Raw genomic sequence first — 144179 nt, 5'->3', positions numbered from 1 at the left:
AGTGGGGGAGGAGAAGGATCCTGGCCTATGATTTTGCCTTCCCCCCACCAAGAATTTGGACAATGGGTGGGTAACAAAAAAAGACAATATGACAACTTACAGTTGGTTGGTCATCTTAATAAAAAGTTTGGGAACCAATGGCCTAGTCAAACAACCATATTGCTTTGCCATTTTTTCCCCAATCCAACAGCAAAGGCTTTACTCACAAAATAGAAAGAACAATAAGTTATCTCATTTGATGGCTGAGAGTCGGCTGAGCTAGTTCCTTTTAACAAGCTTGGGAGTTTATCCAAACTTAGCCACAGCACTTGAGGCTTCTATAAAGCTGGCAATACTGTAGGGCAGCATGGAGGAAGCCCATAGCTTCTCTTACTGAAGGGTGTGGGTGAGGGACAGGAGTCTGACTAGGAAGGCTGGAGGAAAAGAAGATTAAAGTATGGTAGGAAGTAGTCCAGGGAAGAGAGCACTAGGATTGGTGAAGTCCCAGACTTTAACTGCATATTGTAGGGCCCTGAACTGGAACCTAGAGTAGAGAGTGGGTCTGGGGTCCCCTACTATCCCCCGTAGAATAGTATTGCTTGGGGGCAGTGAACAGGAAGGCTGCCTGCATCGTAGCGGAAGTGACATAGGCAGGGTAGTGGGTGTGAGGACTGCCTGACACAGCTTGTGCAGAGAGACTTGGAAAGACTTCTCCCAGAAGGGGAAATCACAGCATGACCTGGCTGGAGGGCTGAGACATGAAGCAGCCATATTGCAACTCCATAAGCTGGAGTAGAGCTGCCAGGGGACCAGAAGGAGAGTGCTAGACTAGGTGGAGTTAATCACCAGAAGTGGGCATCACCTAGCAGTGCGTAGAGTACTCCATGACAAGGACTAGGATCCAAAACTCCTGTACTATTTTCCTAGCTCTGTCATTTGCTAATGGTATGTGACCTTAGGCAAATCACTAGCCTGACTCTGCTTCAATTCTTCATCTGTAAAATGATAACCCTTACCTACCTAACAGGGATGTCATCATAAATGCTGCTTAATATGTGCAAAATTTTTCAGTATCTTTGCTTCTGGCTGTTACATCCTTAAACCATTGAGACTCAATAGTGAAGTGCATAACTATAAGCTTTGTTGTACAGCTCTGCACTGTGCAAATATTCTTACGCACATTAAACTCCCCAACTCGTACACTGGGACCACTGTGCTCAGTCTAAAACCTGGGAAGAAATCCCTGAGGGCTGTCAGTTCAGTTATTCTAGTGGTGTGAGCAGGAATCTGGAGGTGTTGTCTTCAGGCCAGCTCACTAGCTGAAACTAGAAAGCTCAGAGGGGCAGAACAAAACAATCCGACCACAGAAACTGGATCTGCTGCACATGGCTATACCAAAATTCCCTGCAGAGCCCCACACTGGTGTACATGGAGTTATCCATCGGATGAGCGGACTCTTGAAATTTGTACGGACACACACATACTCCCTTTAGCATGTAGTGGAATCACTTCAGGCAGGAGAGAAGGACTTGAGACCAAGACAGAATCTGTTTGCTAAAAATATGTACTGAAAGAAATGAGCCTCAGGATAATTCTTTATCAGAAGACAGGCTCAGCTTATGGGGGAGTTGGAAAAATGAGTAATACGACACAAAACCATCACAGTGAGGGAATGTTAGCCAATTGTTTCACACAGCCATGTTGCTGAAACTTGGTCAGAATATTCCCCACATGACTTGGAGAGGAGCTGACTGTAACGGTGCCAGACTCACCACAGCAGCACCTCTTGTTGGTTGGTTTGGGAATTAGCTCTTTCAGCAGCACACCTTCACTAGTGGTGTCTCCACCATCCTCACAGTCAGACCCACATCACTCCCAGACCATGGTGTCCGCTTCTGGACACTGCCCGCTCTGCTGGCTCTCCCCGCCCCCTTCCGGGGGACTGGCAGCTTCTGGTTTTATCACTCACCCCAGCGGCTCACTGCAGTCCTCAGTCTAGCCCCTTCCTCCAAGGACTAACTGCAGTCTGGCTTAGCCACTCCCATCACTGGCAAGTGTGGGGGAGGCCTGCCTGCTACTGTGGGCCCCGACCCAGGGACCCTCTAGCAGCAGCCACTTACTGCTCTCCTCTACTGCCTACTTCCTTGTGCCACTTCCCCATAGTCCTAACACCTTCTCTGCCCCTTTGTGTCAGTTGTCAGCCTAGAGCTCTCCCAGCCTGCGCTGCACGCTTTTCTTGCTAAGAACCAGTCCTTCTCTCTTTGCCCTCCAGGGAGAGCACTGCTCCTCTCTGCCCTGCAGCCTTTTTATAGGGACCAGCCTGGCCCTGATAGGCTGCTATCAAGCCTCCACTTGATTGGGTCCCAATAAGCCCTTCCATGATTGGCTGGGGCTCTGTGCAGCCTCTCTGGCTTGCTCCAACTCCTTCCATGCCAGAGTGGGGCAGTTGCCCCACTACACAGACATACAAATTCGGATACAGCTGAGAGAGAGCCTTTGCACCCAGTCCTTAGACAACCACTGTGGCTAGAGCCAGTTGTAAAATGCAGGTAGTTGCCGCATTCTAAACAGCTAAATATAGTAAAGATCCCAGCACACAACCTTTCAAGACAAGTTCTCAGTGACAGGCAAGCGACAGAGCTTGCAGGAAGCAAAACAGGCCACCACTGAATTGGATAGATAAGTTAAACAGCTGTTGTGGGTACTCAGTTTTTGTGGTTTAGCTGACTCATGTCTGGGCCTACATATATGGCTTGAAGCTGTTCTCAGTTATACCTTTGTAAATCAGGAGTAACTCCAGTGAAATCCATAGAATTGGGGGCAGAAGGAGGGGGTGAGAGGTGAGAAACAGGTGCATCAAGCAGACGGAAATATACAAACCTTTTAAGATGCTTTACCATAATGGAGAATCCTAACCATATTTTTTTATTTTGCAGCACTGTTTGATATTTTAAACCTAAATAAAAACATTTGGATACTAAAAATAAATGTAAATATAATAAATGGGCAACTTAACATGAATACTTTAGTTATCCATGGATGCCATTCCATTCACCCATCTCTCTGAAATCTGATACTCTCATCTTCGATTATAGACCCTCTCCTCTCACTGTGAGAGAGAGCAGGTCCTTTGATATACATGGGAAAAGAAGGCTTAAAACTAAGAAATAGCTGAAATGATTGGAGTTCCCCTGCAGCCAATCAAAAGTCTGGAGTTAAACTTTTAAAAGCAAATGTTTTGGAAAACTAAATGGGCAGCATTTGCAGGCATAGTCCCCACACTATCATGAGCCTTCCTCACAATGACCAATATTTATATTAGAGCCTAAAGGCCCCAGCTGAGCTCAGGACTGCATTGTGTTGAACACACACGTAGTAAGAGACAGTCCTTACCTCAAAGAGGACACTGAAAGGGAATATTAGCCTTATTTTACAGATGGGCAATGGAGGCACAGAGAGATTAAACTATTTGCCCAAGATCACACAGGAAGTCTGCGGCAGAGCTAGAACCTGTACACGGATCTCCTGTGTCTCAGAACAGTGCCTTAACTGTAAGAGCAGCTTTCCTCCCTTAGCCTGCAACAGGATCTCTTATGAGCTAGTGTGGCTCCCACTGAAGTCAATGGGAGGAGTCTTTTGGTTGACTAAAATTGGAGCTGGATATGTCCCATAGGGTGGGCCTATGCACCTAAGCCAAGTTCAAGCTGGTTGATCCCACAGCAGGGGCATGGCCTCTAGAAGTACTGTTAACTCTAAATATTTGTTTTTAGTAAACATTATATAATTTAAATGGGGAAAAGCAACACACACACACAAAATACACCTTCTCTGCAGGCAGTCTTCCTTGTATTTGAAATAAGTATGCAGTTTCAGAAGTGGTCTATGAGCTCAATCCAACCCTTACTTTAAATCAACAGGTGTCTTTTCAGTGATTTCAGTTGAAGTTGGATAGAGCTCAAAGGGAAGCAGAAAAGGAACATCTTGTATTCAAACAGCTTAAAAAGGAAGACAAAATAAAAGTGTTTCTTGGTTCATCTGTGTCATCTTGTGAAATAGAACAGAACTGTGCAGTCTAAGAGAGAAATAATCAGTGAGTGAAAATTCTCAACTTTTATTCAATTACACTTGAAGCATCCATCCCAAAGTTCTCTCTGTCCCTGCCCTCAGGCCCTATACACTATCTGGTTCAACTGAGTTAAACTGGTCCTAGCACCAGTTCAGCTGAAGTGGAGGGAGGGCAGGTTATTCCATGATTGTCAGTTACAAGATTTCTTGTCGCTTCTCTCTGAAGCAATTGGTACTGGACTTGACAGACCACCATTCTGACTTAGTATATTAACTCTTACATGCCTGTGTAAATGCTGAGCTGATGTACTCAGCAAAATTCAATTTATATACTTCATTATCAAATCTTAATGTCTTGATTAAAAGAGTTCCCCTGTAACCTGAGACGTAACTCTTACCAGTGCTGTGGGTATTTAGGTTACCTCCCCAGCATGGTAGCTGATCAAATTGTAGGGAGAATGGTCACTTTGGATGAGCTATTACCAGCAGGATAGTGAGTTTGTGTGTGTGGTTTTTGGGAGGGGGGTGAGGGGGTGAGAGAACCTGGATTTGTGCAGGAAATGGCCCAACTTGGTTATCATGCACATTGTGTAAAGAGTTGTCACTTTGGATGGGCTATCACCAGCAAGAGAGTGAATTTGTGTGGGGGGGTGGAGGGTGAGAAAACCTGGATTTGTGCTGGAAATGGCCCAACCTGATGATCACTTTAGATAAGCTATTACCAGCAGGACAGTGGGGTGGGAGGAGGTATTGTTTCATATTCTCTGTGTATATATAAAGTCTGCTGCAGTTTCCACGGTATGCATCCGATGAAGTGAGCTGTAGCTCACGAAAGCTCATGCTCAAATAAATTGGTTAGTCTCTAAGGTGCCACAAGTACTCCTTTTCTTTTTGCAAACTGGCTGTTATCTGTAAAACAAGTGCCTAGAATTGGACTTAGTATAGTCTCCTTAGCATTCAGCATCAGCCCCACATTCACAACTTGTTATGGGAAAAAGAAGAAAACAGACATGTGCAGAGGAGATAAGAGGAAGAGTGGGCTGAAAAGAACACATTACTCCTGGGGGGGGATTCTGCACCAAAACTTGCAAAATTCTGTGCCAAAAAACTCAAAATTCTGCATATTTTATTTGTCAAAATAATGCAGTATAATCACGCCAGTTTCAATTGTTTTGGTAATTTATTTAAACTACAGGAAAAAAGTCACTAACTATTCAGCATTTCCTAAACACATGAAAGTTAAGTTACAAACACTTGGTAACTAATACCCTGCATTCCAGTTATAATCCAGGATTTTCATTTAAATTTACATTACAGAACACAAAATAGCGAGGGGGAAAAAAAAGGTAGAATTTCATTTTAAATTGCTCAGACTTTCACACATGAAAGTCATACAGTTTTGCTAATCATTGTCCTGGACTTGGCTGGGTACTTTGTAAAGTGCTTGTTCTGACATTTTATTGACTGCTTGGTAAATGTTTTATTTGCCCCAAAATCTTTCTTTTAATGTGTAAGTAAAATAAATCATGAGCTACACTCTAACCCCATTGTGCCATTTTGGTGAGAAAGCACATAGATCTTCCTAGCTGAGGATTCCCTTACTGTCATTTATAATAAGGCTCCTTTACATGACTGACAATGTAGGGGCCTTAAAACTTTCACAGGTTTTATGCTCCTGGGAGAATTGACTGAGAATGGGAACAGTTAACTAATAGAAAATTAACAATATTACTATGTAGGCAGGCTGCAACATTTCTGCCTCAGAGAATGAGATCAGTTAACTAACAGGCAGGCTGCTACATTTCTCCCTGTAGCCTGGCTCGTGCATAATAAAAGCCCTACTCTTCCACGCCAGCGAGCTGCAGTAGCAAGTGAGAGGGGTGGAGTCTCTCTCTCTCTCTCTCTCTCTTGTTGGCAAGCATCTACGCATGCCAGCCCCACCCCTGCCCCCCAATGGTGATCAAGCATGCATGCCCAGTCTGCCCCCCCATCTGAGGCTGCTCCAGGCATGCTTAACTGAGGTGGGGAGGAAGGAGGAGGAGAATGACATGGCCAGTAGCTCTTTGTTATGAGAACCAGTTTCTGGACATCCACTGGACCGATGCGTCCAGTGGAAGTGCAGTGCTAAGTTAGAGCCACCAGTCTATATCGCCCATCCCTGTCTCTAAACCAGCAGTTCCCAAACTATGGGTAGCACGCTCCATCAGCATATGGGGTCATGGCAATCCCAAGTGTTGCAGAGGAGGATGCCATTTTAGAAAATCTCCCTGTGTGGAGGATGTCACTTTGTAGAGCAAAATGGCATCCTCCATGCAGCATGACCTTGCACATATGAGGCATGCAAGGTTATGCTGTGTGAAGAATGCAGTTTTAAAATGGAACCCTCCATGCTGTCTATGGTTGCAGAAAGCAATACATCTGAAAATAGAGTCATGCAGGGGAAAAGATTAGGAACCGCTGCTTTAAATTAGTCTAAGCTTCACCACACTGTCAGAGGCAAGCATGGCATATTGGGTGGGATGTCATAGATATAGTATATACATAGATACTACTCCCCAGGGGTGCTGGACCAATTTGTATAGTGGGGGTGCTGAGAGCCATTGAACCAAACTGTAAACTCTGTTTAGAATGGAATCCACTTTAAGCCAGGGGGTGCAGTAGCACCCCTAGTTCCAGCACCTATGCTACTCCCTCCAAGTTATTGTTAGGTTAACTCAGCTACAGTTCTTGTTCTTTTAGTTGGCTGATTTGTGTAGAAGAAAAAGGGAATGATAGGACAATGGAATGTTCTTTAACCTTTAAAAAACTGACTTGTTCCAATGGGGAACATCTAAATTTCCAAGGTTTCCCTAGGTAGCTGTAGGAGAAAATGCAGGCAGAAGCCCAGCAGCAGAGTGCGGGCTATCCTGTTTATTGCACTCAGTGTAGCATTAGATTACCTGCCCTGTGGGCAGATGGCATATGTGTGCATTCAGTGCAAGGAGCTCCTGGCCCTCAGAGACCGTGTAAGGGCTTTGCACTCCAGAAATGGAGGAGCTAAGGGAGGCAGAGAGGTATGTTGATGAGGCTTTCCGGGACACTGTAGATTTGTCCCACCTCTGGTCAGACAGCCCCTGCGCTGTTAAGGAGGATGAAAGACCCAGAGAAGGAGAGCAGTCAACGGGAGCAGAGGGAAATCTTCCCATGGTTGGGACCCTCCTTCCCGATGACGTTTGGGTATCCTCTTGCACTGGGTATCCTCTCCAGGGGAGGGAACTCCAGTCATTAGGAAAAGGCAGTTGCTAGTAATGGGAAATTCGATCATTAGAAACATAGATAGCTGGGAGGAGGTATTGTTTCATATTCTCTGTGTGTATATAAAGTCTGCTGCAGTTTCCACGGTAAACATCTGATGAAGTGAGCTGTAGCTCACGAAAGCTCATGCTCAAATAAATTGGTTAGTCTCTAAGGTGCCACAAGTACTCCTTTTCTTTTTGCGAATACAGACTAACACGGCTGTTCCTCTGAAACCTGTCATAGATAGCTGGGTTTGTGATGACCAGGAGAACTGTATGGTGACTTGCCTGCCTGGTGTGAAGGTTGCAGATCTCTCGAGGCATCTAGATAGACTTATGTTTAGTGCTGGGGAGGAGCCGGTGGTCATGGTACATGTAGGTACCAATGACATAGGGAAGGGTAGGAGAGATGTCCTGGAGGCCAAATTTAGGCTGCTAGGATAGAGACTGAAATCAAGGACCTCTATGGTGGCATTCTCAGAAATGCTTCCAGTTCCATGAGCAGGGCCAGGTAGGCAGGCAGAGCTTCAGAGTCGCAGTGCGCGGATGAGACAATGCTGTAGAGAGGAGGGGTTTAGATTTATTAGAAACTGGGGAAACTTTTGGGATGGGGGAGCCTATACAGGAAGGATGGGCTCCACCTAAACCAAAGTGGATCCAGACTGCTGGCACTTAACATTAAAAAGGTTGCAGAGCAGTTTTTAAACTAAGTGATGGGGGAAAGCCGATTGCTGCAGAGGCACATGTGGATCAAACAGAGACTTCTCTTAGAGGAGAGTCTATTGATAGAGATTCTCTTGGTTTTAGTCAGGAGGAGAGGATGGGAGAGGATAAAGTATGGGCCAGTTCAGACAAGAAACATTCTCATAAAAAAGAATCTGACACATCAGAAAATCTGACACAAGACAAATAAACAGTGACAAGTTTTTAAAGTGCTTGTACACAAATGCTAGAAGTCTAAATAATAAGATGGGTGAACTAGAGTGTCTCGTGTTAAAGGAGGATATTGATCTAATAGGCATGACAGAAACCTGGTGCAGTGAGGACAATCAATGGGACACAATCATTCTGGGGTACAAAATATATCAGAAGGACAGAACAGGTCATGCAGAGGGTGGAGGGGGGAGTGGCACTATATGTGAACGAAAATGTAGAATCAAATGAAATAAAAATCTTAAATGAATCCACATGTTCCATAGAACCTCTATGGATAGTAATTCCATGCTCTAATAAGAATATAACAGCAGGGATCTATTATCGATCACCTGACCAGGACAGTGATAGTGACGATGAAATGCTAAGGGAGATTAGAGAGGCTATCAAAATAAAAAACTCAATAATAGTGGGGGATTTCAATTATCCCCATATTGACTGGGTACATGTCACCTCAGGGACGAAATGCAGAGACAAAATTTCTCAATACTTTAAATGACTGCTTCTTGGAGCAGCTGGTACAGGAACCCACAAGGGGAGAGGCAACTCTCGATCTAGTCCTGACTGGAGCGCTGGATCTGGTCCAAGAGGTAACTATAACAGGACCGCTTGGAAATAGTGACCATAATATAATAACATGTAACATTCCTGTGGTGGGAAGAACGCCTCAACAGCCCAACACTGTGGCATTTAATTTCAGAAGGGGAACTATGCAAAAATGAGGAGGTTAGTTAAACAGAAATTAAAAGGTACAGTGACTAGAGTGAAATCCCTGCAAGCTCCATGGACACTTTTCAAAGACACCATAATGGAGGCTCAAATTAAATGTATACCCCAAATTAAAAAACACAGTAAAAAAAACTAAAAAAAGAGCCACCGTGGCTTAACAACTATGTAAAAGAAGCAGTGAGAAATAAAAAGACATCTCTTAAAATGTGGAAGTCAAATCCTAGTGAGGTAAACTGAAAGGAGCATAAACACTGCCAAATTAAATGTAAAAATGTAATAAGAAAAGCCAAAAAGGAGTTTGAAAAACAGCTAGCCAAAAACTCAAAAGGTAATAACAAAATGTTTTTTAAGTACATCAGAAGCAGGAAGCCTGCTAAACAACCAGTGGGGCCCCTGGACGAGCAAGATACAAAAGGAGCACTTAAAGACGATAAAGTCATTGCGGAGAGACTAAATTAATTCTTTGCTTCAGTCTTCACGGCTGAGGATGTTAGGGAGATTCCCAAACCTGAGCCATCTTTTGTAGGTGACAAATCTGAGGAATTGTCACAGATTGAAGTGTCACTAGAGGAGATTTTGGAATTAATTGAGAAACTTAACAGTAACAAGTCACCGGGACCAGATGGCATTCACCCAAGAGTTCTGAAAGAACTCAAATGTGAAATTGCGGAACTATTAACTATGGTTTGTAATCTGTTCTTTAAATCAGCTTCTGTACCCAATGACTGGAAGATAGCTAATGTAACGCCAATATTTAATAAGGTCTCTAGAGGTGATCCTGGCAATTACAGACCGGTAAGTTGAACGTCCGTGCCGGGCAAATTGGTTGAAACAATAGTAAAGAATAAAATTGTCAGACCCACAGAAGAACATAAATTGTTGCACAAAAGTCAACATGGTTTCTGTAAAGGGAGATCATGTCTTACTAATGTATTAGAGTTCTTTGAGGGGGTCAACAAACATGTGGACAAGGGGGATCCAGTGGACATAGTGTACTTAGATTTCCAGAAAGCCTTTGACAAGGTCCCTCACCAAAGGCTCTTATGTAAATTAAGTTCTCATGTGATAAGAGGGAAGATCCTTTCATGGATTGAAAACTGGTTAAAAGACAGGGAACAAAGGGTAGGAATAAATGGTAAATTTTCAGACTGGAGAGGGGTAACTAGTGGTGTTCCCCAAAGGTCAGTCCTAGGACCAATCCTATTCAACTTATTCATATATGATCTGGAGAAAGGGGTAAATGGTGAGGTGGAAAAGTTTGCAGATGACACTAAACTGCTCAAGATAGTTAAGATCAAAGCAGACTGTGAAGAACTTCAAAAAGATCTCACAAAACAAAGTGATTGGGCAACAAAATGGCAAATGAAATTTAATGTGGATAAATGTAAAGTAACCCCAACTATACATACAATATGATGGGAGCTAATTTAGCTACAGCTAATCAAGAGAAAGATCTTGGAGTCATCGTGGATAGTTCTCTGAAGACGTCCATGCAGTGTGCAGCAGCAGTCAAAAAAGCAAACGGGATGTTAGGAATCATTAAAAGAGGGACAGAGAATAAGATGGAGAATATCTTATTGTCCTTATATAAATCCATGGTATGCCCACATCTTGAATACTGCATACAGATGTGGTCCCCTCATCTCAAAAAAAGATATACTGACACGAGAAAAGGTTCAGAAAAGGGCAACTAAAATGATTAGGGGTTTGGAACGGGTCCCATATGAGGAGAGATTAAAGAGGCTAGGACTTTCAGCTTGGAAAAGAAGAGACTGAGGGGGGATATGATAGAGAGGGGATATAAAATCATGGGTGGAGTGGAGAAAGTGAATAAGGAAAAGTTATTTACTTGTTCCTATAATATAAGAATTAGGGGCCACCAAATGAAATTAATGGGTAGCAGGTTTAAAACAAATTAAAGGAAGTTCTTCTTCACTCAGCGCACAGTCAACCTGTGGAACTCCTTGCCTGAGGAGGTTGTGAAGGCTAGGACTATAACAGCGTTTAAAAGAGAACTGGATACATTCATGGAGATTAAGTCCATTAATGGCTATTAGCCAGGATGGGTAAAGAATGATGTCCCTAGCCTCTGTTTCTCAGAGGGTGGAGATGGATAGCAGGAGAGAGATCATTTGATCATTACCTGTTAGGTTCACTCCCTCTGGGGTACCTGGCATTGGCCACTGTCGGTAGACAGCATACTGGGCTGGATGGACCTTTGCTCTGACCCAGTATGGCCATTCTTATGTTTGTATGTTCTTATGTTTAGGCCACAAGGAGGTACTGTGGCAAGGAGGATGGCAGGTGTGGCCATTGGGAGGAGGAACTACTTGGGGTGGGGAGACCTCTTCAAACTACTGGAGTCTGGGTATGAGGGGGTTGGCTAGGGAGGTGAGTGAGAATTCATTTAAAAGAGGGGAGTGAAAACAGAAAAGCAGAATTTATTAAGTATGTTAACCACAGATTGTTTGTTTAGCTCTACATCTAGTCCTGCCAGAACTGACCCCACCCTTCATCTTTCATTGGTAGATACAAAGTATCTTGCAGGTTTTTTCTACTGAGGTCATTTGAAGTAGACTTTAAAAATTAAGTTGGCACAGCTATTAAAGGTCCCGTGGCACTTTTCAAAGGAATAGGAGTTTGATCTACAGTCCTTGCCGGGATTCTCTTCTCTGTCCCCAACAGTGTTAAATATATCAGTGCCACACTCCACCCCAGCTATAGCTGAATTTCAGTGATGCCAGATGTAGTTGGTAAAGCACTCTGGGGGAAATTCTCACCTGAGCAGAGCCCAGTACAAAGCCCATGCATAACATAAATCCTGTTTCAAGCCCACTGCAAGGGGAGAAATTCATTTTTGGTTTGAGTGGTGCTATTTAAGGCCTCGACTTTGCAATTCACTGTGCCCATGGACATCACTGCACGTACATTAAACCCCTCTGAAGTCAATAAGCTAACACAGAATGAATTGCTGGATCTGGGCCTAAATGATTATGTTGTGTCAATATGACTTCCAGGCTTGATACAGATCATTACTGCAGAAAGGAATCTGGGGGTCATGGTGGATCACAAGCTAAAGGAGTCAACAGTTTAACACTATTGCAAAAAAAGCAAAGATCATTCTGGGATGTATTAGCAGGAGTGTTGTAAGCAAGACACAACAAGTCATTCTGCTCTACTTCACACTGATGAGGCTCAACTGGAGTATTCTGTCCAGTTCTGGGTGCCACATTTCAGGCCAGATTGGACAAATTGGGGTAAGCCCAGAGAAGAGCAACAAAAATGATTAAAGGTCTAGAAAACATGACCTATGAGGGAAGATTGAAAAAACTGGGTTTGTGTAGCTTGGAGAATAGAAGAGTGACAGGGGACATGATGACAATTTTCAAGTACATAAAAGGTTATTAGAAGGAGGAAGAGAAAAATTCTTCTCAACATCTGAGGACAGGGCAAGAAGTAATGGGCTTAAATTGCAGCAGGGATGGTTTAGGTTAGACATTAGGAAAAACTTCCTGTCAGGGTGGTTAAGCACTGGAATAAATTGCTCAGGGAGGTTGTGAAAACTCCATCATTGGAGTTTTTTAAGAGCAGGTTAGATAAACACCTGTCAGGGATGGTCTAGATAATACTTAGTCCTGCCATGAGTGCAGGGGACTGGACTAGATGACCTCTCTTGGGAATGGTGAACTGCGGCCACTGGGAGCTGTGGGTGGCCATGCAAATATAAACAAACTGACTGGCGGTCTGCCAGTGGATTACCCTGACTGGCTGCTTGCGCCCACGGACCACAGGTTGCCCATTACTGCTTTAGAGGTTATTAACATGTCTCTAATAATAATCACTAAAGAAAAGTAACCCTTGTGTCAAAGGCTATATTAATTCTTGATCCAATGTGTTTTCAGCAAAGAACCCATTCATGAGGACACTGGAAATATTATTTTCAGCTAGTTATGGTTGGTTCTATGCATTTAAACTAAATCTTCGTTGTTTCCTGTTCTTTCTATATTATTGGTGTTTTAGAGCACTCTGGTCATAGTCCAAAACCCAGTCTTCCTAGCTTTGAATCAGAAAGCACTGGAATTTCCTGCCTCACTCAAATGTGGGTGAGCTTTAGCCAATACAGCAGCATTTAGTAATAGCAATCCATATTCGCTAATACAATAAAGAGGCTACTTATTTGGGCTACAGCTACCATGCAGTTGGAGTAGGTGACAGTGGTGATATCCATCTCTTAAGGGAATTGCTAGAGGTCTCAGTTGGTAGCCCTTGTTGTTCTAGTTAGGAAGTGGGGACAGCACAAAACTTCAAGGCAGAGATGGGTCCAAGTGTGATTTTACATCCAGATCCAGTTCCGGACTGTGAACACTCCAGAATTTGGGGAGGTTTAGATATGAGCTCTGGTGTGACTCATATAACAGCAAGGGTCTTGTCCGTGAAATTATTGTCATAGCTACTGCCTTGCAAAGTTCAGTGCTGGTCAGATCAGGAGATTTGATTCCAGTGCAGATCTTAAAAGAAAAAGAACAAATTAGAAAGCACTTGTATCTCAGAAGAACATGTATATTCAGAAACAACTAAGTGATAAGGAAAAACTGGAACGACAGCCAAGCCAGCCAGAGCTTCATGCAAGGCTGTGGGAGGGCCACAGCAACTAGCAAAGACATGGCAAGAACTAAGAGTTAGTCTGCTGAAGCCCAAGAAAAGCCATTGTGTCCTACAGCTGTAGTATAGGTGAGTGTGAGCAGGTCAGTTTACATTTACCCTGCATCTGAATGTTTGCACCTCAGTTTTCCCTTTTGGTAGCATAAAGTAAACATACTCCATATGTTGTAATTAAAGTTTCCCCTTCTTTGTGATGTTTGCAACATAACCAAAACAAAAATTCTACACCTTTGCAACAGGCTCCCTGGTACTCCTCAGTCCTTCCCAATTGCCCTTAGGGTGTCACCAATCCTTCTGGCTCCTTCTACAGGGCTCCACAGCTACCCCTAATGGCAAGGCATTAGACACTGTCTCTTTCTCAGTTCCCACTTGCAGGCTCAGTCACCAATTCTCTCAGGCCAGGACACTTTCTGCATGGAATGTCATGCTCTTCTCATGGGCCTGAAATGATCTGGAAAAAGGGGTAAACAGTGAGGTGGCAAAATTTGCAGATGATACAAAATTACTAAAGATAGTTAACACCAGGCAGACTGTGAAGAGCTACAAAAGGCTCTCTCAAAACTGGGTGATTGGGCAACAAAATGGCAGATGAAATTTAATATTGATAAATGCAAAGTAATGCACATTGGAAAGAATAATCCCAACTAGACATATAAAATGATGGGTCTAAATTAGCTGTTACCACTCAAGAAAGAGATCTTGGAGTCATTGTGGATAGTTCTCTGAAAACATCCACTCAATATCCAATGGCAGTCAAAAATGTGAACAGAATGCTGGGAATAATTAAGAAAGGGATAGATACTAGGACAGAAAATATAATGTTGCCTCTATATAAATCCATGGTACACCCACATCTTGAATACTGTGTGCAGATGTGGTCGCCCCATCTCAAAAAAGATATATTGGAATTGGAAAAGGTTCAGAAAAGGGCAACAAAAATGATTAGGGGTATGGAACGGCTTCCGTATTAGGAGAGAGTAATAAGACTGGGACGGGACTTTTCAGCTTGGAAAAGAGACGGCTAAGGGGAGATATAATTGAGGTCTATAAAATCATGACTGGTGTAGAGAAAGTAGATAAGGAGGTGTTGTTTACTACTTCTCATAACACAAGAACTAGGGGTCACCAAATGAAATTAATAGGCAGCAGGTTTAAAACAAACAAAAGGAAGTATTTCTTCACACAACACACAGTCAACCTATGGAACTCCTTGCCAGAGGATGTTGTGAAGGCCAAGACCATAACAGGGTTAAAGAAAGAACTAGATAAGTTCATGGAGGATAGATCCATCAATGGCTATTAGCCAGGATGGGCAGGGATGGTGTCCCTAACCTCTGTTTGCCAGAAGCTGGGAATGAGTGACTGGGAATGGATGACTTGAAGATTACCTGTTCTGTTCATTCCCTCTGGAGAACCTGGCACTGGCCACTGTTTAAAGACAGAATACTGGGCTAGATGGACCTTTGGTCTGACCCAATAGGGCCATTCTTATGCCTCATTCCAGTTCCTTTTTAGGCTCCTGCTTCAGCTCCATCTGGACAAGGAGCTTTGCTGGTCCCACTCCCGACCTCCGGTCTCCTTTGACTGAGCAACGGTTCCTTTTTTAGGAAGCATTAGCCCCATGCTGCTGTCATATGACTCAGGCACAGAGCACAACTTGGGCCTTAGCTCCTTTAGAGTCCCAGTTCGCTCTGTGACAGTGGGATATCTGAAGATCTTTGGGCAATGAGGGGAATTACTGTACCTGAAAAGACAAATGCTTCACCTGCCCAATATTGTGTCTTTGACTGTGGCCAAAGCTGAATGCTCCAGAGCAAGAACCAAAGCTCCCTGCTCATTCACATGAATGTGTGTCAATGTACCATTTGAGAAGCTTCTGCCTGACTCAAGATGTTGATTAGTTTATCTTCTAAAACACAAAGATCCTGTTCAGTTATTTCTGCCACAACTTTCTAAATGATACATTAGCTAATAAAATCATATGAATTCAGATGAGTCACCTATTTCATGGAAAAGACTCATATGATATAAACACTTTTCTCCAAGGAATTCTATTAATAAACAATGATTATGTTTACAAAGCTTCCTCCTAGCAGGGCCATAACTAGGGTGGGGCAGCCTTTCAGGGTGCAAAGCCCCAGGGGTGGAAAAAATGATGAAAAAGAAACAGTAGGGGGCGCAAATATGCTTGTTTGTCTAGGCGCTAAAATGCCTAGTTACAGCTCTGCCTCCTGTCACTGGACAATTTAAAAAGAAGAGGGGAAACATCAGCTATTATCAAATAGCATGTTCTATGGAGCTTCTCCAAATGAAGAATGGCAGAATACCAAAATCTTTGGACCATACGCTAATGTTTTTGCACAGAGACTACAGCCAAATATAGAACTCAGGTTATACAGAATAGAAATGGGCTACTGTCCTAGGGTGCTTCCTGGTGCCCACCTCTAGGGATTAGCTCCATTCAGGTCTGATGTTCCCTCCTTCCAATGGATTACTCACACTATGTCCCTCCTTATGCCATTTGCTCCCAGACCCGGTTGCTATTTCCCTGGACTCCTTCCTACTTCCCTTCTCTATCTTCTGGTCCCTTCCTCTGGGTTTACCTGTCCAAACTCCTTCCTCACAGGGAGTAACTATAGATTACTCCTTTTTTTAGCTTCTTGCCAGACTCCATAGCCCCCAAACACACATCCCTTTTCCCACGGAGTGACTGTAGACTGCTTTCCAGCAGCCCTCTTCTTTGGTTTTGTGGGGTAGCAGACTGACTTCCTGAGTATCTGACCACCATGCACTGTACTTTGTGTTGTCCATTGTTGGCTATGTATATGTTCCTTCTGTGTGCGGCACTGGCTATGGCCAGATAGCCTGTACAGAAGGGCTCAGCTGAACTGCCCAAGAAGACCACAGACTCGGTTCAGTAGCAAAGGCGTTCGGCCAGGTTTAATGTTAACAAAGCACAGTTCTAGTGTCCTATATGTGCTACAGGTACACTAATACTTGCATATCCATTACGATGGACTCGGGTCAGCAGCATGATTCTCTGCTCCCCCATTGCCCAGACAAAGACATCCCCTCTGTGACCCCTCTTTTTATACACTGATGCAAACAAGTTACATATTGCCCCTCTGACATGGTTAGTTACCTCCCTTTACTTTGTACCCATTCGTTCAATCAAAACATCTACAATCTCTATCCATCACCTGATATTTTGATCTTATCTTTAGGAAGGGTCAGTGTATCCCTGTATCATATTTGGGGAGTGTGTTTATACTAAAACTTGGTATCAAGGTGTTCAGGTACCACATTTCTGGAATGTGTTTATGTGAATATTGAGTGCTGAGGAGTGCTTGTGTTTTTGCAATGCCACCCTTGTTCTTGCCAAGTTCAGTGAACTTGCAAGTAGGCAAGTTTTATAACAGGGCCTGACTCTTGCTAACTTTGCTTTATATCAGCAGTATCTGACTTTAGTTTGGGCCTTAGGCCTTACACCAAGTCCCATGCTTCAGGCTCTCGCTTTCTACTACACTTTTGTATCTTTTTTTGTCATGACTTTTGTATCTTTGCTGGTATTCTTAAAGAACTGCAGAAAATTATTATTTAATTCACAACACCCTGTTAGAATTCTAAATAGCACCACTTCACTCTTTCTTGCAGGGTCTTGGATTACGTTTACATCGTCAACTGTTGGTAATATTTCTTGGTATTTTTTCTCCTTTGTTTTGTTTGCCCACAGTTCTTGCCGTTCGTTTCTTAGCTCATTTTTGATTATGTGTTAAAATTCCAGTTTGCTTAAGAGAGTCCTGTGTCATCCTCTGCATGATTAATAGCATTTTTTGCCTGTTTGCCAATTTGTTGCCAGCTACCTCTACATGTGCCAGGATCCATTACTATGGTTATATCCAGTTGCTAGCAGTAATATTTCATTAGGAGTATCATTTCTCTTACCACTGTAAATTCCCTGCAGCCCTGATAAGGAGTCAGACAGGATAGCCACGGCAACTGGCCGCACACCAAAGCCCAATTTAGCACTAACATAATCCTTGTTAGCGCAGCCATAAATATGGATACAAAGTTAGTTAGCCTTATGGCTTTCTTGAGTCTGAGCCGGGCACCCAGAAAGTTGTTCTCACTCTTCCTGTTCCTTCCTCTTTGGCACTATCTGTACATATGTGGCAATAGTCTCTCCACTTCTCACAAATATATTGATTTGTGAAATCTTGTAGATTTATCAGTCTTCTCCTTTTTTTCATAAGTCCATGTCTTTCTCAGGAGGATGGTTTCCAGTGATAGAGTATTTTCCCATTGCTATAGATTTTGGTCTCTTTCAATCCTTTCTTTTCATTTAGATCCTTTACCTCTATACCCTACTTACAGGCGGAATTCTGATTTTTTTTTCTTGTCCTATCTGGCCGCCACAAAATTCTCAACAATCATTATATATTAGCTTTGTGTTGTCCTCTTTGCTATTTCCTAGCACTTCGTCCCAAGAGAACATAAGAACAGCCATAGTAGGTCAGACCAAAGGTCCATCTAGCCCAGTATCCTGTCTTCCGACAGTGGCCAGGTGCCCCAAATAAGGGTAAGTATAGGAGCTGTATTCTAAAAGTGATTGGCCTTTCACTGACTGATATCCATAGTACACACAGAGACATAGGAATGAAGGCACCACACATGATACGCAATGTCTGTGCTTGGATATAGTCTAATTTTCTCAGATTTGTGTTCGCTGCTCATCCAAAAGTCTAGCATCCATATTCAATAACTGGTTGAATTAACTCTCTTTCTAGCATTACCATCATTTTCTTATCCATTTCCCAGGATGTTCCAGGGATGCTTTTAAGTGCAAAAGTGGAATTAACATACTTATCCTTAATATTTTCAATATGGTCCCTCCAAGCGAGCTTGTTATCAAATAGCACATAAGAATTTGTGATTTATTTTCACTATATTTATCAGCCCACTTCTGTTCTCAGTTTCCTGGCTTTATACAAACTTAGCCTGCCCCTGCCCAGCTGAACTTTATCATCAATTAGCCTTTCAGGCCTTGGCCCTCCCCCAGTTGCAGCCTAAAAACCTGATGCGCCTTATATGGAGTGAACCCTGCATCACAGCTACCATCTTCAGGAGCTCAGATTAATTGGCATGGGGGAAAAAGAGAAAATGCTGGGACCCATTATTACTGTTACTGCGTAGGATACATGAGTGGAATGCTGTTCCAGCAGTGTAAGTAGTTTGCTCTGGAGGAACATTTTCTTGTGCTACAGACAGGGATTAACTTGAGTGAGCATTACCTATTGAAATCTAGCTCTGAGTGAGAATTTCTACTTGTCAGAGTAAATTCAGAAGCATTACTTCCCTATAGTTGTTTGGAAGGTAGTTGATTATCTGTGATCATTAGAAAGAGGTGAACCTTATGGAGTGATAATAACTTCTAAATGCCATATTTATTTCAGTGGTGTAGCCAGGTGGGTCCCAAGATATGAGAGAGATAAGGCGGGTGAGGTAATAACTTTTATTGGACCAACTTCTGTTGGTGAGAGACAAGCTTTCGATCTGCACAGAGCTCCTCTTTGGGTCTGGGAAAGGTGCTCAGAGAAGAAGAGTTCTGGGTGAGCTCAAAAGCTTGTCATCTTCACCAACCGAAGTTGGTCCAATAAAAGATATTACCTCACCCACCTTGTGTGTCTCATATTTATTTCATTCAGTAGAAAACAGCCCCAAGGCAAGTGTAGTTTTATCTTGCTGGAGAGGAGTTAAATCAAACTGCCAATTTGGGCCTTGTTAAACGTGTGTGGCCAGTTTCAAAATTATCTGAAAATGCATTTGTAACACTTCCCAGGGGTAGCCAGGGTTGTGAGACAACTCACTACTACCTGCCTTTAGCGGGACAGATCCTGGTCTATATCTGCTAGGGCTCAGCTCCCTGATAACCCTAGCCACGGGCAGCACAAGTACTCCCCTCACAGACCCTGGGGGCTCTGCTGTCCCTCTGCAGGCAAGCAATAGGCTCACAACAACTTCCAAGTGTAACTCTGGAGTGCCCAGCCCCTGTTCCACTGAACACTCTCACAGAACTCTGATTCTCTACTCCTCAAGGAATATTACACACCAGTTTACCAGTTTTACGTTAAGGTTACCACTCTGCTTACCTCACAGCACTTAGATATAGTAATAGTGAAAACAGGACTGTGTTTATTGTTAAAGAGCAGAGATTCAAATGAGAATATTGGAAACAAATGGTTACATGTAAAACAAAATCAGAACATGCTTGCTAGAGCCTAAACTTAACTCACAGGACACTCCCTATCTCCTGCAGAATATCTTACCCAAGTCCTTTTCCCAGCATTTTCAGCCATGTTGGTTGAGACGATTCCCCTCCCCACTTCTGTAAAAACAAACCCACTGTCAACTTGTCCTCTCAGTTTGAAGGGGTTTGAACCTCAGGGTTCATCTGCACCCTAGATATGCCCAACCACACCTTTGATGTTCACCTGAAAATAGTGTTTCCCCACCCCCAACACCACTGTTTACCTCTTCCTGTTAATTTCCTTCTGAAGTCTCTGCAAGCTCTTCATTAGCATTTAACTCAATATGCTAATAGACTTCTAGTGTAAGATACTTCTTTCCCTGGTGGATCATTGTATATCTTCCACCTCCTGTCTGGAGCAGTTTGTCTCAAGATAGGCTGCCTTTGAATGAGCTACCTTTAGCTACAAAGCCTAGAGAACATAATTTTCAGCTTATATACATAACTCCTTCCACATTTTCTGTAAGTACATATCTCAATGATTATGACAACCAGTATGGCACAGGCTTTCAGTAGAGAACATACATGGCCCTGTACCCATATGTACTCCTGTACTCTCTGACAGTTGGCATCAAGGAAGTCCTTGAGTCACAGTGTTGTCCTTTGTTACATTTTCCATACACACATGCTTTCTGTTTGAATTACATCTGTATGGGGGGAATTATGTATTCATTGTTTTACAGACTTTGGATGGAAAATGCCTAACCATGATCTAGAACAAACAAGTGACTTGGGGAATCTCATAAAGGAAATGTGTAGTATGTCATTAAAATTGCATTGAAATTAAGGATAATTCATTACACTTTGTGAACAAAATCTAAACTTATAGTTGCATTTTAGGGGGGTGAAGAGAAAGAAACAAGCCACTACATTACTTTTATATTAATTTTCATTTTCAATTACCTTTAGATTTAAATGAAAGAAAATATAGATGATAAACTACAATCCTTCAAATTATGGCATTATAAAAGAATTGTGAAAATATCATGGATAGAAGCATATCTAACAAAAAAAAGTACTGGAAATTATTAGAACTTCACAAATGCTAGGCAGAAATCTTATTAAAAGAAAGATTTGATTTGCAGGGCATATTTTAAGAGGTTCAGTGGGTGATGCAGGCTTACGGGCACTGGAAGGGAAAATTGATGGCAGAAGAACATGAGGCAGAAAAAGATCTTGGATGGATGATGTGGTATCCCAGTTGGTTCAAAAGAACTATTTATCCACAAAGAGATTACCAGAGGATTGTACAGAATGGGCTACCATGGTTGCAAACCTTCAGTGAGGGAGATGCCACATAAGAAGAAAAGGAAACAATGAGACAAAGAACAAAAGCAAAGTTTACATGAGTGCACAGTTATTGTCCTCTGTGATCGTGCTGCATCAACGCTGTCTCAAAATGGAAGTAGCCTTTGTCAGCATAGCACTCTCCTCCCGCAGCAGCTGCCAAAGGAATGGAAAAGAATCTTGACTAACTTTCATCACAACAACTGAGAGGGAGAAGTGGCTCACTGTAAGAGATGTGATTAGATGGTCATAGGTAGAACATGGGCTCCATTCTGTTTTTGAGAGACTCAAAGGTGGCAGCCCTACTAGAACTAGACCAAGAAGCAGATGCTAATAGTAGGAATGGAAGCGGGTACTTGGTATATGGGGCCAAATTTATTGCTGCATTCTTCCAGTTTTATGACAGAGTAACCCCACCAATTTCAATAGACTGCTGCTCCAGGAATATAAACAGTTGCATCTGTGTAACATGGCAACAGCAGTGGTGAATCAGGCCCATGCTGTTTTATTTGGGTGGGGGGAGGTTTTCGATGACTTGAGAACATAATTGAAAATCCCACCATGGAATATTCAGCTTTACAAAGGAAGATATTGGGGGTGTAAAAAAATGTCTTGAGCCAAGAGAAGCATGTTATCCCCAAGTAAATCCATACTTCCTTCATCCTCGTGAGCTGCACTCCAGGAGAGACTGAAGCAATAAAAATAAAACGAATTAAACAGCAGCAGGATTGATCACAACTGGTTTGACAGCTAACAAAATAATTGCATGGCCAATTTTTTTTTGAAGTGTATACAGGAGATAAGATTCAGCAGACCAAAACAGAATGGACTAGATTATACCAATGGGACTACATTACTTTCCTCTCTACCCACCTTGCTTTTCTTCAGCAGTGTGTTTTAATTTCTTAGAGCACAAAGGCGCTTATGCTCATGTTGGGTGCTCTTTAATGAGGTACAGAAAATGGATAAAAAGTTACCCACTTCTTTAACATGCCCCAAGAAGGAGTTCATTCTTCCTCTTTATTCTTGCTCTATTCCTCCCTTCACCCCAGGCAAATGAAGCTGTTCCTTAAATGCCCACCCAAACACACGCTTCATTGATAGCATCTTGCTTCTTGCCTCACCTTAGCCCTACCTCCCATTCTGCCGTCTCCAGTTCTCCTTGCTTATTCCTCCTCAACCTGATCTACCTTGCCCTGCTACTCCTGGACTAAGGGTGGAGATGGAAACCATGAGCATGGAGATTGGGTAAGACTTTTCCCCATAGTCCCAATTTGCCCCACTACCAGGCACTCAGAGCCCCATCCTCCTCTCTAGCATAGGATCCCCCAGAACCTCTTCTCAAATCCTAGCAACAAAGTCAGTTCCCAAAGTGGAATTAGCCAGTATTAACGGTTAATCTGGATTTTCCAATACTCTAAAATCAGCAGTATTCCCAGGTCAACATACTGTTCATTTGTTAGTGTATTACACTAATGTTGTATATTTCATTATAAAACTGTCAGTAAGTGTTACTTATAAAATATATTTATTGTAAGCTCTTTGGACCATATTTTCATATGTGTTTGTATAGTATCTACTACAACAGAGCTCCAATCTTGATTGGGGTCTCTGGATGCTGCTGTAACAGAAACATTAAATAATTTTGTAGGGAGACTCATTGCAACAGGAAAAGAACATTTTGCAACTCTGAGTGTGAAGTATGAATATTTTATTTCTGTTTGAACAGTGAATGACAGTCCCTGGAATTGGTTCTGGAATCATTTGAATAAGATTTAATTCATTACAGCTGTGTGTTTTCTTTTGGATCCTTATGTCTTGCTCCATTTGCATGCCAGCTAACAGTCAGACAAAATCCCATTTGTAAATCTCTGCTAGGCATGTGTGATCCTAATAAGTTGCAGACTTTTTTTTTAATAGCAAAAGTCTGATGCATTTAAGTCACGTCTCACCCAGTTTGGTATTCCAAAAGTAAATAAATTTGGAAATTCACTGACAAAAATCTTTAAGACACCATTAAGATTGCCTGGTGATATGTCATGCCCTTCCAGAACATCAACTTCAGCAGAAATCAAACTCCTGAAAACCAGAAAATACAGAGTTAAGATGTACACCCACACAACCTTAACTCTGCCACCCCCACCTCTGCTTTGCCCTGGAGGTGGCAATAGCCACCTGGGATTTATCTACATGAACTCTAGCTGCATTCACTGTATTAGGTATCACCATATTGAGTGGTGGAAGGATTAGTTGGAGCAACTAGGCAGAGCTGTGACTGTGATATGAGGATCCCCTCTCCCTGCCCCCCATGTGTGATCAAAGGAAAGAGGTGCGTGTGTATCCTGAAACTTGATGCCAGTTGAGAGGCAAAGGCTCACATTGACACACTCCATGTGTGACCGCTGCCAAACTGGCCAACACACCAGAGCCCAGAGCAAGAACTGCTACAGCTTGAGCGAAAGCTCTTGAGCTGGGCATCTAATGGACTCATATAGTCTGCAGATCAGGCACAGAGAGAGCCTGTCATAAACGTTTGCTTGTCGGTTACATCTGCACAGAGTGAGCCTTGGACTTGAGTGTTGAAACTGGATGAGGTACTTGTATATGAGACTTTTGAGGCCAGGAGACTAAAATCTGACAATTCTTGCAGTTGCTGTAATGGTCTGGGAGATGGCCGGTAGGGGTTACTGATATTTATTATTTATCTTATTATAAAAAAAGACTCAAAACCACCTTTTCAATTTGTCCTCCCAGACAAACTCATTACATCACAATAGCATCCAATTTACATCATCGTTGCATCCTGCCATCTTGCATCAAAGTGCCACAATGTACCATCCATTGATGTTGTGAAGGCTCCCTTCAAAAAAAAAAAAAAAAAAAAAAGGGTGGGGATGAGGGCTTCTGGTATTCTGCAGGCTTCTGCTGAGGCACTCAAGACTAATCAATCAGAATCAGGATAATCCCAAATTGAGAGAGGATGGGTGGCAACTACTTGCAATCCAAATGACCAATCGTTAAGCAGCAACAGAACAGGAAAGCCAAATAATAGCATAGCTTTGGGGCAAAGCATAAAAATGGTGGGAGTTTTTGGGTTGTTAGTGTTTTGGTTTTTGCCACAGCTCAGCTTTGTTAGGGGAGGTCAGGGAGGAGAGAGACTGCATGGCGCAGAGCAATGATTCTCAAACTGTGATCTGTAGATTAGTAGTCCACAGAACTCTTCTATGCTCACATATTTGATTTGATGCACAACTAAGGGTCAAGACAGTGAGCTTTTGACTTTGGAAACAACTTTTGTAAAAATGATGCTAGGTAGTCAAAGCAGTTAATTACAAAGGTCTGTCCCTAGGAATAATCTTAGCTAACAGTGTGCTTTTCATTTCCCTTCATTCACTATTGAGAATATTCTCTCAGCAGGTATGTTATTCTCACAGAATGCCTTCACCACTTTAGCCAGAGATGCAAATTACGGAAAGGACAGTCTCATTTAAAACTAGGACTTTCAGAAAAGCCACCCTATTTGGATGTCTAAGACCTGATTTACACACAGTTTTTGTACTGATATAACTGTTAGTTAGCGGAGTGATTTTCCGCCCCCCAAAATAGTAATAATTTTTGTGACAGATATGGCAAACTTCTGCAAGATCCTTGAAGCACCTTATAGTATTATGTTTATGTATTACTGTGAGCCAGGATTGTAGGTAACTTCTTTATGGGGAAGATGTGAAAAATCCTCCAATCCCATACAGTGTCTTTGGGGTCCGTTGTTTTAAATGCACAGTTTATGTATGATTGTGTTCTACCCCATGTAGGAGGGCTACCACCACTCCTCCAAGAACTAAAAATGGTGGGTAGTGGTGAAGGAAAATCAACCAGGTTGTAACCCAACCAGAGAAGTAACCAACTCCTGGGGAGGCTCACATATACTAGTTCAAACTAGATACTCCAGAGACCAACAGACCAAGAAAGGACTTTTGGGTGAACAGCCTGAGTTTAAACTGACTCAGGACCGCCCTTCTGGTCCAGCAGACACACCAGACCTTGTGGTCAATCCTTGCAGAATTGTTGGACGGACTTGGCCTAATGGGACCCCATAAGACTGATGGGTGACCTCTGGTAATGTTAGCACATATATAGGAACATCTATGGGTTTTAATATTTTCTGTGTAATGCTTTCACCTTATGATAAATGTGCTTGCTTATAAAAAGCAAATGTGGTAATTTATAGCTGCTGGCAATTACAGCTGGCCATAGCCTTTGAAAAGAAATCAAAGCATAAGTGCTGGCCTGGTTAGGCAGTCTGGCTTGCCAGGGATATCACAGTATAAGCAGGAAACTGTGCAGCCTGGAAAAAACCCAGTCAAAAGGAGAGAGATGACAGCTGAGGAGCTGGTAGCCTGTGGATGCCTTTGGTGAACCACAGAGGGGCAATACAGGGGCAGATGCCCTGCTCCGTGACAGTTATATGGTTAAAACCCCTAGTACGGACACAGTAGTACTGGTTTAAAGGTGCTTTAAACACATATAGCTTATTCCCTTTCCCATACTATAAGCACATTTGTACTGGTATAACTGCATCTACAGTGGGCAGATTTACCACTTTACACTGCTATAGTGAAGGATATACAATTTTCTAGTGAAGACAAGGCCAAGAAGTCTCTTAAACTCCTTTGAAAACCCCAGCCTAACTAAAGAGTTGAAAAGTTTTTATCCATGTTTCCTGAATTATTGCCTTAATTTTTCTGACAATCTGGTAATTTCTTATCACTGTTTTAAGCAATAAAGTATTTGTGAAACAGATCGTTCCCTTTGCATTAATTTCTCAAGAAAACCCCAGACTTTTCAACTGCACATGGCAAAATTTTGCAGTATTATGAATGATGTTGTCTCTCACATTAAGATATTACATGCATATGTGAAACATAAATTCACCTGTTTCTTCAATTTGGTTATCACAGTCATTATTCTGTTTAGTTTAATTTCAGTGCACCAGGGCCACTGTCTAGTCTGTTTCACCAATGTAACTGAGATCAGAATTTGGACCTTAAAATTGAACCGCTCTGTTGTTATGATTTTATTTGGTTCACAATATTTTTGCAAACTCAAGCCACACAGTTACAGGAAATTAAACTTAAATGGCGCAACAGAACCCCAGCACTTTCTATGATTCTGTCAAATTAGGAAGGCATCTTAAAATTGCATGAGCTAATTTCCTCCTTAGATTGACACACAGCATTCTTGCCATCAAGCAACCATGTCAAGATGTCTTGCACAGCTTGTGTAACACTAATAGAAAAATTAGTATACGTAGCAAGAGCAGTACGTGGAAGATGATTTTATTTGCTTTGGCTGAACACCCTCACTGCTCCCTGGGGACACTGACGTGTGCTCATGTAATCGTTTTTGCTGTTTCACATAATAAGGCTTTTTCTAACAATAGGAATGAGATATTCTGCATGAACAGCTGAACCACAAAGTATGTTGTTGGCTTTTTTTAATGTCAAGGACCAGTAAACAAGCCCATTCTGGATAGTTAGCTGTTTATTGGTGACCTGAAAGGAGGGAAAATTGAGTTTGTGCCATTCCTTGCTTATAACGGGGATCTTTTCAAAATAGAAGTTGGTTGTTTTTTTTCCAGATTATTTACCTTAGAAATATTGACTCTTTTGATTAAAAAATGATCACACCCTTCAAATAAGAGCAGAGAAATCTCTCACTCCACAGGTCCTCCAGTAGAGTAAGACTTTGGAGTAAACAAGCGAAGAAAACCCAATTCCTGTTCTTCCAACTATGTCTCGGGTGTCTGCATTAAAAAGACATTTTCAAAGAGAATTTTTTCAGAGCTGAGGTCTGGCCTCCCCTTATGCAACTGCAGTTTGCATCATCAAAAACAGCACCCTCATTTGTATCTACAACCAGGTATTCAGAGGTGCAAGTATCCATATTTGAAATACAAGGACTCTGCAGATGTATTCAATATAAGACATACCAATGCCCTGCCCCCACACAGAACTTATGACTGCCTCATAGATCTCCAATCAGGGACTAAAACCCATTTGGCCAAACTTACCCTTTGTCACAACCTGAACTTGTGGCCCTACGGGAATACCTTTATGAAAATCTAGCAAAGAATTGTATCCATCCTTCTAGATCCCCTGCCAGGGCCCCAATCCTGTTTGTGAAGAAAAGGGAAAGTACCCTGCGCCATTGTGTAGATGAACAAGCTTTGAACACTATCACCATCAAGAATAAATATTCCTTGCTATTGCTCAATGAACTACTGGAGAGGATTGGCTCACCAAAAATTTTCCAAATGTGGCACCTATATCCTGGTCTGCATCCAACAGGGCAATCAATGGAACAAACAGCCTTTTGTACTCAGTATGGAAATCTCATACTTTATGGTCTCTGTAATGCCTCCGCCACATTCCAGTACTTGTATCCCATTTTTGGACAGAATTATTCAAACTCCTGGAAGTCCCTTCTATCCCAGTTATAGTTTCTGCCCCCAATTTCAACCATCCATATCACCAATCACCCACATCTTTAAGGTCTCTAATTTGTTTCAACACATCCATCACATCCAAGGGGAATTAAAATCACACTTAAACTCAGCCAAGGAGGACTACAAACAATATGCTGACCTCCATCAACAGAAGTCTTCTTCCGTGTCAGTCAGAGACAAGATGTGGCTCTCAACTCAGCCCTTGGATTCCTTTCAGTCCTTAAGGAAACTAGATCACCATTAGCTTGGCCCATTCTGGATCAGCCAACAGATCAATCTGGTAGCCTTAAAGTTCCAGTTACCCCATACTATGAAAATACATCCAGTATTCCATGTTTCCTTGTTAAGACGTATGTGGATAATACACAAACAACCCCCTCATCATGGTTCAGTGGCAGGAAGAATACCTGGCAATTTCCTGCAGTATCCTTGAAAAATCTTATTGAATTAAGTTTAAGTATATTTGGATTCCACTGTATTAAATGCAAAGGTTATGTATTGTTGTGAGTCTGGATGATCAAGGGACTATATTGAACAATTTGGCAGATAAGAATCGTCTTTTTTGACCATACATATGAAGATTTCCTGGGCAATATCTAGGGGAGATGAATAGCATTGAAAATGCAAATTCCCTACTCCCAGTTATACAAAAACCCAACCTTTTGAAGCTATAGCCTGAGGAGTTGGCCTTTGTCTGTTTATTACCCGTTCCTGGAGTCCCAAGATCACATGCTCAAACTGTATAAAGAAAAGACTACCCCATTCATAGGGGTGTGAGTTCTCAGGTAAGGCTGTTATGAACTTGTAACCATAGAAACACCCTTCTGTGTGACTGGAAGGACTGACTCTTATCAGAACCCTTATTGGAGGTGAAGGTGATCTCTGGTAACTTATTAGCATGTGTGTAGGTTCTTTTATTGTTTTTAATATTTTTTTCTGTAATGCTTTCACCTTAAGAATCAATGTGCTTGCTTAGAAAGTACTTGTGTGGTAACTTATACCTATGAGCAATTACTTTGCTCATAGCCTTCAAAGAGAAAGCAAAGCACAGATGCTGGCCTGTTTAGGCAGTCTGGCTTGCTGGGGATCACACAGTAAGCAGGCAATTGTGCAGGCTGGAAAAACCAGTCATGGGAGGGAGAGAGATGCATGTCTACCCAAGAGAACTGATGGCTGAAAAGCCCGGAGCCTAATGTGGGTGCCCTTGGTGGACCACAGTTGGAGAATAAAGGTGCAGTTGCTCTGAACTGTGACACTATGGTCTCCCACTTTGATGAGGAGACGGAGCAACCAAAACTTGCACAAGGTGCAGCAGCAGCATATCTGAATTGAAATATTTCAGTTTTCAGGCATTCAGATTTTTGATAAAAAAATCAAAATTTTCCATGAAAAAAAATGTTTTAACAGAAAATTTTGACCAGCCCTAATCTGAGGGCACAATTTGTCCCCACTAAAGCCTACGGTAAAGGGGACACATTGCATCACTTTGGAACATACCCTTCAGATGGTGATTAGAGCAGCACCAAGAGTCCTTGACGGACAATCTGTAGCCTTCCTCAGCCAATGTGAGGGTCACTGTGGAACTTTTGAAGGTTGTGAGGAGCAAGTGGAGAAGGATGCTGACCCCAAGTTAGTAGTGAGTACATGAACTGCCGAGGTTGTTTTTTAAAAAATGTCATAGAAGAAGAAATAGAGCTCGGTGCAGGATTTCCCACAAAGTACTAAAGAGTGGAGGTCTCAGCATGCTTTTGCTGATTTTATTTTAATGTTTTCTCCCTTTGCCATTTAGCTCCATTTAAAATAACGGCAGGGTATACGTTCAAGCCACTTAATAGCATTCCACCCCCCTCCCCCCAAAAAAACCAAACAGCGGTTGCAGATGTTTTTATTCGGATTTTTCTAATGGGGCACTTGTAAGGAAGCCAGCTAGACTGAGATTAGAACTAAGGGGAAGGTACAAAAGGCATAGCAAACTTCCTTGCTTCTGAATACCTCTACACCTTCCGGAAGGGAAATTGGGGAGTGGACATGGGATGGGACTGGTGCTTCCAGTTTCAGAAACTGTAGCTTGGCCCAGTTCAAGTTCTAAAAATGGGCAAAGATTCATGAGGATTCTTTTTTTTCTTAACCAAACCAGTTTGCCAGTTCCCGATTGATGACAACCCAATTAGGCCTGGCATGAAAAGTAAAAAAATAACAGAGAAAAGGGTGGTAAGAGTCTGGTTTTATTACACAATAATCACTATGCAACACAAGACAATGTATGTAAGAAAGAGTGTATGGGAAAAATGTAGTATACCTTTAAGGGATGGGCTGGGCCTAGACCTGGGAATAATTAAGGAGACCGTGCCTCATCCTCGGAGCTGAGCCATATGAACAGGTAGCAGGCTAGCAGAGAGAGTGGAAATAGAGACTGTAGTGCTTTTTTAAAGCACCAGGCACTAAGGCCAACCTGACCTAGACATTTGGGTGTGAACAGTAAGTTTGGGAGTCCTGAACCTGCAGCCTGATGACTGGGCTGTTTTGTTATAATGATGAGCTGTCCTGAACCCTTAGCATGTTCTCTTTTTAATATCTGGCTAATTATGTGTTGACTTCTCCTTGTCTTGGGTTGTTAAAGTTAATCTAGCGCTGCTCCACTTAAGGAAATGAAGATGGGGTACACCGGCAATACTACACCAGGCTGCAAAGGAGATGTGCAGGGGCTGCCTACACCTTTACAGTAAGCAATTAAACAGTAGATAAAAGCTTGATTTTAATTCCAGTAGGATTACTACTGTTACTAGAATGCACTTGTTCCAGTAAACCTGTCTCAGCTGAGCACTTACTGAAGTATTGTTTTAAATCAATCTTGGCTGTAGAATAGTAAGAAGCAACTAATATTGTAAATAATAATAATAATTAAATGCCTAATCTTCCCAACTTGTGTATAGTATAGAATTTTACCAACAATAGCATTCAAATACCTATAAGAGAACCATAATGTGATGCTAAATAAACTGAAAGCTATCCTGATTGCTTGCTCAATGCTAGCCGTACAATCAAAGCACACAAAAACACATAAGTGGACAATAATTACTTTTAACTACTGCAAATCCAATTAAAAAGATTTAAAATCCCATTAATCCCATCACAGGTTTTGCCACTTTCTGAATAACCTCACTATTCAATGTAACTAACCCCCAGAGCCAGCACAGCCAGCTTGCACAGTGCGGGCAAACATTTTGCCCCTAAAATGTCCTGGGCTGCACTAAATATCAGTGCACCTATGGCAATACGGGTGGTGGCTTGAGCTACCTGCCCGAATACTACGCAGGGCATTGGGCGACACTATGCTGGCAGCTAGCCCAAGCTGCTGCCTGTGCCACTATGGCTACACTGCTATTTTTAGCCACTAGCTCAAGCAGAGCTAGTGCAGGTATGCTCACCCATACTGGGAATTACACCTCCCAGCTGCTGTGTAGACATACCCTAAAGCTTTAAGCTCTGTGCTATATGGAGCCCTTTCTCCTGTCTTCAGAGTATAGAATGTTATCCTCATCATACCACTCCAAGTCAATGGTGTCTTGAACCCTGATCCAGCAAAACGTTTAAGCACATACGTGTAGTCAATGACAGTCACTGAAGTCAATGAGACTGCTCACCTGCTTTAAATGATGTACGTGTTTAAATGCTTAGCTGGATTGAGGCCCTGGTGTGGCTGTTGCCTGGCATCTTAAAAGTAAAGCCAGAGGAAATGGAGTGTTTTGATCACCCCTGAGTTTGAAGTGCAATCACACACCAGTCAGTGGCATCCCCTCCAATCTGCTATCATTATCATTTATTCATTTATTTAGATTTATAAGTCAAAACCAAGAAAAGGTACTTATTCTAGTGTAGGCTCTAAGTACCCTTGATGACTAGTTAAAAAAACAAGCTAACAATAAAGCCAGCAGCAGCCTCCAGCATATACAGCAGTAACAGGTTAGTCCTGGTAGAAAAGGAAAGTGAGGAAAATACTCCCTCCTCCCTAAATAACAAAATGGAACTTCAGACCTTAAAAAAATGACTAGAAAAGCACCACACCGCACGGCTATAGAAATTACTCAGAATCAGTTAATCACTTCTTTCATCTGTTCTGCTATAATAGGAGAAATGGAACTACAGCCTCCAAATAACCTAAAAGCTTTATGACAGCTGCAATAAACTGTTTCCATCAAAGCATACAATCCTCTAAGAGAATCTTGGAATGCAGAAACTTAGGATCTGATTCTTGGTTATTTTTTTCTTGTACCGGGAGCAGGGATGGGAGCAAAGGTGGCTTCCAGCCACATTTGTACTCTCCTGTATTCTGAGGCTGTGTACACTTGATGGCCCAATATCAGTTAGAGGAGTCTCTAATTTACAACCTACATCCATGGCTCTCTAAGGACTCTCTGAGATAACGCTTTCCAGCCACATCCCCAACATGTCTCCAATCTCTCCCCTGTGCTGGGGGCTCTCCGCATATGGAGTATTTCTGCCCACTGCTACACTGGCTACATAACACAAAAAGTCCCTAGTATAATTGAGAGTTAGGCTTCTTGTCTGGAAACTACTCTTCTGTCTTCCCCCAGGAACAGCTCCCACCTAGAACTACATATAATAGATTATTTTAAAGTAATATCTCCTTCATGTCTGTCAATTAAAGTAGCTATTGATAACGTGACATAAAGGTCCTACTGGAGCACCTTCCTCCCCATTGACAAACAAAACGGGGGACACCTCCACTGCCAAATTCAGCAGGTATGCTTTCCAAGTGGTGTGAATAACATTTGATGGCACTAAGTTTGGACACAAAGGGTATAACACTGTTAGGGATGGAAAATTAACCCACAAGAATAGTTTGTTTATCATTCTGTGTAGAAATTCTAGTAGATCAGCTAACATAGTGTAACGAGAACCCAGACTGTCAGTAATCCCAGGATTGACCAGAAAGAACTGAACCTGCAACATACTGTGCATCTTCACAGGTTACCGGCAAAAATGGGGGGCGGGGGGGCAGGAAGGCTTATGCTCAATTTCTATGTTGCTTCTTTAGGAAGAAAGAAAGAAGTTCTTGCCCACCCTGGCAAAATCTTAATTCTTAGACAGACTGTTTGAATCTCTCTCTTTGTTTCTATTAACAACTATTTAACTCCAGTGCCTAATACATTTTTGAAGAACATTTTTGTTAGTCTTAGCCCTCATACCCCTTTAAGTTACACTGTAAGAGCTCACAATGTACATCTCAGATGCTCCCCTAAGAGTCCTTCAGCAAAACCAGAAGAGACCAGGGTTGACGTTCCTGATATTTCTAAGACACAAAAACAAGCAGAAAAAATATTTCAGGTCGTCTTAATGTAGTACTGAAAAGGAAAAATGGGGCATAAAACCCAATATTTAAAAAAATGCCTTTGCTCATGCGTGGCTTTTAGAAAATCAGGCCTAAAGTCTCTGAACCACTACCTGTGCTGAGGTTACTGTTTGGAAGACTGGGATTTCAAACTTGAGATATACTGGGGAGAAAGACACCCTGTTTTACACACTGACGCAAACATTATATGCAGGGCTGGATTAAGGCCAATCCCAAACCCTAGACATGCCCCACGTAGGCCCTCTCCATTCTCTCATCCCACCACTTAGCAGCATCCTTCCTTGGGGTAGAAGGAGCCACCCACACAAGAGCTATCTCCCTGGGGCCTACCACTGCTTCTGTTTGAGCAGGCTGGGACTTCCTTGTCTCAAGCTGGGCTGAACTCTATCCAGGAAGAAGGAGGGCTTAGCCTCCATAAACTTGAGCAGAGGATTCTGTGGAAGGGAGCTGCCAACACCACCCTAGCAGATCTCTGATGGGGTGTTGACAGTGAGGAGGCCCCCTACCAGAATCCTGAATCCTGTGCTAGGGTGAGGTTGGTGTCTGTCCTAAGAGTCACAGATTTCAGAGTCAAGATGAATGGGCCAGTTAACACTTCTTGTGTACGCTCTGAGGCAAACTGAATATTTTTGAAGTGTTCATTTAGTTGTAGCTATTATTTCAGGCCAACTGCACACTCAAGCAGATGTCAGTTAGCCCTTAGCTAGATGGGAAAGTTTTACTGGTTGTACTAGTAAAATTATACCAGCATCTCCCTAGCTCTCTCTCTCTCTGACACATACATACCCCTACCTCTCCCGCCCCGTGTGAGCACTTATTCCATTATGAGGGCTTTGTTGTTGTTGTTGTTGTTTAGATTAAACTCCTCCCCAGGAAACAAACTAAACTGAAAAAAAGGCAATTTTACACCAGAATACCAATGTCTGCACGGAGAATTATCCCAGTGTAACTGTAGCACTTAAACTGACGCCTTAGGCTACAATGAAAGAGCATTCCCATGTTGACAAGACCTTACACTCTGTTCTCATTTTCAAACTTTTCTTCACAACCATGATGTCTAGAATTTTTTGTTTGTTTTTATTTGAATTGATTTTGGTTTTCTTTATCATGAAAGTGAAGACTATGATCTCAAATATGATTCTAGGACAGGGGCTGGCAAACTTTTTGGCCTGAGGGCCGCATTGGGTTTCGGAAATTGTATGGAGGGCCAGTTAGGGAAGGCTGTGCCTCCCCAAACAGCCAGGCGTGGGTCAGCCCCTGCCCTGCTTCTCGCCCCTTGATGGCCCCTCCTGGGACTCCTGGCCCATCCAACCCGCCCTGTTCCCTGACGCCCCCCCCCAGAACCCCTGCCCCATCCATCCTCCCCCATGCTCCCTGTCCCCTGACTGCCTCTGGAACCCCCACCCCTGACTGCCCCCCGCCACCCCATCGAACCCCTCCTCTCATTCCTGACTGCCCCCGGGGACCCCTGCCCCATTCAACCACCCCTTCGCCCTGTCCCAACTGCCTCCAGAACCCCTGCCCCGACGCTACAGCCGTGCCACCCAGCTGGAGCCAGCCACGCCACCATGCAGCACAGAGCACCAGGTCTGGCTGGGTTCTGCAGCTGCACTGCCCCAGGAGCTCGCAGCCCCGCCGCCCAGAGCATTGCACTGGTGGCACAGTAAGCTGAGGCTCCGGGGGAGGGGGAACAGCAGGGGAGGGGCTGGGAGCGAGCCTCCCAGGCCAGGAGCTCAGGGGCTGGGTAGGAGGGTCCCGCGGGCCGTAGCTTGCCCATCTCTGCTCTAGGAGCAGGTGCCATAGGCACTGGCCCATAGTGCCTTTGTCTTTATCTGGCCCAGTCACATACATAAAATATATGTTAAGCTTTCACTAAATCCATCAAAAATGTTTTGATAGGGTCAGGTAAACGAGCTCTTATTTTAAAGGAAAAATTGTCAAGAGTTAACAATATTGTAAATAAAGGTGGTTTGGATTAGTTCACCAAACTGGGCTGCCTAGTCTTGCTTTTTTTCCTCTAACTATAGTACAGATTATCCTTTGCCAGAATTTCAGTACTAAGACTCTTGGAGAAAAGTGCTTGGAAAAGATAAATATACTACATGGAATAAGCACAGAGAACTGCCTTATGCCTTCTGTAGGTTTATTGTGTAAATCTACATAGTTGTGAAAACAAGAATAACACTGCGCAATAGTCCATATAAACTGGGACTTTCACTTTTGAATCAGTCCATATGTTGAATTACCATACGATGATGGAATCATACCTCCATGAATTATATTTGTCTACTGACTCAACTCATACAATGATCTTTGCAGTAGCCAAATGAGTAAGTGGAGAGCCAGAGCCTAAGCCCTGTAATATCCTCACATTATTTTTCCAAATTAATTTTAGAATTACAGAAAACACCGTACAATTATGCACGTAATCTTTCATACCATTTAAAGGTATTTTAATCCACTCACATTTCTGAGAGAGAGAATTTAGCACCTAGATTTTTCAGCAACAGGCACTCTAAATACCATAGATACTGTAATAGATAGATAGATCTTAGTTGGATACCAAACTATTGGTCCTGTTTGTTGCAAATTCTTGGACTAGTAATAAAGAGTGGCCAAGTAGCACCAGTGTGTTGTGTTATTTCAGCTGGGAAAGCAGCAGTGTGAACTAATACCGGATACCTAGCTCAAAACAAGTTAAATCACTTTATTCTATCAGCAGGGAGCCTGTTTTATGGTCATTTAGGTAAGTTGTGCTATTACACTGTATAGCAAGCATAACAGTGCAACATGTCCAAAAAAATGAAGACTTGTATTGAATAGTCTATTTTCAGATCAGAAAGCAGTTGTGAACTCATCTAGCAACTCTCTGCAGTTGAAGTAATGTGATGAAATGATACAAAGTGGGCATGAAGTGAAAGCAAGCACTAGGTGGTTCCATCTCCATACACTCTGAATCACTGCACACACAAAAATTTAAATGCTTGGTTGTTTATGTTCTTGAGCATACAAAATTGTAATGCAGTTTCCATTCTGTAACTGTCTCACCTGAGCTGTTCCTGTGTTCTGTCAAACAAGTGTTTGTAGGAATGGGGCATGATGTGCTGCTCCCAAACAAAACAGAAGTTCCTAAAAACCAAAAGCATCTTGAGACTGGAATAAGGAAAGAACTAGGATCAAGTTTCTCTGCTGTAGCTGACATCTGCTCAGTACAGCACGGAGGAATGGTCGTAAGGGAGCCAGTTACAGCTCCCAGTTCTTTGCACTGCTCTGCCCCACCCTTGGCTGCCCTAATCTAGGACCTGCTCTAATTTATGCAAGTTGGCTGCAGTTTCAAGGGACTGTTCACCAGCTGGAGATAGCTTGAGGGCCAAGCACTTTAATTACACCCCATTTCTGCCTTCAGCACCCTCTAAAACAGGATTGCAGAGAATGACCTAAGAGGTAGCTATGCCAATTGCTGGGGGACTTCCTCATAGAAGAAAAGATACAGGTGATTCCCCACAGTTTGTGCCACCTGACCACAGGCATTGTGCAGAGGGTGCTAGTGAGGAAAGCTCCCTCATGCACTCACAAATGGCCATGCACAGTCTAGTCCAGGGGTGGGCAAACTACAGCCCAGGGGCCGCATCCGTCCCTCCAGACGTTTTAATCTGGCCCTCAAGTGCCTGCCAGGGAGCAGGGTCAGGGGCTTGACGTGCTCCACATGGCTCCCAGAAGCAGCAGCATGTCCTGGCTCCTGCTCCTACACATGGGGGCAGCCAGGGGGCTCTGCACGCTGCCCCTACCTCAAGTGCCACCCCCGCAGCTCCCATTGGCCGGGAACCACTGCTGCAAGGGTGATACCTGCGGATGGGGCAGTGCGCAGAGCCGCCTGACTTAGCCTCCACGTAGGAGCCAGAGGGGGAACATGCTGCTGCTTCTGGGAACTGCTTGAGGTAAGCACCCCCCAGAGCCTGCTCCAACCCCCTGCACCAACCCTGATCCCCCTCCCACCCTCTGAACCCATCAGTCCCAGCCTGGAGCACCCTCCTGCACCCCCAACCCCTCATCCTCAGCTCCACCCCAGAGCCCACACCCCCAGCCGGAGCCCTCACCCCCACCCCTTCCACACCCCAACCCCCAATTTCGTGAGCATTCATGGCCCACCATACAATATTCATACCCAGATGTGGCCCGCAGGCCAAAAAGTTTGCCCACTCCTGGTCTAGTCCAAAGTTGGCTTTTAAATATTTAAAGGTCCCTACCACAAAAATAAAAAAATTCACTGAGATAAAAATTTCCCTCAGACTCGCCAAATACTATTTTTAAAGGTATACAAATAGAAATAATTTACTTCAGGTTATATTCAGAGATGATTAGTTGCAATAAAATGTGCTATGTCTAATCATTCATCAGCCTACAATACAGCAGCTATTTATCTCTTGTGTATACGCTGAGGCAAACTGAAAGAATACTTTTGAAGTGTTCATTTAGCTGTAGAAGCAGCTACATATACTGTGATCCAATATATCATAAACAGCTGGAATAAATCACAGTATGCTTCAAAAGTATTGTATGCTGAAAGCAATACTAGCCTTTAAAAAGCCAATAAAAACATTGGCATAGCAAGGAAGCTGTGTCAATTACTATTTTATATACCTTCCTAAGGAAATTAAATCACACTTATGAGAGATAAATCAATCAAAATCTTCAAAGTGACTAGCACAATGGAAATATTTACAAAAGTCTTACATTAAGTGCTGACAAGCCCAGAAGTCAGAAAATTCAAACCTGAATCTGAAATTCCATCTTTAGCCTTGTGTCTAGTTACTGCAGCATGTGGTATGTAAAACTGCCCATTGCTTAGAGACAACTGCAATCTCTAGGCAAAACAAAATGAGTTAATCTTAACTTCTAGTTTCCTGGCTTTTGCTGATTTAAATTAATCCAGTAATGTTATTTTAACACGTTTAGTTTATATAATTTTTCTTTTAATTTTTTCTTTAATTTTGAAGAGCTCTCATGAACAAATAATGCTAAAGAGTAAGTTCACTCTGCTATGCTGGAGTTAGCCCTGAAAAATCACTCTGATGCTGCACAACTAATTTTGGTATAACCCACTAAAAATTCCCCCCAAATCACTTTTAGGTTTAAAAATCCTTGTTATATATTTTCTCCATACACTTTTTTAAATACAATAATGGCCTTTTTGGAAAGTCATTTACTAATACAGGATCTAGTGATGCAAACTCTTACTCACAAATTCAGTGGAAAACTATTCCCTTCAGAACTTTTCACACGATTGAGGATTGTCAAGACTGGGTTTGTAGTTCAGATAGGACTAGTCCATATTTTACAGATTAATGGCCTACAAAGTAACTTGTAAATGACAGGTGTATAGCTGTAATGGTACAAGCCCTAATGTAGTTACAGCTATCCTGGTAGGACGGTGACTATACTACGGACTTCTGTCATCATAGCTACATCAGTCTGAGGTATGAAAAGGTGTGATTTGTGACCAATATAGCTTGCTCGTGAAAGCCCCTAGTGTAGACGTAGTTAAACAGGCCAAACTGTACTTTTACCTGGATTGCTTGTTTTGCTTGGAGTGGGTGGAATAAGCTATATTGACGAAAGCACACTTTTGCGGGTATAAGATGCATCCACATTAGGAGCACTTTGCCAGTATATAATATGCTGGTACAAACAGACAGGCTCACAGACCTTGTCTTCACTGTAAAAACAAAAAATAGGGGTTTTTTACAGTGGGATAACTAATGTACATTAGCTACCATGCTGTAAAATCCTAATGCAGACAAGACATTGTAATTGTTACCATAAAGTGGCAAGGCGAGATCAACACTATATACCTGACTGTGGTTGACCTTGCCTAGTTTACCCCACAGTAAACGCCACTCTCCAACCTCTCTGAGGCAGGATCAAGTATACCTATACCATCCCTCACGGATGTTTGTCTAACCTGTTCTTAAAAGTCTTCAGTGATGAGGATTACATAACTTCCTTGATGTAACCTATTCCAGTACTTAATGAACCTTATAGTTAGAAAGATTTTCCTAATATCCAACCTAACTCTCCCTTTCTGCAAATTAAGCTCAATACTTCTTGTCCTACCTTCAGTGAACATAGAGAACAATTGATCATCCTCCTCTTTATCAAAGCCCTTATTATATTTGAAGGTGATTATCAGGTCCCCCCTTCACCTCCCACACCCCCAGTCTTTTTTTCTCAAGACTAAACATGCCCAATTTTTTTAACCTTTTCTCATTCGTCAGGTTTTCTAAAATTTTACTGTTTTTGTTGCTCTCCTCTGGACACTCTCCAATTTGTCCACATCTTTCTTAAACTATGGCACCGAAAACTGGACACAGTACTCCAGCTGAGGTCCCATCATTGATGAATAGAGCAGGAAAAATTCCTTCTGGTGACTACATACAGTACCACACTCCACTTGATACACCCCGGAATGCCATTTGCCTTTTTTGCAACTGCATCACATTGTTGACTCATATTCAATTTATGATCCACTATAAGCTCCAGATCCTTTTCTGCAGTACTGCTGTCTAGCCAGTTATTCCCCATTTTATATTAGTGCATTTGATTTTTTCCTTTCTAAATGTAGTACTTAGCACTTGCTTTACTGAATTTCATCTTATTCATTTCAGACCAATTCGCTGATACAGCAAGATCATTTTGAACTCTAATCCTCTCCTCTAAAGTGATTGCAACCCCTCCCAGGTTGGTGTCATCCATAAATTTTGTAATTATACTCTCTACCCTTGTGACAGGTTCGGTCACAGAGACCCCCTTGGGTCTGTCACCTGATGTGCTGAATCTACCTCTGAGCCCATTTTCTCTGATGGCTTGGGACTCCAGAACCCTGCCTTGTCGAGCCAGACACACAAGCCTGCTGCAACACAGACCCAGGGTCTGAACCACGACCCCAAAGCTGCAGACTTAACTAAAAACAGTTTAAGAAGTGCTCCTGTCTCCAGCAACCAGACACCCAGCTCCCAATGGGATCCAAATCCCAAATAAATCTGTTTTACTGTGTATAAAGCTTATACAGGGTAAACTCATAAATTGTCCGCCCTCTGTAACACTGATAGAGAGATATGCACAGCTCTTTGCTACCCCAGGTATTAATCAGTTACGCTGGGTTAATTAATAAACAAAAGTGATTTTATTAATTATAAAAAGTAGGATTTAAGTGGTTTCAAATAATAACAGACAGAACAAAGTAAGTTACCAAGCAAAATAAAGCAAAAACACGCAAGTCTAAGCCTAATACATTAAGAATCTGTTCACAGGTAAAGTCTTACTCTGAGATGTTCCAATAAGCTTCTTTCACAGACTAGACTCCTTCCTAGTCTGGGCCCAATCCTTTCCCCAGTACAGTCCTTGTTAGTTCCAGCTCAGGTGGTAACTAGGGGATTTCTCATGACTGCTCCCCCCCCCCTTTGTTTTGTTTCACCCCCTTTTATAGCTTTGGCACAAGGCAGGAATCTTTTGTCTCTCTGGATCCCCACCCCTCCTTCTAAATGGAAAACCAGCAGGTTTAAGATGGATTCCAGTTCAGGTGACATGATCACATGTCACTGTAAGACCTCCTTCTTCATTACCTAGTAGCTGGAAGACACGTATACAGGAAGGCTTGCAGGTAAACAAACCCATTCACAGTTCATTGATTCTGAAGCACCCTTAATAGCTTCCACTTAACATGTTTACATCAGTAATACAAGTTTATATCTTATTCTCCTAACTTCAGAGTATAGATGTGCTAAATCAACCGCTGAGCGCTCTCTTGTCGACTCCACTACTCCACCGGAATGAGAAGCGTAAGCAGAGTCGACAGGAGAGCATCAGCTGTCGACTTACTGCAGGGAAGACACCACGATAAGTAGATCTAAGTACGTTATTCACATAGCTGAAGTTGCGTATCTTAGTTCGACCTTGCGTGGTAGTACACACAAGCTCTAAGTCAATGGAAGAAGTCTTCCATCATACTAGCACTGTCTACACTGGAGGTTAGGATGGAATAGTACGTCTCTCAGGGATCTGGATTTTTCATACCCCTGAGGCCTGGTCTACAGTAGGAAATTAGGTCAGTATAACTGTGTCACTCAGGGGTGTGAAAAATGCACTACACAATTAAACTGACATAACCCCCAACATAGACAGCACTATGTCAATGGGAAAATTCGTAGCTATCACCTCTCAGGAGGTGGATTACCTATGCCAACGGGAAAAGCCCTCCCATCAGTGTTGGTAGTGTCTTCAATGAAGTGCTACAGTGGCACTGCTGTAGCATTCTACAGCCATGTCTACATTACCACTTATGTCAGCAAAACTTATGTCACTCAGGGGTGTGAAAAAGCACCCCTCAAACAAGTTATGCTACGTCGGCGGGAGAGCTTGACATTGGGGATGGCTGGGGCCACTTATTGGGAGTGGTTTAATTATGTTGACGGGAGAGCTCTCTCCCATCAGCATAGAGTGGCTACCTGTGAGATCTTACAGCAGCACAGCTGCATTAGTACAGCTATGCCACTGTAAGCTCTCTAGTATAGACATATCCTAACTGTAGACAAGGTCTGAGAGACATAGCTATGCCTATGTAAGTTCCCAGTGTAGATCAGTCCTCACACAGATGTCTCTGCAGTTACATGTGATTCACATTGTTGACGTTTTCTTTGCAACCATATGAGCTAGACACTTATTTCTTCTATAAAATGAAATCTGAGACTCTAGGGAACAAGACCGTAGCTTGAGCGTGGTGCTGGTATGGCCTATGGGCACATACTGGCTGTTTCTTAGTCCTGGCCCTAACGTGCCCTAATACACCATTAGATCTGGGCCTTTGTGTCCACATGCAAAAGTTTTTGCAATGGTGCATGGGACGTTGTACCAGTGTTCCATCTGCTATGACTATCCTCTCTCCCTTCAAGATTGACTTCTGCCACAATGTCTACCAGAAATGAACCACCTATAATGACTTGGCTCAAGAGTGGTTGAGGAATGTCTCTGCATATGTAATTTCAAAACATATATTCATACATTTACTATGTCTAGCAAATGCACTTGCTTGGAGCTACTCTCATCACAGCTGCATTAGGTTATTGTACCATTGAAGTGCGTCTTTGCTATAGACTGAAAACACCGTCACTGCAGCTGCAACAATGCCCTTGGCCCTCCTAGCAGTAACTCTACAAGTTCATCTGCTATCTCCTTCATCAAAACCAGTTTGGGTCTGCCTCATCCTTCATCTCACCTCCAAACAAGAACGGACTGTAAACAACATCCTCATTGACCATCCCACTCCTGTCCTGCCATCAGTCCTAATGATCCAATAATGACAAAATGGCCTTGTCCGCCTCAGCCACTTCCAAAATCTTTGGAAATCCAAATCTGAATGCATGAAGTAAGCAAACTTTTTTGAGTTGTTCAAAAAACACCAGTGCTTCATGAGTTGTTCAAAAAACACCAGTGCTTCATGAGTTGTTCAAAAAACACCAAGATAATCATATAGAAATGACATAAAGCCTCTAAAGTTGAATACAAAATTATAAATTGGATATTTACTCACATGGCTGTCCTGTCACAGACCTATTGTGGATTGTTGCATCTATCCCATATCTCCCTCCACAGAACGTCTATGAGTTGCAGTGCAGTTCTAGCTGTGCTGGTCCCAGAAGACTAGAGAGACAAGGTGTTTGAAATAATAGCTTTTATTGGCCAATCTCTGTTGGTGAAAGAGAGACAAGCTTTCAAGCTTACTCAGAGTTCGTCTTCAGGTTTTCATGTTATAATAGTTACTAATAAAACTGTGTTATGTGTTATCTTTGCTGCTGTAGCCATTTGGAAGTAGGGCTTGCCCTAAACTGGGAGGTAAAAAGGGGTGTGATAGGCAGGGCCTTTGTCAGGGCTCACACTCAGGCAGGTTCAGAAACCGTTCCCCTTTTCAGATGTCTTTTGGGGTTTTAGCAAGCCTTTGTAAGCAGCAGCAGCTTATCAGCGTTTCCCTCTCAGCTATTTTGTAACAAGAGTCAGTTCCTTACAAGATGCAGCACTTTTTCCTGGTTGCCCACTCTTCCTTTTTAAGCTTGTTTCCTCTGTCTGGAGCAGGCTCTGCAGGTGTGTCTATTTGGTAGGGATTGAGCTTGTTAGCCTTCTCCTGATTGGGATGGGTGCATAACCCACCACAAATGGAATGAAGGGTAGCAAGCAAAACTGAGACCAGCCAAGTACTGCCTCAGGTGCTTCGGAGCCTGCCTGAGTGAGTAGGTTGACAAATGATGGAGACAGTACACTGAGCTAACAGAAATATTCCTGAAGAGTTTGCAGGAGTGTTGTGGGACTCCACTGGTAAAATTAATGGAACCTTTACAGCTGCAATATTTGAATTTATTGCTAGTGCTATAATGGTGTAGCATAAGCTGGTGGTGAAATTTGCTCAGAAAAAATGCAAAAGTAGTATAAACATCACCTGTACACTGTTAAAAAATGTATGATGCTGTAAGGTATGTTACCAGCATGCCAGGGGCTTGCAATGGTTGTGGTAATGCTGAACTGTTGTAGTGAAGTCAAGGTCTGCAGCACTGTTCCCTATAAGCTGTGCGCATGTGCGCGTGCACACAGATCCTAAACTCCGTGCACACAGCGAAACACCGCATCCACAAAAATTTGCACAGAAGCACAACAATTTGCACAGAAGCAATTTTTTGCACACACAGCCTGTCAAAAATTTGCACAGAAGAAATTTTTTGTGCACACGGCCTGTCAAAAATTAGAGGGAACATTGGTCTGCAGTGGATTTGAGAGTCCAATTCCAACTTCTTGTAAACAGACTTCTCAGAGTAGGGTTATTGTGTTATAATCTGAAATGCATCCAAGGATCACCGCATCCCAAAACCACCAATCAAGATTTAGTAATGGTGATATAATTTATTCAGCAGGTGAGAGCTGGAGTGTTACACCGTGATGAAAGGTTATTTAATAGTAGACAAGACAATATAACTGATTGTCAAAAAAATAACATAACAGGGATTTTATTTAAACCGGAACAAATGTAACTGGATTCCATCTACCTACAATAACATTAAAGAGATGAAGCATATATATAATTAAAATGATTTGAAAATATATGTTATATACACCCACTGTAACTTACTACTAAGTGTACCACTGCAGCACCAGCAATAACTAAATATAACCCTCTAAATAAAGAAATATAGCTATATCTATCGCTGTATGCACAGACTATTATATAATATGTTGTTATTTTTAGTTTAGTTCAAGGTTCCCCTTTTCCCAAATATCTCACTGGGTTCTCTCTAATACCCAACTCTGTCTTTGAGCCTCAAGCACCTCTTGTGCCTTCCTGAAGCGATGGACTCAACTCCAGTAATGCTTACTTGCAGGAGTGCACATTAGATCAGACCTGTGAGGTCTGATGGACCTTTGGTTCTCCTATTCCTGATCTCCGGGACCAATGATAGGAGATGACCAGAACCAATGATCAGGAACAAACGGGAATGGATGCTCAGGAACAAACTATCAAATATGGACTGACCTGACCAGCCGACCTTAAACTAAAGGGACTCTCTTCTGCATGTCTTTCTGTGCTGCTCTACCTCAGTTTCTTCACTTACTCTCAGTTTCTCTCCAGGCTGGTTTCTTCCATCCCTCTAGCTGCCCTCTCTCTCTCCCCTGCCTCTCTCAGTTTACTACCAGACTCTCTGTTTCTCTCCATCTCTCTCTCTCTTAGGCTCCCTTCTGCCTGCCTCTGTCCCTCCACCCCCATCTTCTCCTCTGTCACTTCCCCTGCTCTGAGGGGAGGGGCCACTTCCTCTCACTTTCTCAGGCTACCTCCTCTCTATTGAAAAATTACAGTGCATTCACCCTGAACACACCCTACATCATATATACCCATACAGAGCTGAGTCCCTTTACCATATTTACATTCTGATTGTATACTCACTAAATCAGCCATTTCAGGTCTCAGAGAACTGGAATAAACACCAAAAAAATTCCTGCTCTCTCAAGGTTCTCTCTAAAGCACTATTTTTAGGAGATGTTGAATGATATCTAGGAAGGAAACCTTTATTGCTGAGGAGATTATTCTGGGGCTGGGAGCAATAGGGGATAGAGAGGAATGCTTCCAGAAAGAAAACCCTTTCCTTATGTAAAAAATAGCCATTCTGTATTGATTCTGAACATCCTACCTCCTCTTAAGAATGAACTGGAGGAAGAAGTGGGATGTGTTACCTGTCTGCTTGAACTGACTGGATGGTTGAGCAGCTTGTCCTAATTTATGAAAAGAATGGGAGGAGGGAGGGGAACCTGAGTTTTGATGGTCTGTCCCTCACAGGGAACTTTACATTAACAAATTAGGCCACAGGTGCCCATAGGAGCTACAGCAAGCGAGAGGAGGAATCCGCTAAGAGTATGGCTTTGTTTGCTGAGGATTCCTTTAGAACAGAGTCTAGCAGCATTTATGTCCCCTAAATGGCAGGTGTCCTTGAAAGGTGGAGACATCAATTTTATCTTGTCACTGAAATCTTTGGTCCAGGCAGAGCTACAGGGCCCTCCTGGTAACACCAAGGAGCTAATTAGATTTGCTTCCAACTTAATGAAATCCTGAGCAAAGTCATTAAGGGTTTAGATGGCAATAATTGACTTAGAAAGAAGCTAGTGAGATTCCATAGGGAACTACTTTATCTGACTATAGCTGTGAGATTCGTTCTATGGATGCTCTGGAAATGTAAAATTCATAAATGGTGGCTCCCAACTGAGAATCTGCAAGCTTGACATTTCTGTACAAGACCTTTTCTGTATTATGGTCCAGCACATCCCTAAGGGATACATTGGAGTCTAATGGGCTCACAGAGGATTTGTTGCAGAGTGCTGAAGGAGGAGTTAACAGACAGAACCCCCTGTTTGATTGTATTAAAAAGCTTAGCTAGTCACTTGGGCTGCCCACCAATTAGCTACTTTTGATGCCCTCTTGTTTGATTGTTGCAGTGACCATGACCAGTTCTATAAGGCCTAGAGTGATATAAAGAAAACTGTCCAACAATTAGCTACTTTTTCTTAATGAAAACCAACATACACTTTTCTTTCTTGGAATTTTTGAGGAATAAAGGAAACATTTATCATAATTTCTTAAATTTGGCTACATTTACAAAGACCTAGTGATATAATTAAGTAGATCAGCTCTTGCTGAGAGACTCTAGAGGGTTGTGCCTCTAAGGGTCAGAACCACTTCTCCATACCCTAATTTCAAACATAACAAGGCAATAGTGACTTTAAGCTGTGTGAAGCCTAAAGTGTCGCATGAAAATCTAGGTCCACTCCTGAAGATCAAGCCCCTCCCCCTATAGTAAAGCTCACTCATGAGCCATGTTGCCATAAGCTCCCTCTCTAAAGGCTGCATAGTACCTCATTCTCACCCTCCCAGGTGGGAAAAGTCAAAGGAGAGGAGTTTTTACATCTAGTAGATTTCTAAGAGTAGAAATAAGAGTAGATTTCTAAGTCTACTGGATTTCTAGTAATGAGACTATTCCCATAAATAAATATTACTCATGTAAGAAAAGGTTTGCAGGATCAGTCTGAAATTTACTAATGTAATATAGTATAACATAAGTTCCAGCCTGTTGTTTTCTTCAAGTTCATCTCTGTACTATAGCTCTTTACATGGACAATTTTCACTGATAAGTGAATTCCATAATAAATACTATGTTTGTACTTATACAGCTCCTTTCATTACAGGATTTCAAAGCACCTTACAAAGGTGGGTAACTAAGTCTCATCTCCATTTTTAGATGCAAAAATGAGGTACAAAGAAGTTATGTCTCTTGCCCATGGTCAGTGGCAGAAGCATAATAAGATACAGGTCTCTCCACTCAATCACATTATTAATTTATGTATTATTACTGTAGAGACTAGGAGCCCCAGTCATGGGCCAAGAATCCATTGTGCTAGGCACTGTACAAACTCTGATTCCATATTCAACATTGCTATACCCCCTCCCTCAGTCATCACACTACAATAACCTCATCCCTGATCCCAATGTTTTTCTGCATTGTCCTAGGGTGAAATCCTGGCCCCGTTAAAGTCAATGGCAAAATCCCATTGATTTCAATGGAGTCAGAATTTCACCCTTAGTACATTATGATATTACTATTCCTCATAAGACATAATTTTCTTTTTAAAGGAATGGGTGATTTTGTATTTGTTTTTCTTTTTCTTTGATTGATAGTTGTAATTTTTTAATTACACAGTAAAATATATTTATCTGTCTAATACAATGGCTCTCATTAGATACCTGATTTTTCCACAAAACTCACAAGTCTTCATTTCAAATGTATAGCACAAATCTAAAGCCTGGAAACTAATGTGGCAGGCAATCATTCCTAGTCAGACTTGACTGGTGTGGATGAATGAATGAGCTTCATAGAGCAAATGTAAACCAAAACCAATGAACATAAATAAGCTGTTTTCACCAGTTCCAGCCTAAATCTAAATTTAAACGTCCCTTCAACAAAATAAAAAATGTACAATTGAAGAAAAGAGACATTTTATTATAAAATATGGGACAGCAAAATCAGATATCTTTAAAAATGCACGTGGAAAACAAGGAAGGGCCTTTTATAAGCTGGCAATTATTTTATCGCAGAGTGGGATGTACAGTTCTAAGAGTCAGAAGTTATAACTGTGGTGGTATTCTGACAGAGCGTAGGAGTGAGTGGTGACTACAACTATTTATAGCAAATGGGATAAACAAACACTATTACTATAATAGCAAACAGGGCTATTTTGTAAAGAAAACACACTGAAGCATGTTCCTATTTAAGAAACGGTATCTAAACCTGTGGGACAATAAGAATGGTGCAGGAAAAGAGAAGAAACTCAAATGTCTGCTACATATTAAATTACAGGGTGGAGACTCAAAGAAATTATAGTTAGGAACAATATATTCCTCTAATTGGTTAAATGATTCTCCAGTATAATATAGGTTTATAAGACACATACTGCAAAAAAACTGAAATTCTATGTATGGGAAAATTATAATGAGAATGCAACAAATCTGATTGTATTTTAAAAGGAATCAGTTTAACAAATAAACTCTACTACTGGAAAAGTATACCAAGGTTGACATGCTAGTAATCATGCAAAAGTGAAGTGGAATACATTTTTTTAAATAACCTTTATAGTCATAATTTTTAAATATTTTTACAAATAACAAATCTAAAACAGTGAAATTCTATACCAAATAATATGAAACAAGGTCAAGGTCAAGAAAAACATGTAACACAGCAAAGATGCCCTAAACACACAAAATTGCAGATAATTTCCTATTCACACAGTTTAAAAAAAAAAAGTCCTTCTATTTCTAGTTAGCGTCTTATACTGCATCCTCACTGTCATGTTTTCCCAGAACTGGGAAATAAAACAAATATAACCACTTCCTTCCTCCTCATTCAGAACACCATGTAGAAAGCTAAGCAATAATCATCACTATTGTCTTCTAATAGGATTCTGACTTGTATAGTACTCTTTATGGAAAGTCAACAAGTTTAATTATATGTTTCAGAGTAACAGCCGTGTTAATCTGTATTCGCAAAAAGAAAAGGAGTACTTGTGGCACCTTAGAGACTAACCAATTTATCTGAGCATAAGCATCCAATGAAGTGAGCTGTAGCTCACGAAAGCTAATGCTCAAATAAATTGGTTAGTCTCTAAGTTTAATTATATATATTTCAATCATATGTAGAACACTGAGAATAATTAAGAATGTATATTCTTATTTTAAAGGTGAACTGAAAAGTAAAAGTTTGGCTATGGGCTCTTGACTGCTCCTTTTTGATGTAGAAAAATTGCCTCCAATTTTAGTATTTTTTTTATTTTTATTTATTTATTTAAAGTTTCTCTCCTTATTTTTAATGTTGGAAACATTGGCTCCTCACTTCACTCCCCATATGCCAGATCCAAAGACAACTGAAAAGAAGATGATCATTTTCTTCAATTGATTTTAACCATACCAGTGCAAGTTTTTCAACATAGACAAGGCCTGAGAGGAAAGGGGATGCTGAGTCTTATGTTATCTATGAATTAGCAGCTCTACACTTTCATATATGTTGGAGAGGGACACCTACAACTCAGATTGCAGCTTCTTGTGACATCACTGTTCAGGATCTCCAAAAATCTTATTGAGATCCTCCAGCAAAAGGTGGGAAGCGAGAAACTAACATTTCTACTATTTAAAAAGGAAAAGCAGAAACAAAGTTTGACCAGTCTTTATACATCATATAGACGTATGAAAGGACAAAAACATTTTGCTTTGCAGTTCACTTTTAATAACAACACAGACTCATACACCAGAAATCCCCTAGTTAAAAGCTAAAATAACATAAAGTTCAGAGCCTCACCTTTAAACCACTTCTGCAATGCCCAGTGCTGGGCAGGCTGTGTGCCAGACAGCTCCTTCAATGTAAACGGAAAGTAGTGTGAAGGCCAATGTAATTTATGCTGACTGTAAATCTCCCCAATGGGCCAATACAGCAACTGGGGATCAGCAAGATGTAGGGAAATCTTGGCCATCTCTGTATTTCCCAACCACAACCTCCGTATTAGCCATAGGTGCGATGCAGGAGCTCTCACACCATCTCTATACCATTAGTGTTTATCCCACACTCAGGTTATGTTCCCATGACCAACTGTGCCAGCTTTAAGGTCACTTTGAATTTGGCGTGTGATGACCCAGGCCATTATCTTCAACCAAGGTATATAACAGATTTATTTTTAAACATTTCATCTCCTTTTTATTCATCTGCATTGAAGACTGTTTTAACAAGTGAAAAAAAATCATTTCACCATCACTGCCAAGGTACATGAAATACACATTTTGATATATAGGGAGAAATGTTAATGGCTTGCCTGCTCATCTTTATGACTAGATTAATTAAATGTAACTCTGAGGACAAGAAGCAAATATTTATTAATGTTTATGTTTTAGAAACATATGCCTTAAATTTGCCTTTGTTAAAATAGGGCCTCAATCCGGCAGGCATGTACTTAACTTTTAGCACATAAGTAGTCCTAGTGTTTATAGAATCATGGCCTAAAATGTTAACAGGCAAAAACAAAAAGCTAAATACAAAAACACTATTAAAAAAATCATTCTTTGAGCTAACCTTCTATTGCGTTCAGCACTTCCAACAGAAGCTTTAAGTATAGTTATTTCAGTTTATCATTGACTTGATTATATTTTCATTCCACCCTGTTAAATAAATTACCCTCTCTTTTAATCCACTCTCCCTAGCTGAAATCTTTTAAGCAATACTTTAGTCACAATTTGCTCGCTAATTTAATCCATGAGCTACAAGAATTTATTCCTACTGACAAAAAAATATTGCTAACTGTGATTAGATGTCTTGATTCCTAGAAGTCAAATTGTCATGTCATGATTACATTGTATATAATTGACTCCAAAAGTTGTAATAGTTATTTTCCAGATAAATTATTGATTGGTTTTTCCTACTTCTTAAATCCAAAGCTTGGTTACCTTAGCAACTTTCCCATATCCACTGGGATTTAAAATGTTTCTGAGCTATAGGACATCTGCTAAAAGAAAGACGGCACATCATGCTGTGCAAGGTAGGACTTTTCACATAGTTATCATGTCGATAGGTAATGTTGCTATTTTAAGACACAGCATTTAATAAATTGATTGTTATCTACAAAGGTCTAATTTCAAAGACTACTCTTTTTTAAGCAACACAAAGCAAAGGATTGTATTTAATGGTAGAGCAAATTGCATGAATAAAGAATAGTTTCATTTCATTTCATGTGCCATTTACCTTTTCTTCTACAATTTTGTTGAATCACCTGGAAAAAAAAACACGCAAGTAATGACTATTATATTTACATAATCACAAAATAATTTCCAGCTATTGTTCTTTTCATCAGCTTTTAAAAATAGGATCCCTGTCTGTTTTAATATATACCTTCTGAGAATAAGCATTATACTCACAGGCTAAACTACAAATTAAATTTTAGGGGAACAGCCTAACACTGCATAAGAGTAAATAAAACAATTCTACATTCTAAATAGTGCACTGTTCTTTTAATATGCCTCCTACTAAACTACATGTTCTTGGAGTTCTTTGCACTACTGTTGTACCCATCTGAGGCTGTTGGTCCCAGGATATGAGAGTGACAAGAAGGGCTGGTGATATCTTTTATTGAACCAACTGCTGATGGTGAAAGACACAAGTGAAGGAGAGCTCTGTGGAGCTCAAAAGCTTGTCTCTTTCACTAACAGAAGTTGGTCCAATAAAATATATTAGCACACCCACCATATCTCTCTTGGAGTTCTTAAAATTTAACAATGATATTACCTCTTAATTTCACAAAATCAATGACCAGTAGAGACACTATATTACAAAATCCCAAATATATGCAAGCCCAAATCCAGCACTCTAGAGTTAAGCTGGTGTTGCAATTTAAGCCCATTGCTTCTTGTCCTATCCTCAGAGGTTAAGAAAAACAATTTTTCTTCCTCCTCTTTGTAACAACCTTTTACATACTTGAAAACTGTTGTGTCCCCTCTCAGTCTTCTCTTTCCAGACTAAACAATTTTTTCAATCTTCCCTCATAGGTCATGTTTTCATAGGTCATTTTTGTTGCTCTTCTCTGGACTCTCTCCAATTTGGCCACATCTTTCCTGAAATGTGGCGTCCAGAACTGGACACAATACTCCAGTTGAGGCCTAATCAGCATGGAGTAGAGTGGAAGAATTACTTCTTGTGTCTTGCTTACAACACTCCTGCTAATACATCCGTGGGTGCCGACTTCCCCTCTTTCCTGTGGGTGCTTGACCCCCCCTTTACCCCTGGCCCCATCCCCACTCCACCCCTTCCATGAGGCTCTGCCCCCATTCCAACCCCTTCCCCAAAGTCCCCGTCCCAACTCCTTCCCCAAATCCCTGCCCCAGACCCACCTCTTCCCCGCCTGCTCCCTTGAGCGTGCCATGTTCCCGCTCCTCCCTCCCTCCCCGAGTGTGCTAACACTGCCAAACAGCTGTTTGGTGGCGGTGGGGCAGGAAGCGCTGGGAGGTAGGTGGAGAAATGGGGATGCGGTGCACTCAGGGGAGGAGGAGGTGGTGAGGGGAGTTTGGCTGCCAGTGGGTGCAGAGTTCCCACTAATTTTTCCCCGTGGGTGCTCCAGCCCAGATCACCCACGGAGTCAGTGCCTATGAATACATCCCAGAATGATGTTTGCTTTTTTTGCAACAGTGTTACGCTGTTGACTCATATTTAGCTTGTGGTCCACTATGACTCCCACTTCCCTTTCCACAGTACTCCTTCCTAGGCAGTCATTTTCCATTTTGTATGTGTGCAACTGATTGTTTCTTCCTAAATGGAGTACTTTGCATTTGTTCTTATTGAATTTCATCCTATTTACTTCCGACCATTTCTCCAATTTGTCCAGATCATTTGAGTTTTAATCCTATCCTCCAAAGCACTTGCAACCCCTCCCAGCTTGGTATCATCCACAGACTTCATAAGTGTACTATGTATGCCATTATCTAAATCATTGATGAAGATATTGAACAGAGCTAGAACCAGAACAGATCCCTGCGGGACCCCACTCGTTATGCCCTTCCAGCATGACTATGAACCACTGATAACTACTCTCTGGGAATGGTTTTCCAACCAGTTTTTCACCCCCCTTCTAGTAGCTCCATCTAGGTTGCATTTCCCTAGTTTATTTATAAGAAGGACATGCGAGACAGTATCAAAAGCTTTACTAAAATCAAGTTTCAGAGTAAAATCAAGATATACCACATCTACTGCGTCCTCCCATCCACAAGGCTTGTTACTCTGTCAAAGAAAGCTATCAGGTTGGTTCGACACGATTTGTTTTTGACAAATCCACGCTGACTGTTACTTATCACTGTATTATCTTCTAGATCAGGGGTGGGCAAACTTTTTGACCTGAAGGCCATATCTGGGTATGGAAATTGTGTGGTAGGCCATGACTACTCACAAAGTTGGGGGTTGGGGTGCCAGAGCAGGTAAGGGCTCTAGGGTGGGGCCAGAAATGAGGAGTTCAGGGTGTGGGAGGGTATTCTGGGCTGGGACCAAGAGGTTTGGAGGGCAGGAGGGGGATCAGGGCTGGGACAGAGGGTTGGGGCACAGGGGGATGTCAGGGGTGCAGGCTCTGGGCGGCACTTACCTCAAGCAGCTCCCAGAAGCAGTGGCATGTCCTCCCTCTGGCTCCTACATGGAGGTGCGGCCAGGCGGCTCTGCACACTGGTCTGTCCACAGGCACTGCCCATGCAGCTCCCATTGGCCACGGTTCCCGGCCAATGTAAGCTGTGGAGGCAGTGCTTGGGGTGGGGGTGGGGGCAACATGCAGAGCCTCCTGGCTGGAAATTCTAAGTAGACATTTCCAAAAGTAGACGCTGCGAATAACTTTTTTTAGAAACAACATTACTACTGAAAGATTATCAGTAAGATCAAATCTTTCATATGTACATTTAAAACAGTCAGTGATATTATTTCAGAGACTCTTATTTCAGAGACTTGTACCTGTGGAAGCATGTTTTTAATATGTTCAGATGAGAAAATGAATATTTAGTTGACAGACCACAAAATGTGCCCACATCATTCACCACTTCACCAGCATCATGAATTTCACCTGAAGAATCTGTTGTCTCCTAAGCTACAAGGTTCTCACAGTGTACCTAACAGTGCACAAATGACGAAAGGCGGTGCTTTCTGGTAATACTCAGTTGTTCCTCCCACCCATACACAGACTATTTCATAGTTTTCTCCCAACACAGACTCCCTTAAATTTAAAACAAACAAACAAAACCTTTATTTGTTAGATTAGGGGGCAGCCATCTGGACCTCAGGGATCTTGTTCACCCAAGTGCATCTGAAATTGGGCATTCTATGGATTTTTAACTTAAAGTGATTGAATGGCAATTAACTCAAATTAAAAAATGAATGTAGACAAAACCCATGTGAGAAATGGACTGTGACAAATATTGGGGGGGGACAAAAGTAGTGCTTAAAATGATTGTGCCCCTATTCCTGGTGACTGTGCCTATGACTATACACAGTAATAAGTACTTGCAAGATTGGGCCCCGCTTCTGATTAAAGTGACAAAATTGTAGAACATTTTTTTTAAATGAACAAAGGTCCAGCTAACTAACCAGGGACTGATCCTGCTAGAATTTAAAATCTGTGGGAGTTTTGCCATTGACCTCAAAGGGAGGAGGATTGGATCAACGGCTTTTCATTGTAAAAGCTTTTTTGTAGTTAATGTCTCCTATGTTATGGTCCCATCAATCTCTTGGGAGCCCCTGATGTTGCACTCTCTTGCACTAATGGGACTTTAGCAATGTTCTCCTGATGGGAACGCTCCCTCTCAGAACTAAAATACTTTAGGGGACCCCTTGCCACAAACAAAAGGAGTTTCCAAAGCAGGATTCTATCTTTGTCCCATTCTGTACACTAAACAAAGTAATCCTGATTTGTAGCCATTTGGCAATGACAATACAGCAACTATCGCCCGTTTCTTACTGACAGTAAAGTAAATCAAATGCTGTAGCATAGTGAAAACTAAAAAACCGTAAGTGCCTTATGATTGTTGTTACTGCATGTTCATTATCTTTTCTTTAAATAATCTATAATGTTGCAAAATGTTTAAAACTTTTTGCTCACATTAGTATTGAATAAAACAAAGGAAAGTTGGCAAGAGAAATTTCTTTTTTTTTTTAATCTGCAATCTGTATAATCATGCATCTCTGATCACATCTGTTTTTTCCACATTCCCTCCCTCGTCCCTTCTGCGTATGCACTAATCTATCATGCAGGCATAGGCACCGTAGGAATGCCTCAGTGACCAAACTACTGACCCTTTTACTGAAAAGCTCCTTGCCCCACAGCTTGCAGCTCTCCCTGGGCAAAAGTGGCAACAGATGGGAGAAGGGACAGGAATGTCTCCTAACTCATTCCCCTCCCTTCAACCATACTTCCCCCTCCCAACTTCAAAAAGAAGCCTGAAATATCCTAAGAGATTTCCGTCTGCTTATAAAAAACAGCCTTTAGAAAGAAACAATTAAATATACCTCTTTTTTAACTGGAAGTGGATTTCTTAATTCTGGTGACTATATGATACCATCTCATGAATAAACTAATCAGTTACTAGAAAGGGGATAGAGACTGTACAAATTTTAGGGCTCATCTACCTATAGAAGTTGCACTTTAAACTTCTAAGTGTCCATGCCAATGCTGCACCAATTTAACTACATCAGTTTAAGATCACACCTTTATTTAAACTGGTACAACTTTGCATCCATCTATGAAGCAACTGAGAAGTGTAATTCTAGTGCCTCAGAATAGTGTGGCTGCAGTTGCACAGGCAGCCATTCGGGTAGCTGCCCGAGTGTGTACCCAGGGGACTGGGTGGGATTGTACATGGGTGACTAGGCCAGACTGCCACCTGTGCTACCGCAGTCACCTTGCTATTTTAGGCACTAGGTCAAGCAGAGTTAGTGCGTGTACATCTCCCCTGCTGGGAATTACACCTCCCAGAGGCTGTACAGACATAACCTTTGTGTGCAAACCAGGCCTTTAGATTCTTTCTCTTAAAAAAACTTTCTTAAAATAAATACAACCTAGAAAGAAAAAAGAGAGTGGAAAGGCAGATATCAAATAATACACATAAAAAACATAGCCCAGGACATATGGCATTAATCTTGCAGCCTGTAAACCATAGGCTCATCCTGCAATCAGATCCACAAACGAGAACCTTGACTCCCTTGCAGCGTCCCATTAGCTCTGTCCACACTAGGGAATTTTTGCAAAAATTCCCCACCATTGCTAATACCTGTTCAATTAAAACAGGGATAGCATTAGCTATACTGAAAGGGAAAGGCTGCCAATGACATTTTAAGCACTGTGTTTCAATTAAATGAATTGCTCTGAGCGGGGTTAGATGAGATGATGATTAAAAATCCAGAAGCAGTGGTAGCCACAAAATTATGGCTCCCAAATTTACAAAGGTCTTAGATACATGGGGAAATTGACCAGAATAACTATTGTGGAAATGTATTCTCCAGTAGCTATTCTGGTCTATTTCCCTGTGCAAACAAGCCCTAAGAAGACCTGGATCTGTGGTTGAAAGCAGACAAGACCATCTACTTCAGTGGAACTCTATGCAGGATCCTCATATGTGGATCCATTTGCAGGACCAGGCCCTTTGCAAAACAAAACAAAAAGCTTTGATACAATCATCAGCTTTCCCAGCTGTCCATCGCCATTCAAGAGACACACTTTGTCTGTGAGCTTTCTGGACCTGATCCAAAGTCCACTGAAATCAATGAGAGCTCACTGACTTTAAATAGGGTTTGGATCAGGCCCGAAGTGAATGAATGAATGACCTGAAACTTTACATTTCTGCTCAGGATTATTTAGGTAACTGCATCTCCTCAGATGGGGAAATTAACAAATAAACAAAAAACAGATTATATGTGGGACATGCTTTCCTTTTGCAATTGCTAAAAATATGTTTGTTTACATCAGAACAAAGATCACTATCTAATCAAATCTCATTTTCTGCTCCATAGCACACACACAAGGCTTTTTTTTTTTCTTTCCTTGGAGGAGGGGGTTGGACAGAACGTGTCTGTCTTATTGCCAGGGCTCCTGCAGTGAGATGTTTGAGAGAGTCCTAGAGGGAAAAGCAGCAGAAAAGTCTTGAAGTCATTAAGTGAGGTAAATAGTTCCAAAATGTTGAGAAAATGATTATGCAAGCCACAGAAAAATGGAAAGAGAAGGAGGGGGAAAATACATTCAGTGCAAGGGTAAGTAATGTTTAGAGTAAGGGAACAGATGATTTAGAGGGGAGGGGAAATTCCCTGGCTTCTCCCAGGTGGGAAAAGCCACATTGGCAATGTGTTTTTTCCCCTCTATCTCTTCCTCTATCTGTGGTCTGTATTATCATTACCTAAATATATTATGACACAGTCCATGACTTCCTATATATGGAGTTGTTTATAACAGTGGTTCTCAATCAGAGGTCCTGGGCCACCTGGGAGGCCACGGGCAGGTTTCAGTGGGTCTGCCAAGCATGGTCAGCATTAGACTCATTTGGGCCCTGGGCAGAAAGCCAAAGTCCCGCCACGCAGGACTGCAAGGAATATTTCAGGGTCCTGAGCCCTACCACCCAGGACTGAAGTTGAAGCCTCAGCAACTTAGCTTTTTGGTGTCCCCTGTGGTGTGGGGCCCTGGGCAATTGACCTGCTTCTACCCCTTAATGCCAGCCCTGGCTTTTATAAGCAGAAAAGTAGTTGTTGTGGCACAGGTGGTCTGTGGAGTTTTTATAGCATGGGGAGGGGGGGCTCAGAAAGAAAAAGATTGAGAACCTCTGGTTTATAAGACACTACTGGCTATGTCTACTGCCTATATCCTACTTGTCCCTGCATTTTTACTAAGTGACATAGTCCTGCTAAGATTTACATTCTTTCTAGGAAACCAGTCCTGCAAAGAGATGTGTATCGACAGACTTGATTTCAATGGGGCATTGCACAGAGGCGTACCAACAAGAAGGTCTTTGGAGGATTGAGAAGGAGCCTTCATGAGATATACACTTACACGCAGAGAATTACACATTTTACATTCAAGAGGTTATTTCTTTTCACATATGTATTGTGTGTGTTCTATTTGTGTGTGTGTGTGTTATTATTCTAAAGTTTATTTTTACTAATTTGACCCAGGAGTGGGGTCTATCATTGGCAAGAGAAGCCAAAAGAAGCGTATATTGAGGAAGAATTTTGAGTAGGGAGATTGTATGACATGGAGGATCAGAAAGGACGGTCCAGAGATAGGGGGAAGCTTAGAAGAAAGTGCAGCTACTTGTGGAAGAAGGGAACAAATTGGGTGCAGAAGAAAGCAGAATTAGTAGTGTGCAGTGTCTGAGCAGGACAGTGGTGAAAGTCAAGTTATGCAGGATCTTGATGAAGAGGACAAAGAGTTGAATTTGTTGCAGAAGGAGATTCAGAGCTAACAAAAGGACACTGAGGGCCATCTACCCTAAGACAAAAGACATATTTTAAAAACATGTTAGGTAACACCTTTTAACTAACACGTTTTAAAACTCTAGCGCAGACAGGGTAAGTTGTATTTTATCACATCAGTTGGGTGGAGTGAACCATAGGGCTGGGGTTAGAGTGGAGAAAAAAATAAGGTAGTGGTACTCCTCCAAGTTCTGCCCACAAAATGTGCTTCACCAACATAATACACCAAAATCAGTAGCCTGTGCAGATATTCCAAATATGATTTGTGTTGCCTTTTGTGGGCTCATTAAACTCGACTCCTTCTCCATAGGGCTTAAATATGCCTAGGTTCCTTGTGCTTGGCTCTTTCTTGATTTGGATGACTTGGGTCACCTAAACAAGAAGTACAGTTCTGTAACTGTCCTTCTCCTTTTTTACAGGAGGAATTAAATAGATGACATTTAAATTATCAACACTGGGCATCTGTGTTAATGGTTTCCAGGCTCACTGCAGACTTATACAGACATCTGTGTGTCAGGCCGAGTCTACATTAGAAAAGTTATACTGGCATAAGTTAGAGGTGTGATTTTCTTACAAAAAGGTTATACCAGCGTAAACCCTAGTGTGGACATAGTTATCAGTTGCCTTCTATGGAAATAGTTTATTTTGCTTTCACTGTGGGGAGGATGCCATTTCAACTAAAACAGTGTAAAGCAGCCAGGGGGTCAGGTGGGTTTGTGCTCAGGTGCCTAGCATAGTAGCTCAGCAGAGATAGCACTTGTCTGTCTACCTGGGCTGGAAAGCACCCTGCCAGTTGCTGTGCAATCATACCCATAGCACAGACAAGCCTCAGTTACACTCGGTTCACATTTTTGAGGCTTTCTCCAAAACCATAGCAGTTAGAGACTGACCTCTTTAAAAATATGAAAATTGACACCTGGCCAATAATGCCACAATCCGCTAGATGCAAGAAAGACAGCACCTGCCTCAAAGAACTCACAATCTAAGGTTATGTCTACACTTAAAACACAACAGCTGCACGTCTGCCCCACTGTAGCACTTCAGCATAGACACTTGTTGCAACTCTCCCATTGATGTAGTAAAGCCACCTTCCTGAGAGGCAGTAGCTATGTTGATGGAAGAATTCGCCCATCAACCTCGTGCTGTCTACACCAGGGGTTAGTACGGTTTAACTGTGTCGCTCAGAGGTGTGAGCCCCTGAGCCACGTAGTTGTACCAACCTAATTTCCTAATGTAGACCAGGCCTCAACATCTAGGTTAACATAATTACATTAGTCAGGGGTGTGAAAAATCCATACCTCTGAACGAGATAGCTACACCAACCTAAGCCCTCGTGTAGATGCAGAGTGGTACTCAATTAACTCAAGTTAAATGACACTTGTCTAGAGAAACCCAAGAGGATGATAAAGTGATGGAGGCGGGAGAAGACAAATTAGGTGGTGAAGACAACAAAACCACTGATGTGGGTTGGGCACTTGGGTTAGGGTCTGGGGAGGAAAACTTGGATTTTGTGATGTTCTAGAGGAAGCAGCAGCAAAGAGTTGCAGCAGCATGGATGTGTGAGGCTGAGGAGGTTTACATTTCTCTATCACCATTTCAGCTACACATGAACAAACGACACCACCTTGGTTGGGTGGGAGAAGGTGGATTCAACAACGCAGCAGACAGCACAGGAGAGGGGAAGAAGCATGAAAAGAGAGAGGGACCAGATAATCAGATCGAACAGGCATGTCACAGGCAGCCGGGGGCGTGCACGAGTTTTGCTGGGGAGTCACAACACCCGCGGGGGCACTTGGGGCAGCTGAGAACAGCGCTGCTCCCCTATCTGCCTCCTGTTATGGCAGCTCCCAGGCAGCTTTGCAAACACTGGAAGAACAAGATTTCAGAGGGGTAGCCGTGTTAGCGTGTATCAGCAAAGACAAGGAGGAGTCCCGGGTGCAGGAACAAAGGGTTTGTTCGGTCAGTCAGCAGTGGCGGCTGGAGCGCCCTGCCCGGCCTGAGCGCTGGGAGATTCCCGCTTGTCGGCGCAGCCAGGGCGGCCCCCTGCTGGGGCAGGCGCGGGGAAGGTGATTGCACACGAGCGCACGCCAGGGGCAGGGCTGCTGCGGGGTGCGTGCGGAACGCGCGAGCGGGTCTGTGACGAACGCCGCCTCGGCCCGCAGGGACACGGCCCCGGGGACAGCGGGGGAGGGCCCGGGTGTGCGCCTCTGTCCCCGCCTCTTCCCGTGTCCCTGCCCCAACCCGGGGGCTCGGGGAGGCGGGGCAGGGCGCCTGCTGCGGGGGAAGGACAGGAACCGGTCACGTGGGAAGCTCAAGCCTGGTCGCAGGGAGCGTCAATAATGACATCAAACGTGATTAAATAAATCTCTGCTGACGTCAGCACCTCGCACCTCCCCCCGCGCGGAGCCTGGCTCGTGCCGGCCTTCCGTACCGCTGGCTCAGTCGGCCGGGGCTGCTCCGCTCGGGTCGTGGGCGTGTCCCGCCGGGGCTCCGTGCGGCGCCATAGGCGGAGTGGGCGGGTCCGTTGGGCGGGTCCCCGCCGGAGTGGGCGGGGCACTGTGCTGAGTGGGCGGGGCGCGGCGCGGCGGCGGCTGCGCGCTGGCGGGGATGGCTGGTACGTCAGCGGCGGGATGGCTGTAGCTGCTGCGGCTGCGGCGGCGGCGGTGGTGGCGGCGGCGGCAGGCAGCGCGGCCCCGGCGGCGGCAGCGGCAGCGGCAGCAGCGGGGTGGGGGGCAGTGTAAGATGGCGGCGCTGCGGGAGGGGGGCAGGTACGGCGTGTCCTGCGGCAGGGTCATCCAGGACAACATCACGGTGCTGCACGTCAAGCTGACCGAGACCGCCTTCCGGGCTCTGGAGAGCTACCAGGGCAGCAAGGTGAGGGGCGCCCCGCGCTCCTGGGGCTGGCACCCGTCGCTGGCGGGGATGAACCCGGGGAGGGAGGCGGCGAGGGCTCGGCTGCCCTGCCCGGCGCTCGTCCTGCCCTCTCGCCCGGGAGGCGCTGCGGGAGGCGGCAACTAGTGAGGAGTAAATGTCTCTCTGTGGGGCTGTCAGGCAGCGAAGGGGTCCGGCTGGGCTCCCTTCTGCCCCGGGGGTTCCCGTGTTCACTGGCCGGTCCCTGAAGCCCCTACCGGTGGGGACTTGCCCCAGTGGGACCGCCCCCTCTTCCTCCGTCGCCTGCTGCCGAGCCAGTTCCTGTGGCACGGGAACAACACAGCTCTTCACACCCCACCCCCCCGTTGGTGCCAGCTGGTGTCCCCGGAGCCAGCGGTGACCGGAGCCAGCAGCTCCTAGATGGGGCAGATTTCGCTGAGCTGTCATGTCTGTGTTTGGCTCTGCCAGTCTCCTCCTCTCCCCCTTCAGACCTGGCTCCTAGGGAAAGCGGGAGGTGGCTGGCTGTGGGGCTGAAGTGACAATGCCATCCATGACAGTTTTATTACACATCTTTATAACGCTGCTAAGAAAACTCTTTTATGGCAGCTCTCCCCCCTTCCTTCCCTGGGCCTCCCTGCAGCCAGGCAGCCCTGGGAGATTATGATATGCCCCATGTCTCCAGTGGCAATGGCTGCTGCTGCCTCCAGGGGCTATTGTTCAACATGAGAGAGTTAAAGTTGCAATAGATCTGCTGCTAGTTGGGGTGACCTGCCTTTTTGGGGGTGAGGGTCTTGTCGTTTTTGTCTCTTTGTCCTTAAATCTCTTTCTAGAGGGGGAAATTGATCTTAGGTGTGTCTTGGTATAGTTTAAACCGATTTTAAATTCTGGATGGGAAGTTTTGTAAAGTTTCAGTCAGCATTTTACATCTTGTATAAAAAAAAAAACCCTTCTTTAGAGACTTTGTGCAGCAGGGCGATAGTGCCCATAACCTTTTTTCCTGACTGTAGTTTTCCAGTTGAAACTTGAGACCTCAAGTTGCATTTAATGGAAGTTAAAAGTGGCTACGCACTACAGTATGTCCCCGGTAGGAGGAGGAGGATTAAGCTCTAATTAGACTGTCCTTTCATTGGATTTCAAGCTAAATACCTGTCTTTTCTCCTATCCCTTCACTTCATTATGGTTAAAAGAGAATTGGTGGGGCTTCTGTGTAATTTTTTTGTAGTGTGTAATGCAGGACCTGGGGAGGGGAAGGTGCTGATTGAACATTTCTTTTCTGAATATGCTTTCTTAAGTGCCAGCAGGCCTTCATCCAAAAGACCTCTTTCACTCACTGAATCAGCTTCTAGAAATGCTTCTTAAACATTATATATCTAAAGAGTTAAGTGGTCACAGTAAAAGGAGAGATGAAACTGGGTGATGACTTGGCTGTAACAGGTTCTTGATTGACACCAGATGCTCTTCCAACCTGGCTACTCTTTTCCTTTACAGCCGCCTTCACACTAAAGGCTGACTCAGAACTGGATTTCCCAGAACTGACCCCCAAATTGAGCCTTTCCCTATGACTAATAGCTGCTTCTCCTTCCTCCATAATAAACAGCTTACTCTAAAATAGTGTTCTAGTGTGCAGTGCTCTGTCTCCTCTGATGTGCTGGCATCTTATGTTTGTTTTAACATGTTTGGCAGCTTGCTTTCATGTTGCACTCTTACCATTTAGCAATGTCTAGCCAGCTTGGGTTCCAGTGCTACATAATTATACCACAGCTTGTCTTTTTTTGCCTGTAAAACTGGCTTACTGTTGCCAAATCCAGAACAAGAATCAAACATTGAATTGCCACTTGTCCTATATATGATTGGGGAATTGCAGCCATTACTATGGCATGAATAGTTGGGGTTTCCTTTCGTCTGGTGAGGGACTTAATTCCTGCAGCTCTATGTGTAAACCTTGCTTCCCTGGGTTTTATGCATTATTCACATCCCTAGAATGAGTCCTGTCTGGGCAGGGTTAAAATGGTCACTAATACTCTGTAAACTTTTAAAGGGACAGCTATCCTTGCGAACCAGTGGCTTAAGGATACTTGCAGAAGTTAAATGGAGAACTTTAGAAATACTTATAAGGCTCCATCTAGTGCCACTTGGTTAAGTAAGTTACAGCATTCTTCCTTATAACTACTGACTAAATTGTGTTTGTTACCTATATAAACTGTTTCTGAGTTTTTGTGCCCCACCGTTGGAAAGTCACAACAAGTTAAATAAGTATGTGGGAGGGCTGTAAAATCTATTAGCAATGTCATTAAAAGGTTTAAAGCAAACTTGCACAATGCACGTGTATTTAAATGACTAAAGTTTCTGTAGATATTTGAAATTGCAACCATATTCCAAGTTGTTAAAATCATGAAGACGATTAAAGTATCGGGGTAGCCGTGTTAGTCTGTATCCACAAAAACAAGGAGTCCGGTGACCATTAAAGTAATTATTCAAAGTGTCTTGCTTGTCGTAGTGAAGGAAGGAAACATTCTTACTGGTCCATATAACAGGTGAAATGTGTACTTATAGTCAAACTTGATCTGAGAAGGAAAATATTTCAAATGTGGTTTTTAAGATCTATAACTTTTAAACAAGTTCATATTTTATATTGAAATTTAATTCTAAAAAGTAATTTTCGTGTGTATAAACTATAAATATGGTGTATAACGTTGGAATCTGAAATTGACACTTGCATGTTAGAACAGATGACATTTTGGACACTCTGCTGATGGCAGTAAAACTGCTTTCCTCACTGCAAGTAAATGCATCATGAATGAGATTTAATTGCCTGGGACTTACAATTATGGTAAATTATAACCTTATTTTTAAGTGAAAATCAGTTTCTCAATTCTTGTGGTCTTTCACAAAATATACCGAGAAAAATATTTTTATTATCAGGCTTCATTATTCTGCAGTTTAAAAGAAAATTGAAGTATTAACAAAAGAGTGAAAAATCTGAAGAAAAATTAGTGTCTTCATAAGTACATGTTGCTGTTTTATTATCTTCATAAATGTGAATAAAAAGAAAAGGAGTACTTGTGGCACCTTAGAGACTAACAAATTTATTTGAGCATAAGCTTTCGTGAGCTACAGTTCACTTCATTGGATGCATTCAGTGGAAAATACAGTGGGGAGATTTATATACATAGAGAACATGAAACAATGGGTCTTACCATACACACCATAACATAAATGTGAGTGGGATTCTCTATGGAAACTAACTCCCTAGCTGCAGTTCAAATCAGCAGGAATTGAAAATGAGAGAGGGTGGGATCTGTCACCATTTGAACAGATGGCAAGTTAAAGAACTACAAAGCTGTTACATAATACTAATTTTGTTTTAATTAACAAATTTCAAGTTGGTTTAGCCACTGAAATTTCTAGTTTAAAGAAACCTGACTAGTTTTAAAGGATTAGATCAATTTAAATAATCTTATAACAACTCCGATATTTTTCTACCCAAGCAGTCATCTACATCAGAATGCTTCCTGATTATTGAATTATATTTCAGATGCCTTTCAGTATTTTAGCAATTGATTAGAATATCTTTTTATATCGCTACAGTTTCTGGGTGGAGAAAAAAGGAGACACTCTTCATAATTAACATCTAAATGGTCCCAATTATGTCTTGCAATTCACAAGTCATTGAGATGGCTGGGGAATGAAGAGTTCTCACTCTTGCAGCTGCTATTTTTTTTTTTTTAGCTGGTAATACCTGTCTGTTACCTATCTATCTAGGCTATCAGAACACTTGCTTGGCTTTGGAATGCACTCTCTGCAATAGGAAAGTTTTTTTTTTATTGAAAATTTAGAATTTGTATTGCATAGAATTGAGGAATGCTGTAAATTTCTATTCTCTTCACCTGAACCTGTGATTCCTCTGCTCTCCCTAATATTACCAATTCTTGTTTTGAAGGCTTTCGGTGTAATACACATGAGCAACATTTCAGAGGAGGCAGTAGCCAAACTTGTGGAGCTGTGAGGAGAGGGTCAGGGTCAAGGATAACCCTGAAAAGTCTTAGTGAACCCATCACTGTAGTGTCTAGATACCATGTTAGTAGGCTGCAAAGCAGTATTGCGCTTGTGTTTAATACTCAAATAGTTTACATTAAAAAAGTGACTGAAAAGCACCCTCCCTTGTTATAGCTACTAAACTAAAAGTTTGCCTCCTTGCACATAAACTGAATTCTTAATGCAAGGATTCTTAATATTTTGGTTTTAAAAAAACAAACTTAGTCATAACTGCAACAAAACTGTTAACTGAATTCTTCAGCATGGTTCATGTTGCAGGAAATCCTGATTCTTTACTTGGCATGCACAGATTGGGATGAAAATGTAGGAGATGGGGCCAGCAGTAATCTATGATGGAAAGGTCCTAGAGCATATGGAGTGCCCTTTATAACATTTTTATAAGGCCAAGTACATACACACTTTCTGGATAAAATCTTGCACTGTTATACTACTATGTTTGGTAGCAATGGTGGGAGCACTAGTGTACACAGGCTCAGGTGGCTGCTGGCATTCTTACTGCTGTGTTAGGTAATCCTGATGTGTGGGGTTAGGCAACATGATAGTGAAAATGGCTGAGCCCTGTTCGCACTAGTATTCATTTCAAAGGCAGAGCTGAATGAAATACTAGTTTGCTTCCCCATGCAAAAGTAGAATGAATGCTGCAGATTATTCTGAGTGCCTTTTAATGGAAAATCCTTCAATTTCAGAATCTCAAACATAGCTGTCAAATGACAATGGTAATTGCTGCTAGTCCTGACCAATGAGAGAATAGAGTTGAGAACATAGATTTCAAAAATCTACTACCTTAGGTTGGGTTTACTCAAAAACTAAGTAGTCAATCAAGTTTCTCAGTGGCAGAGGCAGAGTAGCTAATAACGTGAGTCCAGTATATAATCTTATATTATTTACACTTGGTGCTTATGGAACTCATGCAGCTAATCATTTTTTTTTAAAAAATTCTTCTAGGCAGTGTTTTTGCCCATGTGAGGCTTTTGATTTCACTTGAATGGACAAATCACTTGAAAATGTACACTAAGGAATAATCCTCGTTGCCAGGAACATGGACCAAAATACCTAATAGGTTTGTTTTGATTTCTGTGGTCCATGCTTCCTCAGCTACCTTCAACTGGCTTTCTGCTCTTTAGTCCTCTCCAGTTTGACCATTTTTTTTTTTAAAGACCTGTCAGAGTACCGAAGGTTTCGTTATAGAACAAAAGCACATTAGAGATTTTGATGCATCTGTTGAACCAACTTGGTAGAAAAATGGTGGTACATAATTAACCTTATTCAGGGGGTGGAGGGGGTGGAAGATACTTGTGCATGGAGATTGAGACATGTGAGCAGACAAGGTCTCTGCCCAGAGGATCTCTTGATAAACTAAACAGTAAACCTAGAAGAGAATAAGTTTGGTGGTGGTTTTGTTTTCCTCCCAAAACTAGATCTTGGGTAATTGCATGGAGCAGTTCCACTACAGTTGTTTTTGTGACATTCTGCTACACAGGCTTGTATTCGTTCTTTACCTCAAATGTATGTTTAGCTGGAAACTATTTTTTTTCACCCTGGGGTGAAATGTGACTGCAGCAATGTTTGAAAGACAAAAGCTACATTTTATTGCCATTTGATTTAACTTTTACATCAGTGGTTCTCAAACTTTTGTACTGGTGATCCCTTTCACACAGCAAGCCTCTAATTGTGATCCCCCTTATAAATTAAAAATACTCTTTTTATATATTTAACACTGTTATAAATGATGGCGTTGAAGTGGAGTTTGGGGTGGAGGCTGACAGCTCGCAACCCCCCCATGTAATAACCTTGCGACCCCCTCAGGGGTCACCACCCCAGTTTGAGAACCCCTGTTTTGCATTAAGGTGGTGATGCTCTGAATAAAGTCCATCATAGTCGTATAGGCATGAACAGTCCTGCCAGAGGGTTTCTCCCTGTGTTCACAAGCAGGTCTGAGTTATACTCGTACTGCACTTAATACCTCAGTATTTTATTTTCTCTTGGTGATCTCTCTGTCTCTCTGTCTGTCTTATTGCTATTGGCCTCTTACGTTTAGTGCAAAGTATGTGTGGCTTCTTTGTTTGACCACACAAACTACTGGATCATTTTACTTGGCAAGGGTGCTGCAAAGCAATAAAGCCTGAACCCTACTTAGGCTTCCACTTAGCAGCTGCAAGTCCACTAATTTAAGATTTGAACTTTGGGTCCTTCATGATAGTGCATCATGCTACAAAACAGATCAGAAATTCCTGCTGTCATATCAGAATTTGAGATTAACACTGGGTAAATTACTGCAGTGCAGAACTCTTTTTTTGAAGGTTGGGATTGAGGGAAGAAAGCTTGCATTCTGAATGGTTCTGTCCTTTTATTTAGATAACATGTTATGTTCTCATTTGCTCATTTTGGGTTGCTCTGTGATTAGAAACTTAGTTCTTATGTGGCATTTTCTCAGTTGAAATAGATAACCTAGTGTGTCAGCCAGCATTCCTTTGCTGAATTGAAAACTGGTTTATATTTCAAAATCTGTGAGTTTGTCTAATAGCATATGGCTATTGCATTAGCCTACACAGTCACTACATTAGTGTCTGACTTGATGCTTTGTGAGGAACCCTGATACATAACTTTTTACTTAGAATATTAAACTAAATTTTACTCCAGAAAATTGAAACAGTGGATTGTTTCCTATAAATTTTCTTTGTATCGGGAAGGCTACTAACTCTACTGACCACTACATTTTTGTCCTCGGGCAAGTGTTAGCTTGTATTTGTCATCCCCCTGCCCCTCCCCCCCACCACACACACACACACAAGTTGTGTGCGTGGAGGGGGGGACTGTGTGAGGATGAGTGATGTGTTGTGGAGGTGAGGGGGGGTTGCCCCAGGGTGATTCCTCTCCAGTATTGCACACTAGTCTCTGTCCCTGCCATTTGCAGCCTTAGGAATTTGGCCAGGAGTCAGTTGGGGGGGGGGGGGGGTTCAGACACACACCCCCTCCGGCCAGGTTCTCCACTGCTTCTCAGTAGCAACTGCCACAACCCTGGAAATCAACCGCTGGGTAAGGGTGGGGGGGGATTTGGCCCCTTCAGACTAGAGCCACTGCTGACCTGGATTGTCAGCGGAGAGCCCAGGCAGCCCTCTCCCCTAAATTCCTGTGCATGGGGCATCCCAGAACTGCTGCCTTCTCCCAGCTGTGCAAGCATGTCTGTGAGACTTCTGTCCTCCTGAAGTGCTCCCAGTCATCTACTCTGCAGGGAGGAGACTGGTCCTCATGCACCCTGGTCAGAGAGAAGGGGGGAGGGGGAAGAGCAGGTTCTTAAAGGGCCACACCACATTCCTGCTAGGGCCACACAAAGAGACGTAAGCAGCACTGGAATCCTAGAATCATAGAATATCAGGGTTGGAAGGGACCTCAGGAGGTCATCTAGTCCAACCCCCTGCTCAAAGCAGGACCAATCCCCAATTAAATCATCCCAGCCAGGGCTTTGTCAAGCCTGACCTTAAAAACTTCGAAGGAGATTCCACCATCTCCCTAGGTAACGCATTCCAGTGTTTCACCACCCTCCTAGTGAAAAAGTTTTTCCTAATATCCAACCTAAACCTCCCCCACTGCAACTTGAGACCATTACTCCTTGTTCTGTCATCTGCTACCACTGAGAACAGTCTAGCTCCATCCTCTTTGGAACCCCCTTTCAGGTAGTTGAAAGCAGCTATCAAATCCCCCCTCATTCTTCTCTTCCGCAGACTAAACAATCCCAGTTCCCTCAGCCTTTACTCATAAGTCATGTGTTCCAGTCCCCTAATCATTTTTGTTGCCCTCTGCTGGACTCTTTCCAATTTTTCCACATCCTTCTTGTAGTGTGGGGCCCAAAATTGGACACAGTACTCCAGATGAGGCCTCACCAGCGTCGAATAGAGGGGAACGATCACGTCCCTCAATCTGCTGGCAATGCCCCTACTTATACATCCCAAAATGCCATTGGCCTTCTTGGCAACAAGGGTACACTGTTGACTCATATCCAGCTTCTTGTCCACTGTAACCCCTAGGTCCTTTTCTGCAGAACTGCTGCCTAGCTGCTTGGTCCCTAGTCTGTAGCGGTGCATGGGATTCTTCCGTCCTAAGTGCAGGACTCTGCACTTGTCCTTGTTGAACCTCATCAGATTTCTTTTGGCCCAGTCCTCTAATTTGTCTAGGTCCCTCTGTATCTTATCCCTACCCTCCGGCGTATCTACCTCTCCTCCCAGTTTAGTGTCATCTGCAAACTTGCTGAGGGTGCAATCCACACCATCTTCCAGATCATTTATGAAGATATTGAACAAAACCGGCCCGAGGACCGACCATTGGGGCACTCCGCTTGATACCGGCTGCCAAATAGACATGGAGCCATGGATGACTACCCTTTAAGCCCGACAATCTAGCCAACTTTCTATCTACTTTATAGTCCATTCATCCAGCCCATACTTCTTTAACTTGCTGTCAAGAATACTGTGGGAGACCATGTCAAAAGCTTTGCTAAAGTCAAGGAACAACACGTCCACCACTTTCCCCTCATCCACAGAGCCAGTTATCTCATCATAGAAGGCAATTAGATTAGTCTGGCAAGACTTGCCCTTGGTGAATCCATGCTGACTGTTCCTGATCACTTTCCTCTCCTCTAAGTGCTTCAGAATTGATTCCTTGAGGACCTGCTCCATGATTTTTTCCAGGGACTGAGATGAGGCTGACTGGCCTGTAGTTCCCAGGATCCTCCTTCTTCCCTTTTTTAAAGATGGGAACTAAATTAGCCTTTTTCCAGTCGTCCGGGACTTCCCCGGATCGCCATGGTTTTCAAAGATAATGGCCAATGGCTCTGCAATCACATCCGCCAACTCCTTTAGCACTCTCGGATGCAGCAATTGCCACATGGCCATGCAGTTTGCAGGGAACATTACTAGACGCCAACATTAGGAACTTTTATTACGTAGGACCAGTTACATGTAAACTGTTCAGAGTACAGTGGATTGCTTGAATTGTTGGATACTTGATATGGGCCCATAAATATATGCTGACTCGATATACTCATTCAAAAGTGTACCTGAAGAACATATTAAAATGGGCCATATTTTGAGTTCTGCAGGCTTGTGTGAATGGGAAATTTCAACAGAATGCCACTCTCTCCAATTTGAAGTTGATCTTGACTAGCTACATGAATGTAAAAACTCCCTGTGTCTAGTCTCTGTGAGGATTTTACAGCAAGATAGCTAATTTCAGTTAGCTATCCTGTTGTAAAAGGACCTGTTCTTTTGCAGTGAAGCTATGGCCAAAGACAAAAGTCTAATTTTAACACACAAGTAGGTTGAGTTAATGACTAGGCTCCCCCAGAGTCTTTAGTTTTCACACAGGTTACAGGTCAAATTACAAATTGTCTTATCTTCACTAGGTTTTTAACTGGAATTAAGAATACACCTTCTCTTCCTAGTAAAGACAAAGTCACAGATATCTTTGCGTCAGTTACATTCTGGTAATGGTTTTTGAGGGTTGTTTAAACAAGGTGGCTTGGAGTATCTCAAGTGTTCACAAGACACCTAGCCCCATATCACTTGACAACAAACTTCCCAAGTTCCTTTGATACTATTTAACTCAGTGTGGAGGCAAGATCCTTGACCTTAGAAGCTTCACGTAGTTCTGAATGAAGTCTTAAAATTAACTTTTGTCAGCAAAACACTGCTTGGTGCATATGTTTAGCTACAAGGATGGAAATATGGCTAAGCAAAACTGGAACATGGTATAAGCAGAATTTCTATTAGCGTCATTCAAATTTTCTCTTAGTTTCATTGAAATTTTTTTCTTGTTGCTTGTTTCAGAGTGGTCAAAGTTAGGTGAACCAACTAAATTGTCTTCTGTATTAAGAAACAGGTAAACAATTAAAATTTACCATTGGTAGCTCTTTCTTGGCTTCCACAGTGAAACGTCAGGCCTATCAGACGAAGAGTATGTCTTCATTGTACAGTTAATCCAGACTCTTACCTGGGTTTTAGCCCGATCCCCTAGATAATCCACACAGAAAAACCCTCTAACAGGTTTGGAGGTGCGTAAAGCTCAGGCTAGTTTATATAGCTGAGGTATAAATAGAACATGAGCTCCAGTCTAATTCAGTGTGAAATTTGCTGACTTTGAAGTGAGGATGCAGACCATATCACTGCTGATATTCCTCCAATGCCCTTCCCATAAATCCTCTCAAAAGACAGACAAGTTTTCCCGCAATTGACTTGGAGAAGGAGCCCTATAGTGTCATCACAAAGAACCATGGGATATGACCCCAGAGTCACAGGTGAGTGCAGAAATAGTAAGGTCATGGTAAAGCATATAGGGCTTAGCCTCACCAAGGCGACCCCATAGCAAACCTAGATGTTCAGATCTGAGTGCCAATCACTTAGGGTCAACAGTGTTGTGAAGAAATACCCTTTATTTGATTACTTTACTAAATTTACTACTTTAAAAAGAAATACTGTCTGAGAAGTTAGCTTAAACTAAAAATGGTGGAGTGCCCCATTTTGTTGGGGAATAGGGAACACACTACTATTAGAAAAGGAGTACTTGTGGCACCTTAGAGACTAACAAATTTATTTGAGCATAAGCTTTCGTGAGCTACAGCTCACTTCATCGGATGCCGATGAAGTGAACTGTAGCTCACGAAAGCTTATGCTCAAATAAATTTGTTAGTCTCTAAGGTGCCACAAGTACTCCTTTTCTAATAGTAGTGTGTTCCCTATTCCCCAACAAAATGGAACACAAGTACTCCTTTTTGCGGATACAGACTAACACGGCTGCTACTCTGAACACTACTATTAGGAGCAGCATAAAAATTCCATCAACATGAAGGTTTTTTTTGACAATGCTTTCTTTGGCTGTAGCAATGTTGCTAGCATTCTCACATTCAGAGTCCTCTGATGGTTAGTCCTGCTGCAGGAACTCTCAATAATATGAAGAGCTCCTTCTTTCCCACAATCTTTAGCCCTGTGCATGTGGAAGCTCTCATCTTCCCTCCCACAGGAACTACCATCTAGTCTTTTCCTCTGCTCCTATCTCATCACCACAAACCCCACTCTGCCACTATTCCTCTTTCTGTTCTGCCCTGCCCTTCCCTCTCACCAACTCATGTCTGTCACCCCTCATTCTCAGCATTTCTCAGCCTCCTTCCCCCCCAGCGTGAGTCAGGAAGCGTGGAGGGGAAAGTTGTCTCTCAGTTCTTATGGCTAGCAGCCACAGAGGCAATAGGAGGAGCAATTTCAGGAGAAACTGTGCTCAGTCCCTTGCAGCCTGGGTTGGGGCACGTCTCAGCTGATTTGTAGTGATGACAGATGAGTGGTCTGGCCAATATATTGGAGCTATGTAGGGATGGGTTATGATCCTTATGGATCGAATCTTCAGAAAATTTAGTTACGAGCCTCTAACAAACTTCTACTGAGCATATGTGAACTGCAGTTTTCAGAGACTTGTAACTTGGCCAAATTTAGACAGTTTGTCAGTGATAGCAACAGGTACATACCTGACACCAGGGTGACCTCTTACCAAATTTCAAATTCCTTCTACAAGACATGGGGCCCTAGAGGTTTCCAGTAAAATGGTTGTAAGGTTTTTTTTTACATGGGTAAACAATCTTTTGTTACCCTAACCCTGTCACTTGGAAACATCTGAAATATTTTGCCTGAAATTTCCCAAATTCTCTCTGAAACATACCTGGTATGGAATATTTCAGCTGAATGGCTAAAGTTTGGCAAATTTATAAGAAACTGGAAACAAGGCCTTATGGAAAGTGTTGAATAGCCATAACTACAGGCAATGCTATCAGCTATACCTATAAATATTTACTGACTTTATTATATTATGTATTGTTTGGAAGAAATAAATATAATTATCATACAATCTGATAACTTTAGATTGAAAATGTATGCAATTTTCAATCAAATAATATTGGAGCAGTGAGAGAGGAAGGGAGTTGAATCAGACCAGGAAATATGATTTTTATTTTTAAAAAACTCATGATTTGCAGGGATCTAATTCAAGCTTTTTGAATTTGGAGTTGGCATTATTATGTAGAATGTTGAGCATTAGTTGGCATGCCTTACTGCATTTTTTTAGCACAGAAGCTACACTTTAAAATTGTAGTCTAATTTAAAATTAAAACTTTAACTTTAAAAATTACATGGGACTTCTCAACACAGATTTGAGTATATTTTTTTGCCTCTTAGTGTGTACAAGACTGGCTATATGTGTAGTATTTTTACAGTGAAGAGCTTATTTACTCTAGTTCGTTGTATTTGGATCAATCCCAGAATTTCCATTCATATAGTGTTAGGATGCCCACAGTTTTTTAGATTCTCTACTATAGCTTTTTCTGATTAAAATAAACAATGCTGTGTAGGCAATTAAAACAGGGTGCCATTAAGCATCTTCTAAAAATATTTAAAACATTCTGAATCAGAGTGAATGATTACATGCAGTACCACAACACATGCCTCTTTATTCTTTAACAGGCATCCAGAGTTGTTATAAGACAAAATTATATTGCCTTAGTCGTCTTTCTGTAAAATTTCACTGCTGCCCAACTATATTCAAGCGTCTTCTCTCAATTTTTTAGGTTTGTTATATTTTGATCTAAGGAAACTAAGAAACTATAGACTTTTATTATGTAATTTGTAAATGTAAACTTATGGAATACTTGAATAGGCTTTAACACAGTTTTTAAAATGAGCTATATTTTGCTGTTACTTTTAATTTTCACTTAATTATTGGAACTAAAAAGTCGTGGAGTGAAGCTTCAAACAAGAACTCTAGTTTTACAGATTAACAGACACTTCACTGTCCTACTCCTGGTCTCACAAAATGCTATCTAAGTTGTCTCTAACTACTCTTTCAGGACAAATTCTGAAACAGACTTTCTGCGTTCAATTTTTTGGGAATTCTTTGTTCATGGTTTCAATTAATGTGTTCCTAACCCTGAAGTTTACAACAATGTAAGTGTCAATTAAAAGAATGATGAAAGACTCTCCTTCCTTTTATGTTGGGTAATCTGCTTCTCTTTGGTTTTTTGACATGCAAGAACAGCATGTTTCTACAGTCATATAATCCCAGTCAGTTTAGTTCTCTCGGTACTAAATTGCTGAGCATGATCTGCAGTTAGCTTCTTACTGTATATTAGCTAAATATCTAGCAAGGAGTGACAGGCATTTAAAAAAAGCTCTCATTTTTCTTATTCTGGGTGAGGTTGCTGTATTGCTGAGTTACAGTTAACCCTTTTAGGTCATTTAATAATATTTGTAGGGCCCTACCAAATTCACAGCCATGGAAAATGCATCATGGACCATGAAATCTGGTCTTTTGTGTGCTTTTACCCTATACTATGCAAATTTCACGGGGGAGACCAGCATTTCTCAAATTGGGGGTCTTGCCCCAAAAGGGAGTTGGAGGGGGGTTGTGGTATTGCCACCCTTATTTCTGCGCTGCCTTCAGAGCTGGGTGGCTGGAGAGTGGTGGCTGCTTACTGAGGACCCAGCTCTGCAGGCAGAAGCAGAAAAGTAAGGGTGGCAATACCACACCATGCTATCCTTACTTCTGCGCTGCTGCTGGCGGCGGCTCTGCCTTCAGAGTTGGGCTCCCGCCAGCAGCCGCCGCTCTCTAGTTGCCCAGCTGTGAAGGCAGCACTGCCTCCAGCACCAGCGCAGAATTAAGGGTAGCAGTACCACAACCCCCTCTACAATAACCTTGCAAAAAACCCCAACTCCTTTTTGGACCCCTACAATTACAACACCATGAAATTTCAGATTTAAATAGCTGAAATCATGAAATTAACGATTTTTAAATTCCTATGACCGTGAAATTGACCAAAATGGACCATGAATTTGGTGGGGCCCTAAATATATGTAATCTTAGAAAATCCTCAGTTACAGTTGTACTCTGACTAAAATTAATATAATTTGAAGGATAATTCAATGTAACTATAACTTGGTTTTAAACCATGTAATGTCTGTATTGAAAACTTTAGTGTCTGTGCAGTTCAGTGACCAACTCAACATATGGAAGAATGTTAGGTTACATCTGACAAGGCAAATAGCTCTTAAAAGAAAAAAGTTGGATCCATGCTGAAAATCTTGAAAAATTATTTAATGCATATTAAACCTTTGATTGGTTTCTAAATGGTGTTATGGCATATATAGCTATTTACAGATTATGGACATCGCTTTACATCTTCATCAAACTTCTATAAATTTAGAAGTACGCTAGGTTTGGCATGCTAAACAAACTTGGTACAATATACAAGTATTTCTTTTACCTAAAGGTTCAGGTTTTCATTTTATTAACACTTCTATTTTCATTTAGGGATTGAAGTTCAAGGTCAAATGTATTTACATTTCTTCAGATTATAAAACATGTAGCTTTTAGCAAACCTTTGTCTCTTGTTACTAAAAGGAATACAGCTTTGTAAATGTCTGTTTAGATCATTTTGTAATGGCAAACCCTGTTCTGGGTTGGAATTGTGAAGTTTATTATAATATTCATGAGTTTTTTCACTGCTTTTTAAAAAAATTTTTTTATAGAATCGTATTCCTTCTCGACCCTCAATCCAATTTCAAGGACTCCAAGGGGTAAGTTGTTTTTATTTTAATTTTTAACTTGGCAGATAAAAATAATGCAGTACATAAAGCTGAGTTTTTACTTACACGTCTGCCTTTTTTCTTCTAGAAGTGTTCATAATTACGTATGCAAAAGGAACAACTAATGTTTGCTCACAAATAGTTCAGAAAAGATTCAGTTACCTCCTGAGTAAACTCCTTTTCCTTTAAATAGGTTGAGATATTTGGCATGTGTTTTCCCTTAAACCCTAAACACGGAGAGGAGTTCACTTGTATTGTAAATCAGCAGTTTAAATAGAATTAGAGTGGGATCAGAAGAAATCACAAATGTAGTCTGCTTGAGAACAGTGTAGACAGGCGAGTTCTTAAACTATTGTGTCTGAGCCATCAGTGATATAAGCTGCTCATGGAGGCCTGTAAAATGAAACATTTTTGGAGCCAGCTGGTGAAGGGTTGAGCTGAGGATGGGAGTGGAAATGGGGTGTATGAAAGGATCCTTCTCTTATGAAGTGGACCATTAAATGAAACAGTATGAAGCTTAGCGCAGGAGATCAACTTGAGTTCAGGTTATGATTTGCAGAAATACTATCATGAAGTGAAAGCATTTTAGATGATTTTCTTAAGGTGGACAGTAACCAGCCTCTATGGAAATAGATTAGCTGTTTATAAAACAGACAATGAAAAACATTTAATAAATTTGTAGTTCTACAACAGGCTCAGCTTTTTTTTTTTTTTTTTTTGGATTTCATGCCTATATAGTTAATGACTTGTTAGTGTTTAAATTCTAAACTTAATTGCCTATTCTCTCCCTCAGCCCCCTCTCCCGTTGTCTCTTTCCATTTGTGCAGAAGCTAATGTGACTGATGTTTACTTGTTCTTATGCGCTACTGAGATTTTTCTTAATTGCTGCAAAGGAGCAGTGGAAAGGTTTATGAGGTTACTAAATTGGTGATACATTTAATGCTAACACTTAAAATCTGTATGGAGTGTTGTAGCCATGTTGGTCCCAGGATATTAGAGAAACAAGGTGGGTGAGATAGTAGCTTTTATTGGACCAACTTCTGTTGGTGAAGGAGACATGCTTTTGAGCTTACACCAAGCTCTTCTTAAAATCTGGGTATTTATCACGGTGTGTCAGATACTGAATTTTTTATATAGGTGAAGTTCTTAACACGTGTAATCTGTGAATGATTCCAAGACAATTTTCCTACTTTACCATCTAAACAGTGTTAATGCCAAAGACCTTAATGTATATTTTAGTTTTATTCATCAAGGACAGTGTTTTGGAGGCCTCTTCCCTTCCCCTTAAGAGACCTTTGCAGTACACTGGAGGAAAAATGTGTGTTCTGTGTACTGAATGCTACTAAAATTTCGGAGTCATATTAAATACATGTAGTACTTTATTAGTATGACATCATTAATGCATTCTCTTCCACATGCAACAGAACAGTAAAATACACTTAGAGGAAAGGTAAAATGTTTACGTAACTGTTCTAGTCCTTCAATTATCCTTATTTTTTTTAATGAATGTAATTTGTGCTAGTATTTTCTATTCACGAGGATATACTTACATTGTGAGGCATTACTAATAAAGCATCAATTCTGTTTTAAGGATATTCTGGTAGTTATTTCAAATTGTATCCTTTCAGCAAAGTGTTTTCAAAAGCTTCCCAAGCTTTTTTTTTAAAAGAAAGGATTTAGCAGTGTTGTTCAGTATCCTGCAGTATTTGTTTTTGTCAAATTTCATTTTAAGTCAGCAAAAGCACTGATTGATTTGCAGTTGCTAGACTTCTAAAGTTGAACGGACACTTATAAATAAATATCAAAAAAAATCCAAAGATCACTAATCTGTAATGCAGACATAAACATTCTTAACGAATATTAACACTGTCGTTCAAAATGGACTAATCTGTCACTTAATTGTTCTGTGACTGAATTCCATATTTGGGGTTTTCTTTCCATTGATGTGGATGATGCCAGAATTAACTTCTAAAACAGAATAAAGAATGCAGCTGCTAAAATACCTCAGCTGTTTGTTTTGGGAGAAATATGCACAAGTCCCTAGGCTTGCTTCTCAAGAAAAAAGCACTTCAGGTGATCATTATAAATCTATTTGTAATTTCTTAATGTGTATTTTGTTAATGACTTAGGGTCTGGAAGTTTCTTATGTTTGCTCTAGCAAGCATTAAGGTGTTGCATGAAGATACACTTATGAAACAGTATTTTAGTTTACTACTACTGTTCATACAATAACAGAACAGAAGTTCTAAAAACTGTCTTAGTTGTAGGTATCTACCCCCCCCCCAAAAAAAAACCTAAATGCTTTAGACCAGAAGGTGGCCAAACCACAGCTTGTGAGCCACATGCTTCTCTTCTACAGTTGAAGTGCAGCTCACAGAGCCCACATTCCTCACACCTATTCTCTGCCTACCTGACTGCGGGCGGGAGCTTAGGGTTTTAGCCCTGCAGGGATTGGGGTGCTGGGACTCGGGGCTTTAGCACCGCCTGAACCCTGCCGCCGCTCCCAGCCCTCCTGTAGGACAGAAGCCCTGAGCCCTGGTGCACCCTCCCTGCAGGCCTAAAGCCCCTAGCCCCACCACCCCATCGCAGAGCAGAAGCCCCCTAGCCCCACCACCCCGTCAGGTAGGTGGAGAATGGGAGAGGTGTGTGGGACTCCAGGAAATACTTCAAGAGAATACTTAAGCCCTAGTGAACCTGATACTGTGAGAATGAGATAGAAAGAAAAGCTTGAACATGCGGGTTATATCAGGAAATTGCATCGTTCTGCATTCAGATGTTGTGCTGTGTGGTCTCCTTTAATTCCACAGAATACAGGCTGTGTTTACTGTACGCATTTTTAACAGTGAGGGTAATTAACCATTGGAACAACTTACCAAGGTCTGTGGTGTGTTCTTAATCACTGGCAATTTTTAAATCTAGATGGCTGTTAGAAATGATATGCTCTAGTTCAAACAGGAATTCATTAGAAAAGTCCTGTTTGTTAGGGTCACAATGGTCCTTTTTGGCCTTAATCTAGGAACCAAAAAGACCCCAAGCCGATTGCTACAGAGGAGCACATGGATCGGACAGAGACTTCTTTTAGAGGAGACTCTATTGATAGAGATTCTCTTGGTTTTAGTCAGGAGGAGAGGATGGGAGAGGATAAAGTATGGGCCAGTTCAGACAAGAAACATTCTCATGAAAAAGAATCTGACACATCAGAAAAGGGCAGACAAATAAACAGTGACAAGTTTTTAAAGTGCTTATACACAAATGCTAGAAGACTAAATAATAAGATGGGTGAACTAGAGTGTCTCGTGTTAAAGGAGGATATTGATCTAATAGGCATCATAGAAACCTGGTGGAGTGAGGACAATCAATGGGACACAGTCATTCTGGGGTACAAAATATAACAGAAGGACAGAACAGGTCATGCGGGAGTGGGGCGGAGTGGCACTATATGTGAAAGAAAATGTAGAATCAAATGAAATAAAAATCTTAAATGAATCCACATGTTCCATAGAACCTCTATGGATAGTAATTCCATGCTCTAATAAGAATATAACAGTAGGGCTCTATTATCGATCACCTGACGAGGACAATGACGATGAAATGCTAAGGGAGATTGGAGAGGCTATCAAAATAAAAAACTCAATAATAGTGGGGGATTTCAATTATCCCCATATTGACTGGGTACATGTCACCTCAGGGACGAAATGCAGAGACAAAATTTCTTGATACTTTAAATGACTGCTTCTTGGAGCAGCTGGTATAGGAACCCACAAGGGAGAGGCAACTCTCGATCTAGTCCTGAGTGGAGCTCTGGATCTGGTCCAAGAGGTAAATATAACAGTACCGCTTGGAAATAGTGACCATAATATAATAACATGTAACATTCCTGTGGTGGGAAGAACACCTCAACAGCCCAACACTGTGGCATTTAATTTCAGAAAGGGGAACTATGCAAAAATGAGGAGGTTAGTTAAACAGAAATTAAAAGGTACAGTGGACACTTTTCAAAGACACCATAATGGATACCCCAATTAAAAAACACAGTAAAAGAACTAAAAAAGAGCCATTGTGGCTTGGCTTAACCATGTAAAAGAAGCAGTGAGAGATAAAATGTCATCTTTTTAAAAGTTAAAGTCAAATCCTAGTGAGGTAAACAGAAAGGAGCATAAACACTGACAAATTAAATGTAAAAACGTAATAAGAAAAGCCAAAAAGGAGTTTGAAAACAGCTAGCCAAAAACTCAAAAGGTAATAACAAAATGTTTAAGTACATCAGAAGCAGGAAGTCTGCTAAACAACCAGTGGGGCCCCTGGGCGATCAAGATGCAAAAGGAGCACTTAAAGACGATAAAGTCATTGCGGAGAAACTAAATTAATTCTTTGCTTCAGTCTTCACGGCTGAGGATGTTAGGGAGATTCCCAAACCTGAGCCATCTTTTGTAGGTGACAAATCTGAGGAATTGTCACAGATTGAAGTGTCACTAGAGGAGATTTTGGAATTAATTGAGAAACTTAACAGTAACAAGTCACCGGGACCAGATGGCATTCATCCAAGAGTTCTGAAAGAACTCAAATGTGAAATTGCGGAACTATTAACTATGGTTTGTAACCTGTCCTTTAAATCAGCTTCTGTACCCAGTGACTGGAAGATAGCTAATGTAATGCCAATATTTAAAAAGGTCTCTAGAGGTGATCCTGGCAATTACAGACCAGTAAGTCTAACGTCAGTACCGGGCAAATTAGTTGAAACAATAGTAAAGGATAAAATTGTCAGACCCATAGAAGAACATAAATTGTTGGGCAAACGTCAACATCCTTTCTGTAAAGGGAAATCATGTCTTACTAATGTGTTAGAGTTCTCTGAAGGAGTCAACAAACATGTGGACAAGGGACATAGTGTACTTAGATTTCCAGAAAGCCTTTGACAAGGTCCCTCACCAAAGGCTCTTACATAAATTAATTTGTCATGGGATCAGAGGGAAGATCCTTTCATGGATTGAGAACTGGTTAAAAGACAGGGAACAAAGGGTAGGAATAAATGGTAAATTTTCAGACTGGAGAGGGGTAACTAGTGGTGTTCCCCAAAGGTCAGTCCTAGGACCAATCCTATTCAACTTATTCATATATGATCTGGAGAAAGGGGTAAATGGTGAGGTGGAAAAGTTTGCAGATGACACTAAACTGCTCAAGATAGTTAAGATCAAAGCAGACTGTGAAGAACTTCAAAAAGATCTCACAAAACAAAGTGATTGGGCAACAAAATGGCAAATGAAATTTAATGTGGATAAGTGTAAAGTAATGCACATTGATAAAAATAACCCCAACTATACAAACAATATGATGGGGGGGCTAATTTAGCTACAACTAATTAGGAGAAAGATCTTGGAGTCATTGTGGATAGTTCTCTGAAGACATCCACGCAGTGTGCAGTGGCAGTCAAAAAAGCAAACAGGATGTTAGGAATCATTTTAAAAAGGGATAGAGAATAAGACGGAGAATATCTTATTGCCCTTATATAAATCCATGGTACACCCACAACTTGAATACTGCGTACAGATGTGGTCCCCTCATCTCAAAAAAGATACACTGGCATTAGAAAAGGGCAACTAAAATGATTAGGAGTTTGGAACGGGTCCCCATATGAGGAGAGATTAAAGAGGTTCAGACTTTTCAGCTTGGAAAAGAGGAGACTAAGGGGGGGGGGGTATGATAGAGATATAAAACCATGAGTGGTGTGAAGAAAGTGAATAAGGAAAAGTTATTGCTCCCCTAATATAAGAACTAGGGGCCACCAAATGAAATTAATGGGTAGCAGGTTTAAAACAAATTAAAGGAAGTTCTTCTTCACACAGTGCACCTGCCTGAGGTGGTTGTGAAGGCTAGGACTATAACAGGGTTTAAAAGAGAACTGGATAAATTCCTGTAGGCTAAGTCCATTAATGGCTATTAGCCAGGATGGGTAAGGAATGGTGTCCCTAGCCTCTGTTTGTCAGAGGGTGGAGATGGATGGCAGGAGAGAGATTACTGATCATTACCTGTTAGGTTCACTCCCTCTGGGGCACCTGACATTGGCTACTGTTGGTAGACTGGATGCTGGGCTGGATGGGCCTTTGGTCTGACCCAGCATGGCCATTCTTATGTTTTTATGTTATGTTCACTCGTTATATCACCTATTTTCAAAAGGGTGTCCTAACTTTAGAACCTGAGGGGATATACTTCTCTACTTTGTGCAGCCACAGCCCCCACCAAAATGTCAGCTGAAGAGCAGAACTTGATTGCACTGAAGGAGTCTAGCACCCACAGTAATTGGAGAAAGTACAGCAACTTCTAGTTACTCTCCTAGTACAAAACAACAATCAATGATATTAAAAGGTTCCAGGTTCAGAGCTGATAATGGGAAATCCTTTTTCACGCACAACACAAAATTAGTCTGTAAATTTGATTGCCATAAGATATCCTGCTGAGAGTTTAGGAAGATTTAAAAAAGCATTGATCAGTAAATGGATAAGCATTTATAGAGTAGCTAGAGTAAATGTTAACGTGTATGCAAGAGTTTTGTCAGGGATATAAACACTCATGCATCAGGGTATGACCGACTCCTTACTAGTAGAGATTAGGAGAGAACTTTCCTTGGAGGCAGGTTGTTTCAGAAATGCCTGGTGCATGGTTTCTTGCACCTTCCTCGGGAGCAGCTGTTACTGACCACTGTCAAACAGGATACTGGATCCAATCTAGTACAGGAATTCTTATATACAGAGCAAGCAGCCACAAAGCGAACCAAGACTGTGGAAAGAAGCTGAATTACTGTTCCAAGTTACAAGAACTAGCTGTATGCATCTCTTGAGGGTTCAGAGTAAAACTTTTTAATAAGAAAGATCAGTAATCCCACATGTCTCTTATGCCCTTGTCTAGCTAGACTTCTAAGAAGTTATGCTTCTTTTGATCTCCTATGATAGAGTACTCCTAACTATATTGTCATTTTTTCCTTGTTACAGTATTGTGCAGTAAGATGACTAAAAGGAGGGTCTGCTCATTATCCACTAAACCCTCCAATTTTTTCTACGTTTTAAAACTCCTACCTTTCCAAGATAAGTCTCACTCTCTCACAGTCCTGCACTGCACTAGAGGATCACACACTTTGTAGCTTCTGTAGGACAATCTTATGACATACACCAGGGGCTCCTTGCATTCCTCCATTCTACCCCACAAGCTCCTTGTGTGCCACCCTCCCATCCCTCTCTCTTTCTAAAAGGACTTAAGTCATGCAGAGAAAATAGATTTGCTTCTTTAAACCAAGGAACTCAGTCCTCCAGTTCAACACTTCCTGTAGGTGAGTAAATAGGGGATTAATTTAATTGGTGTGGTGAATCTTCATACAAATGTGACTGAATCTTACCTTCCTTTCTCCTCCGCCTTGCCCAAATTGCAAACTTTAGGAGTGAGTGGTACCAGAAACAGTTTCTTCTACTGCTGCCTAATTAAGTATGGATTTCTCCCTTTTCATGTTCAGTTTCATTTCACTTCCTATATAGATCCCGTCACCTCCAGAAAAATACAAACTTTTTCATATCCAGTAAAGTATAAAAGATCCAAATTCAGCACTAATTAATTTTTAATACCCTGTAATTGGCCACCTCTGCATACTCTTCCTCTGTTAATCAAAGTAATACACAAATTTTGGACTAAAATATTTGCGATTCTAGTAATCCCTGAATGTTTAGACACACTGTCTTTAATCAGCCCAAGATTCTTTTACCTTCCATAGTTGCTCCACTGGTTAACTCGGTGTTCATTAAGAGGGATTTGTCTAAACAGAAAGACAAGAGGAAAGGCAGGGAGAGGAGCAAGGGGGAAAGAGCAGGTGAGAAAAGAGAGGAAAGGAAGGCAGAAGAGAGGTGTGGAATGAGGCTAGGGTGAAGAGACTGGGGGCTTGTCTACATTTAAAAAGCTGCTGTGGCATATCAGTGAAGACACTACCTAGATAATTTACCTTCCTAAGAGGTGCTTTCTGCACTGGGAGTTGTTGGTATAATTGCATCGCTCAGGAGTGTGGATTTTCCACACCCCTGAGCAACATAGTTTATACCATCATAAATTGCTAATGTAGACCAAGCCTGAGACAGGATTAGAGGGGGTTGAAGCAAACAGCCAGTCGGCACAGGGCAGAAAAAGTCCAGTCAAAATTGTAGATAATATCTGTCCATTGGTCCCAGCTGAAGGTGCCTGTGCAGCTGCTATGCTGGCTTCAGTCTCTGGTTGGCTCTTCCCTGCAGTCTTTCCAAAACACAGTATAGCTAAGGGGAGGGGCTGCACCAAATGGGGTCTGAGGGTAAAATGGGTGTCTCCCTTATATAGTTCAGTCCCAAAGTGGGGTAGGTCCAATTTTACCTCTTCTCACATACCCCAGTGCAGCAGTACTGCTTAAGCTGCTTCTGTATTTACATGCATTGTCTAGGAAAATTTCCTGGCTTTCAGGATTGGGTGCTGTTGGGCACAGTTTAGCTGACAACGTAGATACAAAAGATGAACTGAGAGAAGCACTTAGACAAGGTCTTGGCAGTGGGCTTGGGCTGAATGTAGATGAGAAGCTGAGTTACTTGCCTGGAGGAGGAGGCGGCAGCTGGAAACAAAGGCTGAATTTCCTGCTTCAAGTGTTAGAGATTGTCCAAGGAGAGCAAAGGGTTATGGGAGATCCCCTCCGGTACTTTGATGGAGGCCCAATCTTTCTGAGGAGTAGCAGTTGCACATTGCATTGTACGCTGTACAAAATGGTAACTGAAGGAATTGTCCATGCTTTGGAATACATGTTTATTGAAAACAATGGGAAGGAAGATATATCCCACTTATAGGTTTGTGGGGATGAGAGGAAATGATGCAGGAGGAAAAAATAAAGGCTCTGGTCTCCCACACTAGTACTTATTCGCTGGGAAAATGTCAGATTAAATAACTCTCCCTTGAAGAGACCCACCTGTTGAAGTGTGAACTGGAGGGGAGAGGACAGTAGTAGAGGGATAGACAGTTAATTTCACTGTGCACTAGGGGGAAAATCATGTTAGCTAACTTGTATATAAATACTACTTATTTTCCTAGTCTGGACAAGACCTTGGTGATAGTATGGAATGTACATCCAGAGAACTTTGCAGAACTTTCTAATCTTTTATTGCCTTTTTGGGGGGCTGGGAAATAGTAAGGACAAAGTAGGCCTAATAACTATTGAGGCAAGGATTTCATTGTTTTCAGAAGGAGGTAAAGATAATGTATTTTGGTGGTTGTACCACCTTGGATCTATGCTTTCTGGCATATGGAGATACAGTACTTGCTAATCTGGAAATCTGTGGGAATGAGATGTAAGGGGAATATGACAACATTCTTTTTAAATGCATTGCATACCAAGTATCTACATGGATTTATTTTATTGTAAAAAAGATTAATCAGTTTGGTATATACAGTAGTCTTTCAATAGAACTTAAAACCAAAAAACATATTGCTTCCTGATAGCCAGGAATAGAACATGCAAGCTGTTCCTGCTAACACAAGTGTTGACTGAAGAATTCTTAAATCATGGCTCTCTGACCTTCTGCTAAGTGTACATCAAATAGGAAAAACAAACAGTATAAATGTCCAAAAGTTTATCTTGCGTTGAAACATTGTACTTTCATTCTGATTACCCAGAAGTCCTTGACTCGTGCACTGAAGTTCTCTGAGGATTATTTAATTTTAAAGAAAGCACAACTAATAAAAAAAAATATGTAGTAAAGTTTCTGTGATGTTCACAATGACTTGACATTTACATACCAGTCTGAGTTTAAATTCATCTCCTTACAAAACCAGGACAGATAACTAACAGATCAGCCGCAACAGAACGCGTATTACAGATTAAATTAGCCGTCTAATTTTTAAGAGCCCAGGCTTTTTACCCAGCCATTTTAGCTCACATTAAAGTAGACACGGTCTATTCTACACTAGGCTTTCAGCACACAGTAGTCAACATGTTCTAACGTTACTACTTTAAATCCTGACTTAGGGAAATGCCTAGTTTTAAAGGGAGCTTCTTGAAAGAGGAGAGGTCACTTGTTTTATTGGAGGAGTTAAGCTGTTCCATGTGAAGGTACAGCATAAAGCCATGAAACCAAAATGGGAGGAAGAGAGAAATTATTGGGTAAGGCTAGTGGAGCTGACAGAGTACAGTGCACTAGGGTTGGGGGAAAAGAAAAGATGACAATAGAGTAGTCAAGGCTCCGTATGTGAGGACTGATTTGAACGCTGTACGGAATGAAGTAGGAAGTCAAGTTACAGGACTCGGCAAGGGATAGTGAGAACATAAGAACGGCCATACTCCGTCAGACCAACTGTCCATCTAGCCCAGTATCCTGTCTTCCAACAGTGGCCAATGCCAGGTGCCCCAGGGGAATGAACAGAACAAGTAATCAAGTGATCCATCACCTATTGCCCATTCCCAGCTTCTGGCAAACAAAGGCTAGGGATACCCGTCCTGGTTAATAGCCATTAATGGACTATTCTCCATGAACTTACCTTTTTTTTTTTTTTTTTTTTTTAAACCCTGTTATAGTCTTGGCCTTCACAACCTCCTCTTGCAAAGAGTTCCACAGACTGTGTTGTGTGAAAAAATACTTCCTCTTATTTGTTTTAAACTTGCTGCCTATTAATTTCATTTGGTGACCCTCCTAGTTCTTGTGTTATGGGAAGGAATAAATAACACTTAATTTACTTTCTCCACACAGTCATGATTTTATAGACTTCAATCATATCGCCCCTTAGTCATCTTTTCCAAGATGAAAAGTCCCAGTCTTATTAATCTCTCCTCAGATGGAAGCCGTTCCATACCCCTTTTTGTTGCCCTTTTCTGAACTTTTTCTAATTCCATTATATCTTTTTTGAGGTGGGACAACCATATATGTACACAGTATTCAGGATGTGGGCATACCATGGATTTGTATAGAGGCAATATGATGATATATTCTGTTTTATTAACTATCCCTTTCTTAATGATTCCTAACATTCTGTTCACTTTTTTGACTGCCGCTGCACATTGAGTGGATGTCTTCAAAAATTAGCCACAATGACTCACAAGATCTTTCTTGAGTGGTAACAGCTAATTTAGACCCCATCGTTCTATATGTATAGCTGGGTTCATGTTTTCCAATGTGCATTACTTTGCATTTATCGACATTGAATTTCATCTGCCATTTTGTTGCCCCATCACAGTTTTGCGAGAGCCTTTTGTAGCTCTTTGCACTCTGCCTGGGACTTAACTATCTTGAGTAGTTTTGTATCATCTGAAAATTTTGCCACCTCACTGTTTACACCTTTTTCCAGATCATTTATGAATATGTTGAATAGGACTGGCGGGGGGGGCGGGGGGCACTATTTACCTCTCTCCATTCTGAAAACTATCAGAATGTCCGTCGGAAAAAAAATCAGCTGTAGTATCTTGACTAAACCACAGATGAAAGTCAAGAGGCCAGAAATGAGAGAGATACTAAAGGAGCAGACCAGAGTTTTACCTGTGGGTACAAAGGCAGAGACTATTTTTGAAGTTGTAAAAAAAAGAAATATAACATTTGGGGTACCAGATCCCAGAAGAGAAGCTGGTTGACAGTTAATGTGGATGAGACTGAAGTAATGCTAGTGCGATGAGGGAAGCAACGTAATCATAGAATATCAGGGTTGGAAGGGACCTCAGGAGGTCATCTAGTCCAACCCCCTGCTCAAAGCAGGACCAATCCCCAATTTTTGCCCCAGATCCCTAAATGGACCCCTCAAGGATTGAACTCACAACCCTGGGTTTAGCAGGCCAGTGCTCAAACCACTTAGCTATCCCTCCCCCCCGATGAACAACTCCTGCATAACTGTCCTTTCTATTAAATGCATCAACCTTCAAACTGTAATAGAAGGAATGGATAGATATGTCATCTTGGTATTGTCTTCTGTACTATCCACAGTAACTGTTTTGGAATATTTATTCTGTAAATGCTTCTACTGTGTAATGTGGTGTCTCCACCAGGCACTTTTTAAAGACTGTCAATTAATATATTAAGGTGTATACACTTTCAAAGTAAACTCGAAGCATATGTGGCTGCAGTCATCTGCTTCGATCTATTTAATTGTTTTGGGGGAAATACTCTTGAAGTATAATTTTAAATGGAAGGAAGATACTCATCAATGGAGAGCTTGGAGAAAGCCAAAACAGTCTGCAAAGTACATGGAACTGTGTGTGGGGAGGGGGAGACTTACTCTTTAGGTCAAAATCTCACAGAATTTCATACAGAATTATCAATCATGCAAGGGACACACAAATAAAAATTAGTCTGTTTTATTTTTAAATATTTTCAGGTACCATGCCTGCATCTGAACTCTGCCAATTCTTGAGTTTACAATCAGTCTTTAAAATGTGAAAAAGACCATACAAATGGGAGATCATGAAACTGACTCGACACAATGCTATCAGATTATACACAGTAAACTTGGGAAAATATTTTTATTTCAATTATAGTAATTAGTGAACAATAGTAGGCTGAAAAAAATTCTGCACAGTAATATTTTTAGTGTTCTATAGTAGTCTTGCAGACTCTTAAGATAAATCTGTGATACGGGATCAAAAATGGCCTCTACAATAGGTCTTTTTATCGCTGATGGGAATCTCCCAGTTGGGAAGATAAACTATTATAACAGGTTCTGATACATAATCCAAGATTTGTATCTGCTAATTAAACTACTTCAGTTAAATCCTTTCTCTTTAGTGTATAGCGCTCTATTGAATAGGACAAATACACATGTTTTGAGTATAAATAGCTGAGTAGTGTGCAGGTTTGGTCCCTATCTTTCTCTCTGGAGGCCAGCAGTAGTCCCAAGATGCTGCTATACTCTGTCCAACATGGGTAATCAAATCATAAATGGCAGAGACTTTTTTCCTAGGCTTTCATTTCAAGGAAAAAATTTACACAACTAGTACAATGTGTGATTTAAAACCAATCATGACTATTGGCCAATTTTATAAGCAAAATAAAAGGTGTGTACCAGAGGAGGATTCCAAAAAGGGCATTGTGAATGTTGCTTTTAAGTAAACATTTTCATTCAGGATAGGTTATTTAATGTGTTGAACCTTCAAATAGATTCCACTCTTAAATAAGAGTTTGTCAAACTGCAAAGTTTAACTTAAAATATATACTACTCAAAACCATCTGCTTTATTTTTGCTTTTATAGAACGGCATGTTAAAGCATGCATCACATGGCTTTGCTTTTCTATTGATCACGTGAAACGGATACTTTTTAAATCTCCAGAATACAGAATGTTCTGTACTATGCACAAAGCATAGGATGAGTGTATTGAACCAGGAAAGCAAGTTTTATCATGTGATTTCTTGTACAAAAAGCTATGTGTATTTTGTATTTTTACAAGCAACATGATTTAAAATAGATAAGTATTTGTCTGACCAGCTTTTAGTCCAGGAGAGTTTAAACAAATCCATATAACTAAGCTATTTTTAACAGTCTTATCATTAATGTTCCTGTTTTCTCTCCTCCCATCCTTGGTTTGTGCCTTGATTTTTATTCTAGAAATCTAGTCCTGTCTAAATTCCACTAAGATTAACTGTCATTTAAAAGCCAGGAAACAAGGTACTGTAGGTTCTACTTATGTTGTTCTGTTTGCTTGCTTAGCCAAACAATAAGGCTTTTGCTTATTCAGTAATGCACCTAATCAATGCTTAACTTTTCAGTACACTAATAGTCCTGTTGGAGTCAGTTGGGCTCTACACATGACTAAAGTTAAATAAGTGCTTAAGTGCCATGCTGAATTAGGGCTGTTTTTTGTAGACGTGAGCAGGGTTCAACTTGTATAACTATAGGTATAGTCTTGTGTCCTGATAAGATTATTTTTGAGAGGAAAGTGTGCCAGAGTTAACTCATTTTATCATATCTTCATCATTTGAGTGTCAGTCATATTACAAATATTAAGTACACTTTATCATTGCGCTTGGATTTAAAGTGTAAAAAAAGTACTATACAAATCACATTGATGGGCACATGTAAAACTTCAGTTTATATTTATCTTTTAGCTTGTCAAAATTCCTAAAGCTGATCTCCCAAATGAAGTGCATAACTTTAACTTCTACTTGTCAAATGTTGGCAAAGATAATCCTCAGGGAAGCTTTGATTGTGTCCAGCAAACTGTCTCAAGGTAAGCAATACTTAAATTTGTCCTAAAAGAAAATAATACGTTCGTTGTGTGTTATAGAACAGAAACAGTGAAAGGCTGTAAAACTTTTTTCTTCAAACTACAAGTAAAATATAACCTCTAGTTAAGAGTATGGTCTCTTATAAACTATAAATATCTGCTTTTACATATCACTGTTTTTGTTTTGCTTTCCAAAAACTAACCTCTGAGTACTTTCTCACCTCACTAGTGCCATACTTGAAAAGTAGGCAGTATTGTCAATGCTTGGATCAGATCAGTGCTATTACTGTTTAAATATGGCTATACCTGGCAGCATTCTAGCATGGTTTCTCTGACCATGATGGATAAGGATTTTAAGAACTACTACACTAGTTAAAAATCTTATCCACAATTGCATGACTACCCTGTTTCAGGGGCTGGTTGAAACCCAGCAATTCCTTGACGCTGTATGGTTGGGTTTGCAACAAGGCTTATACTATTCACTTGCATCTATGCAGGCAAGATTGCTGTACCATTCTGGAGTAGACACTTACAAGTGGGCCAAAGAAAATGGTGTTTCTGGTACTGTAGATGAATCCTGTCTTATAGACCAACTCCCTTGGTAATTTACAGTGTTGCAATTTACTTGTAATTTACTTGTATTGCAGACAAACAGCTATGCAGACCGATCAGGGAAATTGAGCTAAAACTCTGCAAATAAACAGCCATGCTTATACATGGGCATAGATGACATAGTTCTACTCTCAATCTAGGCAGTGCTAAAAGTCTGAAGTTCTTAAACCTGTGTAGAAAAACTACTAGAGTCAACATACCAGTTATTTTATGGTTTTAGAACACTTGTGCAGAAACTTCTTGTTGGAATTTCACACAGTGTTTAATTTGTTCAGTTTTGAGACGATCCTATGAATTATGATGGAAAATGCAACTGACACTTTTTAAAAAAAAAAAAAAATCCTGAAGTTTCATCACTGGAGTTGAAAAGCTTAAACTTTAAACTGCCATGGTTTGGAGTTGCCAATTGGCCAACCCAGGCTGCAGAATTACCCAGCAGTCCCTTTTCTTCTCTGGTCCCTTGTCTCCTTTATTTCTCTCTCCCACTCCACTCTCATTAGGCCACACACACAATTATTAACCATTAGTGGCCATTTTGTAAGTGATAGCGTGCCCTACTTATTTTTGTTTAAGACATAACTAAAATGTTTATCAAGAAATTCGTTAACATGAATATTTTGGTGTTAAAATGCCAAAGGATAAACTGAATCATAACTTGAAAAAATATACTGTGCCCAATTGAAGGCTAGAGACAGCATTCAAGAAGTCAAACCCAGGGGGTGCAATTTGCCTTGGGTAATGGAATGGATATTACCTTGGCTTTTCAATATTCTAGTGCATTCTTTGAGATATAACAAACTAAAGAACTTGGAAGTTACACAGTATTATATAATACAACTAAATTTTGTCCATAGTAGAGATGGCACCCTGCTCTAGTGGGGCACTCTAGTAGCTGTGAAATCTTAAATGTATTCTGGGTTGTTAAAGCTGAGCTTGACCTAGCTGGCATGACTTCAGGGGAGTTAAAAATAAAATGGTAAGTGAAGGAGAAATGATGTGCTGAATGTTCCTTACCCATTCTATTTGGAACATTAAGCAGAGAATTGTGGAGTTGCTTTCAGAAATGTTGCAGGTCAGCTAGAGTCACTGTCCTTTGTGGGATCAGAGCTACTCAGATACCACTGGAACTAGCATGGTTTTAACTAGGCATTTATGCTGTACTTGTCACAGAGTGTTTAAAACATCGTCATTGTTTTGAATTTGAATAGTCTTCCCTGCCCAGTATGGAACAGGAACTTTTATATTAAAACTGTTTGAGGAACAACTGTCTCTATAAATATTTATAGGAGTAGCACAGTTTTAATCCAGGTATGTAGGCTTCATTGTTCTTAAAGCACACTATAATGCTTGAAGGGACACTGAACTTCACATCTAGTCAGTTTTTTAATACACAAGTTACAAGGTACTACACCTGCCCTTGAGTTTTTGTGGTTTTGTTATTACATTTCACTGTTTTTCACATTTGTCCCCTGTTATATGTAAGACCCACAGAAACAAATGTGTAAACTATGAAAATAGACTCTCTGATGTGCAGTCAAATACACAAACTAAGCAAGTTGAGAAATAGAATTGTTTAATAACTGAAGGGTTAGAGAAATCTTAGGCTACGGGTAATGGTAAAATTGACACTGAGAATTAGGTTGATGGTTTTCCTTAAAAGGTTGGAGAGAGTTAATTAGAACTTCATGAATGATTAAGGCCCTGTTTTGACAGCCAAAAGTCACTTTTTCACTTACGTTAACTCAGTTGAGTGAGTTTAGCATAATTTGAAAAGTCTTCTGAATGCTTAAGGCACGCTTTATGTAGCGTTCTGGTACCATATAACTCTTTTGGTTAGACAGGTGACTTTTTTAATTGAAATGGCTATCCTGTTTTACAACCACTAATAGCAGTATAACGTTGTCTTAATCCAGCATCACTGTGTCCACGCCGGGTGGGGTGTTCTACCATTTAACTGTACTTGTATGGTTAGTGGTATAACATCTGTGTAGAGATGCCATAAAACACATTTGAAGCTGTGTTAGATGATAGCTAGGTGTGTCATAGCCTAGAGGGATTGAAAAATGCACCTTTTTGCCCATTAAGATTTGCCATAAATGCCCCTAATTTTTATTCTGTATTGATACGTTTGAGTTCAGAATAAAGTACTTATTCTCTTGAAACTGTATTTTCTTTTAATACTTTCATAGTTCTGGAGCCTCGCAGCTCAATTGTCTGGGATTTATACAGGATAAAATTACAGTATGTGCAACAAACGACTCTTATCAGATGACAAGAGAACGCATGACCCAGGCAGAAGAAGAATCTCGCAACCGCAGTACAAAGGTCATAAAACCTGGTGGGCCATTTGTAGGTATGGTTGTATCTAACTTTTTAATCTAATAGACAATTAGAAGGTAGTAATTCTGACCATCTTCAGGATCATAAATGTTTAGTCTACTGACACTGCTTACATCAGAGCATCTCAGTTTTTTTGGTAGCACAGCTTCACATCTATTCACAGTGCCCCACTCGCTCGTTTTCCTTTTTCTCCCTTATTATGCTTCCTCCTTGTTCCCCAGTACATGCTTCCTGGATTTCCATTCTTTCCCAGAACCCTGTACATCCATTTCCTCAGTTCTGTGCTCCTTGACTATTTTCTTCCCTTCTTAGACACTTCATAGTCTCATTGTTTGTAACTACCATTACAAGTTGTTTAAATAGTACATGTGTTCATGGATTGACCTACAGTGTTTCAATTCATAAAGCTATCAATATTGCCTTAACCTGTAGTCTGGAAAAGTGACACAGTGAAGGTTTGGTATACAAGATCATAAACCTAGGAGCAACAGAAAAGTGAATTCTGTATGCAGTGTGATGCATGTATCTTGATTTAAAAATCCTTTTAGCAAGAACGCAGTTTCCTCTGATAGTAGCTTGACCACCTTATTAGCAGGGTTATAATGGGAGCTAGATTTAGTGATTTACCAGGGACAGTAATTCTTTGCTTTTGTGAAAACACTGGCAGGATCACAGAATTGGTGCCTTCCTATGGATTTTGTAGTACTTATAATTGAAGGTTGTTGTGCTTCAAAAACTCTGCTCTTATTATATAGAGATCCATGACAATATAAACCATTCCATGCATGGTGGTTAGGCAGAGTCTGAAGCTGGTTTGAAATAGTACCAAGATCACAGAACCTAGAGATGCAGAGCTGGAAGAGACCACAACAGGTCATCTTGTCTATCCCCCCTACTCCCATGCTGAGGCAGGGTCAAATAAATCTTTTTTAAAAACCTCCAATGATGAGGATTCCACAACCTCCCTTGGTAACCTATTCAAGTATTTGGCTGCCTTTATAGTTAGAAAGCTTTTCCTAATATCTGACCTAAATCTCCCTTGCTGCAGACTAAGGCTATTACTTCTCCCTTTTATCTTCATTGGATAAGGAGAATAATTGATCAGCATCCCCTTTTAAACAGCAGCTTCACTATCTGAAGACTGTTATCAGGTCCCTCCCTCAGTCTTTTCTGAAGACTAAACATGTCCAGTTTTTTTAACCTTTTCTTACAGGTCAGTTTTTCTAAACCTTTTATCATTTTTGTTGCTCTTCTGAGTCACTCCAGCTTGTCCACGTCTTTCCTAAAATGTGGCACTCAAAACTGGACACAGTGCTCCTGTCAAAAGCAGGACAGTTACTTCCTGTGTCTTACATGTGGCACTCTTGTTAATGCACCCTATAATACTAGCCTTTTTGCAACTGAATCACACTGTTTGCTCATATTCAGTCTGTGATTCACTGTAACCATCAGATCCTTTTCTACAGTACTAAAGCCTAGCCAACTCTTCCCCTTTTGTATTTGTGCATTTTATTTTTCCTTTATAAGTGAAGTATTTTGCCCTTTTCTTTATTGAATTTCATCTTGTTGGTTTCAAACCAATTCTCCAATTGTCGGAGTCCTTTTGAATTCTAATCTTGTCCTCCAAGGTGGCTGCAACTCCTCCCAGCTTGGTGACATCTGCAAATTTTATAAGCATACTCTCCACTCCATTATCCAATTCTTTAATTAAAATGTTAAATAGTCCTGGAGCTAGGACTGACACTTATGGGATCCCACTAGAAGATTCATCACCCCAATTTTACAGTAAACTATTTATAATTATTCTTTGAGTGTTTTTTCAATTAGTTGTACACCCATCTTTTAGTAATTTCATCTAGACCACATTTCCCTAATTTGCTTATGAAAATGTCAAGTGGGACCATGTCAAAAGTCTTGTGAAAATCGGGATCATGTCCACTGCTTCCCCCCATCCTGTAGATCAGTAATGCTATCAAAGAAGGAAATTGCATTGTTTGGCATGACTTGCTCTTAACAAATCCATGTTAACCATTACTTACCATTTTATTATCCTTTAGGTGCTTACAAATTGATCGTTAATAACATAAGCCTGAAGTCCCTGTTCCCTTATTCATATTAGTGATCTAGTCAACTGTAGTGACCCTCTTTAGTAACAATATCTGGGTGTGAATTTTGCCATATTGGAATGTAGAATTCCCTTAACGTGTAGAGCAAATGACCTCAGGAGGCACTCTCACCATGCTGTGCTCCAGCTTCCACATTCTTCTTCCTCCTCCTCCTTCATCCAGCAGTGACCTCTGAAAATCTGGAAAGAAAGAGCAAGATATTTAAATCTTAAAACAGTACTTCGCTGCCTGCATTTAACACTCAAGTCCAGTTATACTGCAGTGCTGAGTTGGCCTACAGCAAGCCATCTTAAATAGGCACCTACCTGGCCTGTTGAAACGCAAAACTGAATATATGCTGTCTGAACTGTAGACTCCAGGAAGGCATATTTGCTTGTACTGGAACTGTCTTCTGCTCCTCTGTACAGTGAGGATCAAAATTCCTTCTTCCTGTAGACTGCCTTCAAAGAACAACCTTTTGTTGCTTTACCGACTGAGATGACAGTGGGTTTTTTACTATTTTATTCCATTTTCAACATTCTGAGGGAATATTCACCTATTTACTTAAAATTGTGTTCTTTTGAACACACCATTCGCTATGGCTACATAAGTCTTATAAATCGTGTCGTCAAGCTTCTAGATGAGTGTGCTTATCACAAAGAAATAAAAAACTAGGTTCAACAGCCCTATGTCAGTGTCGCAGGAAGTATATCCCCAGCTCCACTGAATTTTCAACCTTACGTAGGTATTCCCTTCTTGAAGAAGCTGAGACAAGGATAGTTCTAATTCCTGTTATGATAGGCTGACATTTTAGTATGGGTATGGAAGGATCTTAATACACTACAGATTTAAGACTAGGTTGCAATGAGGAATTTAACTGATCACAATTGTGTGAAACTAAAATGACTCATTAATTAATACTGTTGTGCTAAAAATGCAAAGATGTATCTGTTCACATAGTTATGGTTATTTTTGAAACCAGGAGTGCAGATCTAAGACATTAATGTGATTCTAGGAATAGTTAAAAATGGTGGTTAGTCTACACTGCAAAATGGAAACATTTTTACTATTCCAGGAGATGACAGCCAACATAGCTGATTTCGTACCGTAAATGGAGTGGTTTTGTGTGAAGTTTTGTTGTCAAAGAAAGTATTTAAGAACCTGTTTTCTGGATTAAAGAGTATCTAACTTCTGTGAAGGAAGAGGCCAGAGCCTCAGGAGTCGTAACACTCTCAGGTTTCTATTTTCCTACATAAGAACAGCCATACTGGGTCAGACTATTGGTCCCTCTAGCCCAGTATCCTGTCTTCTAACAGTGGCTGGTGCCTCATGCTTCAGAGGGAAGAAACAGAACAGGACAGTTGTCGAGTGATCCATCCAGTCATCCACTCACAGCGTCTGGCAGTCAAGGTTTGGGGATATCCAGAGCATGGGGTTGCGTCTCTGACCATCTTGGCTGATAGCTATTGATGTTTATAGCCATAAACATTTCTAATTATTTTTAATCTAGTTATGTTTTTTTGCTTCACAACTTCCCTTGGCAATGAGTTCCACTAGTTGACTGTGTGTTGTGTCAAGAAATACTTCATTATGTTTGTTTTGAATCTGCTGCTTATTAATTGCATTGGGTGGCCCCTTGTTCATGTGTTGTCTGATAATTCTGTTCTTTACTATAGTTTCAACCAGATTTCTGATACTGAAGTTAAGCTTCCTGACCTGTACTTTTCAGGATCGCGCCTCTAGCCTTTTTTAAAAATCAGTTTTACGTTAGCGATCCTCCAGTCATCTGATACAGAGGTTTATTTAAGCGATAGGTTACAGATCACAGTTAGTAGTGCTGCAATTTCATAGGAGTTCCTTCAGAACTCTTGGGTGAATACCATCAGATCCTGGTGACTTATTACTGTAAAATTTATCAATTTTTACTCTATTGACACCTCACTCTTGAACAGTTCCTTAGATTTGTTACCATAAAAAGAATAGATCTCCCTCACATCCTCTGCAATGAAGACTGATGCAAAGAATTCATTTAGGTTCTCCACAATGGTCTAGTCTTCCTTGAGTGCTCCTTTAGCACTTTGATCGTTCAGTGGCCCCACTGATTGTTTGGCAGGCTTCCTGCTTCTGAAGTACTCACAAAAACTAACATATTTTTGTTATCTTTTGCTGGTTGCTCTTCAAATTCTTTTTTGGCCTAATTATACTTGACTTGCCAGAGTTTATGCCCCTTTCTGCTTTCCTTAGTAGAATTTGACTTCCGATTTTAAAGGATTCTCTCCCTCTCCTTCCCCTCCCCCCAAAGAAAACCAAACAAAAACCCACTTCCTTTACTCTGTTTAGCTGTTGTGGCCTTTTTTGGTCCTCTTACTTTTTTTGTGTGTTTAATTTGGGTATACATTTAGTTTGAGCCCCTGGTCTGATGTGTTTAAATAGTTTCCATGCAGCATGCAGGCATTTCACTCTTGTGACTGTTCTTTCTAATTTCCATTCAACTAGCTTCCTCATTATTATTCCCCTTTTGGAAGTTAAATGCTTCTGTGGTGTGCTTCTTTGGTTTCTTCCTCCCTACAAGGATGTTAAATTTAAATATATTATGGTTGATAATACTGATCAGTTCAAGTATGTTCGCTTGTTGGACCTAGTCCTATGCTCTGCTTGGAACTAACTCAGTAATTGCCTCTCCCCTCTTGGGTTCCAAGATTAGCTGCTCCAAGAAGCAGTCACTAATGGTGTCTAGAAATTTTATCTCTGTATCCCATCCTGAGGTGACATATTCCCAGTTAATACGGGGATAGTTGAAATCCCCCATTACTATTGGGGTTTCAGGTTTTGTAGCCTGTCTAATTTCCCTGAGCACTGCACAGTCAGTCAACATCATGGTCAGATGGTTGATATAGCAGTACATTCCTACTGCTATACTCCTATTAGTCAAGCATGGAATTTCTATCCAGAGAGATTCTGTGGAAGTTTTGCTTCATTTAAGATTTTCAGTATATTCAACTCTGTGCTTTCTTTCGTATATAGTGTCACTCCCCCACCAGTGCAATCTGCTCTCATTCCCATATATTTGTACTTTGGTATTACTGTGTCCCATTGATTATCATCATTCCACCAAGTTTCTATGATGCCTATTGTTAGATCAAGATTCTAATTTAATAACAGGCACTGAAGTTCACCCCTTTTGATATTTAGACCTACATTTTTATATAAGCACTTATAATATTTGTCAGTATTTAGTTGTCTGCCTTCATGTGTTGTAATTGAATGGGACTCCTTTTTTGTTTGACTGTTTCTCTTCAGTTCCTGCCTGTACCTTATCAACTTCTATCCTCACCTCTTTCATAGGATATATAGTATCCCCTTCAATAAATCCTCCCCTAAGGGATGTCCATCTGAACCACATGTGCCTTATGCCTGTCGGCATTCCGCCAGCCCTCAGTTTAGAAACTCCTCTACAACCTTTTTAATTTTACGTGCTAGAAATCTGGTTCCATTTTGGTTTAGGTGGAGCCCATCCTTCCTGAATAGGCGCCTCCTTTCCCAGAAGGTTCCCCAGTTCTTAATAAATTTAAAACCATCCTCCCAATACCATCATCTCATCCACACATTGAGACCCTGCGGTTCTGCCTGTCTAACTGGCCCTGCGTGTGGAACTGAAACCATTTCAGAGAATGCTATCAAGGAGGTCCTGAACTTTAATCTCTTGCCTAGCAGCCTAAATTTGGCCTTCAGGACCTCTTTTTTTTACCTTTCCTTATGTCAGTGGCATCTATGTGTATCATGATCACTTGCTCCTCCCCAGCACTGCACATACATCTATCTAGATATGTCTAAAGGTTCGCAACCTTTGCACCCAGCAGGCAATTTACCATGCGGTTCTCCCGATCATCATAAACCCAGCTATCTATATTTGTGATAATCGTGTCCACCTTTACTATTACCTAGCCTTCTGGGAGTGTCCAGAATGAGACATCTTCAGTGTGAGAGACATGACATGACATCATCTGGAAGGAGGGTCCCAGCCATGGGAGAGTTTCCCTCCGCTCCAGCTTGATGCTCTTTTTCCCCTGAGATTTTCATTTTCTTCAACAGCACAGAAGGTGTCAGACTGCGGATGGGACCACTCTGTTGTGTTCCTGAAAGTCTCTTCTATGTACCAAACTTATAAGGAATTGGGTTTGGAGGAATGATCAGCTTTTAGCAAGTCTCTGATCGGAGCCAAAATAGTAAACCTATTACAGTAAAGTTCTTAGATATATTGATGCTGAGTCCTGACTATAGTGGTAAATATTTAAGTGCTAAAAAAAGAATACCTGGCCACTTTGCTTTGATTCTGGTGCGGAAGAGCTATTGCTACTAACCATTTATCTTTATGGAAAAATAGCCTGTTTGATTAAGTAAGCTGTTGAACATGTTTACTTCATTATCTTTGGAGGGGTGCCTTTACAAACTTGCAGCAGCACCTGAATTTATTGGGAAGCAATGTTTTCTAGGCATGTAAAACTTTTTATTAGAAACAGAGCATTTTTGAAACTTCTATGGATTTGATTTGCAAAGGTGTTGCATTTGACAGTTTCTTTCTAGTGAGAAATGTCAGGTCAGTTACATGGATTGTTTGGGTAATGGAGGCAAAATAGTTTCATTTTTGAAATTGTATGGCACCAATGATTGGATCTGACACTCCATTAATCAATTCAGTACATGGTGTTGAATGTAAGTTTTGTTTTTTTTCCCCAATTGCACAACCAGGCTTGTATATTCATTTCCAAGTCATGGTGCTGTTAATATGTAGATTTGGGTTCCTTAGGCACCAATGGAGAACATTTTAGTCACAGGAAGTACTTAGTTTCATATGAGTTTTGTCCTCATTTAAAATATAAAATATCCCATTAGTTTGATGTTGAACTTTTCTCAGCCTGTAAATTACTTAAGAAAATATTGAAGGCATGCCTCTGCATAACAGAGCAACATATCTTGCCCTCCTAGCAATATCATTTGCATTTGAGTAATTTCATATCCAACTTTTTGAGTTCTTAAAACGATGCATTTTATGATACCCTCCTTGGACTAAACAATACTTGTACATTTAACACTCGGAGTTAAACTTTGGGAAAAATCAGATGTTTATAAATCAGACGAGCTATTAATTTTTCCCCCTTTTTGAATTCTGGACTTAGGTAAAAGAGTACAGATTCGGAAAGCACCACAAAGTATTCCAGATGCAGTGCCCGAGAGGAAAAGGTCAACACCCATCAATCCTGCAAATACAATACGAAAGACCCACGTAAACAACAGTGTTTCTCAGCGACCATATAGAGACAGGGTGATTCACTTACTGGCACTGAAGACCTACAAGAAACCAGAGCTGCTTGCTCGCTTGCAGAGAGATGGCGTTAATCAAAAAGACAAGAACTCCCTTGCAGCTATCCTTCAGCAGGTGAGAACATCTGGATAGGATGTCTTTTCTGCTCTTTCTGCTCCTTTTCCTGGTTGTTTCTTAATACAGTTCAGGATTTTACTACCATATTTCATCTAGAAAAGTGAGGGTTCACTTTGGTGAATGGCAGACACATTTATTGATATTCGCTCTTCGACAGTCTTCTTGAAAAGCTGCCCTGTTTTGTAAGTACTCAAAACAAACTGGAAGTTTAATGAGTTTATAGGGGAAGTTTGTACTATTGAAGATTTCTAAAGCTCTTCATGAGTGATAGGGAACAATTGCTGGGTATATTTTTAGCTATCTTTTCCCTACTGCAGTTTTTTTCCCCAGGAGGCTTACTCTTTTTTATTACTCCAAGCTGCTTAATTGGTGAACATAGTTTCTCTTAACTTTTCTTCTCGTAACTGTTCAGACTAATTCACTAAGGAACTTCTGTTTCCATTGACGAGTTTACTAGCCCTTTTTATAAAGAGGAAAGCTGTTTTGGGGGTGATGTTTAAATGAGAAAAAATCTGCATAATCAAGAGTAGTGGCCTATAAGTTGGTGCCTAACCTCATTGAGTTCTATTACAAAATATTTAACTAGCTATCCTGGGATTGAAACTCTTATTTAAATGTTACAGTAAATGAAAATATTGGTGTTTGCTTTCTGTCAAAGAAAATTTCTTTAAATAGTTCGTTCTTCACTAAAAACATGAATGATATTTTAGAAGGAACTTCATATCTCTTTGCAAAAGAAAATATATCTGTAACATTACACATGTACTGCACACTTTCTTGTATGTATATGCATGCAAAGATAGCCGTGAAATTGAAGAAATCCCTTTTTACACTGCACTGTTCACACACTGCTTAAGCTGTGCACTGGTAGCTTTGGATGTCGGAGCACCTTGAGTGAATTACAGTTCTGTCTGGAGTCGTCATTATTCCTTCACTTCTTTAACCTCTATTAAGAACATAAGAATGGCCATACTAGGTCAGGCCAATGGTCCATCTAACCTGTATCCTGTCTTCTGACAGTGGCCGGTGCCAGATGCTTCAGAGGGAATGAACAGAACAGGGCAATTTATCGAGTGATCCATTCCCTGTTATCCACTGCGAGCTTCTGTCAGTCAGAGGTTTAAGAACACCCAGAGCAGGGGGTTGCATCCGTGACCATCTTGGCTCATAGCTATTGATGGACATCTCCTCCTCCATGAACGTGGTATTTTTTTGAATCCAGTTATACTTTTGCCCTTCACAACATCTCATGGCAACAAATTCCACAGATTGTGCATTATGTGAAGGAGTACTTCCTCTTGTTTGTTTTGAACCTGCTATCTATTGATTTCATTGGGTGACCCTGGTTCTTGTGGTATGTGAAGGGGTAAATAACACTCTTATTCACTTTCTCCACACCATTCATGATTTTATCGACCTCTATCTTATCCCCCCCCTTAGTCATCTTTTTTAAGGTGAACAGTCCCTCTCTTCATGATCTCTCCTCAGATGGAAGCTGTTCAATACCCCTGATGATTTTTGTTGCCCTTCTCTGTACTTGTTCCAATTCTAATATCTTTTTTGAGCTGGGGCGAGCAGAACTGCATGCAGTATTCATGGTGTGGGTGTACCATGGTTTTATATAGTAGCATTATGATATTTTCTTATTATGAACTTTCCTAATAGTTCCTAACCTTCCGTTAGCCGTTTTGACCGGTGCGGCACATTCAGCAGATGTTATCAGAGAATTAGCTATGACTCCGAGATCTATCTTGAGTGGCAACAGCTAATTAGACCTCAGCTAATTTAGACCCCATCATTTTGTACAGTTAGTTGGGATTATGTTTTCCAATGTGTATTACTTTGTATTTACCAACGTTGAATTTCATCTGCTATTTTGCTACCCAGTCTTGTGAGATCCCTTTGTAACTCTTCAAGTGAGCTTTGGACTTCGCTCTCGAGTAATTTTGTATCATCTGCAAACTTTGCCATCTCACCATTTACTCTTTTTCCAGACCATTTAGGAATAAGTTGAAGAGCACTCTTCCCAGTACAGATCCTTGGGGGGGAACCTGCTATTTTTCTCTCTCCACTGTGAAAATTGACCATCTGTTCCTTTGGTTCCTATCTTTCAACCCAGTTACTGATCCATGAGGACATTCCCTCTTATGCCATGTCTGCTTACTTTGCTTAAGAGCCTTTGGTGTGGCTTTTTGTCAAAGACTTTTTGAAAAGTCCAGATACACTATATCTGCTGGGTCATCCTTGTCCATATATTAGTCGACCCCCTCCAAGTATTCTAATAGATTGGACAGGCTTGATTTCTCTTTGCAAAAGCCATGTTGACTCTTTCCCCAATATATAGTGTTCATCTTTTGTTCTCTCCATGAACGTAACTTTTTTTTGTAGCAGAGTTCTAGTTCTTTTGGAGAGGGTAGTGGATTTTTTTCTTCACCAAAATTATCCTTAAGCTTGCGTTCTGTAATTTTAGGCATGCTCTTGGACTCAAAGGGTTGAGTTCTCATTTCATGTCCCGTTATAAAGAGTTGTTGGGGAAAAAAATGCTTGCTGGGATACCTTTTTAACACTCTGCTTTGCCTATCCCCACATTGACTACCAGAATGCTGTAAATTTAGTCTCACTTCATTTTATTCATCTCTAAAATAGGCTTTAGTTTAAAATTAAAAATTTTTGGTATGGCTTAATCCACCACTTACAGAATTCTTTTCATACATATTTACTGTAACTTCCATCTCCATAATGGTTAATTCATTGGCTTTTAAACCAGGAATAAGTGTTGTCCATTTGTGAATTGAGCAATAATAAATATGCTTAAATCAGTTTTTCAGACAGTAAGATTAAATTTATGTAAATTTTAAGTGTATGTAGATTGAAGTATTTTTATGCAACCTTTAAAGTGTTAGCAATTGTCATTTTCTGTATCTTACTGTAATAGTTCTAAGAGATTAGGATGACAGATTCTGAATAGTCAGCCATGGTGTAGCTGCATAGCAAAGAAATTGGACCTAGATGAAACATTGACATGTTTTTAACCTGGATCAAAGAAAGGGATCGCTAATAAACTTTGAACATCTGCCAGAACAATAAACTGAAAGTTTGAATAGTGCTTTTGTTAAAATGTTCAAGGTCAGATGTCAGTTAATTGTATAGTTTAGTCATAAGCTGTACTTGTATCTTTTTTACCATAACACTCCCATCCCCTTGTAGAACCTACTGATGCTAACGTAAAATTCTAAAGGCTAGGCCTGCATAAGTGCACAGTGGGGGAAGGGGGAGATGGGTTCAGTGATTTTTCTCCAATCCATTCTCCTCCATGACTGTGGTATGGAATAGCTGTCTCAATGCCTGCTACGTCCCCAGCGCATGCACCTCTCAGAAAAGTGTGCCATGCAAAGTGCTTTAATTACTACTTGGCCTTCAGAAGCTAGCAGTATAATGCTAACTCATCTTATTTCCACACTACAAAGTTTTTATTTTTAGTTCAGTAATGCTATCATTTCATCAGCAAAGTTCTATAGACCTTTTATTAGAAAGTGTTACACCATAAATCGGGTGAGCAAACTATGGCCCACGGGCCGTTTTAAGCTGGCCCATGAGCCCACAGCACACGGCTCAGCCCTGCTCCAGCCCGGGCGCAGGGTCAGGAGCCGCATCATGCAGCTCCGGGAAGCTGCAGCATGGCCCCGCTCTGGCTTCTATGCGCTCCAATGAGAGCTGGAGGGGCGGTGCTTGCAGATGGGGCAGCATGCAGAGCCACCTAGCTGCACCTCTGCTTAGGAGCCGGAGAAGGGACATGCCACTGCTTTAGGTAAGTGCTGCTCGGAGCTTGCCCCAGCCCTGATCCCGCTCTCCAAACCGCTCGATCCCAGCCTGGAGCACCCTCCTGCACCCCAAACCTCTCATCCCCAGAACCCGCACCTCCAACCAGAACCTACACCCCTGTCCCAGCCCTGATTCTCCCCCGCACCCCCACTCTCCAAATCCCTCAGTCCCCGCCCAGAGCACCCTCCTACACCCCAAACTCCTCATCCCCTGTCCCTCCCTCACCGCAACCCCAATTTTGTGAGCATTCATGGCCCACCATACAATTTCTATTCCCCGATGTGGCCCTCTGGCCAAAAGGTTTGCCCACTCCTGCCATAAATGGTCTTGAGTACGCAAGTGTATTAACTTTTAGCTAGGGGCTGAAACTGGGAGGCTAAACATAGTTACTGTTTGCACATGTAAGAAAACATTTTTTTATTGAAAGTACTACTATTACCTTGCTGTTCCTAACAAATGTGTCTGCTCTCTTTGATTTTAGTTTGATTTTATTTGTTTCAGACAATATGGTGGATCACTAAAAGTCTTTACAGGCAAAATATAGGCATATACAAGTCCTAGTATTTGTTTTTTGAAATACAATATCACAACCAGCTGTGACAGAATACATAAAACACTTTAAAAATGAGACATGGAACAATACAAAACATACCTAACGTACTTGATCCACTAGCACACATTCAGATACCCTCTTTCTTTGAGACTTAGTCCAAACTTTTTGGGAGGGGAGGGCAAATCTGCATAAATCACGATTGTGTCCATATGCTTTTCAGCCTACCAGGCTCTCTTTAATATCTTGACTAGGAGTAACAGGCAAAGGCCCGGTTTCTGAACTTCAGAGGTCTGTTACAAATAGTACAGTTTGAAGGTCTAAAATGGGATTTGAAGGGGAAAAGTTGCCAAATTAATGCTTTGATGTGGCAGGCATCAGTGAGCATGGATTTTTACCAACATGACTCTTTTCAAATACACAATGTATTTCTCTTCAGGAAAGGAAGGGGGACCTATCAGAAGCTGTCTTAAAGCAGAGCATTAATAGGATGTATATGCTAACAAACAACAAGGCATTAATTAGTATGGAATTATGAGTACAATATTTTTTCCTGGAATTCATGGATATCTGTTTTGCATGTACGCTTGGGGCTTATCATAGAATTAGGTGTGGAACAGGGCATGTACATCCCTTCTTAGTTACATTTCTGCAAAATTTTACTTGTACCCTTGCATGACTAAAATGTGTTTGATACACATGGCTGAAATTGCCTTACATCTTCATTAAACCAAAACGTTTTAGGTATACTTTTAAAAAAAAAAAAAGTCACTCATTAAACTTACAACAGTTTTTGTCCCTTTTTCATTAAAGGGAAAATTTAGTGTTGAATCAAGTATTGTACTATCTTGACACTCTCCGGTGGAATGCAACAACTTCATGTGGTTTCTAGGAAGTGTGAATGTACTAAACTCCATGACCCAGTCTCTGGGAAACAAGAAAAGCTACCTATTTTTGTCATAGTCATTTGGCTAGATAAAAAAGCTGTTCTTGCTGGCACTGCAGTATGAGTTACCACTATTCCTAAAGCTGTACCAATTTTCTCTTTTTGTGATCTAATATCATTGATATCAGCAGAACTGTGTTGGCTGCTATTCCATTAGAAATACAGGAAAAATAAACACTTGAATTATAATATTCGAACTTGAACACTTAAAGTTAGAATTCTAAATTTGTATTTAGTCATGTAAATATGAATAAGCCTGACTAATGTACATTGATCTTCAGATCTTTTGAAAAATCAGGCCATTCTTTTATAAGTACCTAAATTCACACACCCAAGATTGAACCTTTTTGTATGCCAAAATTTTCACTATATGAAAGGTCTGTCCTTTATTGCCTTTAAAGCCGAAGGCTAGAAAATACAGGATACATTTTTTCATGGTTATATTTTCAACCTATATTTAAACTGTCCAATCTTTTCTAGTATTGTAACTTGTAGATAGCTTTTAATATTTGTATTTTTAAATATATATTTGTAGGTAGCCAACTTGAATCCCAAGGACAACTCTTACACTCTGAAGGATTATGTATTTAAAGAGATCCAAAAAGATTGGCCTGGATACAATGAGATAGATAAACAGTCATTGGAGTTAGTACTTTCTAGGTAAGTTCAAGCTTTTTCTTTAATGGTAGCAATAAAAGAATACATTGTTTGAGAAGTAACAGGCTTCTTTCTTCCCAAATAATGTAAGATCTATTAGAGCATCTTTTTCTTGATTTTTTCCTTGTAACCTGGAATATGGGTGATCTTTACAGAAAACTAAATTCATCTCAGAATGTCACCAGCACCAGTCATTTGGAATCTCCTCTAAGTTCTTCTAAAGATGCTGCATCTGCTTCTCCTTCCCAGGTATTTAATTTGTGATTTTCTTTATATTGCAATATGATGCAGTCAGACTTAATACATACAAGTTTTATATTGGTGTGAAAGCTTGAATCATGTAATGAGAAGCACCCGTACCCCTTCTAATGTATGAAGAAAGTGAAGCAACTATTTCTGGGTAATTGGATGGTGGCATAAAATAAAACTTAAAAAAAATAGTTGCACCATGGAAGACTGTGGAACTGATGTGTGAGTTTTTTAAAAAATTCTTGTCATGTAGTTCCTAAGAACCTCAACTTAATAACCCTGTTTTTAGAGATCAGATAGCGTTGTAGTAAACCAGACTTCTACGTAGATGGCTCATAAAATGTTTTGTGAACATAGATTCTCAAACATAGCCTATTGCTATGGTATCTGAACTCATAAGTGACCATACAAAATGTAACTATTAATAGCATGTTGGCAAAAGTTGTGTCCTTACTCAGGGTTGAACTTGTCCTCAAAGGCTTAACTTTTTAGGTGTCAGTCACTTTCTGGTTGTTAAATACTTAGACAAAAAATATACCTCATATATTGCCAAAGAATTTATCTTGGTGTGTCTTGGTACTTCAAATGAAGGCAAGATATTTTTATTACTTAACTCTTGTACCCTGTTGTATGCTGTCATAACCATAAGGCCTAAAATTCCTCCTTACCTGTAAGGGGTTAAGAAGCTCAAATAACATGGTTGGCACCTGACCAAAGGAACCAATGGGGACAAAAGATACTTTCAAATCTGGGGGCGGGGGAGAGAGGCTTTGTTTTGGGTTCTTTGTTTCTGTGTTTGCTCTTAGGAATAAGAGGGACATCAATCCATGTCCTCCAAACCATTCTGAACCAGTCTCTCATATTACTGAAATTGTAAGTACAGCCAGGCAAGGTGTATTAGTTTCTTTGTTTTCTCAACTTGTGAATTTTCCCTTTGCTGGAGGGAGGTTTATCCATGTTTTGTTATAACTTTGAAACTAAGGCTAGAGGGGGTTCCTCTGTGTTTTGTGCATCTTTTGTTACCCTGTTAAGTTATCTTCCAACCTGATTTTACAGAGGGGATTTTTACCTTTTCTCTTTTTTTTTTTTTAAATAAAATTCTTCTTTTACGAACTGCCTTTTTTTTTTTTTTAAGTGTCCAAAGATCCAGGGATTTGGGTCTGTGTTCATTTTAACCAATTGGTTAGGATATTATTCTCAAGCCTCCCCAGGAAAGGCGGTGTAAGGGCTTGGGGGGATATTTTGGGAGAATAGGAACTCCAAGTGGTCCTTTCCCTGATTCTTTGACTGAATCACTTGGTGGTGGCAGCATACTGTTCAAGGACAAGGTGGAATTTGTGCCTTGGGAAAGTTTTTAACCTAAGCTGGTAAAAATAAGCTTAGGGGGTCTTGCATGCGGGTCCCCACATCTGTACCCCAGAGTTCAGAGTGGGGAAGGAACCCTGGCATATGCTGTGGGTGTTCGGTCTATCTGTACTGTCATATTATTTTGATATTTGATTTTTCTGTCATGCAGGCATTTTTATGCTGCAGCCTTTTAACCCTTAGTTTAAATGCAGTATTTACACTGGACAGGACAGAAATAGGGTGTTTTAGGGCAGCAATATTGTTTCTGGGAAAAAATTAATTTATTTTTGCTGTGGGTGTTGTTCAGATATCAGTTATGATTAAGTGTAGTCCACTGGGTAAAGGATGGAACTGAGTGAGAAGACCTGGGTTCTAGATGCAGCCTCGCTGCAGGTGTCTGAGACCTTGGATAAATCACTTATTTCTCTGTGCTTCCCTTGTTCATCTATAAAATTGAGATAATACCCACTTTAATAAAGCACTGGGAGACTTTCAGATGAAAAGCACTATTTAAGATAAAGTATCAGTGATTGCAGTAAAAATATAAAATAGCACTATAGCAAAGGCAGTAGAAGAGCATTCTTAAAAATTATTGGGTGGTGCTTTCATTTGCTGTTTCGGGACAGGTGAAATGAAGTACTGAACATCCTGTACTGAGGTCATTAACATATTTGGGTTGGGGAAATAAATACATACCCGTTTCTTGCCAACTTTGGCTACTGTTTCTCATGGTAGTGAAATAGTATAAATTGTGTAGTTCTGTCTTCTCATCTGCTCGAACACACACACTGAATCTGGAAGTAATTCAGCTGTGTGGTACAGAGCTCTGCTTGGCACTTCTGGGCAGAGGCACTGCTTTGTACTGAAACATAAGCAATATATGCTTGTTAAGCAAACTGACATGAGTCAGATAGTATTTCAAAAGAACTCCAGTATTCTCTGAGGATAATTTAGAGAATAGCAGAAACTTGATTTTTCCTTGCCCCTTTTTGAGGTTTAGGCTTTCTGATGTGCACACTGTTCCATATGGGTTGGAACTGCTTGAATAAAACAGACTATATAGAGGCAGCAACTGTTTACTTACTGAATGTATCTGCACTGCACAAATATCTAGAGTACTGACTAACCTGTCATGTTCCAGCATGGACTGTGATACTTCCCCAGACAATGTCTTACGTGGTTCCAAAGTCTTGGTCAAGATCTGAAGGGGATCGTCTCAGGATGACAAAAAAATTTTAAAGCTATCTAGATTTATTTTTTAAGCATGAAACAAAGCACATGTTTAGTTGTCGTGATCTTCATCTTATCTAAAGATAAACTAGAAAGCATAAGAGACTAGGTTTTAATCAGTTTGTTGTAGACATACCTTAGAATTGGATTAAATGGAAACTAATGGTCTTTTTTTATTGCAGAAACGGCTGTTGGATTCAGATTTTATTGATCCTTTAATGAATAAAAAACCAAGAATATCTCACCTTACCAATAGAGTTCAACCAACATTAAATGGTCACTTGACTGCTTCCAATGAGAGAGCTACTGCACCCCCACCCCCACCACCTCCCCCTGCAGCCGCTGCCACCCCAACTCCTCCAACGCTTCCTTCAACTCGCCTTCCTGTTTCAAATCCTCCTCAACCGGTGAACTCTAACTCCAATTCCCCTAGCACTCCTGAAGGCCGAGGGACTCAAGACCTGCCTGTTGATAGTTTTAGTCAGAATGGCAACAGCATCTTTGAGGACCAGCAAGAAAAATATACCTCTAGGACTCCTTTGGAAATGCCAGCACCCACTGCAGTTGAGTTAGCGTGTCCAAAGTCAACAGATGAGGTACATTCAGTGTTGCACAAAAAATCCAAAAAGAAGTCAAAAAAACATAAGGAGAAGGACCAAATCAAAAAACATAACATGGAGAGTATGGAAGAAAAGGAGAAAGACCTTAAGAAAGAAGAAATTGTCAAGCTGAAAAATTCCAGTTTGGATTCAAGTGAAGGTATTTAAAAAAGCAGCACTTTAAATTACTTTATGGATAAGTGAGACTGATCTAGTGGGTAAAACAATGGACCAGAAATAAGACCTTAGTTCCACTCCTAACTGCTACTGATTCACTAAATGTTGAACAAGTTACTTAACCTCTCTCTGCTGCCTCCTTCCATAGCTGTAAAATGGGAATAATGATAGTTACCTGCCTTTACATATAGCAATTTTCACCTGAACCAAAGTGCAAATTATTACCTTACTAAGCTTTAAGGCTATACAAAAACAAAAGGGAGGAATGACACATGTACACAAGTACAGCTATATTGGCACTCCAAACAAAATGTTGTTCAATTTTATTTTTGGTAAGATTGACTTCAGCTTTTGAATAACAGGAATAATTCATATTTTTAAAAAATTATAAACACTTCATTGTTGGATGGAGTGTTGGGTAGTCAAAAGGAGAGAACAAAAAGGAATACTACTTTGGTTTTGTTTTATAAACTATAAGGTGTTCACATACCACTTTGAATGCAGGGCAGTTTAATTATTAACTGTATTAGGCCAAATCAATTTATCAATGGGCGTCAGTACTGTTAATGTTTACTGCATTCTTCAGAGAATTGACTCTGACTTCATGGCTGTGAAATGACTTCTAAAGAAAAAGCAAACTAACTGAAATTTGATTGATCATACAGTACAATGTTCTCATTTCACAGTGGCTGGAAGACTAACCCACAGAAAATTAATAAGAATTTTGCAAATTAACAAGTAAAAGTACACACTAAAGGAAGAGATAATGTTGCATAACATACACTTAACTGCAAATTATTTTTAATTATAGTACAGTAGCAATTGTAGAGTAATTTTGTGTTTAAAAAAAAAAATCTAGCATTGTGAATCTTTATTCCAGATCTCTGAGAGTTGGGAAGAGACTGTTTTCTCTTTACAAAAAACCTTGCAGTTTACTCAGATGTAAACTAAAGTTTAAATTTGGACACTTCTCTCCTTCCTCTTGCCTGCTCCAGAAATTATTCTTACAACTACTTTAAGCAGTCATAGAGAGGATATTAAAAAAATCTTAAAATCGTGCTTGTAAAACCAAATGAAAGCTTACCAAATATATTTGCTTTCCTAATACTATTTTTTTAAAAGGTTGTGGAATGTGGCTGTTAACTCAAAATCCATAACATATCAGTTGGAGCTACAAAGTTTAATGTTGACATTTAATAAACAAATATCAAGTGTAAGTAAGGGCAATTACTTGAAACGTGAAATGCAAGGTTAAATGATCTTCTGTTAATTCAGAAGTCAGATTCAGCCCTCACCTAGTCTAAAATTGTTTCTCCTCTGGAAACAGAGCTGATTGTATGGATTCGATTCACTTTGTAGACTGCTGATGGATAAAGCTGGATCTTTCCTATTCATTTATACACACAATATGGCTGCCGTTGTAGGGGTGGAATATATGTTTCTGAAAATCTTTGTGCTCAGTACACCAGTATATGGTGGCATTCAGGGTACTGTCAGTCAGTTACAGAATTCTAAATGCCTAGTAAAATTCTATACTGTGCCTTAAATTGATATTTATGTTGCTAGGGCACCCACAACCTGCTGGGGCACCTTCAGAGGAAGACCTTGTTGTGTAAAATTTTTATTTTAAAAAAAATACTCCTTTTTAAAATTGGATTTTTGTTCATAGTACTGAAATTTGGATAACATAGGTTTTATTTGTATAATATTTATTTATTTTGTATCTCTCACGGAATTGATAGTTCCTATTAAACTTTGCACTTCTGATTAGGCCTCAACTGGAATATTGTGTCCAGTTCTGGGTGCCACATTTCAGGAAGGATGTGGATAAATTGGAGAAAGTCCAGAGAAGAGACACAAAAATGATTAAAGGTCTAGAAAACATGACCTATGAGGAAAGATTGAAAAAATTGGGTTTGTTTAGTCTAGAAAAGAGATGACTGAGATGGGATATAAGTTTTCAAATACATAAAAGGTTGTTACAAGGAGGAGGGAGAAAAATTGTTCTTCTTAACCGCTGAGGATAGGACAAGAAGCAGTGGGCTTAAATTGCAGCAAGGGTGGTTTAGGTTGGACATTAGGAAAAACTTCCTAACTGTCAAGGTGGTTTAAGCACTGGAATAAATTGCTTAGGGAGGTTGTGGAATCTCTATCATTGAAGATTATTAAGAGCAGGTTAGACAAACATCTGTCAGGGGTGATCTAGTTGATGAGTGCAGGGACTGGACTAGATGAGCTCTTGAGGTCCCTTCCAGTCCTTTGATTCTGTAGTACAAAGAATGTCATTTATAGGAAGAGTAATCTCTTGGTATAAATATAATTGCTTTACTCAGATACTTCTGATCGGAATCATATATATTCTTACAACCTCTAACTGTTGGAGCCTGAGTGAGTGCTTTGGCCAGAATATTCTGTTGTTCAAAATAACTGTGTTCTACAGTTTAAGGGTAACACTAACTTCTCATATGTGGGGTGGTATGTTCATAAACTTGCTAGCAAAACTAAATTTATAACTGTTTTGCCAGTAAGTTCTAAATACTAATCCCACATATGAAAATATACTTAATGAATAACAACATAAGAATGGCCATACTGGGTCAGACCAGTGGTCAGTCTAGCCCAGTGTCCTGTCTTCTGGCAGTGGCCAGTGCTAGATGCTTCAGAGGGAATAAACAGAACAGAGCAATTTATCGAGTGGCCCATCCCATGTCATTTTTACTCCCAGTTTCTGATGGTCAGAAGTTTAGGGATACCCACAGCATGGTGTTGCTTGCGACCCTGACCATCTTAGCTAACATTGACAGGCCCATCTTCTGTGAACTTATCTAATTCTTTTTTGAACCCAGTTATACTTTTGGCCTTCACAAAATCCCTTGGCAACGAATTCCATAGGTTGACTGACTGTGTTGTGTGAAGAACTACTTGCTTTTGTTTGTGTTAAACCTGCTGCCTGTTAATTTCATCTGGCGACCCCTGGTTCTTGTGTTATGTGAAGGGGTAAATACTTCCTTATTCACTTTCTCCCCATCATCCATTATTTTATAGACCCTTCTCTTATCTTTTAATTCTCTTTTCTAAGCTGAACAGTCCGTATCTTTTTACTTTCTCCTTGTATGGAAGCTGTTCCATACCCCCTAATGATTTTTGTTGCCCTTCTCTGTGCCTTTTCCAATTCTAATATATCATTGTTTACATGGGGCGAGCAGAACTGCATGCAGAATGGATGGGGTGGGTCTACCATGGTTTTATATAGTGGTATTATGGTATTTACTGTCTTATTATCTAACCCTTTCCTAATGGTTCCTAACATTCTGTTAGGAATATGAGAAGAATTTAAAACACAAACTCTTCCTAAAGTAGAGGAAATAGTCCCATTTGTATTGCTTGCAAACAGATGGATTATTTAGGGATTACATTACTTTCATAACACCTTCCTGAAGAGCAACATATTGACTTGCTTTTTTCCTGTAAAAACCAATGTTGCCATATTAATGAGGAAATCTTCTGTTCAAAATTGAAGTCTGAATGCTAATTAGATTTGCATAAAATGCTATAAGGACTTCTTTTGTATAGAAAGTATTCAAATTAAATTATAAACTTTGCTTACCCATAGTTGGAGGAGGAGGAGAGGGACCATTCTTGCACCAGGAAAAGCACTTTGGCTTTCCACCCTATTGTCCTTTAGTTTGGTCCCGTGAGAGTTGCATATTGATGTAAAACTTCTAGCTCCTATTGTGTGGCCACATCTGCCACCTCAGATTTTGAATGGTTGTGCAGATGCCACAATTTATCTTGATGATATAAGGTTGACCGTGGGTTAAGATTGCATTATTTTGTTGTACAGATTCTACAGTAGCTAATGTGCTTTAAACTCCTGGTATTGCGTATTGTAGAGTTGGTCGTATGGCCCCTATTATAAACAGTTTTGCGCTTTAGTCATGATTACATGGTGAGACAACAGAATACAATTCCTGGGAAGAAGTGTTCCAGACACTTCAGATTTGGATCGCATTAGGTATATTAGAATCTTTTTAAATGTCAACTTTTTATTTCCATATAGGTGTTAAAGAGACTTGCACTGACTCTACAGATCCTTCATCAACAAGTGAACTACCAGACTACTTTGTGTAAGTAAAATTAGGCCTAAGATTGACAAAATTCATGCCATGCACCAACAGGCAGTTCAAAGATCAACTGTGAAAGGTCTTATGTAATTAGAAAATGGAAGAGTTACCAAAATGTGACTTTTTAAAGGGCCATGTCAGTGCTGCTGGTTCTAAAAGTAGTGCCACACTATGCATTAAATATCTAAGAATATTTTTTCGGAAGTGCTTTAAAAAGTGAAGTTCTTGAGCAGACAGGGTATTGAAATAAAGCAACAAAGTGGGTGGTAGACTTGCTCCCAGTTTAGTGGTTAAATTGCCCAGCAGGAAAGTTAAATATTGGAATCTTTGGTTTTGAATATTTTTTTACTATTATATTAAATACTCTTTATGGAACATATATAGTTAAACGATTCTGCATCAAAGAGTTTAGACAGCATGGATTAAAAACTGAATTATGTTTTTTTTAAAATCTGCCTTACATTATATTTGAAATTTCAAATCTAAGTCCTATGCTTACTGTGATTAAGGTTATTTTGTCATAGATATTTTTTGTAAAAGTCACAGACAGGTCTCAGGCAACAAACCAAAAATCATGGAAGCCCATGGCCAGTGCTTGACTTTTACTAAAAATACCGGGGGGTGGGCTAGGGGATTAACAGTCCTTTTTGGGTCAGGCCCCCTACAATTACGACACTGTGAAATTTCAGATTTAAATATCTGAAATCAAGAAATGTATGATTTTTAAAATCCTATAACCGTGAAATTGACCAAAATGGACCGTGAATTTGGTAGGGCCCTACTGATGAAGCACTAATAGAAAAGATGACATTTTTTTACTTTTTTCCCCTATAACATTTACTTTATTTGCACCCAGCTGTTAGCCCTTACCTTTAACAGTTTAATTGTAATAAGTATAAAACTGTCTACTAAATTTTTAATACTACCTGCAATCAAATTATGGCTAAGCCTCACTTTGTGACGTCTAAACTGACTCCATTTATTCCCAAAGACTTCCACAAGACAAAATGTTCCTCCTCGCTCAGCATAGATGAAAATGTTGAAAGAACAATGGCAGGCGCTTGAGGACTGGTGATCCCCTAGGCTAATGTGCACCTTGGGAGTTTGTACTGTCCTTCACATAGCTGGGGGCCTTGTGTTGTAGAGTGGCTCAAGTTTGTCTGGTGTTGGGCCCAAGGAAGGAATTGGCCAGTCATGCCATACACCTTAGCATACTGCTTCCTGCTGAGTCTCCTCCTAATCTCAGGCCTAGCATTTCATGTTTTTTCTATGATAAAGAACAGTTTGTCACTCTGTAAGTGGAGTGGGTGGTGTTTTCTGCCCTGCTTTCAATATATCTGATTTATTCTGAGCAAGATGTCTTCCTCATCACCTGTGTTCGCATTCTGATATTCCAGTGAAGTCATAACACTGTGTTTAGGACTTCGCAATTTCCACGACAGGTTGTGATGTAATAAATGCAGGACTGATGTCCTTGCAAGATTAAATAACAGGAGAGGATGGGCTGTGACAAAACAAATCCTGGCTTAAATGTAATTTTTGTATTGCTACAAATATGAAAGAAACTAAAACGTGAGTGAGGGATTTCAGTGAATGTTTGAAGACTTTCACCAATATAAAAGTTCCTTTGTACAGTAGGTTAAAGTTGAATTTGTCAACCTTTTTGTCTCTAATGGTCTTTGTCACTATAACATTATATAGAGAGTGTGTGCGTGTGCGTGTCTATACAGTTTATATATAACTGTAACCTTGCTGCATTTCAGTTAAATAATATAACTTTGGCTAACGTGTGTACAAAATATCTATACAAAACACACATTAGCAATGATCATGAAATATATGCTCAGGTATGTTTCTATATGAGCTACGTATATCTAACTACAACTTTACATTCCCTGCACCCTGAATGAAAGTTCTAGGTTTATCTGGCATGAAAAGAACACCAATTACAGTTAAATCATAGGAACACTTCTCTGTTTCTGTGACCTATGGTTTTAGCCCTGTAGGAGCCTGAAGCCCTTGTGTTCGTTTTTTAAATGGTCACTGAAACTAAAGCAGCACCACCTGTAATAGGAAAATAGTTGGAAGTCAGCACTTTTTTAGTGAAACACAGTATGTGATGTATTTCTAAAGAGGGAGATTTGTGATCTAGTGCATAGTTCAGGAGTGGCCAAACTGAGCCTGAGAAGGAGCCAGAATTTACCAATGTACATTGCCAAAGAGCCACAGTAATACATCAGCAGCCCCGCATGAGCTCCCCCCCTCAGTGCCTTCCACCCACCAGCAGCCCCACCAATCAGCGCCTCCCCCTCCTTCCCCACACCTCCCAGTCAGCTGTTTCGTGGCATGCAGGAGGCTCAGAGGGGGAGTGGGAGGAGCAAGGGCATGGCAGGCTCAGGGGACGGGATGGGAAAGGGTGGGGTGGGGGCAGGGCCTGTGGCAGAGCCAGGGGTTGAGCAGTGAGCACCCCCCAGCACACTGGAAAGTGGGTGCCTGTAGCTCCAGCCCTGGAGTCGGTGCCTATACAAGGAGCCGCATATTAACTTCTGAAGAGCCACATGTGGCTCCGGAGCCACAGGTTGGCCACCCTGGCATAGTTTATAGTTTCCAAACTTGCCTTGGATTTAAAAAAATAATTAAAAAGACTCTTCAAAGAATATTGTAATGCTACATCAGATGTCATCCACTCAAACTGTGTTAAGCTATTAAAGCTTTGATGCAGCCTGACCACTGGCTGAACTTGAAACTGCTGCAGAAAATATCCATTTTACCATAAAACTGCTCACCAGAGAGCTGCAAAAATCAGGGGACCTTGATTCAAAATTAAGGATGAGCTTTCTGAAGAGTACAGAGAGCCTTGGTTATGACTGTACATAGTGAGAAGTAAAAATGTATCAGCAAACACATTTTTCCACTTACATATGGCACCTAGAAACTAGAGTGGTGAGCATATTAAAATGAATAAATAGGTGTGAAAAACTGAGAAGTGCTAATAAATCTTAATTTTAGCTCCTTAACTCATTCCATAGAAGATTATGTGAAATTTTTCAATATGCCAAAAATGTAAGATTTAGCTGTGTAACTCTTGTCTTGGCACAGCTGAATGTTGAACATTTTCTAGAATTTAAGAACTTGTCTCAGACTGAAACTACTGTAGCAGAGCCAATCTGTTGGCTAAATATGTATTTTTGGAACATTTAAAAATCAATATTTACCAGAATTCCTTGGACCAGTTCTAAAAATCCTACCTATAGCTTCTGAAGATGCTCAGCAGCTGTTTTTTTACAGTTTTATTGGTGGCTTTACATTTTTCTTCAAAATGTAAACATCAAATAACATATTACCCAGTGGTAGTTGTGCTACTAACAAAGCACTCTTTTGCTATTCTGTGAAGTTCTTTTATTCCAAAAACTACAAAAAAAGTCAACATGGATTTTCTTAAACTCATTCCTCAACTTAAAGGAGAAAGGAGTGAGGTTTTTGATGGCAGTTCTAAAGTGGCCAGAACTGAAATGCTGACTCAACCCTAACTAGCATGCTGCTAGAATATAAAACAGTGACTAATTGTAGTGTACATATGACTTCAGTGCTAGAATCTCATTGCCTGCACGTTCAAATATATCCGCTGATATATTTGGCAATGAGCCCTGTGGTCACTGCAGCACATGCCCCTTCTCTTGCATATACATGTCTGGTAAAATAGTGGGGCAGGACTGCTCCTCTGTTTGCTAATCCTGCCCTCTGATTAAACTATAGCTCAGTTAAACCAGGAATAACTGCAACATTATTTCTGGCAGATGAGTTCAGTCCCAACTGGGGGCAAGCTTTCTCTAACAGTCTTTTTAACTTGTACCATCATCTTTAACACGATAAAAGATGGATCTGATAAACATGCATGAAAAGAATGAAAATAAATTTGGCCCAGCTTTCAAACTCCTTTCTCTCTCAATTCCGTGCCCCCTGGAGCAATTGATAATCCTGCCCCTCCAACAGAACTAATATGGCGGAGAAAGACAAGTACCATACCACCAGTAGATGCATATATGGAGCGAGGGTGAAGCCATGAAGTCACCACCCAAGCATGGTGATGACAAAGCTAACTTACAACTTGGCATGTTGGGTGCAAATAACATTGTTACAGCTGGGAAGAGAAGGATATTCCACTTCATGTAGGAATTTTGCTTTTTTTCAAATTTTTCTGTTCTGATTCAGAATGTAAATTAGAAATGTCCTGCAAAAGGGGATGGAGCAGTCCACTTGGCAGACCCTGGAAGCCCTGTGGTCAAGGAACCAGATCAGCAAGCTGGCAGGAAAGCAGGCAGTCTCATCATAAACCAGCCTGATTTCCAAAATTGAGTGGTCTACACAAAGCAATTTGATTTTGACAAACGCAAATTCCATTAAAATTCCTGTGTAGTTGGAATTTTTCTGACCAGCTATAATTATTACATTAAGGCAATGATAACACATACATGGAGTAAGCATAGAAATACTGTCCAACTTAATGACACTCATACACTGATCAGAGTTGATAAGACCTATGTGACTTCATTTTGCTTTTGCATAAATCTAGGAGCAATAAAATAAAACAGGTCTATATTCCACTCTAGTGTACCCTCCTCTTCAGGTGGGCTCCTTCTGATGTACAGTAATGGTAGTACTTTGCTTGAGCACTCGATTCAGTGATTACTGCAAAATAAGAGTTTGCTTCTATCTTTACCCATATGAAATCCCTACTTGCAAATCACCATAGTTGCAGTGGATCAGTTTCTGTTGTGCCAATTAAATTCAATAAAACCTAACAATAAATAGTTCTTTAAATGGACTATACTAACTCCAGCTATATGTAGTATAACATCCTAGGATTATACAAAAATAGGTCACAAAAGGAGATGAATAAACATGGATTACTAAACAGAGCAAGCCCATTAAATTTAAAGAAAGAGTCTATGTGGAGGATGTATTATGTGGAATACCAGCTGATGTAGATAGGCAAAAGTCTTGACAACATTCAAAACTCTTGCCTTATTCTTTGTTGGATTACAGTTGGTCTTGATTTTATGTATTGCCTATATTTCCTACAATATGAATTTTAATGTAGAAAGACACTATTGTTCTCATCTTATTCAAAATTACCATTTCATCAGCATTTCCTGAAAAGTTGAAGGGTACAAACTGTGTTGATTGGGCATCTTCTAGAAGAACATTAAGCAGCAGCTTTTAGGACAACAATGTTAGTTGCATTTGAAAACTACTTCCTAAATCGCTCTTAATTTGGACTAGATTGTATCTGTAGTGTTGGGAAAATAAATATGCGTCTTTTCTGCTTCAATCTTGGACAGGGCTCATAGATTCTGGAAGTACTAGTGGAGTTTTTGGGCTATGACCAGTTGTGATTCATGTTCTCCTGGCTTTTGATATCTACCATAGACAAATTTGTCAATCTCCTTCAGGAGAAATTTGCCAGTTAAGTTGCTTAAAAAGAGGAATGAGCGAGAGAAGCTGGTGGCAAAGCAGTTCTGCTGATACTTTGGAGTGTAAAAAAAACTTCATAGAATCCTAGAATATCAGGGTTGGAAGGGACCTCAGGAGGTCATCTAGTCCAACCCCCTGCTCAAAGCAGGACCAATCCCCAACTAAATCATCCCAGCCAGGGCTTTGTCAAGCCTGACCTTAATCTGTAAAGAAGGAGATTCCACCACATTCCAGTGTTTCACCACCCTCCTAGTGAAAACGTTTTTCCTCATATCCAACCTAAACCTCCCCCACTGCAACTTGAGACCATTACTCCTCGTTCTGTCATCTGCTACCACTGAGAACAGTCTAGCTCCATCCTCTTTGGAACCCCCTTTCAGGTAGTTGAAAGCAGCTATCAAATCCCCCCTCATTCTTCTGCAGACTAAACAATCCCAGTTCCCTCAGCCTCTCCTCATAAGTCATGTGTTCCAGTCACCTAATCATTTTTGTTGCCCTGCGCTGGACATTTTCCAATTTTTTCACATCCTTCTTGTAGTGTAGGGCCCAAAACTGAACACAGTACTCCAGATGAGGCCTCACCAATGTTGAATAGAGGGGAACGATCACGTCCCTCGATCTGCTGGCAGTGCCCCTACTTATACTTCCCAAAATGCCATTGGCCTTCTTGGCAACAAGGGCACACTGTTGACTCATATCCAGCTTATCGTCCACTGTAACCCCTAGGTCCTTTTCTGCAGAACTGCTGCCTAGCCAGTTGGTCCCCAGCCTGTAGTAGTGCATGGGATTCTCCCGTCCTAAGTGCAGGAGTCTGCACTTGTTCTTGTTGAACCTCATCAGACTTCTTTTGGTCCAATCCTTTAATTTGTCTAGGTCCCTCTGTATCCTATCCCTACTCTCCAGTGTATCTATCACTTCTCCGAGTTTAGTGTCATCTGCAAACTTGCTGAGGGTGCAATCCACGCCCTCCTCCAGATCATTAATGAAGATATTGGGGAAAAAAACCGGCCCCAAGACCGACCTGTGGGGCACTTCGCTTGTTTAAGATCAGCAAGGATTTCACTGTTAAGCCAAGCTGGTCGCCTGCCATATTTACTCTTCTTTCTACGCATCAGGATGGTTTGTCCCTGTAACCTCAATAACTTCCTTGATCCCTGTGAGCTGCTCGTTCTTTTTAGAGCCTGGATGTAGAACAGAGACTACTTAAAAATCTGACAGCTTTGACATCATTGATCACAAGATAAACATACCTCTGGGTCATGAAAGGAATAGATGGAGGTGGTCCTGCTCCATTACTTAATCTGAGAGCATCCAGAGAGTACTACTGGGCAGTGTCTCATCTGCCCTAAATGCTGCTGCTGTTCCCTTCTGCTTGATGTATGTGGGGCACTTGGGATTGTAGTGCCTCTGGAAACACGGACATAGTAGTTGATGGGCTTTCCCAGTGTCTGGTCAGAATAAAGGTTTGGATGAGGGCCAGTTGGCTGAGGCTAAAGTCAGACATGACCGAAGGTAACAGTGTATTTGAGAAACCTGGAAAAAAGACACAGATTATATCTGCTCTTTTGATTGTTTGCTTACTTTTAATCACACACACAGGTTGGCAGCTTGGCCTTGCTAGGCCCTCAGCTACTTTGGGGCATCTGGTAGCAACTGTGAGCAGAAGCATTTTTTTTGTGCCTGGCAATGTTGTGATAGTCCCTTTCAGCTGCAGACCTCATCATGGCTTGTTTTATGTTGCCTATCATGTTCCACAGATTCTTTAGATGACTTTGACCCTTACTTAATACAGCACAATTATTAGGATAAAATACTAATTCCTATTCAAGAGCGACACATCTGCCAAATCTTGAAATAAATTATTGTATCAATTCAAACCCTCCCAAATGCCAGAAAAAAACTGGTCTGCTTAAGCAGTGTTCCCAGAAGGTAAATGCACTTTGCTCTAGCAGATCAATACGGGAAACAAATTCTGAAATTAAGGGGCCATCATAGGAAATGAGTTGCCAGCAGCTCCGTACTTATTTAAATAGAGGTATTGGTTCTGTTTAATTTGAATGCATGTTATCTGTTCTGCGTATGCACCTACAGTTGTAGATAGTCTAATGACTTCTGAATAAAGACCATATAGAGCAAAATACTTAGACATGTATAGACTGCAATTTGCAATTGTAGGTTCTGTTAAAGACCATTTGTAATACAGACTCTAAAAAACACCTCAACCAAAGTGTACAGTTTAATATTTGTCTATTTTCACAACAAGACAGAAGTATATTTTAAATTAGTCAAATCTTTGACTTACTGAGAAGTGGACTGTCTAGTAATGTATGGTCCAGCTACTTGCAATGAACTGTAACAATTTTATACCAAGGGCATTTCATGGAAGATAAGTGTAACTGTACTCTTTCCATTAGAAAATATATAGCTATTGTCTCATATGAGCAACGCCAGAGTTACAAGGATGACTTCAATGCAGAGTATGATGAATACAGAAGCTTACATGCCAGGATGGAGAATGTCACTAGAAGATTTATGAAACTTGATGCTCAGCGTAAGCTCCTTTCTCCAGGATCTAAGGAGTATCAGGTAAAGAGGAATAGAAGGCATTTTGTGAGCCGGTTTTACCTTTTGCTTTGTTTTTAAATCACCCTCTTCTTCCTCTCCCCAAACCCCAAATATTTAAGCATATAGCCCAATACTCCAAACTTTCTAAAAACTAATATATAAGATAAAAATCAGACTTCACAGAAAATCCTTAGATGATGTATAATTTGGTAGAGTAAAACACTTAATTTGGCAGAAGCATCTTTTGTCTCAGGTACTTGATCCCATCACCAAATGATTTGAAAGCCCCACAATCAACTGTATTTGTCCTCTCACCACCCGTACAAGGTAGGGAGGTGCTATTGTCCTCATTTTAAAAATGAAGAGCTGAGGCATGGGGAGGCACTGACTTGCCCCATTTCACAAGACGTCTGTGGCAAAGCAGAGAAATGAACCGTGGTCTCCCAAGGTCTAGGCTAATCACTGAAACAAATTGCAGGGTGCCAGATCATCGAACAAACTATTGACCTGAAGTATATGCTTCTAGGTTTGTGTAGTATGTGGCATTGTAGGTTTGTGCAAGATGAGAAGTTTAGTGCTGTTTGTAGCTCACGCTCTTGTGTGGGATCAGAATATATGAGTGGGAGGAAATAAATAAATTAATGGACAGTCTCTGGAGCAGCAATGCTAAATTTTTCCCCATAACCTGCGTCCCCAAGGGGGCCTGTTGTTGGCAGCAGATGGGCCAGGAAACTGTTCCTGAACTGTGGATATAGTCCTGTTATGCAGAGGAATTTGTTCCTCTATAATCTTTACTCCAACCATAGCAGTCCCATAGGACCAATAGCTATGCTGCTATTTGTTACTGGCCTCAGTTTCTCTGACCTTGCTGAAAGAACAGTGAGCAACCGAGGTTAATACTGTCTCGGGAAATATTAACTCCACAACTTTTCTTACAGGTTTTCCAGGCTTTGGGAGGGTGGGAGAAGATCCCTCCCCTTAGACGTAGGCAAGGCCTTACGTTAAGTAGCACGTGGCTGCACAATATTTTACAGGGGGCATTGAGAAAGTGGCTATACAAGAGGATCTTCAAACATAGCCACTTCCCCTCCATGGCCTTATCGCAGCTTTGTCTGCAGACTTGCTCTTCTCCACAGCAGGAGGGTGACCAGAGAATAAAGGTTTGTCTTTGCAAACATTTATTTCTTGACAAGCTGGGATGTGAATCTATTTGCTGCAGACTAACTATCCATGTGGATTAAAAGTGCATTAATGGACATCAGCAGGACCTACACGGGCAGTTAGTCCATGGCGGGCTAGTGCGGGGTAGATTCATACTCCAGCTTGCCATGAACTAAATGTTTGTGTAGACGAGGCTTAAGTGTCTGTGTGGTAAAACTGAAAATCTTCATCCCACTCTTCTACCCTTTTAATATTCAGTTGCACTTTGCAACAGTGAAATGGTCTTCAAGGGATCTTTATTTCAATTTTCTTTCTTGCAGGTAGTTCATGAGGAAGTCCTAAAGGAATATCGGAAGATCAAACAGGTGTGTACAACTGGGAGGTGGGAAGTATGGATAGGTTAAACACTTTTCATAATCATTCTGTGTACAAGGTCTGGATGCCGTTTTTAGTGATGGGCATTCAGATTAAAATGTTGCAAAAATGTTTCTGCGCCCTGACTTGTTTCTCTTTCTTTGCAGTCCAGTCCCAACTATCATGAGGAAAAGTACAGATGTGAATATCTTCATAACAAACTGGCTCATATTAAAAGACTAATAGGTGAATTTGACCAACGACAAGCAGAGTCATGGCACTAAAGCTCTGCTTGGACCAGATGATGTGAATAAACTTAAGCTTATTTATTTAAAATTCCAAATGAGTTGCTCTAAGATTCTAAAAAGATTAAACTTTTGCATTACAAAAGTTTCAGTATTAGCAGACTTGAGTTACTACTTTTGTTGTTGAGGTTGCTTCTCTGCATATTTGAAGCTGCTTTTTTCTGGTCCCTTCTTTTCCTTAAGACTTATACTTGTCCATGGAAATCATTTTACCAGTAGATACTGGGGACTTTGAAGTTCTGCACATTTAAAAAAAATGTAGCAAGTTGAAATGCTTTTGGATAAATATAAGCCTGTTTTCTTGTTAATGCAAACTCTTTGCCTTAAACGGTAGAAGGTTTAAAATTTGCACAAAATTTTTAAAGGAAGTGAAAACATTGTTTTGGAGGGTTAAAAAGAGGTGTGTGTGTATATATATGAAAGCTATATACAGCCTCTTTATCGACAACAGTAACTTACCCCTGCAATTTAAACCCCCATTGCAATGGTTGCCTTAAGGTGTTTGCTTGTGTGTGCTTAGTGTAGTTAAATTATTAGCTACACTGCTTCCCATTTTATTAAAACAACGGGAAGCACTCTGTGGCCTACCAGCGTCTGAAAGCGTGTGCTTGTACTGTATGTGTGCAAGGTTGTATGGGTGTGAGCATGATGGGGGGAGAAAAAAAGCTGCTACTTGAAGTAGGCCGAACGCTCAGGTTAAAACAACTGAGGAGTGTTGCTGTAGGTTTTTTCCTATAAAATTTACTTCTATTGTGGAAGATGAAAGCATTTCCATTTCAACAGTTTGTCAGCTTTATTAATGTCAGGGGAAATTGATACTTTACAAAAATTAAACAGATCTATAGTTTTTGGGCAAAATTATAAAATTTGACATGTAGGTGACCTATTTATATACTGCTATAAAGTATTTTTTTGAAGAGAGATATGCCAAGAAACTATTGCCTACATGAAATGTATATTTAAAGAGTTTTCTCCTGGGTGCCAGGAATATAACAAAGAACAGATATATTTAACTATAAAATACTGTGATCATCAAACAGCACAAACTTTCATTTCATGCAGATTATTGGTTTAATTTGATTTAAACCATCACTTTATCATGTGGGAACATAAATTATTTGGTCAAAAAATTAAGCATTTTGAATTAATTTTTTGTTTACTTGTCTTACTGTATTTGTCTTTTCAAAGTGCTGCCAATTGAAAAGGGAAGCATTATGTTTACAAATCTGGTTTTGGAATGTTTGCCAAAATTTTGGTAGTATCTTTAATAAACTTTATCTCCAGCATCAAAACAATTGTTGTGTATCACTGTAAACCAGAAAATGTTTTCTAGAATTGCCAGAAAGTATACACTAAAATAACTGGAACAGTGGAGTTCGCCTTTAGTGTCAGTCCTTCTGTTACATTAACTAGAAAGATTCAATAGCTTAGAAAAGTCCCTTGTAATCAGACCTTTGTTACAGTTACACTACAGATATGTACAGATTTCACTGCTTTAGTATAGAGTTGAAGTCTCTAACACAATATGTTGAGATTTCAGGTGCTTTTGCCTGATTAATTGTAATTGGTACAATCACAATGTTAAGTTTTGAATTACTAGAATGTTTGTTAAAAGTGTAAGATGCAAAGGAAATTGAATGCCTCCCATTGAAATAAATGTGTCTTTTAGGGCTGAATTAGATCCCAGACAGGTTATGAAAGTAATGTGTAAACTTAAACACAATGTCTTGTCACTTGACTTCAGTTTTGGTATAACAACTTTAGAGGTTGGTCCATCAGCAAAAATGAAATCACAATGGCTATATTGTTCAATCTGAACAAATAATGTATGGTTCTAAAAATGGGCTGTTTTAGGCAATAAATGTTCTTGTATCTGAAATGTAACTGCAGGGCAAAGCACAGCCTTGTAACATCTATTCTGTTGTTACTCTAGAGCAGTGACAGTATGTGTAGTAATTATCTCAGTGCCTACTTTGTTTGTAATACCATCACTTTATAAATTAGCCTACTGCAATTGAAGCATTCATGTTGTCTTTTTGTGCAAAAGGAGTCACCTGTGCTGGCACACATCTTCTGGTTTACAGGTATCTATTGCAGCTGGAGGTTAATCTTTCATAGAGGTCCAGCATTGTTTATCATTAGACCTGACAAACTACTGTAAAACCCTTAATTTAAATTTTGTTCTTTGCATTGAGCGTTTCTCAAGCCTTGCAAATATACCCAATAGCCTATGTATGGCAAAATTCAACATATCTGCTGTTTCCCTGGAGTCTACATTCCTGTTGAATAAATGTCAGAGCCTGTTGAAGTAAGGCCTCTAATAGTATTGCCCTTCCTATAAAATTTGCCCACTCACTCAAACAGATTCAACTTTTTGCAAATGGTGGCAAAACTTGGCTTGAGTTATGCTACTGTTAAGTCAGCCCTATGTAGGTTTTAGTGAAATGGTGAAGGGGAGTCAGTGTCTGCTTTTAGGGAACCCAATGAGTCTTGCATTTAAATACACTGTGATAAAACATTTGAAACACCATTTTGATAGTTTCTGTCAAAGGGAATGAATAGCTGCCCACTAATGGCAAACAATTCATACACAAAGGGGATCGTTTTTCAGTGTTACTAGGTTGTTAGTCTGATGGGAGGAATTGAGGGGAGGAGAGTTAGCGCATTTTTAAAATTGTAGCGGTTAAGTGGTGGTTTTGAGAACATAAGTTCTCTCTCTCTCTCTGCTGGCTACTTTGAATTTTTTTTAAATTTGGTGTTAATTTTTCTAAGTATCCAGTTGATTTTGCAAGTTTTACAATAATTTCCCCCTCAAACTATTTAACCAAGATACTATGTAAAGCATATGCAGACATAAGTGTTGGAGGCACATTACTTAACGGGCCTTAAACAAAAATTGGATTGATTAAGCAGTTCAAATACTGTGACTTTTACTTTGAAATAATAGTAATAGCACAGCCAGTCTCTGTTTCTGGCAGTGTAAATGTGCATTCATTCCATATAGACTTGCTGTTTGCCTTTGCTACTTGGAAGTCTCCTTACAGCTAATTATTTTCATAAGTGTTACTAAATAATTTCTTCATGTGTACCTGATGGGAAGAGATGTGGGTAGCACTTTGGTAGCCTTTTCAGTTTTGGGGAAGGCTATCAAACTGACATTGCTAAAGGAAGACCGGGAATGTCAGACAGCACTGTGTGGTAATGTGAAGAAAAACAGGGCTGGAATCCCCCTTTCTGCCTTTTTTGAAGCGTTGTTTTAAAACAACAACTATTTTTCAGTAATTCCACACAGACTATGTTAAGAGTCATAAAGTGAAACACCCTGGGGCATTTTGTTAACTAATGAACACTTGAGCCATTGTTGCCCCTCTGTTCTACACCAATTTAAGTTCAATAAAATGTAAACTTTGCAATTCTGACATTTGTTTTTTCTTTGATTATTTACGTCTTTACAATGAAACAATCAAACCTGCTCAGTTCTATCGCCAGAATGATTTGCTCACTTTTATGGTGTAACCACATAGACAGGCAGGAATGTTGGTGGTGCCTTACGGTTAATGGGTATGCTGCAGAGGGCAATGCAGGAGATCAGTATTCTGATGGTTCACTATATTAGTGGCTGCATTGGGGACACTCTAGCTGTGGAAGTACTTCAAATGCAGCTGTCAAGTCCCCCTTCTTATCCTCTACTTTAGAGGAATTATCCATTCCCCCCACTCCAGCACTTCATCGCCCTCTCCTTTTTTTCATGTTTGGGAATTTCTCCTCTCCTCCCCCACTCTTTCCCACCTTAAGATCTCCCCCCTCCCTTTTTTCCCTCTCCCTTCATTTCTGGTTGTGGTAGAAATTGGGGAGCAGGGGGTGCAGTGTTAGAAACAGAGCCTCTCTCCTGTACCTGTTGCTGTGGGGCTTGATAGTGCTCTTGTGTTGGAAAAGGATTGGGGGCTATCCCTGGCCTAAAAAGAAATAAAATATTGTTAAACCCTTGTTTTATTGTTACGACATTAAACCGTTAACTTGACACAAAACCACAGACTAACCTATCTCTAACTCCCAAGAGAACAGTCAGCCCTAAAATCTTTTTTTAACACCACACAACAATTAAAGCATTTGATATGTAAAGAATGAAGGTTTTAATTTGAACAATTGCCCTTATTCCTTTTCACATTAACAGTAGAGCCTCAACAGGAGGCGCCCCCTGCTTAATAGTCCTTTCAGATTACACTAGATGGTACTTACCTCTTCTTTTTCATAGCTTCCGGGGCCAGAAAGGACTGTTGTGATCATCTTTTAGTCTGACCTGTATAGCACAGGCCATAGAACTTTCCCAAACTAATTCCTAGAGCAGATCTTTTAGAAAAACAGCCAATCTTGATTTTTAAATTGTCTGTGATAGAGAATCCACCACAACCCTTGGTAAACTGTTTCAATGACTAATTACTCTTACCATAAAAAACGCACACCTTGTTTCCAGTCTGAATTTGTCTAGCTTCAGCTTCCAACCATTGGCTCTTGTTATACCTTTCCCTGTTAGACTGAAGAGCCTGTTATCAAATATTTCTTCTAGGGCTGTTGATTAATCACAGATAACTCACGTGATTAACTCAAAACAATTAATCACAATTAATTGCACTGTTAAACAATAGAATACCAATTGAAATTTATTAAATATTTTGGATGTTTTTCTACATTTTCCAATATATTAATTTCTGTTACAACACAGAATACAAAGTGTACAGTGTTCACTTTATATTATTTTTGATTGCAAATATTTGCACTGTAAAAATAGTATTTTTCAATTCACCTTATACAAGTACTGTAGTGCAATATCTTCATCGTGAAAGTGTAACTTACAAATGTAGATTTTTTCGTTACATAACTGCACTGAAAAACAAAACAATGTAAAATTTTAGAGCGTACTAGTCCACTCAGTCCTATTTCTTGTCCAGCCAATCACTAAGACAAACAAGTTTGTTTACATTTACGGGAGATACTGCTGCCTGCTTCTTATTTACGTCACCTGAAATTGACAACAGGCATTCACGTGGCACTTTTGGAGCCGCCATTGCAAGGTATTTACATGCCGGATATACTAAACATTCGGATGCCCCTTCATGCTTCAGCCACCATTCCAGAGGACATGCTTCCATGCTGCTGATGCTCATTTTTGAAAAAAAAACAAAACCAACCTCATTAACTTGTGACTGAACTCCTTGAGGGAGAACTGTCTCTCCCCTGCTCTGTTTTACCCGCATTCTGCCATATATTTCATGTTACAGCCGTCTCGGATGATGACCCAGCACATGTTCGTTTTAAGAACACTTTCACAGCAGTTTTGACAAAATACAAAAAAGGTACCAATGTGAGGTTTCTAAAAATAGCTACGGCACTTGACCCAAGGTTTAAGAATCTGAAGTGCCTTCCAAAATCTGAGTGGGAAGAGGTGTGGAACATGGTTTCAGAAGTCTTAAAAGAGCAACACGCAGATGCGGAAACTACAGAACCCGAACCACCCACAAAAAATCAACCTTCTGCTGGTGGCATCTGACTCAAATGATGAAAATGAACATGTGTTGATGGTCTGTTCTGCTTTGGATCATTATCCAGCAGAACCCATCAGCATGGACACATTCTCTGGAATGGTAGTTAAAGCATGAACGGACAGCTGAACCTTTAGTGCATCTAGCATGTAAATATCTTGCAATGCTGGCTACAACAATGCCATGAGAACACCTGTTCTCACTTTCCGGTGACATTGCAAACAAGAAGTCAGCAGCATTATCTCCTGCAAATGTAAACAAACTTGTTTATTTTCAGAGTAGCAGCTGTGTTAGTCTGTATCCGCAAAAAGAAAAGGAGGACTTGTGGCACCTTAGAGACTAACAAATTTATTTGAGCATAAGCTTTTGTGAGCTACAGCTCACTTCATTGGATGCATGCACTTGTTTGTCTGAGCGATTGGCTGAAGTAGGACTGAATGGATTTTGTTTTATTTTTGAATGTAGTTAATTTTTGTACATAATTCTACATTTGTAAATTCAACTTTCATGATAGAGATTGCACTACAGTACTTGTATTAGGTGAATTGAAAAAACTATTTATATTTTTGGTAAATATTTGCACTGTAAAAAAAGTGAGCACTGTACACTGTTCTGTGTTGTAATTGAAATCAGTATATTTGAATGGTATTCTATTATTGTTTAACAGTGCGATTAATCACGCCATTACAAAAATTAATCGCTTGACAGCCCTAATTTCTTCTCCGTGTAGATACTTAGACTGTCACCCCTTAACCTTTTAACTACATTTAACTGTCCTTTTGGAAAGAAAAGAGTTAGCTTAGGTGATGGTGAATAGAGCAGTTCCCCTTCTGTGAATTTTTGTGATTTCAAAGACCTTCCAGTTCTGGATCTGGGCAACCTGAGACCTTTCAAAGTTTGTTTGTGAAGAACCAGAGAGACCACTGCAGAATAGCCCACAGGTTAGGACACTCACTTGGAGTGTGGAAGACACAGCTTCATGTCTCTGCTCTGAATCAGGACAGGGCAGGGATATGAGACCTAGGTTCAGTTGCTCCTAGGGCACCCTGTATTTTGTCCAGATATTCCATCCTGGACCTGAGAAGCCTTCCTGACAAAAGTTAAGTCAAAACTGATACATTTTTGTGAAAAGTTTCGTTTCTCTTGTGAACTGGTCTTTTCTGACAAAAGTTTGGTTGAAAAATTCCTGACTAGCTCAAGTCCTGAGCTGCTGCTATTGTTAAGTGTAATTCTGTTCCCTGTAAGGTATAATATAAAACACACAAGGGGGAGAGAAAAGAATAGCAGCAACACTAGGAAATACAGCTTCTGCCTTTGAAGCTTGCTCATGGCTGGCAAATTACAGGCACAACACACACTTGTCAACCATTCTGAGACCTGGCAAACTTTTATTGTCAGGCTATTTTAAGGCGTTGCCTTTAGCTTGCTTTCCTGATTATAAACTCAGCAATGTTGCAAAAGGAGTCGTCTTGGCCAGCTAGGTTAGATTCCTGCAAGGGCTGGTCTACATACAGCTGTTGTGCAGCTTTAAACTCATCTCTTTAGAGATAGCTTTTACTTATATTGATTTCTAGTACAGGGGTAAATTTTACATGTGTGTATACCTTATGCTGGTATAACTGCATCCACACTAGAGGGTAAACCAATCTAGATAATCACTATAAAAAACTAGATGAGATTTTCAAGAAGAGAAAAAGTTTGGGAAGGAAAAAGATACACTAGGGAGGGAAGCAGGAGGAATGTCAGTCACATTTTAATAAACTGTGGAGGCGATATCACTTGGTGCCCACTCTTGCTTGGTCTGGTTAAGGTATCTTTCAGGATCAGGACCCTGAATGCTGAATACTGGTATGATGAATGCTTGGGTGCCAGGAAAGAGTGAGGACAGGCAGGCATGCTCCTTCCAGTCTACTCATCCCACTGACTCTGTCAGTAATGCCTACATAGGCAATGCCCCAAGAGGGGTGGAAAACCTCAACTTCAGTCCAAACACATTTTGGGATGTCAGCTACAAACACTTCTCCCATTTCTAGAATCATTCAAAACATTATGCCAACTCGTGACTTTACCAGAGCCTTGAAGACTCCCATTGCAGTTCTTTTCACATAAACAAGCCAGTATTTCCTTTTATAAACTTTCAATAGCTGGCTGAGCTGGACTTTTATCAGGTTGGACAACTTAAAACAGGCCTCTGTCCAACAGGGGCTGGAGGTGAGGCAGCTACTACTTAGTACAGTCCAGGGGTCTTGGCAGGGATGTGGGAAGGCATGGGAGACTGGGGAGGAGCCACTGCCAGTCTGCACCCAGGCTGAAGGTCCCCACTGCTGCAAGGGAATGCAGAGGGAGGAGGGGCTCAGGTGACTGGGCCCAAGTAGACAAGAGCTCTTGATTTCTCCCAACTCTAATTCTGATCCTTCCTGGTCCCTTTGGACAGGCTGTAGAGGAGCAGCTGTGGCCCAAGTGTCTTTGACAAAGGCAGCTGTGGGCTAGATGAAAATGCCTAGTAGGTTGGATCCAGCTCATATGCCATATGTTTGACACCCCACCCTGGTTTAGAGAATAAAATGAGAATATGAGATGCAGTGTGTCAAAAAAACACTTTTTGTGGGCTGGCTTCAGCTGGATAAGACAGGGCTTGTGGAATAGTGTACTCTGAATCCAGGCAGTATTGAACAGTGCTATCAGTTTCTAACCAGTTCAGATTAAGTGGCAGGTTAGTCAGGATACTAAGAAAATAACACACCTAACTAGCAAAGGGCCTAGCAATAGTAATCCCTTGTCTAGATAAGGGAAAAAGGCAATTTAAAAAACATTAGTTAACCAATTAAGCACTATTTAAAACTATCTATACTAGATGCTAGCACCTTTAAAAATGTTAGCTGGTTATAATCAACTCTAGGGTTTTAAAGGTTTAAAAACACCATTTTTATTAATCTATACAAGGCCTGAAAGCAAAGTGTCAAAGGCTGGGAAATGAACAGCAGGGACTTTCCGATGTTTCCAGTGTATGCTCCCCAGAAGCCCTTCCTGCCCGGCTCCTGGGCTCTCTGGGCAGCCGGCTGCCCAGGAGGCCTGTGAGCTGGGCAGTCCAGGCAACTTGATTCTGGGGAATATATTTTGTTTCAGAAACTCCAGACCATTTCTGCTGCAGAATTTAGTTTCCTGAACAGCTCTAATCATTAGCCATATAAAAAGGTCTAACCCAGTGAATCCCATTAAGTTCTTGTCCTCCGTAATACCTTGCGCCAGTGAGCTCCACCGAGTACTTTTACATGGTATAAAAAGTATTGCCTTTTATTGATTTTAAAGTGGAATTATTCAATGGATGAGCTTTAATAATAGTTCAAAAGATGTGCATGTGCCTTGAGAATGAGCCTGTTTCACGCTTTTAGTACTGAAGAACAAATACAGTGAAAACATTTTGCTGTAGGACTCCGGCCAAGTAGAAATGCTTGATAAATGCATTCAATAAGTCTTGAGTACAGCTACGTAGTTGAAGTGCTACTATCATTTTTAAAGCACTTGAGGTGCACACCAGGCCTATATCGACAGTGAGTCATTTTTCATAAGGCTGCTAGAAAATTAAATTTGATGTACCAGAAAAGGAAGTTGTTTCCCTGTACAGTACCTGGAGTTCTTTCTGATGTGTTGTCTTTACGGAGTTAAAATCTGAGGCATGCGTACTCGAGATTGGAATTTTTTGGGCAGCAGCATCCACTGGGCCACACCTGTGCCTTTCAAACTCACCTACCTAAGGGCATAAAGGGGACAGAGACCAACCAACCCTTAGTTTCTTTGCTAATACAAACTCTAAATGGTGTTAGTCTGTAGTTGTGAGGAAAGCAGGGTAGGTTGTGGAATACATTGAGAGAACAAATCTGGAAGAGCTCCAGTTATTGTACAGATAAGTAACTTTCCTGAAGGTTGCCCCCTGGAAGAGAATGCAGAGAGGAAAAAGTACCTGAGAAGAAGAGGAAATGATAGCAACTGAACTAAGAAGAGGCCCAACCACAAGAGAAAAGTACAACCAACCAAAGTCTTTCTCAAGCTTGGATCTCCTTTCTTCTTAGATTTGTAGCTCTCCTTCTGTAAATGGGTAGTGACTCAGTATAATTAAGCTGGGTTGGCTATGCCTATGCCTATGCCAGCTGGCCAACACTGCGCCCTACCATAAACTTGCATATTTCCTGCTTGAATTTAGCCTTAGCTTGTATTTTCTGGAGGCAAACATAAGCAACGTTACATGTTTCTCCATGAGTGATCCAGGAAACAGGAGCTGCTTCATTACCAATTTATAATGATTTAACTTTTAACTGCTGGTAACTTGTAAACTAATTGTTGGGTCACAAATGATAATGGGTGACCATCAAAATGTTCAATTCTCCTCAGCATCCCAAAGTTCAACCAGTTCCCATCCAAAGTTTTATTGGCTAAGACCAGTCCTTTTCACAAGATTTACAGATATTGTGGTTGTGGCTGAGCCAGAACTGTTGCAAAATTACCTTTGATCCTGGTCAAATCCTGGAAGTGCAGAGTCTCATGAAAATACTATTTAAGCAAAAATGTAATGAGTTTTTCGAGCCTCAAACAGATCAATAGGTCGAATACTGGGTGAACGATTGGGTCAGTTCTTTAACCAAGCAAGTTCCCCTTTCCCTAATTCTTGCCCTTTCTTCCCTATTAGCGTTGCCGTGTCTGGGTGGTTTAATATTATGCATACATGCTGGTGATGTTGTTACACAGCCTGCCCTTTGTTCTGTATGTTCTCTAATTCTTTCCACGTAGGTATGTACTTTTGTGTCTTATCTGTTTGCTTTCAGCAGTGAGAGTCAGGGAATCTTTATTTCTACCTGATTAGATTCAGTATTTTGCTACAGTCAGTGTAACTCAACACTCTTAGACCATGAGATTCATTCTCCCATAAAGGAGCAGAAAATATTAACCTTTGAGATGTAATAAAAGGCACACAAATGGGTGACCCATATGCAAGGAATAAACTCTCTCCCCTTTCTCTTTTCATCTAGATTATAATTTCTTTATTTTTAAATGAATTTAGGTGTTGGATTGACAGTTTTGGGATCTGCAGTCCTCTTATAGCTACAGAACATGAAAAGTTACCTCTGGAACTAATGATATTTTATGCAGTGACTCAGTGTTTGCCTGGAAGAACTTCCAAAGTTTTTCAGAGGCACAATGCTATAAAAAGATAATAAGTCAGATTGTCCTTGAGACGTACTACATGGTTTGAGATCAAGCTCAGTCTTAGTATGGGTTCTAGAACACCACCTATTTACATTATAAAGTTATAATGGTTGCCTTTGACAATTGTGGTTTTTCATTATTTCTACAAGTGCTTCTTTCTAGTCAAAATATTTCAACAACATCGAAAGTGGAAGGTTTATATTAATAAGTCTGTGTACGTCTCCCTGTCCCAATACTTGACAGAACTTTTATGCCCAATGCAGTATGACTAACAATCAATCAGCCTTATGCATCCACGTGACAAATTGCATAGAGGCAAGAGTTAATTCATTTAAAACTTGGAAACCTGAATTCTACTTGATTTCCTGTAAGTCAAAGTGTGTCTATAAATAGAGGAGGACAATTCAGATAGTTATTCTTCCTATATTATGGATATCTCCAATTATTGTAACACTAAGGGCCACATTTACAAAGGTACTTAGGTACGTACTGGAATTTATAGATGTTCTTAAGCAGGGTAGGTGCTTAAGTTTCATTGGGAGTTAAGTGCTTTTGTAAACCCCTACATACCTATCTGCATGTTTAGGTACCTAGACATCTTAGCAAATCTGGCCCTACATGATTTAAAAAACCCTCTCCTCGAAGTTTTGGTCTTCTCCCCTTTATTCATCACCCTACTATTTCCAACTACTTATAGTCTGATCTTTTTACTCAGGTCCTTTGTATAAATTACAGTGTGAGTTCTTAAGAGCAATAGCCTTGTCTTATTTCTTAATTCTAATGAGCCTTGCATGATTAAGTCACTGTATTAAAAACTGAGACTCAATTTGCTAACAGATTAGGCCTCAAATATGAAACAAACTTTGATTATCTTTGGCTATGCAAGAGGATCTAAAGTTACCCAGGGTGTAAATCTTGAATGCAGGGTAGCCACATGATGTCAGAACTGAATTTTATAGACACATGATTCTTATTGCTAAACTACCTAGTATGTTATATGTTAATTGCTTTCTGCCTTTTCTCTGTGATAGAAATTTGCTTCCTGCAAGACTTGGGGTACATCTACACAATGATACAAAAGCTGTGGCACCAAGTCTGAGCCCCAGTCAGCTGACTCAGGTTGCAAGGATATAAAATTGCAGTGTAGACATTTTGACTCAGGGGCTCCAGCCCAAGCCCAAACATCCATCCTGCAATTTTATATCCCCACATCCCAAGCCCCACAAGTTCAAGTCAGCTGGCCTGAGCCAGCCACAGCAATGCTGTGGTTCTTTAATTGCCATGTAGATGTGGGACAGAGTTCTGAAAACCAGCAGCTGACCCAGCACTCTGGTCACTGTAAATCCAGTTTGTTCCCTTGGAGCCCAGTTGAGAAGGAATGTCTAATTTCTAGATCAGCCTGGGCTGGAAAGAGCTAAGGAGCTAATTATCCCATTAACTGCTAGCGTAGAAAAGGAGCCAAAGAAAGTGCAAGGGAAGGAGGAGAGAGAGAGGGCGGGATGAGAAAGGTTACGGGGACCAGGGTAAAGACAGATCTCTCTCATGATTGTATAACACTGTAAATGAGAATTGCTGCACAGGACTATAAGAGGGTGGGGGTTAATAAAACAAAGTACCCAAGGGTGATTACAGACCAATGGTGTCAGAGCCATTTATATGGGAAGACAGGGGCAGAGGGACACACCCTGTCACAAGTAGGGGCTTGTTGGGGATCTGCCATCGCTCTGCTGATGGAGAACATGACAGTGGAGCTGGTGCAAAGATTCGATGGTTCAGGCATTGGAGGAAACATTGCAATGGCTCCTAGAAATGCAGAAGATCCAGCAGGCCTCCCAGCAGTCCCACCACCTGCAGAGACAGTCCTTGCAACAGAAAAGCCTATGGGACTTTTTTCGACAGCAAGCCCATGCAAAGCAGCAGTTTCTCCACCAAGGTATCCCTGGAAGTACAGGTTTAGATGGAAACAGTTTGAGGTAGTGGACACATGCCACACCATCATACTAGGCATGGACTGCAGCCCCTTTCCACTGGGGAAGCAGGCTGTGGCCTGGAGTGCCCTGTGGAGAGGAATAAAAAGGAGAAACTAAACCTAAAAGGATTGGAAAAACAAACACAACCCAGAGGGAAAGTAAGAAAAGAGAGGCCTCCTAGAGAAAGAGGGGGAGAAAGAAGAAAACACAAAATTAGCTTTGTGGGATAAGGACAGCCTGTACTTGTTGACGGGTTGGATGGTCACCCAAAAGAGGAGGAGGGACCCTACGAGCTGTTTGGAGGCCTGAGAGAACCTGAGATCCTTGGTAACCAAGAGGGTGAAGGATGCCAGTGGGCCCTACCACAAAACAAAGGTGGTGTGAGAGTGGAGAGAATATTCCAGCAGGCTGCGCCTGGTGTGAAGACATAATGGCCAAGACAGAATTATGTGGGCAGGGATTGCCCCTCAATGTGATTTTTGTGGGTGGAGAATGGGTGGACCCCATAAGGGGAGCCTGGAGGACCACCCCGGGGACAAAGAAGGACTCAATGAGAGCAGCACCTCCAGCAACAGAGGAACATCCCATAAAAGGGGAAACTTCCCCCGTGACAAGGTGGGGAGGTGTATGACAGAGTGCTGAGAACCAGGAGCTGAACCAGCATTCTGGTCACTGTAAATCCAGTTAATTACCCTGTAGAAAGCCTGACTGAGGGAAGGAATGGCTACTTACTAGATCAGCCTGGGCTGGAGAGCGCTAAGGAGACAATTAGCGTATTAACTGTAAGAATTAAGAGAGAAAAGGAGCATAGATAGGAAGCACAAGGGGAAGAGGAGAGCGAAGGGAGAAAAGCCAGCAGGGCCAGGGTAAAGGGACATCTCTGCTTGGAGAGATCTCTTCCCTCCCTTATGAGGGTATAACATTGTTAATAGGAATTTCTGCACGGGACTGTAAGAGGGTGGTGGCTGATAAAACACGAATAAAGTACACAGCAGTGGCTACAGACTGGAGGTGTCAGAACTGCTTTACAAGAAGACAGGAGCAGGGGCCTGTGCCCTGTCACATGTACCGTTTGAGTAGGTGAGTTCAGACTTGAGTATACGTTGCAGTGTGTATAAGCCAAGTCCAAAATCACCTGGTTTATAGGAGGAGAAATGAAGAATGTCTGCCAATTGACATTCCATGGGCAACTTTAGGTAGGCAAAAAATCGCTTCCAAAATAAGTAGGCCAGAACAGTGGACTTAAGGCTTCTAAGTGTTGGGAAGGGCATCGCAGGATCTTTAATGACTACCAGTAGTCAGAATCCAGATTTTTTTTAATTTCTCATTTTCCAGCCTTGCAGCACTCCATGTTAATCCCAGATTTGGTACTGACTCAGAGGAAACAATCTCGCCTACTGAATCAACAACAACTCCACTTCCTGCACCACCTTCAAAGACCAAGTACTCACCAAGCCTGACCCTGACTGAGCTAATAAGATGTCAGAATCACAGACACAGACTGCATAGCCACAGGTTTACTTGCACGGTGTTACAGAAACCACAGCCGGAGATGTTAGTCTGTTTATAATTAGGTGTAGCCATTGAGGATTTATACCAAGTAAATCATGTGTTACCAACAGACACTGAAATGGCATCACAATTAGCAAGATGTGCTATTTGCTACAAGTTAGAGGCAGGGAGAATACTAAGTACACAGATGGAATGGGACTCCTGCTAGAAGTCTGAAGCTTCTCTCTGAGCTGATCCAAAAACGGGGTGGGGTACCTAGGAAAGGCAAGTAGTGTATTATATCTCTAGCTTTGGCCGCTGCCGAGAGAGGGTGACTGGTTGATTGTCAACAAAGTAGAGATGCAGCTCTTTAAATACAAAGAATCGCAGCAAAAATAAGGGAAGTCAATTATAAATACTTGAACAAATAGCTTTGTACGACCCAGCCTTATATGCCATCCCTTGAAGTCCAGGAAATTTCACTGAACAAGTGGGTGTAAGACAAGAAAGCCTGCTTGTAATGAGCAAACAGGCAAGTTATTGCGTGTGGCCGAAACTCGCTGTGTCCCTGTCTTCCTGCACTCTTCTGCAATTTTGACTACATTGTTGCTCTCATATGATTTCAGAGTATGTTTGGCTTGTAGCTTTAAATGGCCATTTACTTATATCTGCTATTAAAATAAACTTGGGGCTGCCCCACTATCCTTGTCTTTGGCCTCTGTTGAAGGGGAGACCGCCAATCGTGTGAGACTATAGGGTGGTGAGGTGATATGAACAAACAGGAAAAAAATCACTTTCCCTTGTGATGCCAGCCCTTCAAAAGTTGCATCACCTGAGCATCTATCTAAAGTGCCTGTCACTACGATATCAAAGTGTCATAGGGTGGGATCCACAAAGAGATTTAGATGTTGCAATGCTGAACGTCACGGTGCCGAACTTTTAGACACCTAGAAAAATCACAGGCACCAACACTGCTATCTAAAAAGCCTGAGTCAGGCTCCCTGTACAATGAATGGAGAGAGAAAGGTGCCTTGGAATGTGTTCCACAAAAGCCAGCATGCTAGGTGGGGGAGCTGCCTAAACTAGTCAATGGGAGATGCCAGTGAGAGGTGTGCGAGAGCCCCACCCCTCTCTGAGATAGGTGCCTCCCTGCCGCCCACACTCAGGCACCGATCTCTGCTTGGCAATCTACGAACAGGAACCTGCTGCCACCTGTAGCAGGCGTCTTCAGAGCCTAAGTACTCTGGTTTCTTTCAGGAATGAGTTAGGTGCTTGCTTCACTTACTACAAAAGAGGAGAAGGTGGGACCCACCTTTAACTTTTATCCCAGTGATTAACACAATCAGCTTGGATGTGGGAAACCCAGGTTCAATTCTCCTCCGCTTGAGGGTTGGGGGGAGGAGAAAGGTTTTGAACAGGGGTCTCCCACTTCTCAGGGGAGTGCTCTCACCAGGGGGCTAGAGGATAGTCTGATGGGGTGCTTTCTCAGTCTCTCTAATTGAAGCTGTCCCACCGTGGAGAAGTATGAAAGAGGGATTGATGCAGGGGGACTAGATCTGGGTTCTTCCACCCCCCTTAGTGGGTGCCCTAACCACTGAACTACAGAGTCCCTCTTCCTTGCTCAGGTCCAATGACCATTCAAATGTTTAGCCACAGTAAAACAGGAGACTGAGGGAGTCTCACAGCAGAATATGCCATCCGTTGGTGATTAGTGCACCCTGCTTAGAAGTGGGAGATCACTGTTCAAATCCTTTTTCCCTCTCTGGCAGAGAGGTGGGGAGTGAACACGAGTCTCCCCCAGCCCAGCTGAGTGCTTGAACCACTAGGCTAAAAGTTGTAAAATGGGCCCCATCTCCTCCTCTGGCAGCAGTGGGAGAATTCTGAATTGGACCCAATCTCCCAGATAGTCCAGTAGGCATGCTCAGAGGCCAAGCACTGCATATGACTTGGCGGCTGAATGTCTCTCTTCCCCTGGTTTGTAGATTGCTCTGGGGCAGTGCACATGCTCAAAAGCAGAAACATAAGCTCCTAGGGAACTTTCACCCTGAAAATGTAGGTATCAAGTCAGTTTAGCTGCCTACAGGGGGAGTTTTGTAGATTGTAGTGGAGGCAAAACTGGGACTGAAGTGCCTAAACAGACCTGGGGACTTAGATTTCCCTCTCCACAAGAATTCAAGGCTTTGACTTGTAGCAGAAACGGAGATACTAAGGCAATAAGCGCATCTTACATGCCTCTAGACTGATTAATCACAGCACATAATTCTTTCCTTACACCAAGTCAATTGAAACTGCTCTCTAAAAAGATTAATAATGAGTACAAAACTGTTTGGGGGAATAAAATTCCCTGTGTCACCACCCGCCTTAAGGATGTGTGTCATATCTTCCTCATTCCTTTGAAATTTGCTGTGTCCTATTAAAATCTCTTGGGCACCATCTGCCTTAGCATGCAAAGGTTATTACGCCTCTTACAAAACTGCTAACTTTTAAAAACACTCCTTGTATTACACAAAGTTAGAAAAGCAAAAAAATGCTGATGTGCGAGACAAGGCTGTGTGTTTGATTATACACGATTAAAAATAAGGAGCACGCATTAGATATGTAGGTTAGCTTAAATTCCTTTCTATAAATTATGTCATATACCACTGTAAAGCAACACACAGCCTGAAAAATGAAATGTAACTAATAATTTTGTACTGATACAGTAAAATGCCTTTTTAATCCATGTTTTAGCCAACCTTTGTCACTGCTTGTATGCACAACATATATTAGGGTACTCTGCCACAAAATAAAATCTATCAGTGGGTTTAAGGGTCCAATCCTACAAGACACTGATGGCCCTGGCCTGGCATTTATGTCAACGGATGTTGAGGGAACTCAATGCCTTGTATGATATGTTTGACATATTTCAGGAGTTTGATAGGAAGTGAAGAAGGCAATTTAGAAATAGTATTTTGGGGATCCTTCATTCATATTTTTAGTTAAAACAATGTAATCGTAATCTCAATTTTCTCAGGTTAATATTTTGGGCCCAGATTTTGGTCTGTGGTTGAGGAGTGGTGAGTGCAAAGGAGGTGGTAAACCTGATCATGGGGCCATCTGGTTGCCAGGATAGTCCCAGGCATAAAGTATGTACTATGCCTACAGACTTATCCTCTACGCTGTGGGCCAGGAGCAGATTCCATGGGTAGGGAGAAACCTCAGGAGCCATATCCACCTGATGTAAGATTCTGCCTTGCCTCCAGAGCTGTGGCCCATAATTTTGGAATGGTTAATTTTGGGGTTGTGGGGCATCAGAGGGCATGTTATGGTTTCTCCAAACCATGCAAAACAGATTTTGAACATGGCTGACTGTACGTTCATCATCAGTTCAATTGTCAGTGCAACTTCCTGTGTTGCTTCCTACTCCGGTTATAACAGAAATATTTACATGCAGCACTGGAGAGAGACTGTGGTGGCACATCTTTGATTATGGCAGCAGGAGTTCAAGCAGCAACTTCGTGGTGGTGGTCACTTAAACTGTTTTTAGTCGGTCAAAGGCCTGTTTGCAAGCGAGCTAAGGGCCAGCACTGAAAATTTGACACAAACCTGATTGGTCAGTGGCACACCAGCAGCTGCACATAGTTTAAGTAAAATATGGGGTTTTCTGGTCTAACCTTAAAAAAGAGAGAGAGAGAGACGGCCTAAACATATTGTATCCAAATAAAACTCCACAAGGAACTTAGACCAGCAGCATATCATTACCTAACTTAGAAATTGGCCAGGCTACCAGAGTTAACAGACCTGGACTGTTGCAAAAATGTGAGATCATTTTTAATTACCTGAAGGGGGGCCAGGACTTTGGTTTTACACAGCACCTCCAGCAGCACAGTGTCACCGAAGAACATGCCTGGTCCGTACTGACTCACAAGGAAATGCACCACTTCCTGCACCACCTAGGATTTCCCTGGAGATCTTCCACCCAAGTACTGGACACAGTCTAGCCATTTTCTATTTTTGAAGGTGTAGGTTTAGTGATATACTATTAGTGAGATCTAGTTATGTGAACAGGTGGCCACCAATAGCCTTTGTTGTTTTCTTTTAGTAAATGTTTTCTGGTAATTAAAAAAAAAAAATCTCTTAGACAGCAATTCTCTCAGTAGCATCAAAACAAGCAGCTGACTCAATGGTGAAGGTTTAGCTCTGACTAGTGATGCCTCTCCAGCATTGGTTGATGGAATATTTCATTCCACAATACATTTCCAAAAATCCCTCTGTATTTTTTTAATCTTGGTATTTTAACTGCACCAGAAAGATGTGTGTAGGTTACATTTGAGGGCATGTGTTTGTATCTATTGGTAGCAATTCCACAGTTAAGGCTGCATTGAGATTTACACTTAAAACTAAAATCTCTGTTTCTCACTCTGATTAAACAGAGTCCCCACATGTGATAGAATACCTCTTCATACGCCGATTAGGTTCTCTATGTATTTTTTTCTGATCACATCTCAGACATAAGCCATTTTTGAAATTTTTAAAATTAAAAGTTCTGCTTTGAGCTACATAAACATTTTCCCCTAGGACTGGCTCAGATTTGTCCGCTATGGCTGTTTTCTGATGCTCCCAGCCTGCTTCTCTGATCCACCAGCTGTCCTCTGCACCAGCCCAAGCTAGGCTCTTTTGGAGAGAAGAAGACAACCAGGGGCAGGCAGGCAGGCAGGCAGAGTGAGTAGGGCAAATTGGGGAGGCGAAAGAGGTTGAGCTCCCCGCAAAGGGAGGCAAACACAAGTGAAGGCAAAGTCCTGGAGCAGAGGATCTTGTGTGGGGAGAAGCTCGCTGGCTGCAGGCTGAGGCACTGTCCCCTGAAGAGCTCTATTAGCACCAGGGCTTTGGGTCCCTGGCATGCTGCAGCCAACACCTTCATCTGGAGCCCTTCAAATTCCAGTGGTTCAGTGCCAAACATGCCACCCTTTCATGCTGCTGCCTCGGCTCCATCCCACCCTGTAGCAGCACCAGAGGAGCTGGGTGACACGGTGCGGAGACACCAGTGGACCAAGTCGAGGAAATGACTTAGAGCCCCAGCCACAATTTAAGGCTAACTAACGGCTCTAGCCCTTTCTTCCAGATTGTTGTTTTTCATCCCCAGTGAGGCAACCCAGGCAAGCTAAGCATATCCCAGCCTATAGCTTGCAGGTAGCAATCAATTATTCACTGCACGGCAACCTGCTGCTCTGCACTCATTCACGGTTCTATCTGGGACTTCGATCCCAAGGATTTTTCCCTTGAGCCACCCTGCACCAAAGGGTGATTCACAACGCACAGGCTTTCATGCTTCACTCAAAGTACCTAAGAGGAGCCGAAAGACAGGAATGGCATTTTAAATCCAACCAGTGGATTGTCTGTTTGAGGTCTAATCAAGCATAGTGCTACTACATCATCTGTATGGGCCTGTGAGATGCTATTGAGCAGCCCCAACAACTGCTGGCTTCCCTTGGAATTGTGGACATTCAGTACCTCATGGGATTGGGCCCTTTCTCAGCTAAAATTAACATTAATTAATTAAATAAAATGTCCGGGGGTGGGAGCGGGGAAGGGAGAAGAGACGTTTTTCACTCTAAAAATTTTTTAAACACTATTATATTTTAAAAGCCACTCTCAGAAGCCCTGAGCTATCACCTACTCTTCCTCCTTTAGAATCTGTGCTTGCTGAGTTACCTGGCTACCTGGTCAGGCAGGATGTGTCTAGTGGCAACCATGTACTATAAACATCCCGATTTGTCATCTAATAAAGAACTTTATCAGCAGCTGTTTGGCTGGTGCTTTCTTATTCATGCAATGGCAATAATTACTTTAGCATTTAGTCGTGTCACCTCCTTTGGACGATGCAGCATGCCGTGCCTAATGCGGTTTGATATTGAGGTTTTGGCTTAAACTGTGGGGGTAATGCTGCAACCGTCACTTGCCTAAGTCCTACTAATTCTAAATGGACCTATTGAGGCTGCT

At 41.0% G+C, this 144179-nt stretch overlaps 1 protein-coding gene and 1 long non-coding RNA gene across 3 annotated transcripts; one reads left to right on the top strand and one right to left on the bottom strand.

The window, feature by feature from the left end:
• Window positions 1-22933: 22933 nt before the first annotated feature.
• LOC125636851 (uncharacterized) lies at window positions 22934-51970 on the bottom strand. The gene is made up of 6 exons (XR_007356736.2): window positions 51707-51970; window positions 50978-51005; window positions 49547-49601; window positions 42703-42812; window positions 23971-24097; window positions 22934-23316 (listed from the first exon to the last, which is right to left on the bottom strand). It is a non-coding gene; the product is annotated as an uncharacterized LOC125636851 (long non-coding RNA).
• Window positions 51971-60910: 8940 nt separating this feature from the next.
• ELL2 (elongation factor for RNA polymerase II 2) lies at window positions 60911-127416 on the top strand. 2 transcript variants are annotated; one of them, XM_075128589.1, is made up of 13 exons: window positions 60911-61084; window positions 75694-75741; window positions 89821-89942; window positions 92741-92904; window positions 100174-100433; window positions 106290-106414; window positions 106567-106660; window positions 109420-109996; window positions 114074-114140; window positions 122027-122198; window positions 123116-123337; window positions 123659-123703; window positions 123860-127416. In XM_075128589.1, exons 1-13 carry the CDS (start codon window positions 60953-60955, stop codon window positions 123974-123976), a joined length of 2145 nt encoding a protein of 714 aa, XP_074984690.1. In that variant the 5' UTR covers window positions 60911-60952; the 3' UTR covers window positions 123977-127416. The 2 variants fall into 2 exon arrangements, with proteins under 2 accessions (XP_074984690.1, XP_048706540.1); XM_048850583.2 differs by lacking the exon at window positions 123116-123337 and having other exon boundaries at window positions 60913-61084.
• Window positions 127417-144179: the final 16763 nt, after the last annotated feature.

The sequence above is a fragment of the Caretta caretta genome, chromosome 5, assembly GCF_965140235.1.
Source record: "Caretta caretta isolate rCarCar2 chromosome 5, rCarCar1.hap1, whole genome shotgun sequence".
Classification (NCBI taxonomy): Eukaryota; Metazoa; Chordata; order Testudines; family Cheloniidae; genus Caretta; species Caretta caretta.
Note: the sequence above shows the minus strand (reverse complement) of the source record. Positions and strands in the feature narration are given on the sequence as shown.

Bases quoted from the DNA above. Each gene is read 5' to 3' on its own strand.
- ELL2 (XM_075128589.1), top strand. From the start codon at position 60,953: ATGGCGGCGCTGCGGGAGGGGGGCAGGTACGGCGTGTCCTGCGGCAGG. The intron at 109,997-114,073 runs GTATTTAAAAAA...ATTTCCATATAG, and splicing joins CAGTTTGGATTCAAGTGAAG to GTGTTAAAGAGACTTGCACT. The intron at 123,338-123,658 runs GTTTGTCTTTGC...TCTTTCTTGCAG, and splicing joins AGGGTGACCAGAGAATAAAG to GTAGTTCATGAGGAAGTCCT.